The 144179-nt window shown below is 49.3% G+C and overlaps 2 protein-coding genes across 4 annotated transcripts in view; both read left to right on the forward strand.

Annotated features, from left to right (window-relative positions):
- The window catches only part of LOC135896688 (high-affinity choline transporter 1-like), a 40886-nt gene extending 29300 nt beyond the window's left edge, over positions 1-11586 (forward strand). For both annotated transcript variants that reach the window (XM_065425190.1, XM_065425184.1), the window contains one exon: positions 10908-11586. In XM_065425190.1, the coding sequence (XP_065281262.1) occupies positions 10908-11536 (629 nt within the window). In that variant the 3' untranslated portion in view covers positions 11537-11586. The remainder of the gene's footprint in view (positions 1-10907) is intronic.
- A 20409-nt stretch (positions 11587-31995) lies between these two features.
- Positions 31996-109484, forward strand: LOC135897352 (high-affinity choline transporter 1-like). Of its 2 annotated transcripts, XM_065425967.1 has the most exons (10): positions 31996-32140; positions 44657-44790; positions 62568-62675; positions 72745-72900; positions 78258-78406; positions 81491-81640; positions 82480-82609; positions 85992-86209; positions 88451-88652; positions 108658-109484. In XM_065425967.1, exons 1-10 carry the CDS (start codon positions 32013-32015, stop codon positions 109308-109310), a joined length of 2028 nt encoding a protein of 675 aa, XP_065282039.1. In that variant the 5' UTR covers positions 31996-32012; the 3' UTR covers positions 109311-109484. The 2 variants fall into 2 exon arrangements, with proteins under 2 accessions (XP_065282039.1, XP_065282043.1); XM_065425971.1 differs by lacking the exon at positions 81491-81640.
- Positions 109485-144179: the final 34695 nt, after the last annotated feature.

The raw sequence follows: 144179 nt of genomic DNA on the forward strand, positions 1-144179 counted from the left end.
TGTGAGCATGTCAGTGATGGTCAATGGTGACAAGGTGGACGACGAAGCTGACAAAGACGCCAAATCAGGCGCCAGTGGCGAGCGAGAGAGCGCATCAGCGTCGGAGTGCTTTCGACCGGAGTGGTACATCAAGCATATGTCGTACTCTTGCAAGGGAAATGCCCAACGTCCCAAGCGTCCCGACGGGTCTTTCAAGGAAGAAAGCCAACAAAGGGCATGGTGGTCAGTAACTACGGCGAAAGAACGACCGTAAAGGTATGAGCGAAAACTTGCTTAATGCCCAGATGATCGCTAGGCACTCCTTTTCTTTGACGGAGTAATTTAAGTCTGCTTTCTTTAGTGTACGGCTCGCAAAGCGACGACGTATTCTTCATAGCCAGCTTTCCGTTGCACTATGACCACGCCAAGGCCAACTCCGCTGGCCTCAGTATGAACTTCCGTGGGAGCATCAGGGTCGTAGTGGCGAAGAATCGGTGGTGAGGTCAACAAGTGGCACAACTGCTGAAATGCTGCATCACATTCAGGTGACCACGCGGCTTTGCCGTTAGTGTATACGTAAGTAAACTTGTCAAGGGCGCTATGATGGATGCGAAATTGCGTACGAAGCGACGGAAATAGGAACATAAGCCAATAAAACTTCTGAGAGATTTGACAGACGTGGGCGTTGGGAAGTCTGCAACGGCGCGGAACTTGTCTTTGTCCGGGAGACGCCGTCTTTTGAGATAACGTGATCCAAGATGGTTAGCTTGCTTGTAGCAAAACGGCACTTCTACAGGTTAAGTTGTAGGCCGGCAGATGCGAGATAGGTCAGAATGTCATGCAGGTGAGCGAGGTGTGTCGGAAAATCGGTTGAGAAGACGACGATGTCGTCGAGGTAACACAAATAGGTCTTCCATTTGTGGCCGCGAAGGAAGATGTCGATCATACGCTCAAAAGTAGCAGGTGCGTTACACAACCCAAAGGGCATTACGTTAAACTCGTAGAGGCCATCGGATGTAACGAATGCGGTTTTAGGACGGTCAGGTTCGGCCATTGGAACTTGCCAGTACCCAGAGCGTCGATCCAAGGAACTGAAATATTCTGCGCCTTGTAAACAGTCTAGAGAGTCATTGATCCGAGGCAGTGGGTAAACGTCTTTTCTCGTAATCTTGTTCAGGCGTCTGTAGCCGACACAAAAGCAAATGGAGCCATCTTTCTTTTTCTTATCTATACGACAGGTGAAGACCAAGGACTTTGAGAGGGACGGATGACTCTACGTTTGAGCTTGTCGTCCACTTGCTCTGTGATAATTCGGCGCTTTTCGGCGGAGACATGATGCGGACGCTGTCGCAAGGGCGAGTGGGAACCGGTGTCGATGGTGTGGGAAACACCGGTGGCACGGCCCAATGCCGTCTGATGACAGTCGAAACAAGAGTGAAACTTGTGAAGGATAGCGAAAAGTTGGCGGCGATGAGATGGGGGAAAAGAAGGGTTGATGGCGTTGTCAAAAGCCACTGAAGGCGATGAGTCTGAGACCAAAGTGATGGCGTCAACATAATGGAGGGTGTCGTTAGGAACATCGAGGTCGTCAACGTAGTCGACCACCTGGAAGTATCCTATGGTCCCTCCACGCAGTAGGCTGATCGGGTACTGGTAATAGTTGGCGACCGTCATCACAGTTGACCGAGATGTTATAGTGAGGACGGCAAACGGAAGAACAATCCCCTTGGCTGAGCAAACACATCGGACGGCGTGAACACTACAGTGGCGTCAGATGCGGCACCAGCCGACAGGACAACAACCATCGACGACCCAGTGGCTATGGTTGTGTCGGCATCAACAGTGAGTTTGTAGGCAAAGTGATGAGAGCTGGTCACAAGTGATTCACACAGTGGTAAAAGCGACACTTGTGCACGCGAACAGTCAATGACAGCATGATGACGTGACAGGAAATCGCAACCAAGGATAAGGTCGTGAGAGCACGATGGTAGCACGAAACACTCGATTATGTACAGAACATCGTTGATGACGACACGGGCCGTGCATACAGCTGAAGGGTGAATTCGCTGCGCGCTGGCATTGGCGAGCACCAGGCCAGAGGAAGCTGTAGTCACTTTTCGTAGCTTGCGACAAAGGTTCTCGTGAATTACGGAAACGGCTGCTCCAGTATTAACTAGTGCCACTGCGGGTGCTCCCTCAACAAAAACAGTAATAACATTTTGCGGCGAAGATTGAGGTCTTGAAAACGTAGATGTGTTTGCAGTTCTTGCCTCAGGAACAGCACCAGTCAGTTTTCCTTTTCAGTGGGAGCTCGGCGATGCAGGTGCGAAATCGAACGCCGACGAGGGTACGGGGAACGCCAAGTTTCCGACCGGCGATCACTGTCAAGACGACGCGGTGAAAATGGAGGCGTGGCGGCGCATTGTGGTGCGTAGCTGGGCGTGTCAAAGCTGGTGCGCGTAGTTGTGGCGCGGCGGCGACAGAAGCGCGCCACATGGCCAGCAGTGCCGCAGGTGAAGCAGATAGATAGGCCTGTTGTCTTGAGTGCGCCAAGTCTCGGTGGGACGAAAAAACTGTGGGGATGGTCGGGCAACTGGAAACGAAGCCGAGTGCATGGGCGATGGAAAAGAAGCTGTCGGCGCAGGTGGCCGTGCAACCACGGCTGCGTAACTGAGCAGCAGCGACGTAGGGTAAGTGGCAAAGTCGGTATGGGGCAGCGGCACACTCATAGGATTGGGTGGGGGGGGGGGGGGGGGTAGGAGCTGCAGGAAGCGCTTCAGATATCTGAGTCCGGATAGCTTGCTGAGCGTTGGAGGCAAAGCTGCCGAAGGTGCGTCGCTGTGAGGCATCAGCGAGAGCTACCTGGCCACCTCTTCACGAATAAGATCTTTGATATGCTGCGAAATAGTAGAATTGGTCATGTCGGTAGAAACCACGATGCTCGAGACGGAATCGGTGTGCTGAATGTTCTGGCGGCTGATGGAACGTTGGCGGCGCAGCTCGTCAAAGCTCTGGCAGAGGTTAATGAGGACGGATACGCTAGTTGGGCTTTTGGCCAGCAACATCTGGAATCCGCTGTCCTCGATGCCCTTCAGGATATGCTTGATTTGTCATCCTCTGGCATGCTATAATTTACCCGCTTGCACAAATCGAGAACATCCTCGATGTAGCTGGGGAATGTCTCTCCAGGCTGCTGTGTGCGCTAGCGTAGACGCTGTTCAACGCGTAGCTTACGCACAGCTGGGCGATCAGACACTTCGGCAAAAAGAGTGTTAAACGCGGACCAGCTTGTAAAATCGGATTCGTGGTTGAAGAACCAAAGTTTGGCTACGTCGACGAGGTAGAAAGGCACATGGGTCAGCTTAGACTGGTCATCCCTATTGTTATGGGCACTGACACGTTCGTAAGATGACAGCCAGTCTTCCTTCCACGTCGTGCTCGGCGGTCCCACTGAAAATGGTTGGGTCGCGTTGACGAGGGACGCCAGCGCAGATAACAGTGGCAGCCGGTGGTGCAGGCAACGAGGTGGCGGGATCAGGCCTAGTGCAGGCCGATCTAGTTGGCAGGGTTCGAGTGCGGAGCTCCAGGACGAGGCGAAGGATCTCAGCAACCTCTTTCAAATGCGACCAGGTTTATTGTTGTTCACCACGTTGTGGAACGCTAGGTATCTCAAGGCACTGCATAGGCTGCCCGTCGCACGGCGCTCGCTCGCGGTCACTGCATGGTCCTTCGTCTTCCTCTTCAGTCAGCGCATACACAGGAGCGCGTCCGCTTCACTACAGTATATATATATATATATATATATATATATATATATATATATATATATATATATATATATATATATATATATATATATATATATATATATATATATATATATATATATATATATATATATACACATATATATATATATGTATATATGTATATATATATATATATATATATATCGTTCGGCTGACCGTTGGGAGGATGCGTCCAAGCTACGTCACGTCCCCTTTTATCTCACAGGAGTAGCGAAGACTAGGTTTTTGAACCATGAGCTTGATTTCACTAACTGGAGTGCTTTCAAACTCGTTCCGCCCTCGCAAGAAGGACGCTCGACACTTGCAAGCAACAACTCGGAGATTCTTATACGTCGTATATCGAGGATGTGCTTGCTCTTTGTCGCCGCGTGAACACGGCCATGACCGAATCAGACAGGGTTCGCCATATCCTCAAAGGCATCGGAGCTGTCGCTTTCAATGCCTTAGCCATCAAGAACACCGCTACCGTCGCTGATATCGTCGCTATTTGCCAGCGCCTCGACGAACTCGAATCAGTACGCTTGCAGCCAGACACCACTGCAACCACTACCGCCGATGACCCCACGTTACGAGCAATGATCCGCGCAATAATTCGTGAAGAGCTACAGTATTTTGGCCTCGCCGTAGCACCTATGCCTTCTCATGCATCAGATACCAATCTGCGAGACGTTGCGAAGGAGGAATTGGCGTCCATGGCTTGTGCAGCGTACACGGGCCCTCTAACCCCTCGGGCCCCACCAGCGTACACACAAGTAGCCGCAGTTACTCCAGTCATCGTTCCACCGATGCCTCGAAAACCAACGCCGGCCCAAATGGCTTCCATGACCACCGGCGCACCTACCCAAACCAGCTATCCGCAGTGGCGTCCTCCTCGTCCCCTCTGCTACTACTGCGGCTATCATGGCCACATAGCAATTTTTTTGCCGCAAGCGCCAGCAAGACGAGCGTCGCAGATATGACGCATACGAACGGGATGACTTTTCGCCCGGAACTACATTGCAACGTCTAGGGAGCCTGCATGGCCAACGCCGTCCTTATATGCTCCACCGCAGGGCCGCTCTCCATCACCTACTGTAGCATCCGAGACGCTTCCGACGTATCGTCTTGCGAGACGCCGATCGTCGTGAGCCCTTCGCCGCTCTACGTCCCCACTGAGACCTGCTTCTCAATTCGCCGAGCGTCGTCCAGAAAATTGAATTATGCAGCTTTTGGAGGAAAAGTTGCATCGAACGAGAGGACAGAAATTCCTCCATGGCGGCCGTGCAATATATTGGTTGTAGTAGAAGGTGTACAAGTCGAAGTTTTGATAGACACTGGTGCTAGTGTTTCAGTTATTCACCGTGCATTGTGTTCGCGACTCCGGAAAGTTACGACCCCCTATGACAGACCTACGCTACTCGCTGCTCAAGGGGCCGCCATTCGACCTACCGCCATGTGCAGTGCTCGTATTTCCATCGACGGACTTCTGACTTACGTGCAATTTGCAGTGCTGAGTTCATGTGCCCAGCAGCTCATATTTGGATGGGATTTTCTTTCTACGGCTTCCGCTTCCATCTGCTGCGGGCAACGCGTTCTCCACATGACCGATGCGACCTATTCATGCAGATGACGCACCACTTCACTTGCTTGCTGCAGAAGATACCGCGCTGCCACCTCGCCACCAAAACATTGTTACTATCACGTCTGATGTCATTGACTGCCGCGATGTGCTCGTATTACCATCTGCACGCTGCCTCGCAAGAGGGATAGCCTTTGCATCAGGGCTGGTTTGGTTGTGTCATAGCTCTGCACTTCTCTGCGCTACAAACCCGACATCCGAAAAGATTCTCATCCCTAAAGGCACTGCATTGGCTTGCGCCACTGAATCGGAGTCTATCTCTGTCGTTTCCTTTAAAGCAGCTTCCTCTGAAGTTCCTTGTACTGGATGGGCCGCATCTCCTTCAGCTCTTGCAGCTGCCATCAGTTCAGACCTGAGACCTTCGCAGTCACAACAGTTGCTTGCTTTGCTCCAAAAACACGAAGCTTCGTTTGACGCGGATTCATCTTCGTGGGGAAAACTTCGATTATGACGCATCGGATAGAGACAGATGGCACATCCATCGTGCGCCGTAGACCGTATCACGTATCGCTAGCCGAGAGGAAAGTCATTGATGAGAACGTAACCGACATGCTCCAACGGAACATAATATGCCCCTCTGCTAGCCCTTGGTCATCCCCCGTTGTTATGGTTCGTAAAAAAGACGGCTCTGTTCGATTTTGTATCGACTACCGAGCACTTAACAAGATCACACGCAAGGATGTATACCCTATACCGCGAATATACGATGCCTTGGATTCCCTGCAGGGTGCCGAGTACTTCTCCAGTCTCGATCTGCGTTCCAGCTACTAGCAGATACCTATGCATGAGGACGATATAAAGGAAAACAGCGTTTTCGACACCAGACGGTTCTACGAGTTTAATGTCATGCCATTCGGCCTCTGCAATGCGCCCGCAACGTCCGAGCGCATGATTGACACCGTTCTTCATGGCCTGAAGAAGAAGACTTGCTTGTGCTATCTGGACGATATTGTTGTTTTCTCGTCAACCTTCTCTGAGCACCTGAAACGTCTGGGTGAAGTTCTCATATGCCTTGCCAACGCTGTACTTCAGCTAAACATCAAGAAATGCCATTTTGCGAGCTAGACGATCAAGGTATTAGGTCACATTGTGAGCAAAGACGGATCCTGACAAAGTTTCGGCAGTTCGGCACTTCCCTTGTCCCGAAAAGACCAGAGATTTCCGCAGTTTCCTATGCCTCGCATCCTATTTTCGCCGATTCATATGAGACTTCGCCTCAATAGCGTCACCTCTGCACAAATTACTGGGTTCTAATGTTCCCTTTGTGTGGTCTCCCGAATGTGAATCAGCGTTCGCCCATCTAAAGCGCGCTCTCACATCTGAACCTGTACTTCGCCATTTTGATGAAGCTGCTCCTGCCTTCCTGCATACGGGTGCTAGTGGTCACGGCATCGGTGGCATTATCCTACAGCGAGACTACACTTTAGGTGAGAGGGTCGTCGCGTACGCAAGTCGCGTTCTCACGAACGCCGAGAGGAATTAAACCATCACGGAGCAGGAATGCTAAGCTATCGTTTGGTCTGTGCAGAAGTTTCGACTTTATCTTCACGGCCACCATTTCCCCATCGTTACAGACCATCATGCATTATGCTGGCTTTCGACACTGAAGAACTTGTCTGGACGACTTGGTCGGTGGATCCTTCGTCTGCAAGAATACGACTTTACTATTAACTAGAAGTGCGAAAAAAAACACCAGGATGCAGACGCGCTTTCTCCCTGTCCGCTTCCTACGACACCATGCAATGGACCTCCAACTACCATCCGTGACAAGCTTTCTCACGACCCCTCTTCACATGCTTTCTCGTTGGCCGCTGTAGATAAGATGGCTACACACGACAACAGATTCTTCCAATCTCATCAACTTGCTGACTCTTACTGTCGGCGCATCATAGACCACCTTCAAGGAGCTTCGCGCCCGCCTAACGCCCGCCTTCGTCGACAGCTGACGCAATTTAAGATAGCTCACATTTTTAAAAAGATTCAAAGTCATTCCACCCTGGGAAGGTGGATGACCAGCGGAGCTGTATATACGGTGATAATTATTTTGATAACAAATACGTTGATTGAACATAAAAAACACGTACCACAATGAATTTAGTTTTTTTTTCTGGACTTTTTTGTTGTTTTATGAAATTTTGTACTTAATGCCTTTTTTTATTTTTAACTTTCTTTTGTTTGCTTTTTGAATTTAATATTTGGTGACGTACCAACGGAACTATCACTTTATGATCGCTATGATTTACGGCCAGTGTCTCTGGGGCGACACTGGTATGATTCATATCTAATATGAGGTCCATGCAAGATCGATGGTGCGCCGTGGGCACACTGCTGTTTGAGCATTTCCAAGAGAAACGCCACGAACCACTTTCAACCACAAATCAACCACAATTACGATGGGAGTGTAGTCGGTAAATGTGACCCAACCAGAGGTGCGCACGCTTGGCGTTTGTCGCACGATCATCGTCCATATTACGTGCCGCCCGCCGTCGCCGCGCACATCCGCGCTTTTCTACACTACGGTGTTCTTCGTATAGGCGCGCTGTCCATCCGCAGTCCTCACTGCACGCGGCCTGCCCATTGTACGGGCGCAAGGGAACTGAGATAACGTAGTCCTCACTGCACGCGGCCTTCCCATTGCACGGGTGGAAGAGAACTGAGATAAGGTAGTCCTCACTGCACGCGGCCTGCCCATTGTACGGGTGGAAGGGAACTGAGATAAGGTAGTCCTCACTGCACGCGGCCTGCCCATTGCACGGGTGGAAGAGAACTGAGATAAGGTAGTCCTCACTGCACGCGGCCTGCCCATTGTACGGGTGGAAGGGAACTGAGATAAGGTAGTCCTCACTGCACGCGGCCTGCCCATTGTACGGGTGGAAGGGAACTGAGATAATGTAGTCCTCACTGTACGCGGCCTGCCCATTGTACGGGTGGAAGGGAACTGAGATAAGGTAGTCCTCACTGCACGCGGCCTGCCCATTGTACGGGTGGAAGGGAACTGAGATAAGGTAGTCCTCACTGCACGCGGCCTGCCCATTGTACGGGTGGAAGGGAACTGAGATAATGTAGTCCTCACTGCACGCGGCCTGCCCATTGTACGGGTGGAAAGGAACTGAGATAAGGTAGTCCTCACTGCACGCGGCCTGCCCATTGTACGGGTGGAAGGGAACTGAGATAAGGTAGTCCTCACAGCACGCGACCTGCTCATTGTACGGGTGGAAGAGAACTGAGATAAGGTAGTCCTCACTGCACGCGGCCTGCCCATTGTACGGGTGCAAGGGAACTGAGATAAGGTAGTCCTCACTGCGCGCGGCCTGCCCATTGTACGGGTGGAAGGGAACTGAGATAAGGTAGTCCTCACAGCACGCGACCTGCTCATTGTACGGGTGGAAGAGAACTGAGATAAGGTAGTCCTCACTGCACGCGGCCTGCCCATTGGACGGGTGCAAGGGAACTGAGATAAGGTAGTCCTCACTGCGCGCGGCCTGCCCATTGTACGGGTGCAAGGGAACTGCGATAAGGTTACATGGTTTGCCTACGGAACCCGTGACGTCACACCGGAATCCATAGCAAACAGTGTCTATTCCGGTTTTACTTTTTTATTACGATATTTTTTTATCACAATACGTTTACACTTCTCGCGAATAAACGCAGCTGCGGCGCACCCGGCGGTAAGCTTTTGCTTTGTACTTCAGCTCGTTTAGCTCTGAGGTAACCACCTTTTATGCGAAGCATATTACTAGAGCTCAACCCAGCTCCTAAGGCGCGGCGGTGTCGCCTTCAATACCACGTGACACCGTGACGTCACGACAGAGGAGAAACGGGGCTCCAACTCGCGCCGTCACTCGCGGCGTCGCCTTCAAGGCTGACCACGTGACACCATGACGTCACGACAGAGGAGAAACGGGGCTCCAACTCGCGCCGTCGCTCGCGGCATCGCGGCGGTATATAAGCAGCTGCGCTTGCCTCTGCTAGACACTCACGAGGTGAGATGCCTCCTGGAGACAGAGCTGCTCGTTGGAATGAGAAGCGAAGGTTGCGGCGTGCTACAGAGACTGTTTCTAGGTGGCTTTGCTACGGCGCAGCGACTACGTGCCCCGCATCGGACGCGGTGAGCGTCGAGCAACGCAGCGTTCGGCGCGACAACGAAATGCGCGCCTGAGCAAGCGCCGCACGCCTGAGCCGACGCCGACGACACCGGCTTTTCTGCGACACGAGCTCCTTAACGCTGTCGCGTTAAAATAAAGGCTAGTATGCTTCGCATCCTGGGCTTAACCTTCGCTAAGCCACAGCCAGTTTTTTTTTTTTTGCGTGAGCACACAAACCCCCAGAGCTTAGCGTATAACAGCTCCGCTGTAAAAGAAGTTCAACTACTAGCCCTATGGTTGGATCGATCCTCGGTCCTTTCCGCATAGCAGCCCAATGCTCTAACCACTAGGCTACAATCGCACGTATACTTTGACTGTGCTATGGTCGGCTCTCTCTTTGAGATGATGGCCGTGTCTGTCACATTACGTAGCATGGGGGCGCGCGAGCACATGCGCGCGCACCATGTAGTTCACGCCAAAGACGCAGGATTGAAATCAGCAAATTTATAGGACATTATAAGCCGCTTCACGCAGGCTTCAGTTGACATAGATTGCAAGATGGGCGTTGGATCTGCACTATTTAGAACGCAGCTCTTAGGAGCTTGGTCTTATATTGAGCGTCGGCGTCCTCGGCGTAACCGAGCGAACGAGCACAGCGAAGGATGATAGAGCGAAAGTGAAGCACAGCAGCGTAGGAAAGACGGAAATAGCGAAGACAGCGTGAGGAGGAAAATGGAGAAGGGGGTGGCGAAAATGTGAGAAAAAAAAAGGTAGTGCCGCGCAAGACGGGCTCTGCGGCAACCACCGCTACGAGATGGCGTCAGAGTATCGCGCCGTCGCATGTTCACCGATGTCATGCGGAGCGCATCCACCGATAGCATATATGCAAACCAAGTGCTGCATGAGTGGTGGTCTGTCTGCGGCGGCTGCTGAGGATCACACCCACACGTCAGCCACGCGCTGCCTCTCGCGACCGCGCAATTAGGGAGGCAGTCGCGGCGCACTTCGCTCGGTTTGCAATCTGCCGCACGAGACAGAGTGACCGCGGCAACCTCGCAGCATTCTCTTCCAAATATAAACCGTGTACCTTTGTAATCGTAATACAAAATATTCACACGCATGCTTCTTTCACTTATTATAGAGCTGCGCTCAAGCTTCGGATTAGGGAGTGTCGTAATCGCCGGTAAATTGTTTTTAAGAATTACGTTAAAATCTTTGCTGTAGATGGCGCAAATCTGTTACATTACCAGGATTAATTTTAAAAAAGGCGGACATGAATTGCACGGCAAGTCACAGTGTGACATCATGTAGGCTCGGTATACATGTCATTATTCACGTTGCGACCCATAACATCGGCTCGCGGATCATCTGCTCGCTGCCTCGACGAGCACTCGCCCATTCGCCTCGACCGCGCAGGCTTCTTCGCCGGCCTCGTGCTGCGGTTGCTGTGCGGCGAGCCGGCGTTCGGCCTGCCGCCGCTCGTGCGGCTGCCCCTGTACGACAGCGAGCGCGGCCAGCAGTTCCCGTTCCGCACGTTCTGCATGGTGTTCAGCCTGAGCGGCCAGCTGCTGGGATCGGCGGCGGCCGCGGCCTCCTTCCGGGCCGGCCGTTTCCGCGACTACTGGCACTGCTTCGAGGAGGTCGCGGAGCACCCGCCAGACGCGGATGCCGCCGCCGCCGCCCGCGTGCCCTCCTGCGCGTCTATCGTTCCTTTGCTCAAGCCCGACGATCTTCCCGATGACCGGCTCCCCGAGGCAGCCGGCGCCGCTCCGGACAATGAAGCGCATGATGGCCAACAACCCCCAGAAGCAGCGGCTGTTGGAACGACGGCGGGTGCTGGCTCGGCGACGGCTTCTGGCCCAGCGACGACAACCGGCGCTAGTGAACTCGACGGCAGGGAAGAAAAGGCGCGCCGGCGATCCTCCTCCAGGCCGTCCGTGGCTGGCTCGCCGCCCAAAAAGGCCAAGCGCAGGCGGAAGAGCAGCGCCGCCGATAGCAAATCCCAGGGACCTCAGGGGCCCCTGGCCAAGAAACGAATAAAGTGATGGCGTTCGCGGGGGGTGCTTCCTCGGACGGCGCCACGTTAGAACTCGCCGCCATATTGTGCACTCGAGTTTCTATTTTTATTCTTCTTGTATATTCCCCACGTGCACTTTTATTTTTCATCAATAATGAGCGTGAATTTGTACCGCGAAATACAAAAGTTGCGTTTCGTCTTATTAATGTCCCACTGTGATGCCGGCTCTCGACTGGCTGTACCGTATAACATTGTCTTCAAGAACCGGCGTTTCGAACTCTGACCACCCACCCCATATACCGACTAAGTTTACGTTGCTCCAGGTAAGCACAACGAGAGAATTCGATAGAACGGTTGTGCATTTTTGGAGGCTGCAGTATATACTATATGCACAGGCACGTCGAAAGGTTCTCGTACCACTGGCGTCCAAACACAGAATAAAGTTTTTTACCGTCTGTGCGATTGTGTCGCATTCACGCACCTCACGTTAACGCACTCCACGCGTCAGATCTTATATATTGAGCACGAACGCTTGTTGTGCAAAGCAACTTCATGATTACAGCAACGAAGCATTCTCCAAAATGTTGCACCCTTTATTGATTAACAAGCACATTTGGGCTGCTTTCTAAATGTCTTCTCTTTCTTTTTTCAATTTTCAAGTGTGAAGTCAGTCATAACCTTGGTGCGCCAAAAAAAGAATAAGTTCGCACAATACGGACAATGGTTCCCCAGCGTCAGGACACACTAATATTAATATCAGTGCAGAAGCGTTCCAAAAAACGCATGAAAATTGCGACCCCCACCGAATTTCCTGCACACCCTCTCACACTTGCAAAAATACGCAATACCTGTGGGTTTAGATGGCAAAGCAAAAATAATAACGATTAGTAGGGTTTAGTGCGAATCGCATCAGCGGGCTCTTTGCGTACGTGCAATTTGAAGGCGATGTTTATGCGAGTGCCATCCTAATTCTCCGAGACTCTGCCGACAAACACATGCACTTCGTTACTGGCATACAACGGGCGCCGAAGTTCGCATTCGCGCAGCCGCATCCCTTCGATAAGTGAGCGTTCACCAGCGCTGTCGTTGCGCAGATGGACGGACGACAATTCGAACGGAGTAGAATAAAGTGGAAAATGGCAATACCTCACCCGAGAATTTCTCAAAGTAACTGAAATAAAACACTGTACACAGCTTGAAAAGCCGGTCGCGACTGTCGGGCATAATGCAGTGCTAGACATTGAGCCGTGCGTGCGGATGAAATAGAAGGACGGCGTTCGCTTGGACTCGATAGTGTTTCAACATTTCATTTCAATTTCAGTAAGGAAGGTAGTGCTAACCTGCCTGCGGGCCATTGAGTAAGACAGCGGCAGCATGCGGTCACCCAGGTGCAGTAGCCACGGTTAGGAAATACCGCAAGGATTCGCAAAGAAATCTTCGCTTTAAGATACAGTCATACGTTCACACCGGATTCGCACGTTACAATCTTATGTGAAACGAAGCTTTCTTGAAGCGGTTAACTGAACGCTCTAGAACTTACTGCCACTCCTACGTCGTCAATTTACACGCACACACGCGCGCACACACTCCGCAGAGCGCTTGTCCGCGGCCGTCCTACCATGCTGACAGACGACCAGGCCGCTGGGTTAAGCACGGCGTCAGCACCTGGCGCAACCGGGTTGTCAGCATCCGCGACACCGCAACCGTCAGTCGTCTTGACCCACCCGCGTAGACCCGGCACCTTCTCTGGTAACGGCATCGGCAAAGTTTGCATCGAAGAATGGCATGGCATGTACGAGCGCGTCGCCACACACAAACGATTGGACCCGACAGTGGTGCTCGCAAATCTTCTCTTCTACCTCCAGGGACCAGCACGCACCTGGTATGACACACACGAAGAAGAGTTCACCAGCTGGGACGTATGCAAGCAAAAACTTCGCGACCTCTTCGGCAAGCTCGCTGGTCTCAAGTGCACCACTGCGAAAGACCTATCCTGTCGGGCTCAGACAGCTACCGAGTCGTACGTTACGTGCATCCTTGTTGTCCTAGCTCTTTGCCGCCGCGTCGATGCCACTATGCCCGAGGCTGACAAAGTGAGACACATTCTGAAAGGCATCGCCGATGGTGCGTTTAACTGCTTGTTTTTAAAGACTACTCGACCGTAGACGAAATTGTCCGTGGGTGCATGCATACGTTTCGAAGACGCAAAGAGCCATCGCATTGCCGGACAGTTCGTGCGCCTTCGCAACACTGCCGCTACGTCGTCGTGCGAAGACGCTCATTCGGCTCTTCAATTGTCCACTACAGATAGCGTTGTCCGAATTGTGCGGCGCGAAATTGAGGCTGCGTCGCCATCTTCTTTCGCGTGCGCTTCTGAGGATACGCGATCGTCCATCTCCCTCATCCGCGCAGTTGTCTGTGAAGAACTGGCCGACGCAGGAACTCAACCCCTGTTCTCAATAACAAGGGTTGCCATCACACCCGTGTGCTCCATCACTCCTCTTCATCGCCCTCCCTCCACCGACGTTTTGACGCTACCGAGATGCGGCCCAATGGCGAACATTAGACGACCAGCGCATAAGTTTGCATTGTAGCGGCGTGGGGCACATTTCTCTCTATTGCTGTTACCGTCAGCCCTAGTTTTCCCACTCCACGTTCTACTAACGCCGCAATGACAACCAGCGCCAGCAATATCATGACGGCGGCCCTTCTGCATCCATCCAATGCTCGAGCCATTCGCCGTCGCCGCACGATCGTCGCCCCTGCCCCGTCGTTTTTCATCGCCCCCCCCCCCCCTTCTGTACGCTCATCCCCGGAAAACTGACGGATGCAGCTCCCGGAGGTGACGCTGCATCAGACTTAATCCTGCAAATCCTCTCCTTACCTTGCCGAAAGAGCAGAATCTAATCACCGTGGAACTTGATGCCCTACCTGTCACTGCCCTGAGCGACCGACACCGGCGCGCCCATCTCGGTCATGAGGGCTGATCTCCGGAAGCGGCTCAAGATAGTGCTCACTCCTGCCGAGTCCCGCGTTATGCGAGTCGCTGATGGGAGAATTCCCGCTGGGCTGGGAACGTGTGCCACTCATGTCAACGTCGCCGGTCGCCACACATCTGTATTATTCCATGTACTTGACCATTGCCCTCACGACGAGATCCTTGATCTTGATTTTTTATCTGCCCACTCAGCTATAATTGACTGCTCGGCTGGTGTAGTCAAACTTGATTTCCCTGATGTTACCGACTTTACCGACACCGTACCGATTCAGCTCTGTTCCGCCGACTCTCTTCGTCTATCTCCGCAGGCACTGACCTGTTTCACTGCTGTGCCCAACCCCTGTGTACCGGATGGCGGCTATATCGTCACACTCTGTGTCAGTGCCTTACTTTCGCACGGTGTGTCGTTTCCTCACACCGTAGTCACCGTATAGGCTAACAAAACTTACCTTCCGCTCCTAAATTTCGGATTCTGCCCTCAGGTACTACCCAAAGGGATCTCTCGCCACACTGTCGCCGTCGCACGAGTACGACCTTTCTTCCCTTTCGCCTCTTGCGTCTTCCTCCAACTCTTCCGCCGCCTGCAATTCTCATTCCGCCACGTCGCCTCCAACGCGTGACAACATTACAAAGATCATAGCCCTGGACCTTACCCCACACAAACCAGCGATCTTCATCATCTGCTCACATATTATTCCTAAATTCTTTACCTTGATGGTCGGCCTTTGGGACAAACCTCCCTAGTTTAGCATCGCATACATACCGGCGATGCACCGCCTATTCACAGACCGCCCTATCGCGTGTCACACGCCGAGCGCCGAGTTAAACAACAGGTTGTTGATAATATTCTTACCAAGGGCATTATTGAACCATCGTCGAGCCCGTGGGCTTCTCCTGTTGTCCTCGTAAAGAAGAACAGCCCCTGGCGATTCTGCATTGATTACCGCCATCTAAACAAGATAACAAAGAAGGATATCTGTCCACTACCACGCATAGATGACGTAGTGCCTACACGGTGCGACGTATTTTTCATCGATATGCCTGCGCTCCGGTTACTGGCAGATTACTGTCGACGACATGGACCCTTAGAAGAGCGCATTTGTTACACCAGATGGCCTTTATCAGTTTCGAGTGATGCCATTCACCTCGTGCAACGCTCCAGCCACCTTCGAGCGTATGATGGACACGCTTTTGCACAGCTTTAAGTGGTCTATATACCTTTGTTACCTCGACGACGCCGTCGTGTTCTCGCCGACCTTCGCGACACGCCTTGAACGCCTTTCGTCTATTCTTTTCGTCTTCCGTGCTGCTGGGCTACACTTAAATTACTTGAAGTGCTACTTTGGTCGCCGCCAAATTACTATCCTCGGTCATCTCGCCGACTCATCTGACGTCCACCCCGATCCCGCAATAGTCCGCGCCGTTCTCGATTTTCCTGTACCGACCTGCGCCAAAGATGTCCGCAGCTTTGTCCGAAAAGCGATCGAGACGGTCGGTTTTCGCATAGGGGGCAATTGACGCAATGCTGTGGGGCTCCCGCACCGCGGGACGGCGCGCGCAACGGCCGGCGCCATGGAAGACGACGAAGCGCGTACGCTTCATGCTCTTCTTCTCGCCCGCCATTAAAGGGAAGCGTATCTTTTGTAAGAGTCGTCTTCAGTCTTCAATCTACGTTACAATATATATACATATATATATATATATATATATATATATATATATATATATATATATATATATATATATATATATATATATATATATATATGTATATATATATATTATCCAGCATGTAATGGCATGGAATGCTTACGGTTATACCATACGTCATTCACTAACCCATGATTTACCCCGTGCACCCCCTCCCAAAAAGAAAAAAGACGTGTGTATGTGTGCCACAATGCCGCCTGGCCAGCTCCCCCCTTCCTTTTAAAAAAAATTCTGCTATGCCACTGGCTGACCGTATTTCCATGCAATGAAGAAGAAAGGTGCGATTGTGGCCTAATTTTTAGAACAACGGGTTGCTGCGCTGCATGGGAGACCAAGGCTTCTAGCACGCAATTTCTTTTCTGTGTATGATCTATTTTCGGAGACAGCTGCGGCGCCAGAAACAGCCGTGGTCAGCAAAGTGCGGGGAGGCTTGCTAAGAAAGCATCGCTTTGTACGCTGCGATGTAGGCGAACAGAACATGGCGAGGAACGCAGCCCAAGTTTCACAGACGAGTTTTCTTATTCCTTTACCTTACGCGCGAATTCCGCCCACCACTCCGTTCTCCTCTCGATCCGTTTCTCTCTCTCTCTCTCTCTTGACATTCTCTCACTAATGCTCTCGCCACACTCTATGCGTTACTCTGAATCCGCGCGCCCGCTCGATTCCGTTTTCTATGGAGAAATAACCGCGACCTTCTACCAGACAGACATGTGGCTCTCTAGTTCACCACGGCTTCGGAAACTCCACGCATCACTACCTCAGCGTCGTCATTTCTCGGCCAGGTCAACCGGAAACACGCAGCGTATTCTTCCAACGCGCTCTCCGCATAATACCGTTTCCGGAGGCCTTTTTATGACGCAGAGGAACCGGTTACTCACGCAACCCATGTCTGCTTTCTGTATTATCTTTTTTTATATTCTTCGCACAATAAGTTTTACATCAAATGGCCTATAAGAGGTATTTAGGAGACGTGGAATATGTCGGATAAGTTTTTATTTTCTTGTTGAAATCATTGTGTTTGGATCACTGAATGATCTGTGGTGCATCAACTTGTTTCTTAGTTCCGTTGTTTCAGTTCAATTTCATTCAATTTACATCCAGTTAGTACAAGAAACTGAGGGTGGCAAGAGAAAAGCAATGTCGTAGCACTGCTTGACAAGCCACGCCACCCCTTTAGTCAGCAGCGTAAACGGACAAATATAATGGATACATTTTTCAGAAAATACATACGTTATATATTTGTTAGGCTGGATGCTTCTGAACGCTGCTGAACACTTCTGAATAGTACGTAAAACGTCTGCTGCGCAGAAGGAACAGTGCCCTGGTGGCTACCACTCGTCTCGCAACGCTGCATTGATAAAAAGCGCCGCCGGTTGCATTGCAGGCGCCGCACCTCGACGATGCACGAGGTGAGACCGACGCGAAAGCGCCGGCTTTAGTCAGCACACCATGAAATGCTAGATGATGTTAGCTTGACGTTTACTGCTCAGACCAGAGCCTACAGGGGCCTGCATAGTAAGAAATCCAATTAACCTTCGGACAACAACTTCAAGGGAGTTAGCGTAAAACCAGAAAAAGTGAAGAAAAATGCTATGGAGCTTCTGAATAGGCCTAACCTAGACTGTAGAAAATGCAGTAAATAGGAGCAAAGGTGATATTCTTTCGACTTTTTTCGTTGTGAAAACACGCGAACCTGACTGCCCTATGAGAACTATTGCGACAGAAGGAAGTTCGTGGCGGAAGCCCGTTGGAAGATTCTCGCAACTTTCCTTGAATGCACTTGCTACCGACTACCCTTTCGGCATTGACAGTTCGAGCGTCGTGATCGACGCCTTGAGTACGGTAGTACCAACAGCGAACACGGCCTTTTCCGTGGAAACTATTATTCTATCCCACATGAAGAACATTTTGTAGCTGCGCGGTGTTGCGGCTCGAGGTGGCGTTTGGGCCAGCAATCCACCAAACCCATTGACAAGTACGTCGAGTAGCAGGAATGAAGTTAAAAGGGCTTTTTTTACATTATTTACACAGTTTCCAGATGTAGGAGCATATTAGACGTCGAGTTCACATCAGGACACGTCGGCACAACTTGACTGCACGAAAGGTCTCTGCTTTTAAAACGTCGTCTTCCCTAGAAGACTAGACTATGGGGAATCTGATGACTGTGTCGCGACCAATCACATTCGTCGAATGGGTCGCAAAATCCCGCCCATGATATCGCGCCGTTTCGCCGAACTCCCCCTCCTATGCAGCAGCTTCGCCACCGCATATGGCACAAGCGCGCAGCAGTTTGGGGACCAGAGGCTGACGCCGTTCCCGTGGTAGTATTCTACGTTGGTCCTTTTCATAAACTAATACAGGCTTTTAGGTTAAGGTAGAGGGGTCGTTTGTTGACCCGTTTACACTCGACGTCAGCGCTGCGTCGACTTCTGGATAGGTGCTAATGAATGGGGGGGTTGCCTTGTAGTAAACGTGTAAGGAATGCTCATCGCCGTATTGAAGAGGAACAGCGGGAAGCTATTGAATACGAAGGGTGGGACGTCTATTTGAGGTAGTTGTCGCCTTTCAACGGCGATTTTTTTATGTAACTTTTAGCTTTTTACCTGTCGGCAACTTTTGTTAAATTCGAAGGCAACATATTCTTACAGAAGAATGCCATTCGATAGGGTCCAGTGTTGCGCCGGCACTGTGCGGTATTTTCTTAACGAGCTTTGATAAGACTCTTTCTGACGCCACGAATAACGACCGTGTTGCCCGTGTTTTTAGGTATGTAGATGATTTCCTTGTTCTTCTAAATATCGGACGAATTTATTGTCTCATCGACATCATTCGCAGCGTCTTATCAGTGTTTCAGTCTTGCTTTCCACATTTTTGTTTCGCCCACAAAGCAACACAAGAAAATTCAAACCAGGTTTTTAGATTTGACTCTAACTTTTCATACTCATGGTCGGTTCATGGTCCAAGAACTAAAAAGACGCTGCTACCGTACCAATCCGACCCCTCGAAACTGGTCAAGCGTGGCATATATCCAACTAGTGCTTGTCTAATGTGGTGGGAAGGGGTTGCGCGCATCGAATGCAAGGCAGTGCCGTCCAGCAGGAGAGGAGACTATTAGCGGCAGGCTATCTTAAGGCAATGATCACTGCAGTGGCCGAATCTCTGCACAAGCATTTGATAACGAAACACACAAGGGATCGCGAAGTGCGGGACAAAACCCAAAAGAACCTGGTGGCCATGCCGTATGTAGTACACGGTATCTCACGCAGATTGAAAAAGACTGCGGCAAAAAACGACGTCACGTTGGTATGCTCTGCGCTTTGTAAGCTTGCAAAGCTTTGCAAGACGGTCTCGCAGCACGGTTAGCGAAGGAGTGCGTGCATACAATACCAAGCATGTCACGAAATCTTGCACGTGCGAAACGTGTGTGGCAGGCACGTACCCCCCGTCCCCCCCCAAGTTGGGGGGGACGGGGGGCCCGGGCCCCCCCTCCCCCCCAACTTCCCAGCTCCCGTCGGGTTCGGCGCCCAAACGAAATGCTCGTTGGGAGGATGATTGACAGAAGCGTGTCGTCAGTTTGAAGTCACCAAAAACGTGGCCGCGCTCCGCGGCTGGCGACGTCGGCGCGGATTAGGCCAATCGCGCACGCCGGTAACCGAACGAACACGCCGAACAACCATCTCCGATATCACCCGTGGCCGCGTTACGGCCGTATTTTCCTATAGGGGGCGAAGTGCAAGAAACGCCCGCATACCACGCATGCATCGAGCGCACGTTGAAGGACCGGGTGGCCGGAATTGAACTGTAGTCCCCCACTATGGCGTGTCTTAAAAATAATACATCGTGATTTTGGCGCGTGAAACAAAAGAATATCTTTTTAAAACATGCGTATTTACAACAGCAACGTTCCAGAAAAATATCGCATTAATTTTTAAATTTGACGTTATTTTCCTGTTCCTTTTGCTCTTTCGCGCTTGGGCAAGTGCGAGACTATGTAACATTGATTCAGTATATGTTCCCAAAAACCAAAAGCGCTGTTAAGGTACACCGTGCTCCTGGGCGCAGTAACACGTGAATCCACCAATGTAACTCTTTTAAAATTTTATTTATTAAAATGCTTTCCAGGCCTGAAGGCATTACATATAGAAGTGATATGCACAAACAACCAAGACATACGTGTTTTTCTTTCCTTGCCACAAAGTTGCCCGCACGCGTTTCGTTTCACCTTCATGCGGCAAGTGAGCAGCGCCTACAATACGAAGCTATGTTTCGAGCACACGTTTCATGCTGCGGATGTAACATTCACCAACTCCGCGCAGTGCAGCAAAAAGCCACGGATTCCATCAGCCAACCAGAAAAATTGGCATTGGCTTAGCTCGGCTATGCCAGGATATACGTAGCGAAAGCTAAGGCGCGGCATGGTTGGTTAGCCTTGGTTAATCTTGATATCAAGTCCAGGTTGGCCTGGTTGTCCAGCTACGTTGCGGCGTTTTGCCAGTCGTTCGGCGCGCTGTTCGTCTGCTTCCTGAGCGATTCGTTTCCTCTTCATCTCGTTCCGATGTCGATTACAGGCCTCCTCCTGCTTATCAGAATTGTCGCCATCCATACTGCCGCCTCAACTGTGTTGCGGCGCACGCGAGCTCTCCTTTTCAATCTCCCGGCATGTTATCAGGCATGCGACGCAGCTGGTGAAGCGAGCGGAGGCGAGCGCAACGACGAGGTACGCGGTTTGACGTCGTACCAAACGGTGGAAGCGGAAAGGCGCGGCCCTGCGCAGCGGCGAAACCACGGCGAAATCGCAAGTTCGCGGCCAGTAAAGCTTTCGCTTTAAAATAGAACCAAAAGAAGGGATGTAGCGCTGTGTTTCAATATACGCAATAGACGGCAAAGTTGACGGCTAAGCGGACAGCCACCATATTAAGCCCCTTTCAAACTCTGATTGAGCCGTCAAAGAACAAAGCCTCCCGAGGACAGCATACAAGTCAGAAACGGTGCAGGCTGCTTTGCTGTACAAACAAGATGGCGGCTGAGCATCGAAGCCAGGAAGCTCGATCGGAAGGTCCTCTGCGCGCAAGGAAACGTATAGCCCCGTTTTTCTGCGTGCTGAATGCAAGTCACGCGTTCTGTATTTAATAGGCGCACACATACGACGAAGTAAAATTTTAAAAAGATAGCATGTGCTTTTCCCAGCTTTTCCTGGTCGCCATGAAGTGGCACCTCGTCACAGGGACATGTCAGAGACGCTTCCAGAGACGCGTTCCATTACTTTAGCTCGAATCTGTCTCCTTAGCTGTCTACGGAGACTGTCTCCGATGGTGGCCAGAATGGAACACACCCGCTGTCAGCATCTAATCGCCCACCGCGCGACGCCGAAGGAGTGGAAGCGTCACGGAAGGATTAGTAGTGTGCGATGGGGGCGAGCCCTTCTCCCTTTGCTGGGACAAGTAGCCGGCTCCAGTTGTACTGAGTGGCTGACAGGAGCCCCATATAGCGTTCGTTCCGTTGCAAGTGTTGGAGAGAGGCGGCTCACCGTGGCTCATCTCAAGTCATCGCAGCTCATCGAAATGACTACCAATTCAGGGATGTACAGGCGCCGACAAAAGTGGTATATTCCACGCAGCGGGAGCCGGAGCAACGGCAAACTAAAGAGGGACCTTAGGGTAAACTGCATCGCAACGCCATCTACAGGCAGCATCTGGGATCGAGACAGCCAATGGGTGCCCTTTATTATCTGCAGGCGTTGGCCATTGGCTGTCTCGATCGAACCCGTAACCTTCGCCGAAGGTTGTGGGTTCGGTTCCCACCTGCGGCATGTTGTTTTTTCACCCACTTTAATTTCCAATAATTTATCGCTTCTTTATTTAATTTATTAAGCACAAGTAATTTCCTCTTTGTTGTCCTTGGTGTCAGCGTTTGTTGGCTTATGATATGACTAATAAATAAAATGGCTGTGGCTTAGCTTAGGTTAAGTCCAGGATGCGAAGCATACTAGCCTTTATTTTAGTTGTTGAACCACTGTTTAGCCTGGTGAACTGCTGTTGCTTGGTTATATTTGGTTCGGCTAGATGAAGAAACAACTCATGCGTTACTCTGCTTCTCCTTCAAGAGTGGAACACGACAGCGTTCCCGTCGACCCGCCAAGGGGTGGAAGACAATGGGCTACGGCGCAGCGACTACGCGCCCCGCATTGGACGCGGTGAGCGTCGAGCAACGCAGCGTTCGGCGCGGCAACGAAATGTGCGTCTGAGCAAGCGACGCACGCCTGAGCCTTAGAAACAGCTCGTTTCTAAGGCAACACCGCATTCACTAGAGGCGCTTTTGTACCGCTTTGAACCATCGTACTCGTGGCTCAGTGGTAGCGTCTCCGTCTCACACTCCGGAGACCCTAGTTCGATTCCCACCCAGCCCATCTTGCAAGAGTTGAGCCAAAGCCACCTAGAAAATCAGTCTCTGTAGCACGCCGCAACCTTCGCTTCTCATTCCAACGAGCAGCTCTGTCTCCAGGAGTCATCTCACCTCGTGAGTGTCTAGCAGAGGCAAGCGCAGCTGTTTATATACCGCCGCGACGCCGCGAGCGACGGCGTGAGTTGGAGCCCCGTTTCTCCTCTGTCGTGACGTCACGGTGTCACGTGGTATTGAAGGCGACACCGCCGCGCCTGAGGAGCTGGGTTGAGCTCTCGTAATATGCTTCGCATAAAAATCGGGCCCCTTCGTTAACCCTCTTTCCTCTCGTTTATTACATAACGAGGGTCTCGAATCCGGCAACATTGATGCCTGCAGGTAGCATATGTGGGTTTATTGACCAGTTGCCGTCACCCAAAAAGATCACGTTCTCAAGACGCCTGCGGCAAGAAGGACGTTCCACGTCCGCCGCAAAGGTCTGTGAGTGGTGGCGCTGGCTAACATTCCCAGGGTTCTACTACGACACATAAATACCCAAGAAAGGGGATGGAAAAACGGCGCTGCGGTAGCTCAATTGGTAGAGCATCGCACGCGAAATGCGAAGGTTGTGGGTTCGGTTCCCACCTGTGGCATGTTGTTTATTCATCCACTTTAATTTCCATTAATTTATCGCTTCTTTATTTCATTTATTAAGCACAAGTAATTTCCCCTATGTTGTCCTTGGTGTTTGTTGGCTTCTTATGATATCTCTATTGTTTAGGCTTTTATCCGGTGCTGGAACCAGTCTCCTGCGTAGCCGATAATTTTCGACAATCTCCGCATAATTTTGCAGACGCTCGTCCATGTTTCGGTAGTCGGGCGGTTCCACAGCCACCCGGAAGTAGAGAGCTCGGGCTAACTCGTGGGCCGCCTCGTTGCCAGGAACGGACGTGTGTGCCGGGGTCCAAATTAGGCTAATTTTCTGTTCAGCCGTCTACTGGCCAGAGCCCTTGCCGCTTCCGGTGAGATCCTACCCTTTCCAGAATTCCAGATGGCCGTTTTGCTATCGCTAATTATGAAATTTGCTTCCGTTCCCACGCACGCGAGCGCTATCGCAACTTCTTCAGCCGTTTCCGAGTTGCGGCTTCTGATGGTGGCGGCTGATACGGGGGCACCTCGGCCGTCGACCACCGAGGCGACCGCCGCACCCGACTTGCCACTTGCCGCGTCCACGTACGGAACCGACTTGCTGTCCATTGAATCAAAGCGTTTGATTAGTGCTTCTGCTCTCTTTTCCCTCCTCTCCGTGTTGAATATGGGATGCATGTTACGATTATATGATTATATTACGGAATGATTACGGAATTATTATATTTTCTCGCAGTCCAGCGGGATGTTTGTCTTGCCTCGTAGCCCCTATCTGTCTGCACGCCTACCATTTCGAGGATAGCTCTGCCCATGGTCGTTCGGCTTAATCTTTCGACCTGCGACATTATTTCGTCCCAGGTATTGTGTACTCTTACGGAGAGCAGCTTCCCTGTGGAGGTGGTAATTGGTAAGTAAGCCTAAGGCCCTCTTTATGCACCGTCGAATGAGCGAGTCGAGTTTCCTCTTCTCCTGTGACCTGATGTTTAAGAAAGGCGTGGCATAACACACGTGGCTTATTACGTATGCTTGGGTTAGATTAAACAAGCTTCTTTCCTTCAGGCCTCGTCCTTTCAGCGCGACCCTTCTAAATATGCCATGTCCTTGCGTGGCTAATCCCTCTAGATTTTTTATTGTCCCATCATTATATCCGTTTTCCTGTATGAAAAGTCCTAAGATTATTGTTTGGTTTACCTTTGGGACTGGTTTCCCCTCTACTTTAATGTCAAATTCCCAGCTACGCTTGCACCGGAGCGACTTTGGCTTGTAGACGAATAACTCCGATTTTTGCGGAGAGCACGGGAGACCCCTACTGGCAGCATAGTCCACGACAGTGCCCGCCACCGCCTGCAGGCGCTCCTCGATGCTCGCATCGCTCCCCTGGTTGGTCCAGAGGGTGATGTCATCCGCATACATACTGAAATTTAGCCCCTGTATGCCCTTCATCGCCACGTTGAAGAGGAACGGGGAAAGAACCGAACCCTGCGGCGTGCCTCTGCTTCCTAATCTCAGTGTTGGAGATTCAATATCTTGGAACTTCACGCAGGCAGTTCTGTCTGACAAAACGTCCTTGACATAGTCGAATGTTCGCGCGCCTACCCCGATTTCTTGGAGACCGTGGAGCATCGCTTCTTGTTTAACATTATCAAAAGCCTTTGTCAAGTCCAGGCCGAGGATTCAGTCTTTATATCATTCTGTTCGGTTCCCAGCCATGACGGTCACATTTCGACGACCACGATGTGCATAAACGTGGGCGCTGAGAATAAGGATAACTCTGCCTAACGCTAGTCTCTCAAAGTTAATCCATTGGACTTCAATGCTGAGTCCTTTCCAGTGCATGTGTAGCTCTGGGGCATGAAATCGCACCAAGTATTCACTTACTTTTTCATCTCTTTTTTTTTCTCGAGGTCTTCCCACTTGACGATCCAGGCGGGTTGTGGGAAGGTATACAATATTACCTAATCTGTCAATCAAGAGTGCACTTTGAGCATTCGTTGCGGCAGGAAAGCGCGTTTCGTCTCGAATGTTCAACTCCCTATAGAGAAGTGTTGCTTCATAAATGCCTAAATATTCAAGGGTCACAAAAAGGAAATTTTGATCTGTAAGCGGAAGAGCAATATTAAAAGCAGGTTTAGCTGGTCTTTGCAGATTGTTAGTACAAATGTGTGTGCATTTGCATACTTCTCGCTCTGCCTGAAACGTATATGGCATCCCTACAGCCTACTACATAATCTTCATTGAAACCACATAGTAACCGACTGTGCGTGTGTATTTGTGTGCCTTTCATTCTCTCTCTCTACTTTCTTTTCGCGTTACCTCCCAATCCCTAGCGTAGGGTAGAAAACCGGATCTTCCACTCTGACTAACCTGCCTGCCCTTTCTTATGCCCAACTCTTCCACTGAAATCACAGAAGCTATTCAGGAACTGTCTTTTTCCAGGTGCCGTTTTTAATCAACGTCTGTCTTCCACCAACGCCTTCTTTTCTTTTTCTTGAAAAGGCGGAATGCAAAACAGCTCGGTTCCTGGTGTTACTCATATCTTGCTCACCTTTAAATGTAATCGTTTGGTCGCACAAGCTAAATGTATTTTGTACACACTGAACTTATTCGAGACGGTGTCCTCACGTGAATTCTTATTGCAAGAATCGACTGCTTATCCTCTCCAGAATGAGCCATGTTGTGTACCCTAAAACAATATGGAGGCCTCCCCTCACCCTCCTTCTTGCTTCATAAAGTCATCGCTCAAGCAGCGGGCTCGCCGGCGGGGAATCCTGCTCGTCTCGCACCCCGGAGGTTCGGGTTCGATTCCAACCCAGACCAAAATTTATCTATTTCTTTTTCCAAGGCATTAATTTACGTTGTTTCCAGAAAGAAACCCGCCTGCCAAATTTGAAGTCATTCCCAGCATTTTTTTACGTGTTTTTGCTCTTGACGCCATCGGCCACTTTTGGTAGCATCTTTCGGTCACGCCACGGACGACAACGCCGGGTTTTAGCGTAATGGGGCATATAATGCTTTCACATTAATAACTGAATAAAAAGGAGATATGTATATGTTAGTGCCCACTCAGTCTGAAAGAACAATTACAAAAGTATTTAGAAAGCGGAGAGAGAAGCAATTAGAACGTTCCATTGAAGTCGGTGCAATAATTTCACTGACACTTCTGGCGTACCAAACAAAAAGGAAATTTAGTTAGAGGCACTCCGACGCCTCGTATCCTGCCGTCGATTCTCGAAGCAACGAGGTAGACTCCTCGAAGCTCGTTTCACCAGCTTGGAATTCACTGAACTACACTAACTGACCATTCTCTCGGGGCGTCGACTCTGAGCTTCAGCCAGAGTCGAAGTAACACGAAGGGGTGGTTGTTGTTGTTGTTGTTGTTGTTGTTGTTGTTGTTGTTGTTGTTGTTGTTGTTGTTGTTGTTGTTGTTGTTGCTGTTGTCGTCGTCGTCGTCGTTGTCGTCGTCGATATATGACAGGTACCTACGAGGGGGAATTATTCCCGATGGTTCGCAATAGACACATGATATGAATTTTTGCTTCAGAAACTTCCCTTTCCTTTCTTCTTCTCCTCCCTTAAACTGGCTCTCTTAACTACTACACGCAGAGACAAAGCAACAGCGCTCGCATTCGATCCCATAGATAAGATGAATATATAAATATATAAATATATATATATATATATATATATATATATATATATATATATATATATATATATATATATATATATATATATATATATATTGAAAATTATCAGCCATAGCACTCTTAGCACAGCCTTCCGGGACGTTCTCTTTTTCGAAAGTAGTCTTATTGGTGTTATTATAATTACACGAACGTATTTCGCCCTCGTGAGCAGAACTCCTTGAGATAGTTACTCGAGCCAGCTTCCCACGCTAGAAGTGCCGCGCTCGCACCTGTTTAAGCTTTTCCTAGACTCTAGAACTATACTATGTCCGCAAAGCCTTGAGCGATCGGAACGCACGTTTTTTGCGCTTGGTCGGCAGAGACGGGGGCTTTCTTCCGGCCACAAAGCCCTCCATGTCTCAGTAAGGTGCCTGGTGGTGGTCTCGTGCGGACGCTGTCCTCTCGGTGAGCGCATATTCCCCTCATCTTTTAAAAAGTTCAGTACTTACAAGCATTTGTCTCGCAATCCATACTTATTTCAAGGGAACTTTCCACGTATCAATAATTTCTCTCGTCGTATTCCAGTGCTTATTGCCATGTGATCGTTTGTTAACGAAGCTTTCCCTCAACTCTAAATATTTTAAGGCAGTTTGTCGTGTGCGTATCATGGCCACGCATGCTTATATCACCTTCCGTTTAGATACCGCGAGGTGCGCTTTAAAACCACGGCGCTGCAATTTTGCTTCAGAAAATTTCCTTTCCTTTCTTCTCCTCCCTTAAACTGGCTCTCTTAACTACTACACGCAGAGACAAAGCAACAGCGCTCGCATTCGATCTCATAGATGAGATGTATATGTGTATATATATATATATATATATATATATATATGTGTGTGTGTGTGTGTGTGTGTGTGTGTGTGTGTGTGTGTGTGTGTGTGTGTGTGGCGGAACACATCAGTCCCTGTCCGCGTAAGTATGAGGCTCTGGGCAGGAGCTATGGCGCTTCAAAGTAACCAGGAGCCTGACGGACCAACCGACTGAGCTATCTTTCCGGGCAACATCCAAGGGTCACGAGTTCAAATCACCTGTTCTCTTCTTTTTCCCCCTTTTTAATATCCCCAGTTTTGAAAAAAAAAGGGAAAGAATCTTCTCTATTATGCATGGCCACACATGTGCAAGTCATAAATACCAGGTTCTATAATTGAGCGCCACCCGTGCGGTATAACCGAGCTCAGATTGGCCCACCTTGACTCATCAAATGAGGCCCCACTGTAGGTTAAATGAGGCGTACAGCTCTTGCGCGGGCGGTAGAGTATCCGCCCCGCGTGCAGGAGGACCGTGGTTCAAACCCCGGTGCCGCGCAATTCTCCACCGGAAAAAAAAAACCCAAAAAAACATGTGTTGAGAAAATTGCGCAAACAGGCCTGGAGTCCGGCCTCATCCCGGTGACCAGAACCGGTAACGCACTCTCTCACCAGAGCAGGATTGGCCACCCTCGTGCAGTACTTGGCCACAACCTCCTATATGAATACAACAATCAAACCCCGGCCCTCTGTCCCCAGCAGCCGCGAAGCAACTGACCACGGCGGCGGTCAGATCTGTGAATCAGCAGAGGGTGCTAAGAATACCTGGCTCCGGACAGACCACCATTGGAATCTGAACCTGGCAACGTTTAACGTTAGAACGTTATCTAGTGAGGCGAGTCTAGTAGTGTTATTGGAGGAATTAGAGGGTACTAAATGGGATATAATAGGGCTCAGTGAGGTTAGGAGGGCAAAGCAAGCACATACAGAGCTAAAAAGCGGGCACGTACTGTGCTACCGGGGCTTAGCGGACAGACGAGAATTAGGAGCCGGATTCCTGATCAATAAGGATATCGCTGGTAACATACAGGAATTCTATAGCATTAACGAGAGGGTGGCAGGTCTTGTTGTGAAATTTAATAAGAGGTACAAATTGAAGGTAGTACAGGTCTACGCCCCTACATCCAGTCATGATGACGAGGAAGTCGAAAGCTTTTATGAAGACGTGGAATCGGCAATAGGTAAAGTCAAAACAAAATACACTATACTGATAGGCCACTTCAATGCCACGTTAGGATAGAAGCAGGCTGCAGGCAAGTCAGTGGGGCAAAATGGTATAGGCTCTAGGAATAGCAGGGGAGACTTATTAGTAGAGTTTGCAGAAGAAAATAATATGCGGATAATGAATACCTTCTTCCGCAAGCGGGTTAGCCGAAAATGGACGTGGAGGAGCCCGAATGGTGAGAGTAGAAATGAAATCGACTTCATACTCTGCGCGAACCCTGGCATCATACAAGATGTAGACGTGCTCGGCAAGGTGTGCTGCAGTGACCATAGGATGGTAAGAACTCGAATTAGCCTAGACTGGAGGAGGGAACGGAAGAAACTGGTACATAAGAAGCCAATAAATGAGTTAGCGGTAAGAGGGAAACTAGAGGAATTCCGGATCAAGTTACAGAACAGGTATTCGGCTTTAAATCAGGAGAAGGACCTCAGTGTTGAAGCAATGAACTAGAGTCTTATGGGCATCATTAAGGAGTGCGCAATAGATGTCGGTGGTAACTCCGTTAGACAGGAGACCCGTAAGCTATCGCAGGAGACGAAAGATCTGATCAAGAAACGCCAATGTATGAAAGCCTCTAACCCTACGGCTAGAATAGAACTGACAGAGCTTTCGAAGCTAATCAACAAGCGTAAGACAGCTGACATAAGGAACTATAATATGCATAGAATTGAACAGGCTCTCAGGAACGGAGGAAGCCTAAAAGCAGTGAAGAAGAAACTAGGAATAGGCAAGAATCAGATGTATGCGTTAAGAGACAAAGCCGGCAATATCGTTACTAATATGGATGAGATAGTTCAAGTGGCTGAGGAGCTCTATAGAGATGTATACAGTACCAGAAACACCCACGACGATAGTGTGAGAGAGAATAGTCTAGAGGAACTTGAAATCCCACAAGTAACGCCGGAAGAAGTAAAGAACGCCTTGGCAGCTATGCAAAGGGGGAAGGCAGCTGGGGAGGATCAGGTAACAGCAGATTTGTTGAAGGATGGTAAGAACATTGTCCTAGAAAGATTGGCCACCCTATATACACAATGCCTCATGACCTCGAACGTACCGGAATCTTGGAATAACGTTAATATAATCCTAATCCATAAGAAAGGAGACGCCAAATACTTGAAAAATTATGGACCAATCAGCTTAATGTCCGTTGCCTACAAAGTATTTACTAAGGTAATCGCAAATAGAATCAAAAACACCTTAGACTTCTGTCAAGCAAAGGACGAGGCTGGATTTCGTAAAGGCTACTCAACAACAGACCATATTCAAACTATCAGCCAGGTGGTAGAGAAATGTTCAGAATATAACCAACCCTTATATATAGCCTTCATTGATTACGAAAAAGCGTTTGATTCAGTCGAAACCTCAGCAGTCATGGAGGCATTACAGAACCAAGGTGTACATGAGCTATATGTAGAAATACCGGAAGATATATATATATATATATATATATATATATATATATATATATATATATATATATATATATATATATATATATATATATATATATATATATATATATATATATATATATATACCGGTAGATATAAGTAACGGTCCCACAGCCACCGTAGTCCTCCATAAAGAAAGCAACAAAATCCCAATAAAGAAAGGCGTCAGGCAGGGAGACACGATCTCTCCAATGCTGTTCACACCATGTTTACAGGAGGTATTCAGAGACCTGGATTGGGAAGAATTAGGGATAAAAGTCGATGGAGAATACCTTAGCAACTTGAGATTCGCTGATGATATTGCCTTGCTTAGTAACTCAGGAGACCAATTGCAATGCATGCTCACTGACCTGGAGAGGCAAAGCAGAAGGGTGGGTCTGAAAATTAATCTGCAGAAAACTAAAGTAATGTTTAACAGTCTCGGAAGAGAACAGCAGTTTACGATAGGTAGCAAGGCACTGGAAGTGGTAAAGGAATACACCTACTTAGGGCAGGTAGTGACCACGCATCTGGATCATGAGTCTGAAATAACCAGAAGAATAAGAATGGGCTGGGGGGTGTTTGGCAGGCATTCTCTCATAATGAACAGCAGGTTGCTACTATCCCTCAAGAGAAAAGTGTATAACAGCTGTGTCTTACCAGTACTCACGTACGGGGCAGAAACCTGGAGGCTTACGAAAATGGTTCTGCTGAAATTCAGGACGGCGCAACGAGCTATGGAAAGAAGAATGATGGGTGTAACGTTCAGGGATAAGAAAAGAGCAGATTGGGTGAGGGAACAAACGCGGGTAAGTGACTTCTTAGTTGAAATCAAGAAAAAGAAATTGGCATGGGCCGGACATGTAATGAGGAGGGAAGATAACCGATGGTCATTAAGGGTTGCGGACTGGATTCCAAGGGAAGGTAAGCGTAGCAGGGGGCGGCAGAAAGTTAGGTGGGCGGATGAGATTAAGCAGTTTGCAGGGACAACATGGCCACAATTAGTACATGACCGAGGTAGTTGGAGAAGTATGGGAGAGGCCTTTGCCCTGCAGTGGGCGTAACCAGGCGGATTATTACTTTATTATTATTATTATTATTATTATTATTATTATTATTATTATTATTATTATTATTATTATTATTATTATTATTATTATTATTATTAAGTCCTTGCGTCCCCTTAACTTAGTGATCAGTACGCTACCCATATTTGTTTCGCTTATCTATAGCATTCATTTATTGTTTATTTTAAATTCTTATGCAAATTATGAGTTGTATTTCATTCGTTTTCAAGTAATCCTGCTTTCCCTGCTTTCTTTTTTTCTTTTTGCGTTTAGTTTTTTCAGCATTCCATAGACCGACTGATAAACAACGTTCTTTTGCTCTATTCCTAAGTAAATATTCATGAAAAATTATATAACTAGTATTGAGCTTTATCTTTACTATACTCATTAATATACTGACCACGATCCCCCCCCCCCCTTTTTTTGTCTTATTGGTACACCGCCCGCTCATTCGCCATTTCTCCTTTATGAGTATGCGTCAGTGTCCGAGGTCATCATCATCAGCACCAGCGCAAACCTCGCACGCGGCAGAAGAAGAAGAATCCCCGAGCGGTGCGCCATGGCCGTGAGTCTCGTGGGTGCGCTGACCATCATCCTATACTACATCGCCGTCGTCACCGTTGGGGTCTGGGCCGGTCGCAAGGTCCTGCGTTCTGAGAGCCCGCTCAGCCAGAGTGTGAAGGAAGGGTACGATGCTCAGCAATTACTGGCATGCGCTCAACCCTCGCAGGGTTTCAGCCGTCAATTCCGGGACCGAATTCACAAGCTTCTCGTTCGTTTTAACAGCCTGTCGTTAGTGAGATTTAGCTGACCGTCGTCTACGGTCTCACTCCGCTCACACTTCACCTGCTGAAGCAAAGCATAGAGCTGCGTTGGTTTCGAATTTGCGACTGGAAGCGTTCAAAAACGTTATATGCCACTTTTCACGCCTCGCCGAAAAAAGCAAGATCACTAACGACATTTGTATTTTGAAGAAATGTGAGAAATCTTAGGGGTGATATGGAGGGAAATTTTTATGCGTGTATATTAATTAGGGGTAAATGTAAACTGACAAAGTCACGTTTTGGCCTGTTTAGAGACGTTACACGAAACGCTTACAAATTATTCTCGCTTCCCTGGCAATAACGGCATGGGCTTTGTTTTATAGGAAATGGGGACATTCTGTGGGTGACGTATACCGAAAGTTTGAAGTTTGTAGTGATATCTCGACCGGGTGAAGTGATTTTTCACCGTAAGAAACAGGAGACGGCGACGAATACGGGCATCGTGATGTTGGAAATTAGAAAGAATGCATTCACTTCAGTTGTACATGCATGGTTGTGACTCCGTCCGAGCTTGAGAGGTTCTTCCTAACCTGAGTACCAGGACGGCCTTGAATAATACCTTGCGTACAGTCGTTAAAATAGGTGAAGTCCCCGCCGAAGTGGTCATTCACTTGTCGTGGTCTTGTGGTTGTGGAATTCTGCTTGGGGTTTTGCGCCCATTGTCAGGTTGTGAAGTCGTGGCCTCCGCTTCCTGGCCTGCTGGTTTCGTGTGTCTGCCCAGGATGTGGCGGGGGCCATATGGGTGACGCTTTCTCGGCGATTAGGGCAATTAACTCGACATGGCAAAGCGAGCTCGGGTGTTTCGCACACTTGAGAGGTCGAATTCCAGGCTGATCATAACAGTAGGTTAGTTTCTTGCTTCGAAAATAATTACTGCACACTCACTTTCCTCCTCCAGATTTATTGTGCTATACGAGGCGTATAGTTGGTTTTCCCGGTCTCCTCGACGAAATATGCGAGACACGTTGTAAGGATGAAGACTGTTGTGAATAACCATAAATGTTTATTATGTGCAGTTTATTTGCAACCTTTGTAAAAATTTGCCAATTCAAGCGTTCACCTGTTATGCTGCCGTTGTCCGCAATTTATCCCGGAGTCCTAAAACAACTTTACAATGCATTAAACTGAAGTTTGCAAAACAAGAAAGAGGGGTGAGGAAGCTGACAGAGCCTGTGTCTCTGTGACCACCTTCGATATTTTCTTTCTCTTCTTTCCTCTTTATCTTCTACTCGCCTTCTCCGGGGCGCTGAGACGTCTTCCCTACAGCGTTGCAAAAAACAGCACCTCCTCCTTTCCACAATCGCTCTCTCTCCCTCTGTTCCAGCTACGAACGCTGACAATTTTCCTTCAGACCAAAGAGGTTTAACTAGGTTCAGCTATTCAGGACCAAAGAAGTTTTTAAAAGATTGCTGGAGTGAAAGCTCCTGCAGCTTCTTACTAGCAGAGGTAAAACCAGCGCTTTCCCCTACTTCGCCTCCGTAATAGATCCTTGTCGACAGTTGTCCGCTTAAACATCGAGGGCGTCGGTTCTTTTAGTGTAAACGCTTGGAAATCAACACAATAAAATGCAGTTGCTCCCGATGAATGCATCATCTACGGCCGAGTATGGGTGTCGCTGTCACCAGCAAAATCTCCCAAGACATTCGAGCTTCATCTTAGAAAACATGTAACACAAACGAACACGTCGACGGGTAGTGTATGTACGCCAAAATGAGCCATGTTAAAATCTGTGGGGAGTTTCAAAAAAGCCCTTGTTTTGATGTTTTCCTTCATTATAAGTCACTGTTCTATCGTGCCCCTCCTAAAATGCGGGCAGTCTGACTTCCCTCTTTTGGGACATCATTTCTACTTCAGCAATTTTTCTTAAAGTTCCTTGTTCTGGATAATGTCAAATTCGGTCATGTCGTCAAATTTGGTGATGGCGGCAATTTGAGAGAATCAGAGAAGTTGCAGCGGCCCTCTTAGCCTGCTGTGGGCCAATCAGAGCTCGCAAGCCGGGCGAGTTCGACAATATGACGGAATTTGTCAATGTCCAGAATTTCGCACCACCGCTAGCGGCGCTAACATGGAGAAAGCACACAACTGAAATATAGGAGGCAGCATCATGTGATCATCGCGAAGTCTTGTGATAGAAAATATAAATGAAGTGTGCGCCCTCGTCACGTGATAAGCAAACGGCAGCTTATGGTCGCCTCGCCTTGGTTGTGTTTGCTGCGGTGGTTTCATCTCGCCTCTTCTGAGGGTACAAATGGAGCAAGAGGAAAATTAGCAATATATAGATTGCGCAGCTCGAACTCCTGCGACGGAAACGCTAGAACGTACGCGAAGCGTTCGAGGCGTTTGCGCCAACGTTATTGTCTGGCGCTGATGGCTGACGTTGTTCTCCGAGACACCGAGTTCTTTGGTTCGTTCCGCTTGCTCAGGCGCACGTTTCATTGCCGCGCCGAACGCTGCGTTGCTCGACGCTCACCGCGTGTTTGGTGGGTGCAACGTCCGATGCGGGGCGCCTCGTAAGTGATCGCTGCGCCGTAGCGCATTGTCTTACACCCCTTGGCGGGTCGACGGGAACGCTCTCGCGCTCCACCCTTGAAGGCGAAGCTTAAGCGTCCTCCAATTTTTTACAGGGCGAGCGCCGACGTGGAAGGCCGCCTGTACGCCTACAAAAAGCTCCGCGTTCGGCGGTGAACGCGACCCGAAAGCTCGGCTGCTCCAGAGCACGGGCCATTTCCATTGGTGTCTTTGTATCGACGGTGAAAATTCAACCACCGACCACGAAAGCGGGTGAAAGAGCCAAAGGAAGCTGTGGGGGTGGTGGTGGTGGTGGTGGTGGTGGATTGTAGCAGCAGGCGGGTTTAGCCTGGCGAACAAGGCCGCCAATTGCTCCGCCCGCGCGTCTCGCACAATACCGCTGAAGGGTTTCACCATATGTCTATCAAACCAGTCTCTCTTAAGAATTCGATGAGGAGACGTGAAGTTTCTTTGCGGACTATAACTGATCCCTCGGGAAATATAAGGTGTTGCAGGCGTACATGCGGAAGGTCCTTGTTTTGCAGATTCTTCAGGAGAGTGTCTCTTTCATCTTGGAATTACTGGCAGGACCACAAAAAGTGCTCAATGTCTCCTGTCTCGTTGCATGCCGTACAGTTCGGAGAATTGATTTGCCCCGTTTTAAATAACGAGGCCGGTGTATTAGCAGACCCTGTCCTTATTCGATGTAGAAGTGAGGCTTCCTCTCGGTGCAATCTCTTCGTTACGCAAGGCATATGCGGTGGAACCAAAAGCGACGCAAAGTGATTTCGAATGACAGATTTTTGCACTTGATTACTCTTTGGAGCCTTGATTTTCGGAGGATGATAGAGCGCTGAGTATGCAAGCGCATCGGCTTTTTCGTTTCCTGAGATACCAATGTGGGAGGGAATCCACTGAAACTTTACTGTGAAGCCTTTGTTGTTGAGTTCTTTCACGATGACGTAGCAATAGCTTCTGCTCTGTGCAAATTAGACTTTTCCTCCGCGGAATGTGGTTGTCCTTACGGACTCAAAGGACGCGTTACAACAAGTATACCGTGGTTTGCCATCCCTCAAGTTCCCACGCAAAGGAAGCTGTCACTTCAAGAAACAGTACACTTTTGCGAACTTGCAGGACCATACACCAGTTTGAAGGAAAGCTGTTTCATCCAAGCAGCTGCATAAAAAATATTACCTTCTGTAGTTAAAGCGCACACTCTAAAACGTTGCCTAGACATTACTCACGCTTTTACAATGTTGACCGCATGTAGCGCTTTTGAGCCCTTTATGAACGAACCTTTAGCGAAGGCCGCACTTCAACCACACACCTTAAAATTCGCCTGCGCAGCAGTCATATACAACCCGCCCCCCTTTCGAATTGCACATAATTTCACCTGGGAGGTTATTATCACATAGTACCTTATAAAAATATGGCTGTGGCTTAGCCAAGGTTAAGCCCAGAATGCGAAGCATACTAGCCTTTATTTTAGTTGTTGAACCAATGTTTAGCCTGGTGAACTGCTGTTGCTTGGCTATATTTGGTTCGGCTAGACGAAGAAACAACTCATGCAGGCGAGCGCACAAGCTGAGACCCGGCTATGTAGCTACGCGGCCGCAAGCAAGCGCACGAGTTGAGCCTCCGCTTTTGCAGCTGTTACGACGTCATATGGTAGCTACGCGGCCGCGCGCGGCGCCACAAGGAAGAGCGTGGTTGTGCGGCTAGTATGCTTCGCATAAAAGAAATTCGCCGACGATTACGATCCTCTCTAATGCGAAATTTGAGCGTAGCTCTATACGTGTTTTCGTTTCTCGATATATTGGCTGGCACAATCTTTCTTGTGCGGTATGTTGCAACTGGAGCGAGGAGCGACGAGACTCCGCGACTGCCCCGCTAATCTGGAGATCGCGTGAGCCAGCGCGTGGGTGGCGCGTGGGCGCGATTCGCTGCATGCAGCCGTCGCCGAGAGACCTCCCAGACGACGCGCGCTGTACTCTGTCGCCATCTCTCGGCCATCATCGCAGCGCTACGCTTTTATTCTCTGGCTTTCGTCATGCCTTCCTCCGCTTTCCGCCTCGCGTCTTTCGTCCTTCGCTGTGATTGTTAACTCGGTTACGCCGAGGTAGGACGAGAAACGCCGAGGATCGATGCCCGCGCCGACGCTCGCGACAGGAACGGGCGACTTAACAGATGCGCTCTAAAATTACCAGAGAGAATCCTGTCGCTGCCGACATCTAGAAAGACGACTGGAAAGCAGTGAATCAGGTTTTATCTCAGATCCGTGATTGATAAAAGGCGCAGCAGAAGGTTTCTGGGCTGATGTATGAGGACGGCATACTGCCGCTGGTGGACAATGCAATATGTTTGCAGAGGCTTGAGAATGTAAGTTACGATGCAGCGGCGAATTTAGGCCCTAAGTATAGCATAGAGAAATCGGGAATTACGATCTCTAATCAAGAGAAAGTAATAACGACGGCGGCCGCATTTCGATGGGGGCGAAATGCGAAAACCCCGTGTACTTAGATTTAGGTGCACGTTAAAGAACCCCAGGTGGTCGAAATATCCGGAGTCCTCCACTACGGCGTGCCTCATAATCAGGAAGTGGTTTTGGCATGTAAAGCCCCATAATTAATTTTTTTAAAGTAGTAACGTTGTAGCAATTCAAGAGGAAGTCATATCCCGGAATCGAGCTTCAATGAAGTAAAAACAACGCGTCTCATTTGGTTAATTGAAACGCCTGGGAAAACCAGCGTCTTGTATAATACACGAAATAGGGAGAAAACGAGAATTCAAGAGTTATTCTTAAAGCACATATGACAAAGAAGTCTGACGCTGCTGTGGACCGCATTAATAACGCCGACTGGAAGACGCAACAGCGTAGGCTTAGCCGGTGAACAAAGTCTAGCCCGAGCCCCACTTGCGCGCTGGCAATCCAGCTGCGGAATTCTGCACGGCGCACTTCTTTATTACACGCATAACTATATATACACACTTAAAACATTCAGCACACGTAAGCCACACTGAATGTGGCCCTTATTCTCTCCAAATGGGAAATTGCAACCCCCTTCGGTTTTTCCATGGTGGCGGAGAAACCTTGCAAGCGTTTCATATAGCTACTCTAAATGTATCCAGAAGACGGGTTTTAGCAATCTTTCTACAGCCCATAATTAATCCACAGACTTCAAATATTGATTGCACATCACCTGTATTATGCCACATAAAAACGTTAACTAGGTGAACGATCTCGGTCTTTTTTTTCTTTTTTTAAGTGCTGTGAAAACACGAATTTAGTGTTTTTGAGCGCTTCCATAGTATAGTCGTATTAGCAGCTTCTCTGTAAACCGTCTCCTATTCAGTGAGAACTGCCACTTCAAGTAGTTAAAACAAAGCATCCGCACTTTACTGGGGTGGAGGCGGATATCCATATCCATATCCATATCCGAATATCCATCATATGATGTATGTAGACACTGTTATATAAGATAGATAATATTGCTACAGAACAGTATTGGCGATCATGAGGAGGCGAGCACTGTAAAAACGACGACGATGATTAGAGGCTAGCGCGGGCTGTTGCCTCTTGGCCAATTGCGGCGTATTGTCTTGTAGATATACTTGTATATAGCTTTTCGTCTGCGTCTTTCTACGTAACATATCTGGTGGAGGTGGACGTTCCGTGTACCTCGTCATGGAGCTTCGCAGTGAACGGTACGTCGAGCCTTCCTTCATGGCCCCTGGCGATGACAACTCGACTCCGCTGGCTCCGTCACCTGCTGCCACTTCGACGACCTACATCAGTCTCCCCGCTCCCCGTGATCCTGGCGTATTCTCGAGCAAAGATGGGGAAGACGTCGATGACTAGATCAGCCTGCACGAAAACGTCAGCCGCAATAACCGGTGGGACCCTACTATCATGCTCGCTAACGTAGCCTTTTACCTCGGTGGCACACCTCGAGTTTGGTTTCGGACGCACGAAGATGAACTCACCAGTTGGGATTCACTTAAGCAAAAGCTTCTTCGGCAACCCCTACGGTCACCAACTTGCCGCGCAGAAGACGCTTTCCCGCCGTGTGCAAACCTCACGAGAGCGCTACATTCAATACGTCTTGGCTCTGTGCCGCAAAGTTGACGCACACATGACTGAGTCGGACAAGGTTTCCCACATTCTCGAAGGTATTGCTGATGACGCCTTCAACTTGCTCGTTTGCCACAACGTGGCTACGATGGATGCAGTTATGAAATAGTGCCGCCGCCTGGAACTCGCTAAAATCCGACGTATTAACCAGCAGTTTGCCCGTCTGTCCAACACCCCAGCGACATCTTCCTGTGCCGACGCTCCTCGTCCCAACAACACTGGCGATGTTACCAGGATCGTCCGGTGTGAGATCGAGGCCGCCTATCCGGCTGCCTTCGACTCCAACCCCACCAACGCATCTGCAGTCACGGTTTCCCTCCAGGAGTTCGCCAGGAGTTCGAAAACATGGGTCTTCACACCATCTGCTCGGCCCATCGCCCTGATACCCGCCCGGCTTCTTCGATTCCGCCCCGTCCCGCATCTTCTTGCCCACCACGTTTCCGCAACCCATCTGAATGGCGCACTGCTTACGACAAGCCTATTTGTTTTCACTGCCACCGAATCGGGCACATTTCTGAGCACCATCGCAGTCACTGGAGTTCCCCGACCCTGTATACTTATACTGCCTACTGTCGCCCTCCAGGTGGCCCTTCTCGTCCCTATGCCGCACGCTCCAATAACGCCGCCGCTGATTCTCCTGCACCGAACCGCCCCTATTCTCGTTCGCCTTCGCCCCAATGACGACAATCTCGCTATCCCCAGCCCCGTCGCTCCTATTCGCCGACTGCCTTCGGACGCCGCTCCCAGCCGGAAAACTAGATGATGCAGCGCCTCGAGGTGACGCTGCATTGCTCCCTACGCCGCCAAATCCTCTACTGACGTTGCCAACTCATCTGAACCTTCTTGACGTGCAAGTCGACGGTGTTTCTGTGTCTGCTCTTATGGACACTGGGGCGCATTTGTCGGTAATGAGCGCTGACCTTCGTAACAGGCTCAAGAAAATAATCACGCCCGCCACGACACATGTTGACCGTGTCGCCGATGGCAGAACAGCCCCCGTAACTGGTTTGCGTACCGCCTTCGTCTCCTTCACCGATCGCTCCACTATCGTGCTATTCAGTCATCGCCCACTGTCTCCACGACATCACCCTCGGCTTAAACTTCCTCTCCGCACATTCTGCTCTCATCGATTGTTCCGCCAGAACTCTCCACCTTGACCTGCCTGTTCTGGATCCCGCTGAACCACACCCCAGTCGCCTTAGTTCCGTCGACTTCGTTCGCTTGCCACCTTCGGCACTGACTTACGTTGACTTTGTGTCATCCCCACCAGTCCCCGACAGTCACTAGATCGTGGTTCTTCGGGATCACAATCGGGATCACAGTACCTCATACAGTTTTATCTATTACTGCGAATTGCGTGTGCCTGCGAGTGGTCAATCTTGGCTTGACGACACAAGTGCTGCCACGCGGGATGTCTCTGGCCCAGCTTTGCTCATTCGAGGATCACTCAGTAGCATGTATTGCAGTAGACAATTCATCCGATCCTCCTCTACCATCCCAGTCGGCAACATGTACCATCGCCGACTTACAGAAAATGATTGCGCCCGACTTGCCGTCCGAGCATGCTCGTGAGCTCTACCGCATTCTGTTTTCCTACCACGATAAGTTTGACTTTAACGATCGTCCTTTGGCCCAAACTACAGCTGTTAAGCATCGCATTAATACCGGCGATGCCCCTCCTATTCATCGCCCCCCGTATCGAGTGTCACTGGCGGAGCGTCGAGTTATTCACCCAGAAGTTCGCAAAATGCTTGCCAAGAACGTTATTGAACGGCCATTTAGCCCGTGGACGTCACCTGTTGTACTGGTCAAAAAGAAGGATGGCTAATGGCGCTTTTGTGTGGATTATCGGCACCTTAACAGGGTTACCTAAAAGGACGTGTATCCCCTACCTCGGATTGATGACGCCCTTTACTGCCTCCACGGTGCTCGCTATTTCTCCTCTATTGATCTTCGCTCCGGCTACTGGCAGATTGCCGTGGACGATCTCGACCGCGAGAAGACTGCTTTTGTAACACCCGACGGTCTTTATCAATTCAAAGTGATGCCGTTCGGTCTATGTAACGCCCGCGCACTTTTGAATGCATGATGGACCCCCTTCTGCACGGTTTCAAATGGTCCACGTGCCTGTGCTACTTGGACGAAGTTATAGTATTCTCCCCAACGTTCGCTACGCACCTCGAGCGCCTCTCAGCAGTCCTGCACGCTTTTCGTCGAGCCGATCTGCAACTCAACACATCGAAGTGCCAATTCGGCCGTCGCCAGATTACCGTCCTTGGAGATCTCGTTGACGCGAATGAAGTGCAACCGGACCCAGGCAAGATCCATGCTGTTACGCACTTCCCTGTTCCGAAGTGTGTCAAGGATGTGCGGAGCTTCATCGGCCTTTGTTCGTACTTCCACCGTTTTGTGAAGAATTTCGCCGCCATAGCACGTCCACTCACTGAGCTTTTGAAAAAAAATGGCTGTGGCTTAGCTAAGGTTAAGCCCAGGACGCGAAGCATACTAGCCTTTATTTTAGTTGTTGAACCACTGTTTAGCCTGGTGAACTGCTGTTGTTTGGCTATATTTGGTTCGGCTAGACGAAGAAACAACTCATGCGTTACTCTGCTTCGCCTTCAAGAGTGGAACGCGACAGCGTTCTTGTCGACCCGCCAGCGACTACGCGCCCCGCATTGGACGCGGTGAGCGTCGAGCAACGCAGCGTTCGGCGCGGCAACGAAATGTGCGCCTGAGCAAGTGACGCACGCTTGAGCCTTAGAAACAGCTCGTTTCTAAGGCAACACCGCATTCACTAGAGGCGCTTTTGTACCTCTTTGAAGCATCGTACTCGTGGCTCAGTGGTAGCGTCTCCGTCTCACACTCCGGAGACCCTGGTTCGATTCCCGCCCAGCCCATCTTGCGAGAGTTGAGCGACGCCGCGAGCGACGGCGCGAGTTGGAGCCCCGTTTCTCCTCTGTCGTGACATCACGGTGTCACGTGGTATGGCATGAGGTCAAAGGTCATTGAAGGCGACACCGCCGCGCCTGAGGAGCTGGGTTGAGCTCTCGTAATATGCTTCGCATAAAAGACGCCGCTTTCCAGTGGGGCGATAACGAGGCCTCTGTATTCCCGCATCTAATCGACCTTCTCACAACGCCTCCCGTTCTGGCCCCTTTTGATCCTTCTGCGCCTACCGAAGTCCGTACTGATACCACCGGTCACGGAATTATCACAGTACTGGCAAAACGCCAGCGCTGCCACGACCGGGTTATCGCTTATGCCAGCAGGCTCCTCTCAACCGCGGAGCGCAACTATTCCATCACTCAGCGTAAGCGTCTGGCAATAGTTTGGGCGGTTGCGAAATTCCGCCCATACTTATACGGCCGACCCTTATCCTTTGTCACAGACCATCACGCGCTTTGTTGGTTATGCTCACTGAAAGATCCTGCAGGAAGACTCGGTCGCTGGGCCTTACGCCCCCAAGAATTAAATTAAATTATGGGGTTTTACGTGCCAAAACCACTTTATGATTATGAGGCACGCCGTAGTGGAGGACTCCGGAAATTTCGACCACCTGGGGTTCTTTAACGTGCACCTAAATCTAAGAACACGGGTGTTTTCGCATTTCGCCCCCATCGAAATGCGGCCGCCGTGGTGGGGATTCCATCCCGAGACCTCGTGCTCAGCAGCCCAACACCATAGCCACTGAGCAACCACGGTGGGTCACGCCTCCAAGAATATTCGTATACTTTCACCTATAAATTTGGCCAACTACACAAGGACGCTGACTGCCTGTCTCGCTGCCCGGTAGACGAGCCTGACGACGCCGACAGTAGTAGCGCCAACGGCATTTTCTCTGTGTCTGCCTTCGCTAACATCGCCGATGAGCAGTACCGAGACCTATCACTGCGAGCCCTCATCGAGCGTCTGCGCTCTACACCTACCGACGCATCCGTTCACTGATACATGTCCTCCAGGGCGGTATTCTGTATCGAAGGAACTTCCTCCCTCGCTGCTCTGATCTTTTTCTTGTCGTGCCAAAACATCTACGACAGACTGTGCTCTTTGAGATGCATGACGCACCCACTGCAGGACATCTTGGCGTAACCCGCACGTACGACCGCTTCCGCCGCCGCATCTATTGGCCTGATCTCGCTCGCTCCGTCCGACGCTATGTTGCTGCCTGTGATCCCTGCCAGCGTCGGAAAACACCTCAGGTGATACCTGCCGGTCATCTCCAGCTGATGACCGTCCCTGTGGAACCATTCTTTCGTGTTGGATTAGGCCTACTCGGTCCCTTTCCCACATTATCCTCTGGGAACAAATGGGTAGCCGTCGCAACTGATTACGCCACGCGATACGCTGTCACGAGGGCTCTCCCTACCAGTTGCGCTACTGACACCGCGGACTTTCTCTTGCGTGACATTATCTTGCTTCATGGCGCCCCGCGACAGCTGCTTACTGACCGTGGTCGAAACATCCTCTCGAACGTTATCGCCGACATTGTGCGTTCCTGCTCCATTCAACACGAGCTGACTACCTCATACCATCCTCAAACCAATGGCCTGACAGAGCTGTTGAACCGTACTCTTACCGATATGCTGTCCAAGTACGTTTCCAAGGACCACCGCGACTGAGACATTGCCCTTCCTTACGTCACATTTGCGTAATATCCTTCCCACCACGACACCGCCAGATTTTCTCCCTTTTATCTACTGTACGGTCGCGAACCTACCTTGCTCCTAGACACGGCAATTGCTCCTGCTGCGATCTCAACAAGCGAGTATGCGCGCGACGCCATCGCCCACACCGGCCATGCCCGCCAGCTTGCCCGTGCTCGACTGACGGCCTCACAAACCACTCAGCAGTGTCAGTACAACGTCCGCCATCGTGACGTACAGTTTTCGCCTGGCGTGCTCGTGCTCCTGTGGTAGCCCTCTCGTCACGTCGGACTTTCAGAGAAGCTCCTTCCGCGATACACAGGGCCTACCACGTGCTGCGCCAGGTGACGCATGTGACGTACGAAATTGCTCCTGTGGGTTGTCGTGCAACGTGATGTCGTGCATATCAGTAGGCTCAAGGCCTACTACGCTGCTTCCGAGTCCGGCCTTTAGTCGCTCCGGGACGGCGCTTTTGCCGCCGGGTGTAGTGCTACGGAACAGTATTTGCGATCGCGAAGAGGCGAGCAGTGTGAAGATGACGACGACGATTAGAGGCTAGCGCTGGCTGTTGCCTCTTGGCCAAGTGCGGCGTATTTTCTTGTAAATATACTTGTATATAGCTTTTCGTCTGTGTCTTCCTGCGTAAGAATATTGCCAGCACCTTCGCGACATCTCAATCTGCACGAAGTATTATTCCGTCGTCAAAAGCATCATGTGAAGCGCACTGCCGAGCAGCTGATTTTGCTTTACGCCTCCCAGAAATGGCGCATAACGCTGGGCAGTAAGGTCACCTGAGATTCTGACGAAGAATCGTTCACAGATTCTCACCGATGAGTGCCATAGTTAAACTTTCCAGAGATTTCAGTGGCCTGCAAGCAAACGAGCGTAATGTCAGTGGTCATTTCTACAATATAGAAGAACAGTTCACGCATATACGTTAGCGAAATGTTATAGGCGCGTGCACGTTAAGATGCGTTTTCTTCTTTTGTGTGCGTGCGTGCGTGCGTGCACACATTGATATCGACATGAAAGGTCACTTTGATTATTTGTACTTTTCTATTTTTTATTTCTTTTTTGTTGCCCGTCAACATGCCAGGTCGCCAGGCAGCAGGCCATTCAAGTCATCCACGATGTTCCGAACGCCCATCGACAACGACAACGGGTACCTGCTGCGCCTGTTTCTCGCCAACAGGAGCGTGCCGCTGACGTTGAGCTTCCTCTCCATGACAGGTATGGCGGCGCTCTGCCTTCCGTGCACCTTACCCGGTCAACCGCTCAAAGATATCCACGCGACATTATACACTCTATGTGTATATTATATTATACACTCTATGTGTATACACTCTATGTGTATATGTCTACACTCTATACGCACACTGTGCATCGGCACACAGCCCCTCGGTATCGATCGCTGTCTCACGCGCACAATCCGAATTATTCTTAACTACTTAGACTGGCGGAGAGCTGCACCGATCCCTGAACAATACAGTTGTCTTCTCTTGAGCTACGCAGCTCGCAATCCTGAGAACTGCCCTCAACTGCATCGTCCAGCTCGCACTTCACTTCGGCTCGCAGATCTGGCTCGACATGGGTGCTCGCGTCTGTCGGGTCAACAGTACTCTGTACCTCGCCAACGTTACAAGCGACGCACATGAGCGGTAACTGTGCCAATTCATTCACAGCTGGCCTAGCTGTCTCTACAGTCCTCTGTTGGCACAGGACCTCGTCGCTCTCACTACGGCCTTTACCGGCCTCTGCTGCCACTAAGGCATCGTTAGCGGCTAACACTTCGAGTTTACTTATGACCGTGCTGCTAATCTCGCAGGTGCTACTACTTCTCTCTGCTATCGACTTCCTCCCACTTTCACTGCGTCCAGCGTACTGATTTCTCAAGCCGCTGTTGACTTCGCTCGATTTCCTGCTCCAAACCTTCAATCTCTTTGTTCAATGCAGCAACGTACTGCCTCGTTATTTCTGTTAAGTCTTTCTCCTGCGGAATGCTTTTCAGTTCCTGCCTAGATTTTTCCTGATCTTGCCTAAATTCTTCCTGTTCTTGCCTAATTGCTTCCTGTTCCCGTTTTATGCTTAGAATTCGGTTACCAATTTGTTCTATGAATTTCAAATTATTGTTACTTTCGAGAATCGTTTTACGAATCTCTGCTTCCATCAAGTCCTCCTCTACGTCTACCTCAAGCTCTTCACACAACCACAACAGGTCAGCTCTCGTCAAACGGAATAGGACCATGGTCGCTACTTTAAGCTCTGCTGTCACGCAATACTTGCTGCGATGCCCACGCAAATTAAGATACAAATAAAAGATCCCCAGCGAATCAAATCTACAAACACAGAGAAATTGAAGCCTGGTAAATCTTACAGCCAAAACCAAACGCTTACCCACTGAAGCCGCACCATATCACCAGTCTCTTCGAGGGCGTGGGTTCGTATCCCACCGCTGCCACCAGATATTACAGTTATCGGACGATCCCACCGCTGTTACCTGTTGTAGAAGTTGTCGGACGATCTCGCCGCTACCACCAGTTGAAGGAGCTGAGGTCGCAGGGAGGAACTTGGGAGGAACTAGGAGAACAGGGTTTATTTACAGTATTTACATTTTTAACAAGTGATACATTTACGCAGTCTAGCGTGACTCCTAAATAAAGCCCGCTAAACGAAGCATACAGCGTACGAGCACACAGCTCACGAGTACATTGACGAGCACATCTAGCAGCCGACAACAGCCGCTTATAAGCACTTCATGTTCCCTAGATCTCTAGGTGAGGCAAACGTTCGTCCAGTCATCATAAACAAGTCGCCTCTCTGCGGGACGGTTTACACACACAATCACACACACTTCCTTGCGCGAGGTTCACGCTCCGGAGGCGATGTCAGACGGACTTCGTAAAACTCGGGGCCTGTGTCAGGAAAGGTGTATTTTATTCCCCGAGTTGACCCCTGCAGCGCGGCCGGGTGCCTATTGTCTTGCGTCTTGGACGGCGTGTGGGTTCCCCGAGCTGACCCCCGCAGCGTGGCCGTCGTGGTGTCCATTGTCTTGCGTCCCCGTAGCCATGTGGCCACGCCCGACCCCAGCCGGCGCCTCTCAATTCCAGAGCTGCCGTAGTCCGCAGTTCTCTGAAGTAAGTCCATGGTTGGTTAGCGCTGTCCTCGCTGGTTCTCTGTAGGGCGCCCCCACTGCGGGTCGATCGAAGCACGTGCAGTGGGCTGAAATAGCTTTGCAGAGCAGTACCCCTGTAGGCCGATCCTAACACTCTGTGCGGATACGGGGCTTCAAGCTTGCGAAGCGGGTATGACCATAAAGGCACCAACTGTCGCTACACCATACGCGGACGCATAGAGAAACTCCGTTTTTTCTGCAGTTGTGCCTTCCAGAATACGTTTTGGCAGGAAGTTTTCGATTGTTACCGCGTGTTCTCCATTGATTGATTGATTGATTGATTGATTGATTGATTGATTGATTGATTGATTGATTGATTGATTGATTGATTGATTGATTTACTTTTTCCGCACTTCACCCCACAAAACCCAGTGTATCACATACGACACGCTGAATTCGGTACCCAAAAATTATTATACAAGCGCTGTAAACTTAACGCAAAGCCCGTAGTATCGCTTCTCACACCCTTGACAGGGTGTTCAGTTGTGGATAGTTAGATAGATACTTGTTGATAGAAGAAATCAATTGCGAAATAAATAACCCGTTACCGTACAAATTACTTTTTATTCAATTTTCATTTCCTTGTTTACTCGCCGCGGTGGCTTCTATGGTGTTGGGCGAAGTGCAAGGACGTCCGTGTCCCGTGCATCGGGGGCACGTTAAACACCGCCCGGTGGTCAAGATTCATCCGGAGTCCAGCACTAGGGCATGCCTCATAATCAAATCGTGGTTTTGGCACGTAAAACCCTAGAATTCAATTTGTGTATTTCCTTGTTTTGTGTATGTGTGTGTGTAGAAAGCATGTGACGCCCCCTCAGGCATAATGTTTGTTCACCGCTAGGCTCGGTGGCCTGCCAAGCTCGGCAGGCAACATTGGTCACCGCGCTGCAATAAACACCGACGAGCACGGCTGCTCGCGGTCACTGATCGTTCAGCACCACCACTCTGCGGAGCGTCTGTCTAACGGAGGGTGCCTCGAGCCCTCCCTTGTTCATGAATCCGGGTGGATCGTGACACTGGCGACGAGGATGAGATCCTTGTGACAGTGGCGACGAGGGTGGGATCCTCGTGACAGTGGCGATGAAGCTGACGACGAGTACCCACGGATTGTCCCACGCCACCGAAAGCGGCGAAACACCGCCCCCCGTTGCTGCCGCCATGCCGCTGTACGGAAGGCTCGAGCCGTTCAAGGAAGATGGGTCCACCTGGCAAATTTACGAGGAGCAAGCCCACGGGTTTTTCCGGGAAAACGGCACACCCGAGGCCAAACAGCGGGACATTTTCCTTGCCAGCTGCGAGACCCGCGTCTTCAGACCCGCGCTCGACCTTCTCAAGCCAGCCACGCCGCACATTAAGACGCTGGGTGAGCTGCTCGCCATACTGCGCTGGCATTTTAACCCAGCACCGTCCACACTATCGGAGCGTTTCCACTTCAACATCCGGAGCCGCCGGGAAGGAGAGACCCTCGGGCAGTTCGTTGCTGCGCTGCGAGGGTTAGCAAGTGCCTGTGTTATCGGGGAGCAGCTGGACTCGCTGCTCCGGGACCGTTTCGCCTGCGGCATCAACAGCCCCGCCATGCAGACGCGACTCCTGGAGCTTCCCGACCTCTCGCTGGACGACGCCGTGAAGGCAGCGCTGGCAATGGAAGCTGCCACCAAGGACGCCGGCGAGATTTCCCGTGAAACTGGCTCACCGTCAGCGGATATGGTGGTTAACGAGTTGGCGACAAAGGGCAGTACCTGCGGTCACTGTGGTGGTGCCCACTCCCCCTCACAGTGCCTGTTCTCTCAAGTACAATGCTTTACGTGCGGGAAAACTGGGCACCTGGCACGTGTATGCCGAAGGGGGAGGACAAAACGCAAACAGCAGCAGCAGCCTGATTCAAGCCCAGGTACTACACAAGCCCGCGGTCAGGGTAGCCATCGCAAGGGTACGTGGCGGAGGCGTGCGGCAGCAAGCTCAGGTTCTTCCGCGGCCAGGCTCCACGTCGTGGCTGAGAAACCGCCGATTTTCGACATGTGGCACACAGGCTTTGTACCGTCGTCTGTGCCACCGTACATGCTGACCGTCGAAATCTGCGGGCACCCCATTTCCATGGAGCTGGACACAGGGTCCAGCGTGTCAGTAATGGCCAGGAAACTCTTCAAGCGTACTTTCCCCGGTGTGTCCGTCGAGGCTTCGGGTGTGATGCTGCGCACCTACTCTGGGCAGCTCTCTCAGGTCCAGGGTCATGCCCAGGTCAGCGTTTGCTTTGGTGGCAGGGAGGCAACCCCTTCCCCTTTACTTAACCAAGGGGTCGTCGCTAACGCTGCTGGGCCGATACTGGATTCATGCGCTGGGCGTTCGTCTGCCAGAGTACCAGGAAGCCAGCCTGCATGTGGTGAAAGAAGTCCGTAACCTCCTGACCGAGTTCAAGTCCCTGTTCCAGCCAGGGGTGGGCACATTCGCGGCACGACGGCTGGCGTCTATGTACCTGAGGGAGTCTGGCCACGTTTTTTCAAGCTTCGCTCACTGCTGTTCGCCCTGAAGGACAAGCTCACCCAGGAGCTGCAACAGTTACAGCGAGAGGGCATCCTGGTGCCCGTCAAGATGTCTGAATGGGCCGCTCCCATCGTACCAGTCCTCAAGCGAGACAGCAGTCAGGATATGCGGAGATTTCAAGGTTACCCTCAATCCTGTCGCTACCATCAAAAAGTACCGACTGCCACTGATAGAAGATCTCTGGTCAGCGTTGTCCGGTGGGCAGAAGTTTACCAAGCGCGACCTCAGAGATGCTTACCAGCAGCTGGCGCTCCAGGATGCCAGGATGGAAATACGTAACAATATCGACAACTTTGGGGCTCTTCCAGTACACGCGCTTACCGTTTGGCATGGCCTCAGCCCCAGCCATATTTCAGAGGGAGATGGGCAACCTCTTCAGGGGCATGAGGCACGTAGTGGTGTACTTGGATGACATCCTGGTTACTGGCAGTGATGAGGGGGAGCACCTGCAGAACCTGCACAATGTCCTGGCACGACTGTAGCTCAAGCTCAAGCTGGTAAAGTGCATTTTCCTGGCCCCCAGTGTTGAATACTTGGGACATGTAATTTCCCAGGCTGGCCTAGCCCTGGCTCCCCGCAAAGTTGATGCTGTGCTCAAGGCGCCTAAGCCCCAGATGAAGAAGAAGCTTCAAAGCTACCTCGGCCTCATCAACTTCTGCAGGAGTTGTCAGGATGGTCAGCCATGGGTCTGGAAGAAGGAGCAGGATCGGGCCTTCCAGCGCAGCAAGGAGCTAATAACCAAGGCTCCAGTGCTGGTACACTTCGATCCTGTCAAGCCTGTCGTCCTGATCATAGATGTGTTGCCGTACGGCGTGGGAGCCGTCCTGGCACACTGGGACAAGGATGGCCAGGAACGCCACGTGTCGTTTGATTCTTGTCAGCTTCATGCTGCAGAGCAATGCTACAGCCAGCTAGACAAGGAAGACCTGGCCCTCACGTTCGGTGTTGAACGCTTCCACCAGTATCTGTGGGGCCGGAAGTTCGAGGTGGTCACGGACCACAAGCCGCTGTTGGTGCTGCTGGGGCCTGACAAGGCAGTTCCCGTGCAGGCATCACCTCGAGTGGTACGCTTTGCCTTGAGGCTGGCAGCTTACAGTTACCAGCTGGTTTACTGTCCGGGAAAGGACCTGGGACCTGCTGATGCCCTGAGCCACCTGCCCCTGACAAAGGTGGTCCCTGACGCTGTTCTAGAACCTGCTGAAGTGTTCATGCTGGAGCACGCATACCCGGAGGCACTCTCCAGGTCTGCGGTATTGCAAGAGACCAGCCGGGACCCAATCCTGTCTCAGGTGGTCAAGGCGGTGTCCCGTGGGAGGAATTGGTTCAGCAGGCCTATAGCTACAAGGCCGCCGAGCTGAGCTTGCAGCAGGGCTGCCTACAGTGAAGTTCCAGGGCGGTGATCCCACAAAGTTGTTGGTCCAGGGTCCTGTAGTTGCGGCACGTAAGTAATCTTGCCATGGAAAAGACCAAGGTGGTGGCCCGGTCCCGTGTTTGGTGGCCTGGCATGAATCAGGACGTCGCTCGCATGGTGAAGAGCTGCCAAGACTGCCAGGAGCATCAGTGGGCCTCGCGTCACGTGGAAATCACCCCCTGGCCGTTCCCACAGAAACCCTGGTCCCGCCTGTATGTGGATTTTGGGGGGCCCTTCAAGGGCCATTATAAGTTCCTGGTGGGGGTGAACACCTTTTCGAAGTGGGTGGATGTTCTACCTGTCACCACTCCATCAGCAGACGCGACCATTGCAGTGATGCGACAGGTCTTTGCCGCTTAGGGGTTGCCGGACGTCGTCGTATCGGACAATGGTTCTGCTTTCGCCATACCTAGCCTGGCTGACGAAGAACGTAATTCGCCATATGATGGTTCCGCCATACCACCCTGCTTCAGATGGTGCAGCCGAGCAGGTGGTGCAAACCATCAAGGACAAACTTAAGAAGAACCAGACTGAGGATTTCTGGATGTAGATTGCCTGGATTCTGTTCCAGTACTGGCTCACACCACATGATGTCACTGGCCATGCCCCCTGTGAGCTCCTGCTGGGTCGGATGGTCAAGACACCCCTGGACGTCTTGCATCCTGACCTCCGATCCACAGTGCTCTTGAAGCAGCTGAAACAGAAGCTGGCTGCTGACCAAGGGTGCCGTCCCGGGGCTTTGCCAGAGTCGGGAGCTCCAGTTTTCACCAGGAACTTCCGTTTTGGCCCACCCTGGTCTGTGGGACAGGTGGTGTCTCCTGCCAGCGCCTCATCGCTGCTCGTGCGCGTGCCAGACGGGGCCATGTGGCACAGACACGCCGACCATGTCAGGCCTCGCCTCGGGACCTGGCCAGCACCTTAGACTGCGACTTCTGAGTTCCAGCCCGCAGGATGACTAGCGGCAGCACCAGTCACTCCCAGCGGAGTACCACTCACCTCGGAGGTGGCAACCGTAGCCAGTGGTGAGGTACCCGTTGGACCGGTGTCGAGCCAAGCACCAGTCATGAGGCCGACCACAACGGACCCTCCGGATGGAGCGAGGCTGGCTCAGGCAGCATCCGGCGTTGCCACACCCCACCCATCAACACCGTTGCCCAGGCGGAGTACTCGACGGCGGAGGCCATCGGACCGTTACTCGCCTAGATAGCAGGCACCGTCGACCCAGCTAGGGTGGAGGACGTTGGACGTTTGTTTTTTTATTTAACAAACAAACTGGGGTTAAGGGGTTGTAGCAAGCAGATGACGCCCCCTCAGGCATAATGTTTGTTCACCGCTAGGCTCGGTAGCCTGCCAAGCTCGGCAGGCAACATTGGTCACCGCACTGCAATAAACACCGACGAGCACGGCTGCTCGCGGTCAGTCATCGTCCAGCACCACCACGCTGCGGAGCGTCCGTCTAACGGAGGGTGCCTCGAGCCCTCCCTTGTTCACGAATCCAGGTGGATCGTGACGCTGGCGACGAGGATGGGATCCTCGTGACAGTGTGTGTTTTATTCGTGTAAATAATTCGTTTTAAGTTTCATTTATTTGTAATTGTGCTTGGGCTTGGTGGGTTGAACTGGTTGCACAGCCACTGAATAGTTCCCTGACCTTGGTTTTCTGGTTTTCTGGCTTTTCTGCTAAAACACAACCTTAGGCTAAACTGATCGGTTATATAGGAGACGTATCCCGTACAAAAATGACTGTTGATTAACCATTTATATATTGTGTATATTGTTGGGCAATTGTTGAAACAACGGACTTCAACAAATTTTCAGAAGCAATTGAGTTCGCTCAACACTTGCACAACATTACCCTTCACTGTTCTCAATAAACAATTTATTGGGTAATTTGTATTAATTTTTGTAGTTGGTTTTCTGTTGTGAATCGGTTGAGTCCAGTATACAATAATTAGAACTCGCATATGAAGACATTCCAAAAACTTATTGCGAAGCGTTCCAACCTCATTCCTGCCACTTTGCGGGAGGTAGGTTCTTCTTTCGCCTCGCTTTCATTAAAAGACAATAATGTGTGACCGATGGGGTGGAATCGAACAGCGGCCGTCGAGCCCGGTACTCCAACTAATAGGCCCCGAGCGCGCGCATCCTCCTCTCATTCGAAAGCCAGTAAGCTCTGAAATGCTTGACGCGTGCGCCGCGTGCCACTTCCTTATGCTGTCGCTACTGCTGGCGCTTCAGCCCCACTTTCGTAGCCGCTTTCGCTACGTAAAAACTGCAACTTTAGACTAGCTTCATAACCGCCCAAGTTCATAACGATTCATTTCTTAGCTGGTGTGCAAATGCCATCGTCGTTTTAACATTGGTACGATCCAAAATGAGCGCGTTTCGGGGAGCAGAAGGCGAAATTCACTTGCAAACACGGGGACTACGCGCATGTGGAGTTCCCCAAAAGTAGACACGTTAACAGCGCGGCTGGCGATAAGACAGGCACCGACACGCAACGACGCTACCTTCGAGCGTCGTACGCTCTGTGGAAACCGTAGGATGCAAGCGCGCACACGCTACAAACATACACGTGTGAGGTCTTCGAATTTTCTGCGACGCGCCCTCTGCCCGTAAAGCAAATATAGTTTTTTTTATCCAACGGCCATGGTACTAGAGATCAAAGAACGAACGCGCTTTGAGATCGCAGCGCGCAGCCGCTATAACCATTGACTTCAAAGAGGTTCGGATTCAGCAACAGCCGCAACAGTATCAAAGCTAATCGCAGTATCTGCGGCTAATCCCGACTCTCGCCTTGCAAGAAGCACGCGATTTATTTGAGCCTCGCCGAACTGTCGTCCTCTCGTCTCTTACAAACCTGCAGGTATCGTATGTTAAGGTAAATAGAAGAACACCAAAGGGGAATGAAAGAAATACAGCTAACGGACTCTTACCATACCTTACTTGTCACCTCGTCATCTGCAAAGGCGCTATTTTAGAAGCGTCATTTTTGTAACAATAGCGAAATTAGTAGTAATTTTCATTTCTAGGTGGCGCAACAAACGCCAAGGTAGCGTTCGGGTGTGTGTGTGTGTGTGTGTGTGTGTGTGTGTGTGTGTGTGTGTGTGTGTGTGTGTGTGTGTGTGTGTGTCTGTGCGCGTGTGTACGCGCGCGCACGTGGTTGCAACCGTTGTAGCTTCGTTTTGCACACACTTTTCCAACAGTACAGATGGTTACCGCTAGTTTCGTAGTCGTATTTTTTGGTCGTAGTATTCATTGTTTACGCTACAAATTAGGTTGTTCCGAAAATTTTGTGAAGGTTAGTGAATGATAAATTATTGCTAATTAAGTAGCGGTTTTCCAGTGCCGGTATTTTGTGTTTGGAAGGTTTTTATAACTCACTGCAATAGTGAAGCTGTGAACGGCTTTCGGACTCAGTTACTTGTTGCCTTTGAGCGGTGGTTCACGCCTCGAGCTTTTTGATGAAAGTATTTTTTTTGGACATCATGACGCACATTTTAGTGAAATGCTTTCACGACGATAAGTGGGACGTTTATCCGTTGAAGTGGTTGGCTCACCCAGCTACTAGTCTTCGCCTGATGTACGAGCCTGGCTGTTTTGATGAGTTGCGCGGCGGAGGTAATGATGCCTGTTGGAGAGAAGGCACCCCGAAACAGTCGCAGCCTAACTTTAGCAGAGAGGTGAGTAATCTCGTTTTCTTGAGCACGTAGCCTTCTTTTTCTATCTTGACATTAAAAAGCGTGAGATGTTAAGCACACCGTTCACTTTCTTCGACCAAACCGCATGGTCCGGAGCAAAAGCGCGCGATACTAACGCTCCCTGCCGCCGACACTTCGATTGATACAATGGTTGGCGAAGAAGCAGCGGCGCCCCACGTGAGTAAAATTGCATTGCTTCATTTGTTCCTGTCTAATAACGGTTCCTTAATTTGTATGAGAACACAATTGGGACATAAGGATTGGCTTCTCTACGCAGTGATAATTTTGTACAGTGGCCACGTCATCTTTCATGGGGGCTCAGGTGGGCCGTCTAAGCGCTTGTTATCGCGTTCCGATACGTGAGAGGCGCGCTGCCTTTCAAGGTATTTAGGCAGGCACTACGAGCTTAGGAGAACCGCGACAAATAATTGTGCAGCAAGTGTGCAGCTGTGCTACGCTTGTACCACACTCGTACCGGAAGGCAGTGTTGCACTTCACGCTTACGCCTTTCGTAACTATGGCGGCCGCCGTGGCAATTTGGGGCTCGAGGTCGTGGATACGATCCCTGCAGCGGTCGCATTCCAAAGGAGCGGAATGCAAAAACGCTCGTGCATTGTGCATTGTATGCACGTAAAAATTTCCAGGTGTCAAAATTAATACCGAGTCCCCAACTACGACCTGCCTCATAATCAGATCGTTGGTTTGGCACGTAGGACATCAGAATTATTTTTTTAATCCATAGTGGCTCATCGTATACTATGCAGTTAGTGTTATCACCTTTTGTGCCGTAGTGGTTGTGCGCCTCGATTTAGGTTGCGGCTAATCATGTGGCGCACCGCAACATATATTTCGCATCTTTGGGATTTACGGCCAACCGATTAGTCAAAGCTTCCGCGCGGTGACTGTACCATGGATACACAGCTCAAATTAACAGGTGTGGTGACGACGTCGGCTAAGAACACAGCCGCGGACGGGCTCGCCTTATCGCCTATCATCGCAAAAACTACCGCAGCAAGCATCTTTATCCAGCGCGGCGGGTTGCCGTTTAAGGCGTACTGTACAATTTTAACAGGCGATAACCGAAACATGCCACCGTTCTCTGCTGCCTCTTTGAGTTGAACCAATCCGAATGTGCGCTGCTTCCAGAAGCGAAAGGAGCGCCAATCGGCGCGTTGTCGCCTCGAGCTAAGCGTCGCACTCGAGCACCATTTGCGCGGCGAAAAATGACACGTGCATGAAGCTAGCTCACTGCGCAGACGCTACCGCGCAAAACGCGCAAGGGCGCGTACGCGACGTTCTGCACAGAAATCGCATGGAATGATCGGAGCCACGCCGCAGTGGCTAGCTTCAAAGAAGCGGTACATGTTCCCACTCGTTACAGGCACGCTCACGCTCGTATCGCTTTCGGCGTATCTTTAGGGCATTCCTGCTGCTGGACTTCTATCCAAAGATTCGATATCTGGGGCGCTATTCTGGACATTCCGCCATTTTCTTCGATGCGTGACGTAGGCGCGACGCAAACAAAATGGCGCTGGTGGCCCGGTTTTGCTTACATAACGTGACGCCAACTTGACGTTTCGCCTAAGAAACTGAAATGAAGGCACTCAATGTAGCGTTATCGGTAAGGCAAAACAGTTTTCCTCCGCAGTAAAAATAAAGCAGCTATCTCAAAGCGTATGATTATTCTGTCGAAAACGGCTCTCGCTTCCGTCGTCTGCTGCGTACAAGCCGTCGTCTGCTTCAGTAGCTCGGATGCGTGTCCCTGGAAAATGGAATGAGTCACCGCATGTTGGAGCCAACGCGCTTGTTTTCTTTCTTGAGGCAACATACGCGACCTACCAGCGGTGATGCGCGCACGTTCTAGGCCACGTTATCGCTATTTCGTGAAACGCAAGTGACTCAGCCCGACTCGGGTGGATGAGAAACGGCCTAATATCACCGATAGCGTTGCGCGCGCCAGAGATATCCACTAGAGCGACGCAAGCGCCGGCGCTGCCATCTCTTGTTCATTTCGCTGGTTACTCGCACCGCAGGAGGAAACTTCAAGACGCCGCCTTGCGTACATTTCTTTTTATAAATTAGAAAGAGGCCGTTGTCATAACTTTTGATTGTGCGAAAAGGCACTAATCTCGATTACAATACAAATGCAGCAGTGAAAAGTGGACAACATTGCTGAAAGTTTGCTATATTCAACCAATATTATTTCGTATAAACGCGTTCTTTTAAAAAACGATGGCCCAAAACACAAATGCCAGCACCACCCGAGAGCGATGCAAATACAATGAGCACGCGTTATGAACAAAAGATTTTCGTGGTGCCAAACGACGGGGAAAATGTGGCGATACGCATTCCTCTTGGCTGCCATTGCATATGGCTTCCCATTAGCATAATTCGCGCGGCTCGCCGCAGCAAAAATTATGGCGGAAAATCTCAGCAATGGCGGCCCTGCGCAACGTCACGCATCGTCAAAATGACGTTTACGAAACAGCCCTTCCTGTGACGCTCCCTACGAGATATTCCTTCAGCCAATCAGCAAGCTGGCATGGCGCGTGTCTTGAATCGCCACCACATATTCGCGCAATTGCAGATGCATTGCACTGGCTTTTGCACGCTACCGCTCACATTCTTTTTGAAGCGCTAACATCACCATATATCTGCCAAGGAGCAAAAAAATGTATTAGTCCATAAAATTTGCAGCTCCACGTCACGTTTCGTCATCTTGATGAAAACGCAAAATGACATTTCGCAAAACTTCCGCTTCCTGGCACAAATTTCAAAACACGTGACCTCTCGACAGCCAATCAGAGAGTAAACATGGCGGATAATGGCGGCCGTGCAGCCGCCATGCGTGTCCAGAATAGAGCCCCTGCTTGGTATCGGCTGTGCACTGTTGCGTTGTCTTTGGTTCTGCGAGAGACCCAAAATATTTTTCCCCGCTGTGAAACGAGGGTGTGCGTTTCTTAGCTAACATTTACCGTAGCAACCCATTTCTTCCTTTCCTCGACGGCACTCGTAAAGAGTCGCAAATTTTTACTTGCCAGTATAGTGTGTACTTCTCTTTCTTGCGTAGTTATGTGCAGTGTGTGGCAGATTCTTAATCTGCGTAATCTCATTTTCTGTCCGTATTCGCTTCTCACAGGTTACGCATGCATCAAATTCCCAGGTGCTAAAGTGTTCTACATCAACAGCACCTTGGCGTCGTGCAAGAGACACCGTTGATATGTGGCTGATCCACTAGCAAGCTCGCATATCTGTTGCCACTCTTCATCAAGTGGGATTTTCAACTATTTTTTGTGCTGCTCTGTGGTGTACTAGCTGCCGCATGGACGCTGTGAAGGCTTAATTTGGATTTGCTCTGGCGCTTAGTAGTAAGAGATGGGATACCTTTCGAGGAGGGGGGGGGGGGCATCTATTTTTGTTTGTGAGAATGTTTGCCAGCCTAACCAAGTGATACGTGCGTACTGTAAACAGCAGCGCGAACAGAGGCGGACGACGGACGACGAAATAGGTAGGAGCACACACGAGCGCAAGCTCAACAAAAAATTTATTTTTGAAGACAGAGGTATTAAAGACACTGGTCAACTTCACAAAGGTAAAAAGCCGTGCATGCGTGGCACAAACAGCCACGTGCGACAAGAAAAAAATACGAAAAAGCCATGTTATATAGAATAAACGTGCGTGAAAAACGAGAACTATCGGACAAATCTTTCGAAAAAGCGAAAGATTTGTCCGATAACGGATACTACCCAACGAGAAATATTGTTTTGAGAACTGCAACTTTTTCCTACTAAGGACAACAGATAACTTGGTTATGCATTTGTTTCGTTTGTGATCAAAAATTATTGCTTCTCGAACTCCTCTGGTGTTGAGGTATAGAGCAGAAAGAACGGTTGTTTCATCACAAAGACCAGAACACAAGAGGACCTACGGAAGAATTATTTATTGATCACGAAGAAATATTCATAAGCAAGGTTTCTGTGACCCTTAGTGGGAAAGTGTTCCTGCAGTATTTCTCGTTAATATCACTTACAGGACAAACCTTTCAGTTTTCTTTTTTTTTGACGCACATGTTTGTTCTACAGGACATGTCTTTCGGTCCTTTTTTGTTGTGCTGGGCTGTTTTCGCTGCACATCCATGGCTTTTTGTTTGTAAGGTTGGCCAATGTGTTTCAAATCTTTGTCTTCCCAAATAAACTTCTACTTGAGTCAGCATTCATGTGTGTTCCTACCTTAATTCATCCTTCTCGTCTCTGTTTGGCTGGTTGTAAAATATAAATATACACCGAATTGGCGAAGTGTCCACAGAATTGATCCATGAAGTTATTTGCGCTGCTTATTTCAGGAAGAACACTATAGGGTCTTATCTTCTCTTTGTTTTTCACACAGATGTACATTTTTCTAGTTCGACTTCAAGGAGTCGCCTGAGGAAAGCAACAAGAGTGATGGTAGTTTCCTTTGTGTGTGAGATTTATTAATTTCATCCATTCAAGGCATGACATGTCACGTGCCTGTTTGTATGTATGCAAGCATTTGTAGTTTTTAAACATACTAAGCTCCATCTTTCGGTTCTCATGACGCTCCTTTTTGTACTGTGCTTCATTCTCCAGGCGCAGGAACCTTTTTTTATGCGGTAAGTGCATGTGTTTTTTTTCTATATATATTGCAGAAAAAATTGTCGTTAGCTTAAATATGCATGTATATCACTTTCCTTGTAATTTGTTTTCAATACGGGTGCTGTATCTCCCTCCGTCTTTGTTACTGCTTTGTCCCAATTTTTATGCAACCTTTTATGTATTTAATGCAATAAAGTTCTGGTAGCACTTTAATAACATTTTACCTGCGCAGTTAAGGTCATCGGTGTTTCGTATACGCATTTATTGCGTTTTTCACTGTTTCTTATCTCTTTATTGACTGGGGTACCACTTAGTTGCTGGGTATAGTGAAAAAAGCCCCAAAAAGTGCTCTAATTAGCTTTGTGCAAGTCCAGAAAAATTAACTGAAGATGAGCTCACTAATTTGAGGAAATGCCTCCAACACACTCTTCTGTATCCCAAATTAACATAATCAAATGGTGTACTGTTTGTTCTTGACTTGTGCCAGGGAGATAAGCTCCATTCATTACGCAAAAGTTTTACAAGTTTATTTCTCAAGAAAGCAAACCTGGCTCGTCAGAAACATGATTCAGGTGTTCACCATGCCCGACAACTTTCTAAATGATGTCTCGTAAATTAATAGCTAACATGAGTGATGTCATCCTATAAAATAATTGGGCAACACGAAAATATATACATCTCGAAGACAATAAGCTCAGGCAAGTCTACTTTGGTACTTCATTAAATTTTAATGGTGGTTAAAGACGTGTGCTAAAGCTTGGACATATTTACGTCAAGTCATTTGTTTCAAGTCTGTTATTTTGCCTTCTCACGATCAGCCGTAGCTCTTCCTGTGATGTGTTAGTGTGCGAAACATTTTAATGTAGCATATTCAGATGTCTTTTGTGTATTCACATGCAAGCAGCTTAAAGTGTTCATGTGTTCAAAGTTGGTTGTTACAAGGGTATGCTTAAGCCCTGCCTTTTGAGTCGCTTTGCCTTCTAGTCATGAACCTAAGTCGAAAGTGAAGACCACAATGATCGTTTTGATTGAATTCATATGTATGGGTTTTTTCAGATGTATTTACACTGCTAAAAGCGCTTTAGATAGTAGCCCACTTCTCCAGGTTCGATGTAATGGTGCCTTATGCAATGTAATCATGTTTCATGTGCATGCATCTTTAGTGTAAATAAAGGTACTTCTAATTGATCATTCTCTCCTTTTCTTTTGTTGTGTTTGGGAAAGTTATGAGCAGGCACCGGGGCATGCAAGTGTGAATGGCAAAGCAATTTCAATATATGAATAAATATCCACTAGCCCAACGAAACATCAATGATATTTCAATGGAGACTTTTGAAATCTCAATGCCATCTCAACTGGGCCACAATGTACTTTTCCGTGCTGTGGCAATAACTCAACAACAGGTCACCAGAACTACCACAACGTCACTTCAATGCAGAATCAATGGTAACCCAACAGCCATTCAACAAAACAAACACAATGGGCCGTCTAAGCACAATGGACTTTCAATGGTAACTTAACAATTATTCAACCTTGAGAGACCCAATGGTGTTTCAATTAAATTTCAGTGGCCAATATTCAAGCGCCCACAACACTCAACCCAACAATTCAACAAACTCAATAATTCCTCAATAAAAAACTCAACATTAATCAACGATATTTCAATGCCGTCTCAATAATTTTTTTGTAAGGGTAGACAGGGAGTATGGACTTTAAAGGCCTGCACATGCCTACCCTGATAACGTCCAAGCCAGACCTGGCGTCCAATACATCCTGTCACTAAAGACGCCTTTAGCGCAGCATTCATTCATATCGTCGCACAGTGGTTCAGGATGCGTCGTGCACTCAAAGCGTGGTCTTTCCTCTCATATATTGCAACTAAAGGTTACAATATATGAAAAAGCCGCTATGCTCAATAAGTTCAAAGTAACGATTAGTGATTTTCGGCTCAGAGACGGAAGTGGAAGATTCGGTATAGGTTATAGTTTATTTGCACTGGATAAGGTAACTTGAAATTTAAAGGTGCAGAATGCGTGCAGGTTCTGCGGAAAAGCGATGACCCATGTAAGCAGATGTGCCCGAAAAACAAACCGTCTAATCTGAATCGCGAGAGCCTTGCTTCGAAACTTGCGCCAGTCAAGTCTTCTAGACATTCTTCGAATTTTGTTAGTCATCTCAACTTACTGGGCTGCTTTTTTTCTTCTTCACTTTGTTTTATGCTTATTTTCATCGTGTCAATACGAACATCTCATCTGAAGTAGCAGGCACCGCATGTAGCAAAGCTGACATGATCAGATTCCATTAAATTGTCTCTGTGTTTCCTTCTCTCTCTTGATAAGTGCACAACCTCGGCGAACTGTTCAGTTTACATTGCTAAAGCATGCGCGGGGAAGAAAAGGACACGAAATGACGCGGCTATACACAAAGTGCGTTACAAAGGCTGACGCTGTGTATGTGCGCGTGTGTGTGTGCGTGTCGTTTTTTTTTATGTAGAAAAACGTAAAGGTAGGGTACATTAAAGCCGGCTATCCCCAACTTGCAAAATTCGTTCCACATGCTACATTATAAAGGAAGAGCAACAAGTGTCAACGAGCGCTAGAAAACAAACGAACATACGCCTGGCGTGTATAGTTTTAGATCGGCCGAGTTGTTGTTTCCGACGGTAATAACAAGGTGTTGTCCTCTGTTAAATTTCTACACTGAAAAAAGACAATGCCTCAAAGCGTAAATTCCTCACCCATAGCTCACACCTTACCCACCACGCTGGCTTAGCCGCTATGGCGGAGTGCTCGGCCGCATTTTGATGCGGGGTGAAATGCAAAAACGCCCATGAACCATGCATTGGGTGCGCATATATTAAAGAACCCTAGGTGGTTAAAATTCATCCAGAGTTCCTCACTAGAGCGTGCCTCATAATCAGATCGTGGTCTTGGAACGCAAACACCCAGAACTCAATTGAATTTAATTTGATTTACGCCTTAAATAGCCGGTTTGGCATTCCCCGAACTTTTGCGCGCTGTCACTGCAAATGCAGACATAAAATACCCGCGCTAGATTCTGACTTATTGTGTGGCTTATTTGGGTGCACGTGTGACTTGTGTGGCTTATGTGGCTTGTGTGGCTTATTTGGGTGCACGTTAATGCGACACGTTAAACGCTTAAAAGAGGAGAAAATGCTGCGGTGGAACGCTCTGGAAGGACACCACTCATCCCCTCCTTCCCGCGCTCTTCCCCTTTGACGGCTGCGGGAGAGGGTTCCGGCAGCGAGAGTCGAGGAGGGCAGCCGCCTCAAGTGCCGGCGCTCTCGCCTCTGCAGGCAACGCACGTATGGGAAATCGGCCTATATCGTAAGCCCCCTATAGATACACTTGTTGACGCCAATATTCTCCACAGAATTGCTCACTTAAACAACAAACACCATATCAATATCTGCACTGCAACAAATATAGGCGTACGAGCGCATCTTTGCCTTAATGAAGCGGATGACCTTCCAGAAACGCTCCGCTATTCGCTGATATTGGCAGTCAGCGTCGATAGATTCAGCTGATTTCTTTCCCCTCCTCAACGCAGCAACTTGGGTAGGAGGAGGCTACCTCAACGGGACCGCCGAGGCCGTGTTCAATTACGGCATCGTATGGTGTCACGCTCCGATCGGCTACGCACTCAGCCTCGTAATAGGTGAGCTGTAAGACCCGGTAAGGTTACGGTTGACCCAGCAGGGAAGCCTGCCTCGATGCCCTTACAAGAAACGTCGCCAGCACGACCGTCGCTATAAAGCAAAAGCGACAGTACAGTATGGCGTAACATTCATACTAATTGCATCTCAGCTGCTCAGAGACTTTACAGACTTTACACCCTTAAGGTCGCCGCTTTCTTCCATGGCTAACACCTTTGCTCTTAAGGCAATAGAATATGTACATTGCACTAGACACCGAGCTCGAACTACGCATGCGATGAGAGAAGCCGTAGTTGAAAACTGTGTAATAATACTGACCACTTGGCGTTCATAGAAATATCTGACACGAGAGTTCGACAGCTCATGCAGTTTTCGAGAAAGCTCGTGCAGTTTTTGTGCCGTATGTCGGAACTCTCATACTCACGACGAAAAATGTCTCAAAGGAACGCTCCATTGGTCCCCATTAGTGATATGGATACGATCACACTACTTAAAGGGGGAGAGTGTTATACCATGAGACAGACCAAACGCCCTTTAAACAGCCATAAGTTTTTTTTAAATAGTGTGCGGGAGGGCTTAGCCTTTAGAATAGTCAGGAGACCATAACGCAGGTCGTCATATTGGTCTCGAAAGAGCACCTTTCACTGCGTGCGACAGTCATTTCCAAGTAAATATATAGATACGTTTGTCAAATACAGAAGCTATACAGCAACCGGAAGCTATACAGCAACCACCACAGACACAGCTGAGGTTCCCCCGATGCTGACTGTATTAGAACTGAGCAAAAGGGAAAAAAAATTACGCCTACCCAACCCGTGTACTAAAATCCATGTGAAGCGGAGCTTTCTTTAAGAGCTCAGTTAAATTATGTATAGCTAACTGCCATGCGTACTATTGTCCTTGCTTTTATTCAGCCACACTAGTACGTAACGAATTACCAATTACCTGTAATTCAATAAATTTCGGGGTAGTTTCATGATCGAATGACTGCTTCTTTTGTATTTGCCCTCAGTAATGTTCAGTGTAATTCAAAAGCAATTTTCAGCAATCAATTACTTGTAACCAGTTACTTTATTGACGAGGGAAGCTGTAACAGTCGATGCAGCTGCGTCGGTTAACAGGAGGCTCCTGCCTCGTGGCAGGCCCGTAGTCGTACCACGCAGCACCCTTGCAGGTGTGCATGCTCAAACAGGCAAACCAGCGCACTCAGTATGTTCTTTTTTTCTGAACGCTCCACTAGACGTCGGCCGACGTTTTGAACCGGCGCTGTCGTGGCTACAGGTAGCGAGGGCCTCTACGGCGTTGATGCGCTTTGAAATCCCCTACGGACTTTTTTTCGTCGTTGTTCTTGGTGTTGTTGTTCACCGAACCTGCCGGGAGAGCGTTATACATCAGCAACAGTGGAACGCTGTGCTTCATAGGAGACCCAGCCGCGAGCATCTTGCATGGAAAGTGTTAGTTCCTTGTTACACCGCCATTTCCTCTTGCGCGCACATCGAGCGAGGATTCAGTGTCGATGCCCGATGCCTTCACAAGAGAACGAGGGCAGCGAAAGGGAAATGTTGAAAGGCAGCTGCTATATAAGATAAGCAGCGTGGTGATCGGATTCAGAGGAGGAACTCAAAGAGGCAGGCCAGATCTTTTATTTACTGTGTACGTGCAATTTTAATAACAGTTAGGAGGAAAAGCAACGTAAAAGTAATCCCCCGATTTTAGAAATTACTCACTTACTTTCTTGGGGCAGTGACTGGTCACTGTAATAAATTACAATTTGAATGAGATAACTGCAATGGTAATGGGTTACATGTTTAACATCCGCAAGTCCGCATTCAATACAACGTGTAATATAATGTGTAAGTTAACGCATCGGCGTGCACAGGTCCCAGATTTAATGTCATGCAATCTTTACGTTTCTACAAACAGCACTTCGCTTCGAAAATAAAATGTGTCTCACCCTTCAAAAGAGCAGTTATTGACTGTGCATGGCCCCGACGTGGCAAGCAGTGTTTTTGCATTTCAACTAATATACGGTGTTTTTACTGCGTCAGACTCCTTTTGTTTTAAAAAGAACTACAAAACTTACCAGGATTATGTCACTACAGGTTATTTATCTGCGCAGGTGGACACCATTCGCAAAAAAAAAGAGAAACAGCAATCAATTCACAAATTGAAGTAATAACGTTAATTAATTTATAAGTTACAAACTTTACGGCGCAATGTTTATATCGGTAAGTTGGAGGGAATCGAACTATCTTAGCGCATAAAATCCTGTACTTTATAACTGCACATTGAACATTTTAACACCCTTATGGGTGTCTAAATGGTGCTTAGTTTTCCCATGGCTACCACACTGGCGTTTAAGGGGTAAAATCGAATCGTTGTTGCGGACAAGTGAAGTTTTCTGGTTTGTCAGCTTTTTGGACCAAGTAATAATGATTACAATTGCGAAAGACCGCACCAGAACGGCATTAAATAGAACTTCCTAGCTATCGCTGTCAAATTCTCGTGTCAGATATTTCTCTGCGCCCCAGCGTCATGGTCCGAATTAATAAATGGTTTTCAACTACACCTTTTCTCATCGCACGTATACTCTCTAAAACAAAATTACACCCTTTGGGTTGTATCTTGCCACACAACAATAAACGTCATCGGTCCTGTCCGCATTTCCTTTCTTTAACGCTGCAAGCCCGTTACTTCCCAGTAACGAACGGCATGCGCGTTAACAGTATGACATAGCATTCCCGACAGGAAAGTAGCGGGTGCGGCGTTTTCAAGGAAGGAAACGCAAGCAAGGCAGAGGGCGATTATTGATGTGTAGCAAATGCGCTCCCGAAAGGGTGAAACTGTTTTTAGAGTGTAGTTAGGCTCGCTGTAGTGCACAATAAAAAAATGTATACCCCTAAAGGTCAGAATGCTAGCCAGGCATTCAAACAAAAAAACATTTTGTGCCCTTTGGCCTTTATCTTTTCCCACAACGATAATCGTCATATGCCTTGCGCTCCTTTCCTTTCTTTAACACTGCGCGTCCGGCACTTCCAGGCTATGAACGACATGCGCGTCATCAGCGTGACGTAGCATTCTCGAGAGCAAAATTTGGCGGAAAAACGTACACTCTAAAAAAAAGTTTACACCCTTTGGGTCGTATCTTGCAACACAACGATACACTCTAAAAACAGTTGCACCCTTTGGGGTGCATATTTGCCGCACTACGATAATCGTCATCTGTCTTGTCCGCATTTCCGTTTTTTAACGCGGCGAGCCCGGTACTTTCCAGTAACGAACGGCATGAGCGTTATCAGCATGACACAGCATTCCCGACAGGAAAGTAACGAGCGCAGCATTTTCAAGAAAGGAAATGCGGGCAAGACAGATGACGATTATTGTTCTGTGCCAAATACACACTCCAAAGGGTGTAAACTCTTCTTACACTCTTACATCGGTCGCACCCTTTGGGGTGTATATTTGTCCCACAACGATAATCGTCATCTACCTTGCTTCCGTTTCCTTTCTTGAAAACTCGGCGCACGCTTGTCGAGCTTGTCTTGTCGAGAATGCTGCGTCACACTGATAACGCGCACGGCGTTCGTGACTGGGAAGTACCGGGCTCGCAGCGTTAAAGAAAGGAAACGCGGGCAAGACCGATGGCAATTATTGTTGTGGAACAAGATAAGCCCCAATGGGTGTAAATTTTTTTAAGAGTGTAGCATTATAAATATTTGCACCCGTTGGGGCGTATTTTTTCCCACAACAATAATAATCTGTGTTGCCCTCGTTTCCTTTCCTTAACGCTGCGAGCCCGGTACTTCCCAGTCAGGAACGGCATGCGCGTTATCATTGTGACACAGTTCCTTTTTTTTTCATTCGAAAGCATGCCCTTAGGCATAATACAAAAGATGTTAGAAATACACGAACAGATTCGACTCATTCAAAAAATCTAGGAGTGAACGATGATGGGGTCCATGAATCCAACGTTCAAGGTCGGGTGGGCGGCCAGGCCGAAGGCCTGTGGCCGGGAGATGGCGGAGACGGCTTAGATGAAGCCCTGGGCACGTCAATAATAGGTGTGTCACTGTCACATTTTGGATTCCTGTGTTGCAAAATGGGCACGATGAGTCGTAAGGACCATGGTATTGTTGTGGCCAGAGAGCGGTCACAGACGGGGTGAGCGCGACCCCGACACGTAGCCTCCTTAACGTAACCTCCTCTCGGCGGGTTAACCCGCCAGGGAGGTCTGACCCACACGGAGGTATGAGAGCTCGTGGGGTGCGTCGGAGGTTTTCCTTTTCCCGGATCAGTCGTTCACAGGCGTCTTCAGGAAAATGTGGAAGTGGGTATGTTGTAATCTGTGGGTGGGTTGCCATATCTGCTTCAAGGAGACCCGGCAGGGCTGCTCGAGGCACCCACTGGACGCGTATTAGGATATTCGTAGTGGCAGCAAGACGGTGAATGCTATCTGACAATAGGGTGGACCGAGATACCCTACGTATGTCGTGGATGGCTTGAGTCGAGTCTGTGCGAATGATCAGTTGAGAGTATCGAGCATCTGGAACAGTAGGTAGCAACGTGGCCAAGCCGTCTCGTATGGCAGCAAGCTCGGCAAGGTAGGCCGGTGGTGCAGGATCGTCAACATACGAGCACGTTTGGCCTGCCTCTGGTATCAATGGACACACGAGAGCTGTGTGAATCATGGTGCCATTAACACTGACATCAGTGTATGCTACAAGAGTCGTATCGTCTTGGTTGTCATCGGCGTGATGAAGGCGGGAAACATGGGCATTCGCCTGACGAGGAACCGGGCTATACAGACGACCAAGAGGCTTATTGTCACTTAATTGTACCCTTTGCCACGGAGCTACATCGGGTCTCGTAGATGCTGGATTGTCTATATCGTGCCCCATGTACCGGGCCAGTGAAGCAGCCGAGCCGAAATATGATGGCTTTAGGGCGCGCGCGTATCGATGTTGGTGTACGAGTTCGTCAATAGTGTTGAGTTGGGACTCAGCCTGTAGAGTTGGCAACGGAGTGAGACGTGGTAGTCCCGTTATGGCCCGCATAGCTTCATTATTAATGGCCTCAAGGGGAGCCCATTGTGCCTTCGTGAGATGATGAAACTGGGCTCTGTAGACGAGTCGTGGTTGCAATACAGAACGGACCAGAAGGTGAGCCATGTTGGTGCTCGCTCCGCCAGATTTCTTCGCAATCCGACGTATCAACTGTATCGTTTCTGTGGCCTGTTGCTTTGCATTCTTGACCCATGGTCCCGCAGATCCGGAGGAATCCATTTCAAGGCCGAGTACACGGAGAGTTGAAGCCTCGTGTAATGGTTGCTGATCCAGAGTTAACTGAAGAGGCCGGAGTGCCAGTAGACGGCACCCATACTTGTTCGCTACTGACTTGTACGTCGTCTTGTCCTTGTAAATGTCAAGGCCTATCTGAGCACACCAGTTGTGCGTCATGTTTAGGGCCTCTTGGAGCGCTTGTTCTTGGTGGCAGATTTCAGGATCAACTGACCAGACAGTGATGTCATCTGCGTACATTATGTACTGTGCGTTATGTATCGTGGCTAGCTTCCAGGCTAGTGGAAGGAGAGCAATATTAAATAGGACTGGTGCGAGCACATATCCTTGTGGGACACCCCGATGTGCGACGAACTGATCTACTGCTTGGCCAGCCAGGCGAATGGAGAAGGTGCGAGCGCACAGGAAGGCTTCGACGAATGTGCAGACACGGCTAGGGAATTGAAGCCAATGGAGAATTCCGACAATTGCTTCGTGACTCACATGGTCGTATGCTTTACGAATATCTATTGCCAGAATCATGCAAATTCTTCGGGAGCGGCCTCCGATGAGAACCATAGAAGATAGGTACGCAAGGCCATCCTCTGCGCCTAGATGAGCACGGAACCCGATTTGGCCAGGATGATACCATGAGTACCGCTCGAGCCACCATGTAATACGTGTCGCGAGCATACGCTCCATCAGTTTGCCTAACGTTGAGGTTAGTGCTATTGGGCGCATATGAGCGATATTATCTTGGGGTTTTCCGGGTTTGGGAACAGGGACCATTTCTGCATGCCGCCAAGAATTGGGAATGACTCCTGTAGCCCAAGCTTCGTTTATGGCCCCCCACAGCACTTCGAGAACCTTGCCTTCCGTGTTTTTATAAAGTTCATACGGTATGCCATCCGGTCCTGGTGCCTTGCATGGCTTCGACAGGTCGATTGCCGCTAAAAATTCCGCCATAGTGAAAGGAGCTTGTATACCCTCGATGTCAGAGAGCGTAGGTGGCGTGCCTGCGTCCGCGGGAAGGCAGTTTTGAACAACGAAGGGAGGCGGTGCTGTGTCCAAAGCCGGAAAAACGGTGTGGGCGACAGTTTCTGCGAATACTGCTGGTGTCTGGCCCGATACTAACAGGGCGCAGGTTGCGGGCTCTGGAGGGCGCCGACCACGTTCCATTACTCGGAAGGTGCGCCAAATGGAGGCATTGGACGACGAAGGTCCGAGAGAAGAGCACCAGTCCATCCAGCGGCCACGTTCTAAGCGGTGTTCGTGGCGCCGAGCTACTGCAGTAAGGCGTTGGGCCTCTAAGCGAAGGGTATTTGACGCAGGGTCACGTTCTGATGCAAGTTCTGCTTGGTGGCGCGACGCCCAGAGACGCAGAAGTTGCAAATCAGGAGCGGTTCGCGATTCATCAACCCACGACGTACGTGTCACCTCAACCAATGCCGCCTTAAGACAATGGGACGGGTCCACCATGAAGTTGGATACATTGCTTTCTGATACCACCCTGTATCGATCCCAGTACACCACTCGACATAGTCGGCGGAGGCGGCTTGTTCCGCCTGAAGATAAGCCAAGGTGAATCGGATGATGGTCGCTACCCCAGCAGTCGGGTTCACATGACCACGAGACGGTCGTCCTTCCTAGCCACCAAGATATGTCCGGTGAGTGTGGCGGCGCGCAAGGGTGGTCTCGCCGACGAGTAGGCACTGACACATCATTAAGGAGAGTGAATTGGGCGTCCATAAATGTGTCCAGCACACATGTACCACGCGCACTGGAAATAGCGTATCCCCATGTGGTGTGGGGCGCGTTAAAACCTCCTGCGACCATAATGGGGCAACTAGGTTGTTTCTGTCGTAGGTGCGCCAGCCAGCCGAGACACAACCGAGCCGCACGACCGCTGTAAGGGCGGGCATAGTATGAAACGATGATAACGTCCGTGCGTTGGAGACGAACCAATACGGCCACGACTTCTTGCCATAGAGTACACCACCGTGAAAGATCAACACGAGTCTCATGAAGAGTGCATCTTACATACGCTGCAACCTTTCCTGGAGGGACATCGGGCGTAGCACTCCTACGATCCAACATTGAAGGCGATAAGTATGCCACAAATCCTGGAATGGGTGGCAGGCCGTTGGATTCTTGAAGCAGTAGAGCCCAAGCACGCAGCTTGCCATATCTGAGACGCTGACGCAGCTCTCCGACCTTCCCCGCGATGCCGCGACAGTTCCACTGTAAGATGGCTTTTGGCACTCTTGAAGACGTAGCAGCCATCATAGATTAAGATTGGTCAGTAGAACCGAGGTGAGATGCTGGAGCTGTTGCGCAACGAAGCGCAGGAGTTCTTGGGGTGAAAGAGGCTTCGACACAGATGCCGGGTTAGCCATATGAGCAGGACAAGACGACGACGGCGAATGCGACGGCCGCGCTCCGTCATGACGACGCCGGAGCACTGTACGGCGTTCCTTGAGACGTTGGATCTCCCTTTCAAGGTTGGCGAGGCGAGCGTCGATCTCGAACTCTTCGTCTGCCAAAGGAAGCGGCGTGTCTTCTATCGATTGAGATGCCCGTTGCGGTCGTGAAGTGGACGACCTAACAGCTGCGCTATAGGTACGAGTGGCAGCATCACTTGTCTCTGTACTTGCGTTTGTCACCTGGCTAGCGTCCTCTTCCAGCGAGGCCAGAACGGCGTAACGGTTGTACACAGGGACTTGTTTCATTGATGAATCTCGAGGGGTCCTTGCTGGCTGTCGAGAATGGCGTTGTCGAGCCTTCTTAGTTGCCTTCAACTTCGTAGGACACGTCGTGGAAGTGATGTCATGATCGTTTGTTTGACATAGGCCGCATCTAAACGATGCCGACGGTTCAGGCTCCATGGTGTCGTCCTTAGGTGGGTACGGGCAGGATGATTTCATGTGTCCCTGTCTAAAGCAAGAGTAGCAGTACACAACGGAAGGCTTGAACGGACGCGGGCGCAGTACGCAGCCGTAATACAGGATACGTTCAGGTGGGGAATTAGGACCTTGAAGCGTGATTAGGCACGTACGACCGCTGCATAGGTAGCGAGCAGCCACGACCTTGTGTGTGGGACACGATAGTTCCTGCAGGAGCCTCTCGGGTTCTTCGTCAAGGTCAACGCCATTAACCACGTAGCGTCTTAAATCTGTACCACTGGCGAGGTACGCCTGGACTGGAAGGACACACTCTTCTGAGACTTGTATTTGTTGCAGTTCTTCGAGTTTATAAACTAGTGCCATAGCAGACACCCATACTGAGACCGTATTAGTGGGTTTGTGTAGAGCAAAACCTTGAAATCGGGAAGTCTCGAGGCAGGCGTCCAGGGCCGCTTGAATGATACGGTTGTGCAGAGTGGACATGTCATATCTAGCACGAGGCTTGATAACCACTTTGTACCACGATGTCGTTGGCGACTCCGGAGACGTGCGTGTCGGTCGTGCAGGCAGGCCTTGTGATGAGCGAGGTCTTTTCGGGGCTGCTGGAGCTACATTTCCATCCGATGGAAGGCCAGTAGCTTCCTTCGTCCTCTTGGCTGAGGTGTGCGCCACGGCAGCAGGGCTGTTCTGCTCCATGTTGGTGGTATCCATGCTCAGGGTGCCGTCTTCACCCGTTGCACTTGTCCCCACGGAGGAGACGTTCCTGGCTTGGATGGCAGTTGCATCGGCAATGTTCCGCTCCCTCGACGCAGCGGACAGCAGCTTGGATGCTCCGCGTCGGCGCGGCGAGTGCCGCGGGGGCACTCGCACTCGCGAAGCCGCACAAGAACTCGAGCTCGATGGCGCAGCAGGAGGGTGTAGATGACGACGTACATTGCAGATAGGCGCCAGTAGTAATTACGAACCGCCAAAGCGGTCCATAACATAAACAACACAGTTCCATGATGCGGTGAAAAGAAACCAGCAAACGGGGCGAAAATCCGGAGCTACGGAAAAACACGTCCGTGCGGAACGAGCGCTGGAAACGCCTCCGACGCAGTTTCTCGAAAGGAAAGCAGCGAGCGCCGAGCTTTCAAGAAAGGAAACTCGGGCAAGACAGATGACGATTATTGTTGTGGGACACGATAAGTCCCAAAGGGTGTAAATATTTCTAATGCTATCTTCGGCTGGTAGTTTCTGAGCACTCTGGAGCGCTTTCGCGAGCGGCGTTGTCTTCGGCTGGTTGAAAGAGCGTGCGCGCCCTGCGTTCGGCTGGTTCTCGATTGCTCTCCTTTATCTTGGAGCGCTCTGAGGCGCTCCGAGCCCTGTCGTCGGAGACGTCATCGAGATTGAAACGTCATCGCAGCGCCGCGTCGCTGCTGTTGGCGACGGCCCACCGCAACCTTGGCAACCTAGGCCACTGTATGCTGACGTCTCGACGAACGTTCGTCCCGCCGGCACGTCCACCGGTTTTTCCGGCAGCGCCGGGAGCTTTGGATAGGCGAAACATCGGACGTTGGCAGTAGTCACGTGGTTTCGCATCAGCAATTCCCTCCCCCGAGAGCGAGTCGCACGTTCGGCTTCCGCGCTTGTCCCCTACCTTTGAGCTCGGGAAACGACCGATCTACCCGACTCTGCTTCGGGGCATACAGGCGACCAGTCGAAGATACCATAAGAGTGTAGTTGACGACTGTTGTTATGGGACAAGATAAGCCCCAAAAGGGTGCAAACTTTTGTAAGAGCGTGGGACAACCCAACGCCCTTAAGGGTGTAAACATTTTTAGATTGTATGGGCTCTATTGTAACGGCTTTGGTTCGTCGCTGCGCTGCCTTCTTGCGGAAATCAATTGCAGGCGGCCGGTTCTTCGCGGGCAAGATGCGCGTGACGAAGGCGCTCACAATGTTCGACCCGTTCCAGCAGCACTACGGCCGCTGGATCGCCGTCCCCCTCTGCCTACCCGCCCTCTGCGGAGAAGTATTTTGGACGGCCGCCATTCTGGCCGCATTGGGTGAGCTTGCACTGCAATTCAACCTCGTTCCGCTTAAGCTACTGGCTGCTACGAGCGGACACATCTTGCAAATATGTTCTACGTTGTATAAATAGAATGGTGTTCTACAAGAAATTGCGCAATGCATGGAACAGCCTGGCTCCTAGCGAATTTTCAAAGCAGAGCTTTCTCAACCATGCGCTCCTCCCGGGCTTTCCTGACAGTGGCTGCCGAGCGCCCCTGAAGTCTCGCCGAATAGCTTGCGCTAAAATAAAGAGTCTCATATTACGCACCCGGCGGTGGGATCGGAAGGCGATATAAGCGTGCGTGGCCATGATACGCACACGACAAACTGCCTTAAAATATTTAGACTTGAGGGAAAGCTTCGTTAACAAACGATAACATGGCAATCGGCACTCGAATACGACGAGAGAAATTATTGAGACGTGGAAATATTCCCTTGAACTAAGTATGGTTTGCGAGACAAATGCTTGTAAGTATTGAACTTTTTAAAATATGAGTGGAATATGCGCTCCCCGAGAGGCCAGCGTCCGCACGAGACCACCACCAGGCACCTTACTGAGACATGGAGGGCTTTGCGGCCGGAACAAAGCCTCCCTTCTCTGCCGGTCAAGCGCAAAAAACGTGCGTTCCGATCGCTCAAGGTTGTGCGAACATAGTATAGCTCTAGCGTCTAGGAAAAGCTTAAACAGGTGCGAGAGCCGCAGCAATAGCGTGGGAAGCTAGCCAGAATAACTATCTCGAGGACTGCTGCTCGCGAGGGCGAAATACCTTCGTGTAATTATAATAACCCTAATAGGGGGGGAGGGGGCGCTTTAAAACCAAGGCGCTGCAATTTTGCTTCAGAAACTTTCCTTTCTTCTTCTCCTCCCTTAAACTGGCTCTCTTAACTACTACACACAGAGACAAAGCAACAGCGCTCGCATTCGATCTCATAGATGAGATGAATCTATATATATTTATATATATATACATATAGAAAATTATCAGTCATAGCACTCGTAGTACAGCCCTCTGGGCCGTTCTTTATTTTTCGAAAGTAGTCCTATTAGGGTTATTATAATTACACGATGGTATTTCGCCCTCGCGAGCAGCATTCCTTGAGATAGTTACTCTGGGTAGCTTCCCACGCTATGCGTGCCGCACTCGCCTAGCACGTGATCAAGCTTTTCCTAGCCTAGTCTCTAAAGCCGCTCGAGTTCGCTCTTCTCCACGGGTGGCCATTTTTCCAAGAAAGTATGCCATGACCATCGACCATTGCGGACAACATCAGTTTCTTTTCACGTAAGTATGAGGCTCGGGGCAGGAGGCACGGCGCTTCAAAGTAACCAGGGGCCTGACGAACCAACCAACTGAGCTATCTTTCCGGGCAACATCCAAGGATCACGAGTTCAATTCATCTGTTTTCTTCCTTTGTTTGTGTTCTTTTCTTCCCCGTTTTTAATGCCTTTTCTTTTTGTTTATCACTGTACGGGAACCCTCCAAATCTGTATATATATATCCTCAATTATGTATGGCCACACATGTGCAGGTCATAAATACCAGGTTCTCTAGCCGAGTGCCATCCGTGCGGTATAACCGAGCTCAGATTGGTCCACCTTGACTGATCAAATAAGGCACCACTGTAGGTTAAATGAGGCGTACAACTCCGGGGGTGGTAGAGTATGCGCCTCCCGTGCAAGAGGACCGTGGTTCACATCCCGGTGCCACGCAAATCTCCACTGGAAAATACAAAAAAACCGTGTGTTGAGAAAATTGCACAAACAGGCCTGGAGTGCGGCCTGATCCCGGTGACCAGAACCGGTACCGCACTCTCTCACCAGAGCAGGATTGGCCACCCTGGTGCAGTACTTCGCCACAACCTCCTGTATGAATACAACAATCAAACCCCGGCCCTCTGTCACCAGCAGCCGCGTAGCAACTGACCACGGCGGCGGTCAGATCTGTGACGCAGCAGAGGGTGCTAAGAATACCTAGCTCCGGACAGGCCGCCATTGGAATCTGAACCTGGCAACGTTTACCGTTAGAACGTTATATAGTGAGGCGAGTCTAGTAGTGTTATTGGAGAAATTAGAGGGTACTAAATGGGATATAATAGGGCTCAGTGAGGTTAGGAGGGCAAAACAAGAACATGCAGTGCTAAAAAGCGGGCACGTACTGTGCTACCGGGGCTTAGCGGAGAGACGAGAACTAGGAGTCGGATTCCTGATCAATAAGGATATAGCTGGTAAAATACAGGAATTCTATAGCATTAACGAGAGCGTGGCAGGTCTTGTTGTGAAACTTAATAAGAGGTACAAATTGAAGGTAGTACAGATCTACGCCCCTACATCCAGTCATGATGACGAGGAAGTCGAAAGCTTTTATGCAGACGTGGAATCGGCAATGGGTAAAGTCAAAACAAAATACACTATACTGACAGGCGACTTCAACGCCAGGGTAGGCAAAAAGCAGGCTGGAGACAAGTCAGTGGGGGAATATGGCATAGGCTCTAGGAATGGCAGGGGAGACTCATTAGTAGAGTTTGCAGAACAAAATTATATGCGGATAATGAATACCTTTTTCCGCAAGTGGGTTAGCCGAAAGTGGACGTGGAGGAGCCCGAATGGTGAGACTAGAAATGAAATCAACTTCACACTCTGCGCGAACCCTGGCATCATACAACATGTAGACGTCCTCGGCAAGGTGCACTGCAGTGACCATAGGATGGTAAGAACTCGAATTAGCCTAGACTTGAGGAGGGAACGGAAGAAACTGGTACATAAGAAGCCAATAAATGAGCCAGTGGTAAGAGGGAAACTAGAGGAATTCCGGATTAAGTTACAGAACAGGTATTCGGCTTTAAATCAGGAAGAGGACCTCAGTGTTGAAGCAATGAATGACAATCTTATGGGCATCATTAAGGAGTGCGCAATAGAAGTCGGTGGTAACTCCGTTAGACAGGAGACCAGTAAGCTATCGCAGGAGACGAAAGATCTGATCAAGAAACGCCAATGTATGAAAGCCTCTAACCCTACAGCTAGAATAGAACTGGCAGAATTTTCGAAGTTAATCAGCAAGCGTAAGACAGCTGACATAAGGAACTATAATATGCATAGAATTGAACAGGCTCAGGAACGGAGCAAGCCTAAAAGCAGTGAAGAAGAAACTAGGAATAGGCAAGAATCAGATGAATGCGTTAAGAGACAAAGCCGGCAATATCGTTACTAATATGGATGAGATAGTTCAAGTGGCTGAGGAGTTCTATAGAGATTTATACAGTACCAGTAACACCCACGCCGATAGTGTGAAAGAGAATAGTCTAGAGGAACTTGAAATCCCACAAGTAACGCTGGAAGAAGTAAAGAACGCCTTGGGAGCTATGCAAAGGGGGAAGGCAGCTGAGGAGGATCAGGTAACAGCAGATTTGTTGAAGGATGGTGGGAACATTGTCCTAGAAAGACTGGCCACCCTATATACACAATGCCTCATGACCTCGAACGTGCCGGAATCTTGGAAGAACGCTAATATAATCCTAATTCATAAGAAAGGAGACGGCAAAGACTTGAAAAATTATGGAACAATCAGCTTAATGTCCGTTGCCTACAAAGTATTTACTAAGGTAATCGCAAATAGAATCAGGAACACCTTAGCCTTCTGTCAACCAAAGGACCAGGCTGAATTCCGTAAAGGCTACTCAACAACAGACCATATTCACACTATCAGTCAGGTGATACAGAAATGTGCAGAATATAACCAACCATTATATATAACCTTCATTAATTACGAAAAAGTATTTCATTCAGTCGAAACCTCAGCAGTCATGGAGGCATTAGGGAACCAGGGTGTACATAAGCCATATGTAAAAATACCGGAAGATATATATAGCGGCCCCACAGCCACCGTAGTCCTCCATAAAGACAGCAACAAAATCCCAATAAAAAAAGGCGTCAGACAGGGAGATACGATCTTTCCAATGCTATTCACATCATGTTTACAGGAGGTATTCAGAGACCTGGATTGGGAAGAATTAGGGATAAAAGTCGATGGAGAATACCTTAGCAACTTGAGATTCGCTGATGATATTGCCTTGCTTAGTAACTCAGGAGACCAATTGCAATGCATGCTCACTGACCTGGAGAGGCAAAGCAGAAGGGTGGGTCTGAAAATTACTCTGCAGAAAACTAAAGTAATGTTTAACAGTCTCGGAAGAGAACAGCAATTTACGATAGGTAGCGAGGCACTGGAAGTGGTAAAGGAATGCACCTACTTAGGGCAGGTAGTGACCACGGATCCGGATTATGAGACTGGTATAACCAGAAGAATAAGAATGGGCTGGGGGGCGTTTGGCAGGCATTTTCAAATAATGAACAGCAGGTTGCTACTATCCCTCAAGAGAAAGATGTATAACAGCTGTGTCTTACCAATACTCACGTACGGGGCAGAAACCTGGAGGCTTACGAAAAGGATTCTGCTGAAATTGAGGACGACGCAACGAGCTATGGAAAGAAGAATGATGGGTGTAACTTTCAGGGATAAGAAAAGAGCAGATTGGGTGAGGGAACAAACACGGGTAAGTGACATCTTAGTTGAAATCAAGAAAAAGAAATGGCCATGGGCCGAACATGTAATGAGGAGGGAAGATAACCGATGGTCATTAAGGGTTACGGACAGGATTCCAAGGGAAGGGAAGCGTAGCAGGGGGTGGAAGAAAGTTTGGTGGGCGGATGACATTAAGACGTTTGCAGGGACACCATGGCCACAATCAGTACATGACCGGGGTAGTTGGAGAAGTATGGGAGAGGCCTTTGCCCTCCAGTGGGCGTGACTAGGCTGATGATGATGATGGTGGTGGGATCGAACCTCAGCCTCCCAGCACAGCAGCCCCATGCTCTAACCATCATCATCTGGAGCAGCAGCTTATCTTTATCGTGATGATGACGACAATGGTTAGACCACAATTTCATGCATAGCTCAATCGTTGCCGACGCTAAACTATAGCTGCTTGAGATCATCGCCGCGTGCGTCCCGTTGCGCAGCATGGGGGCGCAAGCGCGCATGCGCGGGCACCACTTTCACTGACGCAGGGACGCAGGGACGCAGGAATGAAATTGGCAAATTTAGGGCATTTGATTAACTGGTCCCCGAAAGCTTCGCCTCGCATAGATTCCAGGATGTCCGCTGGATCTACATAATTTCCTCTTGATATCCGCATCAATAAATACGTAGAACTGTGTACCAGCGAAATACGTCACTTTTATCCGCAACAGCCAGCGTTCCACGCACCTGTGCCTATTATCAGGCGCATCGTTGCGCACCGCACCTCTGTACCTGGAACAGTGTTCAGCTAGGCTGGACATACATCTGCGCTTATGCAGGCGACACGGTGGCGGCGATAACGCGCGTCGACTCTTCGTCCGTCATCATGTTGTCCTCCGCCATCATCCTCTTCTACACATCGCTGGGAGGCCTGTACTCGGTGATCTACACGGATGCATTCCAGGTGGTGAGCACCGTCTTCGGTCTGGTGAGTGAAGTGCCACCTACGCTCGCTGAGAAACAATAAGCTGTCGAAGGAGTGCGTTCAAGAAAACAAAAAAAGAAAGCGGCAACGACAGCTTGCTTTTGTGCAAAGTGGTCCTAAACCTGCCAAAGTGCAAACCGACACACTATGAGGATAAAATTTCTTCCTAAACTGTCATTTTTTTAGCCTCCAACTACTTACGTTATGCCGATTACTGATGTCAGCGGTCAGCGAATGATATCTTCTTCGGCGTCGTCTGCTCGCTGAACCGCAGCGCTGCCTGCGACGTAGCAGACTTCGACGCCGTCTCCCCCAACCTGCCTTTTTAAGACTGGAGTCTTGGGAATAAAACAGTATACAGGATGTGCAGTGTTTGAAAGCAAACAGCTTTATTTGGTAGCTGCACTCTAAAAACAGTTGCACCCTTTGGGGTGTATATTTGCCACACAAGGATAGACGTCATCTGTCTTGCTGGCGTTTCCTTTTTTGAAAACGCGGCACTCGCTACTTTCCTGTCTTGAATGCTCTGGCACGCTGATAACGCGCATGCCGTTCGTGACTTGGAAGTACCGTTGAAGAAAGGAAATGCGGGCAAGACAGATGATGTTTATCGTTGTGTGGCAAGATACGACTCAAAGGGTGTAAACTTTTCTTAGTGTATGGAGGAGTTTTTCTTTCCTTTTTTTTTATATTTGGTCGCGCTCCGAATGCGCGCCTACGTGCTCGGGAATTCCCGTGTGTGTGTGGCGGGTATGGCCACAGAATACCTAAACAAACTTAGAGAAGGGAAACTGTACCTTCCACAGTGCTACGGAAATAAGCAAAGCGGTGGCGTCGTGAAATAAAGTATGCGACCACGGCTGGCGCTGTACAACAGGAAACGGAAACGGGGTTTTGCGCAGTTTACCAGGTGTTCTGTGGCTTTACTGGGTTTCTGGCTGCTGCGCCTCAATCGTGCTCCCGCCAGTTTAATTGCTGTGTAGCAAACGTAGCGCCTACATATTTATGTAGGCGCTACGTTTGCCACACAGCAACCAAACTGGCGGGAGCACGATCGAGGCGCAGCAGAATACATGTAGCGCTGAGTCATATCGAGTCAAGGCACCCTCTGAAGTGACTTTTAAGGGCATCCGGAGCGGTTTTTCGTTTATTACGCCGCCGTTACCCTGAGTTAAATTCTGCCGCCGCGCTCCAGCTGTTGCCTTTCGTGTAGGGCTACTGACAGAATGCGGTTTCCAGGTGGCACGATGGCCTCGACTGGAATAAACGCACACGACACCAAAGATTGAGTAAGCCTGAAAATATTTTATTTGCATTTTACAAGTACAACAAAAAGCACACGTCTACGCATCCACACAAACGCGGTTACATAGTCAAGAACATAGTCAAGAAATGGCTCATTAATAAGGATAGCACAAACGCACAAGAAAGAAGACCTAAGCTACAAAACGTACGGTGGGCTGCTAAGTATAATAATTTCCCTGTCACCGCGTGTCACTTTTATACAGCATCTTTACAGCACTACCAGGCCGGGTAGTTTGGCGGAAAGAACGCAACAGCTTACGGCCGTCAGCTGCCTCTTCCTTACGGGTGTCATAATTATCCTAATCTCCGCATCAACGTCGTGCAAGTCCGCATACAGGCATCTGGATCTGAACCATATGTGCCAGCCTAATACATGTGTAGTGAAATTATGATAATCACTGCGTCTTATCAAACGTATTGGTTTTGCAAATGCGCACAACAGCTGACGGAACGACATACTGTAAGTGAAGCACAAGAGAACAAGGACAAAAGGAGGATACAACACTTGAAGAAATGAAGAATTAGTAGGCGTACAGCAAACAGGCGATGACGCAGAACACACAATGATGCATCGGGTGTTCTGTGACATCGGTTTGCGTACTTACGGTGTTATGGAGATCAACGGCATAAAAACGTACCTTCAAGCGTACTGCCTCAACCTCCACCGCATTCATTATGATAATCAACGCCTAAACAAAATGAGGCACTATGTTTTGCCAAGAGTAGACTTCTTTACAGCAAGTCTATGTAATGACTCGCAGACGAAACCAGCATGCTTTCGAAAATGTTTTACCGCCGTAGTATTCGAACGCCAACGGCCAGGAAACACATCGATACCAATAGGCTGTCGGCGGTTAATCAAGTACAAAAACCTTGACGCTATGATTAAAAAGCAGCTTCAACAATCAAATTAAAAAAAATCGACTGCCTATTTGCCTGAGGTAACAAAACATCCTTAGACACCTCGATTGTTTATGTCAATGGTTTGTGTAAAGTAAAAAATTCCGCATGTTCCGCGCCCCTAGCAGAAAAAGCACAAATAAAGTATTCGACCAAATTACAGTAGCTCCACTTGCGCGCTTACGCTGAAACACGCCTCGATTGATTTTTCGCCCTCTGTGGCCATTTTTTGAACTTGAGAGTGTGCGGAGCCTGGTATGGCCACATAGCATTCACAAGATGCCGCGAGAGGGCGTCGGTCGTTTGCGGGGATCTCTCCGATTGGTGCGCCAGCATCGGATGGTGCGTCCGTAACGGGGGGGATAGCGTTCGCCCTCACGTCCGGGCTGCAACGTTGTCAGCATTCGCCTCGTATCAGGTATACGGAGAGGCGTTGTGTTGTGCAGTGGAAGTTTGGTGTGTTCTGATAACGCCTAAAGTACAGCAAAGCAAAAGCTTCTATATTTAAGATGTAACATCTTTCATTGACTCGATAAGAATGTTTGGCAATTTACTCATCCAAAAAGCATTGCACGCCACTACATCATGCTTTAATCATCTAAACCCTGTTAAGGCGTTCCAGCATGCCGTCTTCACAGGCTTGCTCGTTCGTCCGATGCATTTCAGCGATCGAGAAAGTTCCAGGGATTGCTCAACGGAGTCGGAAATGTATTTGCTCACTTATGCAATCAGCTTCGGCGGTTGCTGCATAGTGTGTTAGCTCGTGTTTTTCACTGGCCTAGCATATACACAGATTTATTTATTTTTTTTACAGTTGTGTGTCACGTGCGTAAATATTGTAACGTTTCGCACTGTTCGTCGACCACGTGTCCGTGCACGCAGTGGGTGAGCGTGTTCTTCGTCTTGGGAAGCAACACCGTGGGGACTATCGGCCCGCCGCACAGCGAGTGGCTCGGTTCGATTGACACGACAGATGTGAGCCAGATTGTCGACCAGCTCTTGATGGTCGTCTTCGGCGGCATCCCTTGGCAGGTCGGTGCACGCTGATTTACCGGCGCAGCGATGGTATCGCGACAACAGTCGAACCTTGTTTTAACAAACGGGCCTTTGTGCGCGAAAGAGGTCGTCGCGGTGGCTTAGTGGCTAGGGAGTTGCGCTGCTAAGCACCAAGACTGCAAGTTGGGCCAGTTGGTTGGGATTCATAGTATGGTTCGTTACAGCGCAAGACAAGGACAAAAGAAGGTATAAAACGACGACAAAGGTATAAAGCACATGGTCGAGGGTTCGATATCCGGCCGCGTCGGCCGCATATCGATGGGGGCGAAGTCCAAAAAACAAATGCTCGACCACTTCGATTTTTTGCGCGCGTTTGAGAAACCCAGGTGATCAAAATTGATCCGGAGACCATCACTGAGGCGTGCCTCATGATCGGATCGTGCTTTTCTTTTTCACGCCAAAAGGTCCACAATTTAAATAATTATGCGCGAGAAATAGGTCGCTATCGTTGCGTTGACGGTGAACAGCAAGACAGTGCCAAAACTGTAAGTCATTAACCTCTTTGTTGGACATACCGGCGTCCATTAAAGAAAAGAAAAGACATTTGACGCTGAAAGCAGAATGATAACGGTGAGCACAGTCCTCGGTCAACAAACTGATCGCCGGATCAAGTGTATCGGACATTCGTACCGTAACGCTCGCGTAACTGAGATTTGGGTGCACGTTCAACGATCGCCCCGGGGTGGTTTAAATTAATCCGGAAAGCTGCGCAATGGCGTCTCAAATAGCCCCAGTCTTCTTAAGGGACACTATAGACCCCATGAATCGTTCGATGAATCAATCAATATTGTTTTTCTTTCTTTTTTTCAACGCAGGTGTACTTCCAACGCGTGCTCTGCAGCGAGACCGTGTTCACCGCCAAGATGCTCTCGTACCTGGCGGCGGCAGGCTGCTGCTTCCTGGCCATCCCGCCGATCATCATCGGGGCTCTGGCCAAGAGTTGCAGTGCGTCTTGCGGCTCTGCCGCATTTCTGACGTGTAACGCGTCCCGCCGGCGACATGTCATCTTTTCGTCCGCTTTCATTTCCCGTTCATTATTATGTGCACTTCAACCGCAGCTCAGTTCCCCGATGCTTGCCTTGGCTTCATTGTTTGTTGGCTTTATATGGTCAACGTTAACAAAATCGAGCCCCTCGGCGGGCCTTCTTATCTCGTTTGTAACCTATTATCGTATTCGAAAGCAACGGAAGGGTTGGTGTGTTACCCGCCGTGGTTGCTCAGTGGCTATGGTGCTGGGCTGCTGAGCACGAGGTCGCGGGATCGAATCCCGGCCACGGCGGCCGCATTTCGATGGGGGCGAAATGCGAAAACACCAGTGTGCTTAGATTTAGGTGCACGTTAAAGAACCCCAGGTGGTCAAAATTTCCGGAGTCCTCCACTACAGCGTGCCTCATAATCAGAAAGTGGTTTTGGCACGTAAAACCCCAAATATTATTATTAGGGTTGGTGTGAGAATGCGCCACGTCTGCTATGTTCGAATCCGACGGTGGCCAAACAGACAATGTTCCCAAGAGGGAGACGCGCCCGCCACGTGCCCCTGAAAGGGGGGTGGCAAGCGGCTTGCGCAGGGCGTGCAGGTCGAAAGCGGGTCGGTCGCGGTGTTGCCGTATTGCCGTTGATAACAACAAGCAGCGCTGGCGCGCATAACATTGCTCTCTGGGTTCGAAAAGAGGAAGCGGGTTGCGCGTGCAGGGGGCCCTCGTGTTGATATACGTGGCTTTATCTCGACATTGTCTGCCGCGTTCGCGTGTTGCGTGCCACCGAGCCAACTCGGGAGAGCGAGAAACTCGGCGCATCCCACATGGCGACCACGTGCGCTCTGTTTGCGCTCGTGCGTGTACGACAGGGCACGTCCTGTGGCGCCACAAATTCATAATAACATAGCTGTCCCGTCAGGCATATGAATTACCATCTACCGCGCAGCGTCGTTTCAGCCGTTTTCTGTCTGAAAAACTTGCTATGATCAAAATGAAGTGCTCTGTGGCTTTCGCAGCAAAGTTACAAGGAACAAAAAAGAAAACGTGGATTGTGCCAAGCATGCACAGCTGCTTGTCCAACACTGGCAGCCGAAACGAAGAACCAGAAATAGGAGCTTCCGACCAAACCACGAAGGCAGCACGGGAATAAGCCGAGCTAGTGCTTCGCGGCCGACCTCGAAACAGCTGGAACAACGAGTTGAATGACGCTAATAACGCATACAGGAAGGGATTCACTGCGACGATCGCGTCGTGACAAGGACAAACCCGTGAGGGCGATATTGAAAGGGAGATGTAAAGCTACGTAGCCATTCGACGAAGAAAGCGCTTAACACAATTTCGCGCAAAGATCGCCGAATTATGCGGCGCCCTAGTGGCCTGGCACCTGAGCATAGCAGTGCGCAGAAGGCCCTGCCGGTTTCAGTGTGGCTATTGCGTTTCAGTGAAGTACTTCACTGATGGGTGATATCGTAAGAAGCCAACAAACAATGGAAATCACTTGTACTTACTGACTGAAACAAAGAAATGATAAATTAATAAAATCGAAAGTAGATGGAAAAAAATTACCGACGATTACGTTACTTCCTAATGCGAAATTTGAGCGCAGCAAATAAGCTGTTTCACCTTTTCGATAGATTGAGGCAAAGAAATCGAGCAACACATGTATGCGCTATCACAGAATTTTTTTTTTATTTTTCACACGTATTCCTTTAACAAAGACTCCATTAACAGTTCTTGACAGTCATGAAGGAAGCTTTGTGGTCGGAGAAATAGACTGATATATGTTCGACTTGGTACACCAATGCTTGATTCTCAAAGACGAGATCTATACAAGTGCCTCGCGAGGTTGTCACAGCCGTGGGACGCGTTACGAGCGAGAGGAACGGGATGTTCTCCCGCATAAGTGTTAGGAAATTGCTGTTTGTCTTTATGTCAACATTAAAGTCCCCCACTACTAACATCGGTGTGGATCGATGGACGGTTAATGCGAGTTGCAGGAAGTGCACGACGTCTTTCGTGAGTGCGGTAGCGGACTCACGAAAGCGGTATCAGTCGGTCGCTGCTAGCGCTGGGGGGATGAAAGGGGGGCGGAGCTGGTTATGAGGCCGACGACAACGCGAAACCCAGGAACGGACGCCAAAGAGCCATTTGTGTAACCAGCCCTCCTCCACAGTCTCTCCTCCTCCCTTCCATCATCCTCCCTCGCCCGGAGAGCCGACAGCGCGCATGCGCGGCGGCGGAGCAGCGGCGCATGCGCGGCGGCGGAGCGCGGCGGCGGAGGCGAGCTGGTTACGAGGCCGACGCCGTCGACGACGACGCCGACGACGACGCGAAACCCAGGAACGGACGCCAAAGAGCTGCGCTCTAAAACAACTTTCCCCAGGTGGGGAACGATCCCATGGTCTTCGCATTAGGCGCGCGATGCTCTACCAATTGAGCTACCGCGTCGCCGTCTTCTCCTTCGCTGACGGGTGAGCACTCGTCGTGGGGGACGATGCAGCAGCCTGGCAGACGTTCGAGCGAGCCGGAGCGAGTATCAGTACGTCACGTTGTCCTTCTTCCGCGCGGCTGTCTCCTCCTTAGTGACGTCACGACACGGTCACTCCCTGGGAAACAAAACCAAAACTGGTTGTAGAAAAGCATTTATGTTAGATTATTTAGGGCGCTTAAGGTTTCGCGGTAAGTACTTTTTCTGGGCGGGGGGCAAGGTTTAGGTCACTCATTTAACAATAAAAATAAATTCAGGACACGGAAATATTGTGCAAAAGTGCTGATTCGAGCTAGTTTTAGGCTAATTAGCACTCTTGTTTCGCAGCGGCCATTCCGGTTTCATTTATTTTTGTTAATTTTTTTTTTGTGGAAGAAAGCTGGGGCTAGTTGGATTTCTGGTAACTGATTCCTTTCCAGCTCTCCCGAAGAAACACTAAAAAAAAAATCGGAGAGTGCAAGGGAACAGCACAGGGAGAACACGTTCCTGGGGCGGCTTGCGCGAACGTTTAATAACGAAAATAATAACGAATTTGAGAACGCGTTCTTGTGCGGACTAGGCGCTGTCTACGGAAAATGTAAGAATGCGTTCCTAAATCCGCCATTATTTTCGTTGTTAAATGTTCGTGCAAGCCGGCCCTGTTCTCCTTACTCGTCCTCCCTGTCCTGTTCTTTCTTACTCCGATTCTTCTCTTTCTGCTTCTACCGTAGCGCTGCCAGTGTATCAGTTGCCACGTTGTCGCCTTCCCTTTAGCCCCGTTCTGTCTGCCCCGTCTGCTCAACGTGTCGAAACTACACTACGGCAGGGCTCTTTCGAGAGTATTAGGGGAGAGTAATCTGCGCACGCTGCGTCATCTGTTCAGATTTCACGGCGGCGGGCTACCAGGGCCCGTTCAACCTGGCGGAGGAAGAGCGCCCCAAGGTGCTGCCTCATGCGCTGCACCACATGACGCCCAGCTTCGTGGCCGTGCTGGGCCAGCTCGCCATCACGGCCGCCGTCATGTCATCCGTCGACTCGTCGATGCTCAGCGCCTCGCAGCTCATCACGAGAAACATCTACCACGTCATTCTGAGGCCCTCGGTGAGGTCGCCACGTATACATGCATCACGGGTATGCGCCCTTACACCGCGGTAATCGTCTCCCGTAATCCGCCCTTTTAATTCTCGTCCAAAAAAAAAGGTAGTTACTTTGAAGGGGGCAGTAAAGAGAAACGCCGAATGAGCGTTAGAGTGATAAAAATATTCTCGGAAAAACTCTACCTTCGTTAATTCCGCGCTTGTAGGTTGATTAACGAAGAGAGAAAATTAAGTCATTATCGACTATGGCATAAAGACTAGCACCGGTACGTCACGGTGAGGTAACAAATATTAAAGTACCTTTTTTTCGTTTTTAAGTCACTGTAGCTCATTAAATATTATTAAAACATACTAACTTCAGTGTGTGGCTTCTTCTTTAATACGATTCAGTAATGAAAACAATTCAACAGGCTTTAAAAGACGCCGTCACAATCCATGACCTCTCGGCCAGCTGGTTCCAAGCAAAAATACAAAAATCGTCAAAAAAAAGGAATCGTGAAATCCGTGACAGCTGGCAATAAAACAGCATGCTGAACGCTCATGACGGGTCGCAAAGAGGAACGCTAAAGAGGAAAATAAGTTGAATTGAATTGAAGAAAGGCGCTCCTACAATACAAAAAAAACACCGTGACAGAAGGCATTTTAAACTTTTGACAAAAAAAGACGCCACGCTGCCTTCTTCCTGCACCAGTCTCCCATGAGGTCATGAATTTTAACAATGTACGTGTGATCCCAGTTTTTTTCTTTGCACCACAGTAACCTAAATAGAGCTGAGGCCATTACGCTAAGGCCCTTGCAAACAAGAACCTTTCCGAGCCCGCTTTTAATCAACAAGATCTATCCGGAATCATCTACACCTACAGCATAAGATAAATGTAACGACACCCAAGATCTTAGTCATATGCTCTGGCGTTGCTCCGCGTCGTGCAGCGACAAATGCAGCACTGAAGAGTGGCGGGACGCAGCTCTACGCAGTCTCACATCAGAACAGCTATGGGCAGTCCAACGGGCTCACGAAGCGGCCGAAAGGCTAGGCCTTTCGGTCCCAAGGTGGGAGCAGCCTGCTTCAGGCTAGGAAACTAGCGCTACCTAATGGACTTCAATAAAGTTTTTCCATCCATCCATTCATCAGTAAGTGTTGATTGTATTGCAAAGAGGACAAACAGTGACCTTAGCAAGTTTCAAGAAATTTGATGCGCTTCTGGCGGCCCAAATAAGAAAAAGTATTTCAAAAACCATGACGTCACGCGCAGATACTGGCATAGGTGATAGGGCACGATCTTACGTACAAGCAGTTGAAGTTCCCAGCCTTGATCTTGTCTTCAGGCAATAAATCCTTTACCGCAAACTTAACAAATATACAGTTTTGACATATTACTTATGAACAAATGTGAGTGAAAAAATAAAAGTAAATAAATAATGCTGGGAGAACCCATCTCACGAGAAATGTTGACGCTAATGCGATTAACGTTGAAGCAATACAGCAACCCACGGTATTGCCAGTGCCGAAACACGTCCCGTCTGAGCTGTGTGTCTGCAGTCAGGCTCCCCCGCTCGCGCTTCCCTCTGGGCTCGCGGCGCCATCTGGCAGCGCCACCGCAAAGCTCGCGCGTGGCGCGCGAGTGGTTATCTATTGAGACAATCTTCCATGAATAGACATGACGCGGACTTGATTCCGCCCAGCACTCGACAAATTGAACGGATTTGTTTTATGTCATTGAACAGTGGCACATACCGAATGACCGAAGCTGGCCTCAGAGACCTTCATCGAAGAGCGGCACACAGTATATATATATACCTACTGCCCCCTACCCGGTGCCCCAAGCTGGTGTCAAAGAGGTTCCTTGAGCTGTGGCACAAACCCAGCGGCATATGCTCAGTGACCTAAGTTGGCGTGAAAGAGATTTATTGAAGGAAGGCACGCACCCACTGACATATACCCAGCGACCCAAGTTGACGTGAAAGATGTTCATGTTCATACACCCTGTGTCTCATGGCCACTGACTCAAGTTGCTCCGACGGTCAGTTTCGAATCCGGTTCCCTCACCACAGCATCCCGATGCTCTCTGCCAATTCGACAATGGACCACCAGGAGACCCAAGTTGGCGGGAAATGGTTACGGACAAACACCAGCAGGGTGTGAAGCATCCTAAGAATGTTAATCGCATTAAAATGATGACGCGTAAATTTGCTAATCGCACTCTGTGACTGTTGACCCGCGACATTCTTCCCTCTCTCACTTCAGGCCACGGACCTGGAAATGTGCGTGGTGCTTCGCTGCATGATCTGCTTGGTAGGCGTGGTGGCAACGTCCATGGCCCTCAGGGTGAGCTCGGTACTCTCCCTGTGGACGCTATCGTCGGATCTGGTTTACGTGCTGCTCTTCCCGCAGTTTGTCGCCTTATTCTTTCTGCGTCACAGGGTCAACGCCTATGGATCGGCCCTCGGTGAGCGTTCTTCTTTTTATTGCGGTAGCGATTGTATAGACACTACAGGAGTATCTTTGCCGTCGCCGACGCCATGATGTTCCGTATAAAGACCAACGTTCGGCGATAAAACCGTAGCCACGTTCCGTATGCTTTACGTGCGAGTGAAAGCACGCGATGAGAGCCGACCATCGCGGCACAATGTGGCGCGCGCGCATTAGGAAAGCTCAGAGCAAACGCGCCGTCTTCTGTCGCGCGAAAGCCCGTGGGCAGATGGGAGAGAGAGAGGCACTGGAGATGGGGCGGCGGTGTGCTTGACAGCAACTGCGTACTTCACGACCGGGCGCAAGGAGAACTGACGATCGCGAGTCAATCTCGCGCTCCATATATGGAGGAAAGCGAGGAGGCAGGGCGGGAGAGAGAGAAGGGGGGGCGGCTTCTATTCCGCCACTAACTGTGTACTTTGCGCGGCCGCGCGCGCCATATCTTGAAAGCTATCTGCACACGCCTCACACCTTTGTGCTTGCTGTGTTCTCGCCGCTCAGTTAGCGTTGAAGCGATAGACAGCACGAAGGTCACTTCGCTCACAGCTGCTACCACGTTTCCTCACGTCAGCGTTTTGACAGCGAGTGTCTGTGGTCATTGAGTGTGCGAGTGTCTGTGTCTGTGTCTGTGGTCATTGAGCGAGTGTCTGTGGCATGGTGACACCATGCTCGTTAATTCAGTTAGCAAGCGAACGTTTCCAACTTTATACGGCCGATGAAACTACTATCCTTACTTCGTATAGCTATCTTCTAATTTGCTATTGCAATAGACGCTTCTCCTTTCGGGTGAAAGTACGACTTTATTCAGTTCTCTTTTAATGCGTTCGCATTCTTACATACTTCACGCACTGTTCACTCTGTATTCCATAGTAAAATGGGTAGCGCATCGGGCTGCTTTGTTAAGAGAACAGGGTTCGAAACCAAGCGGCAGACCAACTTGGGTCACTAGAGCATGCACACAAATGCCCATCTTCAACGAACCTCTTTTACGTCGACATGGGTCGCTGTAGATGTGGGACTGGTCATGTACCCCTCTTCAATGAATCTCTTTGAAGCGGACTTGGAGCCCTGGGTATGTGCCACTCAATCTGTGCTGGTCTTGAATGAACATCTTTGATGGTCATTCATCATCTTGGGCAACTAGGTATGTGCCACTGGGAATGTGCCGCTCTACAATGTCAAAAACAAAAATCGTTTAAGTTTATCCGATGCTGAACAGCAGGGGCGAAGCCGGAAATTTATTTCGGAGGAGGTTCTCTGCCGACGACTACCACTCCTCCCCGTCCTTCACCTCTCTCTCTCTCTATTTATTGCTCACAACGTTGTGGAACGCTAGGTATCTCAAGGCACTGCTGCAATGGCTGTCCGTAGCACGGGCTCGCTCGCGATCACGGTACGGTCCTTCGTCTTCCTCTTTAGTCTGCACTTACACAGGGGCGCGTCTGCTTCATTACAATGACCCGGGAGCGAAGCGTAGCCGTCCTGGCGACTCAGGGCGCGGAGAAGATGAGCGGAGACGACTCAGGGCGCGGAGAAGATGAGATAATTGAGGCGGTTGGCATGTTTAGAACGACAGAAAGCTGAGCTAGTTGGTAAGGATTCATTATGCAAAAAAGGTGAGGCCTGCAGACAGGACATAAGAGCCCTGTCTGCACGTTCGTGTTGTCCCCTTCTCTACTGTTGTGTCCTGTCTGCACGTCTCACCTTTTTTGCATAATGGTTGGCATGTACTGTCTCTCGCCCACGACGAAGCAGGTCACGTGACACTGTGAGCGGCTCGACGATGTAGTTGACCGGTGAAGTGACCTCGATGATATGGTATGGACCGTGATGACGCACCAGGAGCTTGGAAGAAAGGCCAGGAATGTGGGCTGGTATACAAAGCCACACAAGCGAACCAGGAGCAAAGTCGTGCGGTGGTTGATGAGTACGGTCATGTCTTGTCTTTTGACGTTCTTGAGTCTCACTAGTCAGGGCACGTGCCAACTGACGGCAGTCTTCAGCATATTTGGCAAATTCGGAAAGCAGAGTACACTCTGTAGCGTCAGGTTGGTACGGCAGTATGGTGTCCAATAGGCATGAAGCCTCACGGCCATACACAAGGGAAAAGGGGGGAAAGCCGGTGGTCGCTTGCGTCGTGGTGTTGTATGCGAACGTAACAAAGGGGAGCACGGTGTCCCAGTCGGATGAAATATACATCCGCAACATGTCGCCAAGTGTGCGATTGAACCGCTCGGTGAGACCGTTGGTTTGGGGATGGTACGCGGTCGATTTGCGGTCAATCATCCTGCACACAGCGAGGATAGCATGGATGCCCTCCGACAGGAAGACACAGCCCCTATCGCTCACTAGTTCTCAGGTAGCGCCGTGGCGAAGAGCGAAATTGCGAAACATGAAAAAAACCAACGTCACGGGTGATCGCTGCTGGCAGAGCTGCAGTCTCAGCGTAGTAAGTAAGGTGATCTGCGCCGACAGTAATCCATTGATTTCCACACCCGCTGCATGGAAGCAGGCCGTAGAGGTCGATGCCGACGCGGTCGAACGGATGAGACGGGCATGGTAGCGGCTGCAACGGTCTTGTGAAATGCTGGGTAGGTGTCTTGCCTTGTTGGCATGTAGTACAAGACTGGATGTACTTTTCACAAAGTTGTACATGCCTCGCCAATAATAGCGCTGACGCAACCTTGTGTAAGTTTTTAGGACGCCGGCATAAGCACTTAGAGGATCAGCGTGAAAAGGCGCCCAGATGCCAGAGCGCATATGACGCGGTATAGCGAGGAGCCATTTCCGACCGTCGGGGATGTAGTTGCAGCGATATAGAATGTTGTCCCGCACGGAAAAGAGGGTGGCTTGGCAATGCTGTGCTCGTGTCGAGAAGACATCAGACGGAGCGGCAAGGTAGTCAAATAACATTACAAGTGTTGGGTCCTTGCGCTGCTCTGTGAGCATGTCAGTGATGGTCAATGGTGACAAGGTGGACGACGAAGCTGACAAAGACGCCAAATCAGGCGTCAGTGCGGAGCGAGAGAGCGCATCAGCGTCGGAGTGCTTGCGACCGGAGCGGTACATGACGCATATGTCGTACTCTTGCAAGGAAAACGCCCAACGTCCCAAGCGCCCCGACGGGTCTTTCAAGGAAGAAAGCCAACAAAGGGCATGGTGGTCAGTAACTACGGCGAAAGAACGGCCGCAAAGGTATGAGCGAAACTTGCTTAATGCCCAGATGATCGCTAGGCACTCCTTTTCTGTGACGGAGTAATTTAAGTGTGCTTTCTTTAGTGTACGGCTCGCATAAGCAACGACGTATTCATCATAGCCAGCTTTCCGTTGCGCTAAGACCGCGCCAAGGCCAACTCGGCTGGCGTCAGTATGAGCTTCCGTGGGAGCATCAGGGTCGTAGTGGCGAAGAATCGGTGGTTAGGTCAACAAGTGGCGCAACTGCAGAAATGCTGCATCGCATTCACGTGACCATGATGCTATTCCGTTACTGTAGGAAAATAAACTTGTCAAGGGCGCCAAGATGGATGCGAAATTGCGTACGAAGTGACGAAAATAGGAACATAAGCCAATAAAACTTTTAAAGGATTTGATAGACGTGGGCGTTGGGAAGGCTACAACGGCGCAGCGCTTGTCTGGGTCTGGGAGGACGCTGTCTTTTGCGATAACGTGACCCAAGATGGTTAGCTTAGTTGTAGCAAAACGGCACTTTTTGAGGCTAAGATGTAGGCCGGCAGATGCGAGGCACGTCAGAATGTCATGCAGGCGAGCGAGGTGTGTCGGAAAATCGGTTGAGAAGACGACGATGCCGTCGAGGTAACATAAGCAGGTCTTCCATTGGTAACCGCGAAGGATGGTGTCGATAATACGCTCAAAAGCAGGCGCCCTGCACAACCCGAAGGACAGTACGTTAAACTCGTAGAGGCCATCAAATGTAATGAATGTGGTTTTCGGATGGTCAGGTTCGGCCATTGGAACTTGCCAGTACCCGGAGCGTAGGTCCAAGGAACTGAAATATTCTGCGCCTTGTAAACAGTCTAGAGAGTCATCGATGCGAGGCAGTGGATAAACGTCTTTTCTCGTTATCTTGTTTAGGCGTCTGTAGTCCACACAAAAGCGAATGGAGCCATCTTTTGTTTTCTTACCAATACGACATGTGAAGACCGAGGACTTTGAGAGGGACGGATGACTCTACGTTTGAGCATGTCGCCCACTTGCTCTGTGATGATTCGGTGCTCTTCGGCGGAGACACGATACGGGCGCTGTCGCAAGGGAGAGTGGGAACCGGTGTCGATGGTGTGGGAAACACCGGTGGCACGGCCCAATGCCGTCTGATGACAGTCGAAACAGGAGTGAAACTTGTGAAAGATAGCGAAAAGTTGGCGGCGATGAGATGGGGGAAAAGCAGCGTTGAGTCTAAGACCAAAGCGATGGCGTCAACGTAACGGAGGTAGTCGTTAGGAACATCGAGATCGTCAACGCAGTCAACCGCCTGGAAGTATCCTACGGTCCCTCCACGAGGTAGGCTGATCGGGTACTGGTAATAATTGGTGACCAGCATCACAGTTGACCCAGATGTTATAGTGAGGACGGCAAACGGAAGAACAATCCCCTTGGCTGAGCAAACACATCGGACGGCGTGAACACTACAGTGGCGTCAGATTCGGCACCAGCCGACAGGACAACAGCCATCGACGACTCAGGGGGTATGGTTGTGTCGGCATCAACAGTGAGTTTGTAGGCAAAGTGATGAGAGCTGGTCACAAGTGATTCACATAGTGGTAAAAGCGACGCTTCTGCACGCGAACAGTCGATGACAGCATGATGACACGACAGGATATCCCAACCACGGATAAGGTCGTGAGAGCACGATGGAGCACGAAACACTCGATTATGTACAGAAAATCGTTGATGACGACACGGGCCATGCATACAGCTGACGGGTGAATTCGCTGCGCGCTGGCTGTGGCAAGCACCAAGCCAGAGGGAGCTGTAGTCACTTTTCGTAGCTTGCGACAGAGATTCTCGTGAATTACGGAAATGGCTGCTCCAGTATCAACTAGTGCCACTGTGGGTACTCCCTCTACAAATACGGTAATGACATTTTGCGGCGAAGATTAAGGTCTTGAGAACGTCGATGTATTTGCAATTCTTGTCTCATGACTTGCACCAGTCAGTTTCCCTCTTCAGTGGGAGCTCGGTGACATAGGGGCGAAATCGAACGCCGACTAAGTGAAGGGCAACGCCGAGTTTCCTGCGGGCGATCCCTGTCAAGACGACGCGGTGAAAAGAGAGGCATGGCGGCGTATTGTGGTGCGTAGCTGGGCGTGTCAAAGCTGGTGCGCGCAGTTGGGGCGCGGCGGCAACAGAAGCGCGCTACATTGCCAGAAATGCCGCAAGCGAAGCATATAGGCCGGTTTTCTTGAGTGCGCCACGTCTCGGTGGGACGCAAAAACTGTGGTGACGGTGGGGCAACTGGAAATGAAGCCGAGTGCGTGGGCAATGAAAAGGAAGTTGTCGGCGCAGGTGGCCGTGCAACCACGGCTGCGTAACTGAGCGGCAGCGACGTAGGGTAAGTGGCAAAGTCGGTCTGGGGCAGCGGCACACTCATAGGATTGGGTAGGGGTGGGGGGGGGGGGGGGGTTGTACGAGCTGCAGGAAGCGCTTCAGATATCTGAGTCCGGATGGCTTGCTGCAGCGTTGGAGGCAAAGCTGCCGGACGTGCGTCGCTGTGAGGCATCAGCGAGAGCTGCCTGGCCACCTCTTCACGAATAAAATCTCTGATATGCTGCGAGATGGTCGAATTGGTCAGGTCGGTAGAAATTGCGATGCTCGATACGGAATCGGTGTGCTGAATATTCTGGCGGTCGATGGAACGTTGGCGGCGCAGTTCTTCAAAGCTCTGGCAGAGGTTAATGAGGGCGGATACGATAATTGGGCTTTTGGCCAGCAACATCTGGAATGCGCTGTCCTCGATGCCCTTGTTTCATCATGTCATCCTCTGACATGCTTAGATTGCCCGCTTGCACGAATCAAGAACTTCCTCGATGTAGCTGGGGAATGTATCTCCAGGGTGCTGTGTGCGCTGGCGTAGACGCTGTTCAGCGCGTAGCTTACGCACAGCTGGGCGATCAAACACTTCGACAAAAAGTCTTAAACGCGGACCAGCTTGTAAAATCGGATTCGTGGTTGAAGAACCAAAGTTTGGCTACGTCGACGAGGTAGAAAGGCACATGGGTCAGATTAGACTGGTCATCCCTTTGTTATGGGTACTTACACGTTCATAAGATGACAGCCAGTCTTCCTTCCACTTCGTGTTCGGTGGTCCCACTGAAAGTGGTTGGGTCGCGTTGACGAGGGACGCCGGCGCAGATGACAGTGGCAGCATGTGGTGCAGGCAACGAGGTGGCGGGATCAGGCATAGTGCAGGCCGATCTAGCTGGCAGGGTTCGAGTGCGGAGCTCCAGGACGAGGCGAAGGATCTTAGCAACCTCTACCAAATGCGATGAGGTTTGTTGTCGTTCACAATGTTGTGGAACGCTAGGTACCTCAAGGCACTGCAAGGGCTGTCCGTAGCATGGGTTTGGTTTGGTTTGGTGCCTGTGGCTATAGCACAACCCACTACGGGAGATTGGCCATGAATCAGGCGGCAGTGGGTTGAAAAAGAATAAATACATAAATAGGATTTTTTTTTACTGCCCGGGGCCTGCTCGCGATCACGACACGGTCCTTCATCTTCCTTTTCAGACGGCACATACACAGGGGCGCGTCTGCTTCATTACAGTATATATATATATATATATACTGTACCGATGTTAATAAAACGACGATATTTATTACGGGCGAACATGTGCTCACAACCAAAGGTCACTGCGGTTGCGTAAAAATCCCGGGCACTCGCATTCTCAAACTGGCCTTGAACCATCGTCTTTCTCCTCGCATGACATCTCGTTGTGCCACCTCGATGTACGCAAAATTTCGTCCCACAGCCTATGTTCAACGTCGACAGACATCGAAAACATGTCAGTCAATGTTCTGCTGAGGCGTCCAATTAAACCGTTTGTCTGAGGATGGGACGCCGTAGTTCTCCTATGATCAGTATGTGTCATTTGCAGCAAGCATTTCATTAGGTCCACAGTAAAGGCTGTTCCACGATCGGTAATAACAACTGTGGGAGTGCCATGCCTGAGCACGATATTGCTGACAAAGAATTTCTCAACTTCGACAGCCGTTGCACTGAACAGGGAATCTGTTTCTGCGTAACAAGTCAGATTGTCCGTGGTCACCACTGTCCACTTTTTGTCTAAAGATGTTGTTGGGAAGGCTCCAAGTAGGTCCATACCGGCTTGTTGGAATGGGGCTTTTGGTGGCTCTATTGGCTGGAGGAGGCCTGTCGGTTTTACAGATGGAGACTTGCGCCTTTGACACTCGCGACAAGTCTTAACATAGTGCTGCACTGATGCTAATAACTTAGGCCAGTAGTATTTCAGACGAATCCTGGCGAATGTACGGCTCAGGCCCATGTGTCCATATGTCGGTTCATCGTGACATGCATGCAAAATTTCTTCTAGCATAGTTGTGGGTACGACAAGTAAAAATTTGTCTCGCTGTTCTCGAAGTTTCTCTTGTGGAGGACACTTCCTCGCAGACAGAACCAAGATAGCCGTCTAGAGAAAATACGCGGGAGTTCAACGTCGAGTCCCTCCAGGCGCTGTATAAGTGGGAGCAATTCCGGGTCATCTCGTTGTTATTGAGCGATTTGTGAGGCATCAACAATGCCAAGGAACGGGAAATCCTCTTCTTCTGACACAGTTGTCTCGACTGGTGCGCCTGACAAGCAGTCGGCATTGCTGTGTTTCCTCCCGGATCGGTATACGACAGTAATATCATACTCTTGAAGCCTGAGGCTCCATCTTGCTAGTCGTCCGGATGGATCTTGAGATTCGCCAGCCAGCAAAGCGAACGGTGATCGCTGACTGTTCTGAATGGTCTACCATAGAGGTAGGGCCGAAATTTACATATTGCCCAAATGACTGCAAGACACTCCTTCTCGGTTGCTGAGTAGTTTCCCTGTGCTTTCGAGAGCTTACGGCTGGCATAAGCTATTACTTTTTCCTGGCCCTTCTTCCACTGCGCTAGCATGGCACCGAGGCCGACGTTACTCGCATCGGTATGGACTTCAGTGTCGGCTGTCTCGTCAAAATGGGCAAGGATTTCAGAAGCTTGCAGGCATTTCCTTAACTCGTCAAAGGCGTCTCGTTGTTCGCTTTTCCACATGAAAGGTTCGTCTTCCTTTGTTAGTATTGTAAGGGGCTCAGCAATCTTTGAAAAGTTGTCCACAAATCTTCTGTAGTATGCGCATAAACCCAAAAAACGTCGCACTGACTTTTTGTCTCTGGGTGTCGGGAACCTCGCAACAGCTGCTGTCTTTTCGGGATCTGGCCGAACGCACTGGTGACGTGTCCGAGAAACCGAAGTTCATCGAAGCCGAATTGACATTTTTCCGGCCTAATTGTCAGGTCTGCTGCGTGGATAGCTTCTAATACTAGTCGAAGGCGCTATAGATGTTGGTCAAATGTGGTGGAAAATACGACCACATCAACCAAATACACTAAGCACGACTGCCATTTCAATCCTGCTAGCACAGTGTCCATCATTCGCTGGAACGTTGCAGGTGTGGAACAGAGGCCGAATGGAAGCGCTTTAAATTCGTAGAGGCCATCAGGGGTTACGAATGCTGTCTTTTCACGGTCCCGCACATCCACCTCTATTTGGCAATATCCACTCTTGAGACCCAAGGAGGAGAAAAACTTTGCACATCGGAGCTGGTTTAACGTATCGTCGACATGCGGATGGGGGTATACATCCCGCTTAGTTACGCTGTTCCATTTACGGTAGTCGAGGCAGAATCGAAGTGTGTTATCTTTTTTCTTAACTAGCACTACGGGAGATGCCCATGGACTGCTGGAAGGCTGAATAACGACATCTGAAAGCATCTCCTCTACTTGCTACTTGATGATCTCCCTTTCTTTTGGTTAAACTGGATACGGGTGCTGGCGTACCGGTCTTGTGGCGTCCTCTGTCATGATTCTGTGCTTTCCAACAGACGTGTGCCGCACTTCGAGGAAGTGGAGAAGCAGTCAGAAAAATCCTTTATCAGGGCATATATCTGTTTCTTTTGGGCACCCGGCAGTCTCGGGTGGACGGTAATTGATTTGTCGACACTGCAGGTTCCTAACCGGGCAGTTGACGTTGTCGTTAGGCTGCATAATTCGGTCGCTACACAGAACTAGTGGAAATAGGCAACATCTGTTCCTTGTGCGATGTGTTGGAATTCATTTCCGAAATTCGTAAGTGCGACATTTGCACGGCCATTGCTTAGGTGAATAAGACCCTGAGCCACGTAAATACCTTTGTTGAAAAGGAGCTCTATGTTTCCACCCGCTATGCCTTCGCGGTCGTAAAATGTTTCATTCGCCACAAGAACCATTATACTGCAGCGTGGCGGCACAGTTACATCATCATCAACGACGCACAGTGCAGCAAGACGTCGCTCCTCCGATTCTTCCACAGGTATAGCTTGTTTTGTCGAGAAAGACACGCTGGACCTACGTAGGTTAATTATGGCGCCGTTCGCTTGTAGAAAATCCATTCCCAATATAAGTTCTCGTGAACATTCTGGCAGTACAATAAAGTCAGAAACGTAAGTGAAGCCTTTTATCGCAAGTCTTGCGGTGCATCGTCCAAGGGGTGTAATAGCATGACCGCGTGCCGTGCGTATCTGCGATCCACTCCACTGCGTCACAACTTTTTTCGGGTGATTCGCCATCTTGAAGCTTATTACCGAATAATCAGCGCCGGTGTCGACTAAGGCATTCAGCTCGCATTCGTTTATTATCAACCGCAATCTGATACAATCCTTTCGCCCCTGCACCTGTTTACTAGAATTATCTCGTCATCGCACTGGAACCGCGTTGGAGGATCTTCGTAACTCTGGTTATCATCAGCCTCACCTCCACAGGTCGCTTGCTTCAGTTTTCCTGGTTTGGGCTTGGTGAACGACGCCTACAGGCAGTCTTGGAGACGCGCTTGGGCTAGGCGATCGGTAGCGCATGCGCGACAGCGACCGTGGTTGATGTTGGCGAACAGTAATGGGGCTTTGGAGCAGGCTGGGCAACAAATGCACTCGGTATGTGGCCACTTTTCAATAAACGCATTTCCCCTCAAGGCTTTAACGAGCTGCGCCACGAACGAATGCACTGGGTACGTGTTGCTCTTCAATGAACCTCTCACCAAGTTGGGTCACCAAGTGTATCCCACTGGGTGTGCGGCAAGCGAGGGAACATCAATCAGCGTTTGCAGGCACCAGCGCACCACCCTTGTAATCTCAGAGGTCATACGCTGACTTCTCGGCAGCCCCACTAGATAGCGCAGCGTGTCAAGAACAAAGTGCGAGAGAGGGGCCCAGTTGTCACACGATGCGTTTCTCAGCGTCCGCACGCATCACCGCGCTGTGCACTTCGAAGGCCATGCGCAGGCTTCGCGGCGGCGCAGCCAGATGGCACCGAATGTTCTTATGGAAACGCGAAAGAGGAGTCCTGTTGCAGTGCACGCCTCATGTATAACTCGTTTCGACGGTGGCAATATGTTGTGTTGCTATATTGATTCAATGCTAGACGCATTACCGTCAACAGTCATCGTGCGATATGGGTTCTGCGGTATTTCTTTTCCCTTTTCTGTGCAGCACAGAGCACGAAAGGTGATCAATTGACACCGAAAGTGCCACGAGAACCGTGTCAACGTATCGGACCTTTTCATTTTGTGGCAGAGAGCTGCAGGCTTACGATTAAAAGCCTTCACGGTGCACGTTACGTCAGGTGCGATTTGAACGTATGTCGGAGCAAAACAGAATTTCCATTTCGAGTTAGAGCTGACGTACATTGAAAATACAGCACCGGCTCGCTCAAACAACCACTTTGCTGAGCCATGTATAAGACAGAGAAGCAGTGTAGGTATGGAGTTGCTCTAATGCAACAGGCTCAGGCTCCAACTTGGGGAAGAAAACACTTATATGTGACAATAGCCCCCACTATTTACCTAGAAGTGGGATGGAGAGATTTGTGACTGCGGAGGAAGCTTTAGGGAGGGATCTATCTTCGCTAGCTGCAGAGCCCAATGTTTGAAGACATATTGTAGGGCGACCATTGCAAAATCAATCATTTCTGCGCATGAGACGGCGCAAATAATGATCAACTGGCACGGACGGTGTCACTAGAAGCGCTTTAACGTTTCGGGTCTGTGAAATCAATGATAGCGAGTAAATAACTTCCCAAATCGCCTGACGTGATGTGCGAGGTAGCGATCATCTATAACATAGGCGGTGCCAATCCATTGTAACAGCCTCAGGCTCCAACTTGGAGAGAAAAAAATTGGAGGACGCTTAAGCTTCGCCTTCAAGAATGGAACGCGATAGCGTCATCACACCCCGTTCGCACCACCCACTCATTCGCTCGGCATGCTCTTGAGTCACACAAAGACGACACCTGCGCCTGAGCAAGCGGAATAAACCAATGAACTCGGTGTCTCGGTGGTAGACACGATCTACGCGAGCCAAACGTCGTGATCGGCACGAACAGCCGGGTCGCGACGCGCCATGAAGGCGGACGTGATCATGGGGCTGACGCCTCGATAGGATCGTACTCTAGAAGCGGGCGAGTGGCGAGCCAGCTGTCGGGGCAGCGCCGTCCATTGCAAAGAGGGGGTCTTCTGTGTTTGCCGCAAGATGGCTCTGCGTGCAGGCCAAGCGCAGAAGAAATGTAGCGGAAACGTGCTTCGCTACGCGTTTAACTGCGACTTCTGTAATTTACATGCTCATAATTACCGATATACACCGCAGTATAACTTTCTACGGCATGTTTCTAAGGCAACACCGCATTCACTAGAGGCGTTTTTGTCGCGCTTTGAAGCATCGAACTCGTGGCTGAGTGGTAGCCTCTCCGTCTAACACTCCGGAGACCCTGGTTCGATTCCCACCCAGCCCATCTTGCAAGTTATTTTTATTTGTGAATTGCCTTCCACCATTTTTCGCTCACGGCCAACGCTGCCGACGCCGACGACACCGGCTTTTCTGCAACACGAGCTCCTTAACGCTTTCGCGGTAAAAACCATGGAAGTTTGGTAAGCATTGAAATTACCAAAGTGGAGGTGGGATGGGCAGCCACCTCGCGGCTGAAGCGGTCTCTGGGGGTAAAAGTTAGGCAGGCATTTTTCGTTCACATTACACTACCCGAGAGCAGACTTTGATGACAGTGTGGCACTTAGCTCTTGGTGTTCTGCTTCCGCTCCAGCTGATTTGAACGTTCCCAGAAGTAAAAATAGACCGTCTGCAAGCAGAGAGAGGTGTGAGAAAAAAATTGCGAAGTTCACATCTGAAAACCTCACAGTGTGTTATGCGGAACACCGTATAGGAGAAGTGCTCCAGAATAATTTCGACCACCTGGGCCACCTTAAAGTGCACCCAAAGCACGGTACACAAACGTTGTCGCATGCGCCCCCATTGAAGCGCTTTTGCCGCAGCCGATATTCGAACCCGTGACCATGTGTTCTGCAACGAAACGTCACAGACAATGAATCATTGTGGGCGGGTGAGAGGTGCGAGACTACGAGAACTTGACCCTCCAAGAAGGACCTCCAGCTGTCGAGAACTATAGCGCATTTTGAAAGGATAAAATTCGGTCTTTCATTAGTCGAGGTGGACGCCTTTATCACTCGCAGATCAAGCACTCCGTTGTTCATGAGCACGCTTCAAAACCAGAAAGAGCCCACTCATGCAGGTTGAACGTGCATGTGCTGTTTATCAATGCACCGACTTCTAATTTGTGCTCGCGCTGAGGGATAACTTCCGTCACCAGGCTTCCACGCTCGGACCAGCGTCCGAGGGCTGGCCAATCGGGAAATCGTGTTGCGCAGAAGAACTGTGAATACAGGGCCGTGGTGTTTCTGTTGTCTTTCAGATAAAGAAAGTCGCTTAACGAACTCTGTAGTATCACACATTCTTGTTGGCGATATACTCAAAAGATATCATGACAAGTCGTATTGTTACCTGCAGCGTGTACGTATGAAATTTTGTTTCAGCAAAATATCGCTTGAAATTTCGGTCTGAGCATCGAGGCTATTTAATTAAATAGCCTCGATTTTTTTAAAGCAAAACTGGAGATGGTTGAGCGACACGTTTTGGACAATTGACGAAGAATAATAACCCTTAGGTGAATGTTACCCAGTCTATTTATATGTGCTGAGACATAGCCTTGCAATGGATTCCACGTAAACTGAATCGACGGCAGAGCTGTAGCATCCTGCTGTTTGGCTTGTTGGCGCATTAACTTGGAGTTTACACAAGTTTTGTGACGAACACAAATTCTGACCAGTAGCTTCCCGGGGCTTCATATTTAAATACATGTGTAAGAAAAAAAATCGTTTTTCTCGACAATTACTACACCGAATGTGATGAGATTTGTCACATTTAAAAGAAAAAATTTAAATCTAGTGTTTGTTAACGACCATTCTTTTATTGAGGCCGTTGATTGTTTTTATAAATATTTTTGAAAATGGCGATATTTGCAACTCTGTAGCTCATCAATTAAAACCGATATCACAATTCTCAAAACTGCATTTAATAATACATCTAAGGCGGACAAGATCAGTAAATTATAGATCCCTGTGAAATATCCGTAATATTACCTTCTGTATAGGACTTATGCAAAACCCTTCTTAGCATTGCAACAAAACCACGTAAGCGGTAAATTAATAATCAAGTTGGTCAGCTTTAAGCGCTCTAAAGAATGCACTTTACAGATCTGCGATATCTGTTTATGGTGCAGGGCTAGAGTTAGCAAAATCTGTGCTTTCATTTTGTTAAAGACTTAGCAATATACGGCAACTTTTGTAAAAACATTCAAGTGAAAATCAAAATTCCGCTTCATATGTGGTATCTATAGATATGAAATTTCCCTCTCAAATCCAACAAACTTAATTAAAGCCGGTCCCAGCGTTATCTCAAAAAAGTATTTCTGCGTTTTACGTGTGTTTGAATATGCGGCATTGGAGTTGGACGCGAGCTAAGGCCTCGCTCCTAAAAAGATGAAGCGCCAACAGAAACAGCAAACTAAGAAAGAACAAAGACTGGGCAAGGCGCCACTTACAACTGTTTATTTATGTCAAAGGCGGCTGAACGTCTATGGGCAGAACGTCTTCCCCCTCTGCCCATGGGCATGGGCAGAGAGGGAAGGGAAAAGAAAAGAGGGAGCACTGATTATGCAAATGCGCACGTGCGAGAACACAGAAGATGTATATGACGGGAATCACACGATTAATCAAAATCTAACACTTGTCTGCCTTGCATCCGCCTTTAAAAAATCGTGCTGTCGTAAGGCGCACGAAAGCCTTGACGAACAGATTTTGAATTTGAGGAAAGCTGGCTTTTCTTGTTTGGTTTTGAGCGTAGTTTCGGAATCGTTGTTGAAAAAGGTGAAAGAAGGAAGACACAGAAGCAGTGAAGAAGGTCAGACTTTGGAAAACAAAGCTAAACCGGTGGGTGATACCGTATTCTCACAAAGTGGCGCGTAATCTTAAACACGTCGCTGTGAAACATAAAATTCCTGTGGTTTTTCTTTTCCCGCGCCCCGAAAACTTGCTACATTGTGCCGCCTGAATGGATCTGATGATTCTGAGAAAGTAGAATGTTCTATTAAACATACAAATACCACTGAAGTGTGGGGTACAGTACATCGGCCAAACTGGCCGATGTATTCATGAACGCCTGCGGGAGCACACGCTTTCGCTGAAAAATGGCTATGGCTCCAACTTGCCGCTTCATTGCAAGGCCTGCGGGAATGAGAATAAGCACGTATGTGAAGCAAAGCTTCGTGATACAGCAATCATGTTTAAAAGCAAGTATACTGTGGCGCGTGAACTGTTGGAGGCCAACGAGATTAAGAGGGGACACGTGTGTCAGCACCCCGTCGCCGAATATTTACAGAAATGAAAGCATGTTTTTAGATCAGTTTTAAATGTTGGTTAATCTTGTGATTCCCTTCATGTACGTCTTATGTGTCCTCGCGCGTACGCATTTGCATAAGCAGGGCACCCTTCTTTTTCCTTCCCCCTCTCCTCATGGCTATATATTCAGCTGCCTTTGGCCTCAATAAACAGTTTCGAGTAGTGCCTTGTCCTGTCTTTATTCTTTGTTAGTGCGCTGTTTCTGTTGGCACTTCATCTTTTGAAAGCTATGAACCAACTAGCCCCACAGCATTTTCTACAGCCTCTTAAAATTTAGTTATGCGTCAGGCAAGAGAAAAGCCGTTGGTAAAACATACCACGTATCTGGAGTACCACAAACGTGTTGTGCCAAACGATTCGGTGGCTCCATCCTTATTATCTGGGCAGTGGATCTTAATGCACACAACGTGAGGCCGAACGCAGCTGTATCACTCCAGCAATCTCTGGAGAAAACAGCATATTTCAGATCTACCATACACGCACCATATCCGGCCGACCTGTCGCCGTTGTTCTGCCCCTCTGAGCGATCCTTCCGTTAGCAACCAGTTTGTTGCATTGGTAGGCGATTCAACTGCTAGCGACCTGTCTCTCGGAGCTCCACTGGCATTACTTATTGGGTAGCGTGGCGTTGTCGGCGAGCTGCAGGCATCCGGTAGACCATGGCGACCGAGCAAGGGCGAGACGACGTTTTGCTAGTGCGAAACTTGCACTGTTTATTCAAAGGTAGTTAAAAGAAAATAAGAGAATGAAGTGTGAAGTATGAAGTATATCACAAGTACATTTCGGAGCCCCTTAACTAGGCTCTCTACAATCGTGTGGGCGGGATCTTGCTTTCGTCGATGACACGTGACAGGCACAGAGAGTAGGCCCCTCCTCCTGCAATACCAGGCACGGGAAGGAGAAATCGATCCTCTTTTTGACGAATCCGGGGGGGGGGGGGGGGGGAGCGTCGGGTGAGTGCGTCTCTCTTCGACGAATCTGGGGAGAGCGTCAAGTGAATGACCTCTCCGGCCAAGAGAAGGTGAGGGGGACGAGGTAGCACCCATGGTGCCACACCAAAAGAAGGTGAGGGGGACGAGGTAAGCACACACGATACCACGACCATGAGAGGAGCGGAAGAGGTCGCTCGAGGGCTCCTGTTCAGGGGGTAGAGTGAATGACCTCTCCGGCGCTCGTGGGCTCCGGCCAAGAGAAGGTGAGGTGGACGAGGTAGCATCCATGGTGCCACACCAAGAGAAGGTGAGGGGACGAGGTATGGCCCTTGGCGTCCGGCCATACCTAACACCGTGTGACTTCTTTTCGTTTTTCCGGGCAAAACTTTTGCCGATAGGGAAGCGTCGTGAATATGTGGCAGCAATCGCAAGCTGCCGTGACAAAAGCGCTGAAGTACATCCGGGCTGAAGCGCTCTTTCTGCTTGCTTCCATGAGCTCTGCCGGTAGTTGGGGCCGCTGTGACAAGACTCAGGGTCGTTCATTTGTTCAGTAATTTGCAAATTGAACGAATTTTTTTACGAGTTCAGTCCTGCAACGTTTCTCACAAAGGTGGAATTTTTGAGCTGCTTCGTTGGCTCCGTGCTGAGTCACCACAAGAATCCGCGAGCGGCACCAGGTGCCACTTCTAAAGGCATGTCCTGCGTATATGGTAATAGCGGCTTCAGTACAGTCGACGAATCACAAGGTCTCAGAAGAAGCTGAATTTTTTTTCCGTAGCTTGGTCACACAGCATGGTGTGCTTAAATTACATCAACCTGAACCTATGTGAGCAACATTGCGCCACAAGGTTTTGCTGGTAGCGGGTACGACATGCGGGGAAATTTAGTTAACGCATTTCACGGGAAACCACGCTCCGTGGAGCTTTACTGACGGAACATGCCACGCTGCTATTACATGGCAGTCTTCGTATGGATATGTACTTTTTTTCTTTGCGGTGACGTATACTTCTGTGCAATATAAAAGAATATACACAGTGGCACCCTTTTTATATGTTTCAGCTGAAACCTGCCCATTCCTAAAATTATTAATTGACTGAATAGCTGATGAAACTTCTGATTCGTTAGCGACACAAAGACGTATCGATCAGCGCCTTTAACAAAGGTTCCAGTGACAAGGGTGCACGCGGCTTTAGGATCCGGATTCCGAAACATTGCTTCATACGCGTAAAGCCACTTTGAGTGAATGAGTGAATTCTGGAAGGTTCCTTACTGAGAGGCGCCCTTATAACCGAGGGGTGCCCTCGTTTCATACTTTCCCAAAGTATACCAACGACACGCTGCACGTACATAAGCTTCCTTTGTTGCTTCAATTTTTTACGTAAATTTTTGACATTCATGAATTTTTTTTAATTTATTACGGTGCAGTATTATCTGCCGGTGCATCTCGGCTTTAGGGATTCTATTTGAGATATATATATATATATATATATATATATATATATATATATATATACATGCCTCGGTGCCTCAGTGGCGTTGCGCGGTCGAGCAACAGGTCGCAGGTTCGAATCACAGGCCGCCGCGACCGCATTCGGATGGAGGCGGAGTGCAAAAAATAAAAGAAAAAGAAAAGCTCGTGTACCGTGGCTTGGTGTGCAAACCGAGGTGGCCAAAATTAATGCGCAGTCCTGCAAAACTGCATCCCTCGCAACCTCCTACGCGGTTTCTGGACGTTCAACCCCAACAATTTGATTTCCTTTTCCTCTTCAATGCCCACCTGTTTTCAGTGCACGTCGCTTCTTATGTGTAACGTACGTGGGAAATGACTCCTTTCAAAGCAAGGCTTGCCATGCGAACCCTCTTGGAGTTTCACGACCGCATGTCTTAAGCGGATAGCTTACACTTTTAAAAAGATTCAGAGCCATTCCACCTACTGAAGGTGGTGACCAACGGAGCTGTATATATGGTGATAAATATGTTCATAATAAATGTGCCGATTGAAAATAACAAGTCACGTACCATTAACTATATTGGGGGGTTTCTTTCGCGACTTTCTATTCTGAATGTTTTATTAGATGGCATACTCCATACTGTTTTATTTCTTAACTTTATTGTCATTGCTTCTTTTTATTTATTATTTGGTCACCATAGCTTTATGATCGCTATGATATAGGGCCAGTGACTCTGTGACGACACTGGAAATGTTCGTGGCCAATGGGAGGTCTGTACACAACCGATGACGCGGCTTGGCCGCACTGATATTTGTGTAACACTGAAGGCCGAACCGTTCCGAGAGAAACGCCACGAACCACTTTCCGTCTGGACGAGAGACGTCTGTGTTGAAATCGATGGGAATGTGGAAACGATGGAAACGTGGTCGGTAAGGGTGACCCAACCAAAGGTGCGCACGCTTGGCGTTTTCGGCACGATCTTCGTTCGTGTAAGGTGCCACCCGCCGTTCCATTCCCGCTTCCGTTCACGACGGTGTTCTTCGTATAGGCGCGCTGTCCTTCCACAGTCCTCACCGCACGCTGCCTGCCCATTGTACGGATGGAAGGGAACTGCGATAAGGTTAGGTGGTTTCCCTATAGAGCCCGTGACGTCACAACGCAATCCATACTAAACAGTGTCTATTCCGGTTTTACGTTCTTTTTTACCTCATTTTTTATCACAGTACGTTTTGATTCTTCTCGCCATTAAATGCCGCTGGCGCGTACCCGGCGATAGGCTTTTGCTTTATGCTTCAGCTCTCTTAGCTCTGGGGTGGCCGCCATATTTTATTTTGTTATAATATTTTTATTTTTTCCCTATGGACACAAACCACCAGAACCTAGCGCATAACAGCTCCGCTGTAAGAATAGCTGAATTACGTGTCCGATGGTTCGATCGATCCTTGATCCTCACGCATAGCAGCCCGATGCTCTAACCATTAGGCCACAATCGTACGTGTACTTCGACTGTGCTAACGTCGGCCATCTCTTTGGGATGATGACCGCGTGCGTTACATTACGTAGCATGGGGGCGCGCGAGCACCCTAGTTTTCTTCACGCCGAAGACACAGCATTGAAATGGGCCAACCTATACAACTTGATAAGCCGCTTCACGCGGGCCTCACTTCACACAGATTCCAAGATGTGCATTGGATCTGCACTATTTAGAGCGCCGCTCCTAGGCGTAGCTCCTACGCAGCTCTTCCGTTGAGCGTCGGCGTCCTCGGTGTAACCGAGCGAACGAGCACACAGAAGTATAAAATAGCGAACGTGGAGCCCAGGGGCGGATGAAAGACGGAGATGGCGAAGGCAGCGCGAGGAGGGAAGCGGAGGAGGAGAGTATGGCGGAAGCACGAGAAAAAAAGCGTAATGCCGCGCAAGACAGGCTGTGTGGGGCCGACCCGCTACAAGATGGCGACAGAGTAGTGCGCCGTCGTATGTTCACCGATAGCATGCGGAGAGCGCGTCCACCGATACCATATGTGGAAACAAAGCACTGCATGAGCCGAGGTCTGTCTGCGGCGACTGCTATATACTCGCGCCCACGCGTCACACACGCGCTGCCTCTCGCGGCCTCCTGATTAGCGAGGTAGTTGCGGCACACTTCGCTCCGTTTGCAATGTGCCGCACGAGGCAGGTTGTCCGCGCCAGACTCGCAGCGTTCTCTTGCTAATATAAACCGATTGCATGTGTGATCATAATGCAAAATATTAACATGCATGCTTCTTTCGCGTATAGAGCTGCGCTCAAATTTACCATTAAGGAGTGTCGTAATAGCCGGTGAATCTTTTTAACAGTTATGTTAAAATCTTTGTGGTAGATAGCGCAAATCTCGCATTATACCAGGATTACCTTAAACAGGTGAACATGACTTGCAAGATAAATCACAGCGTGACATCATGTAGCCCCAATACGTCATCATTCGCGTTACGACCCATAACATCGGCAGGCGGATCATCTGCTCGCTGCCTCGACGAGCACTCTCCCATTCACCTCGACCGCGCAGGCTTCTTCGCCGGCCTCGTGCTGCGGTTCCTGTGCGGCGAGCCGGCGTTCGGCCTGCCGGCGCTCCTGCAGCTGCCCCTGTACGACAGCGAGCGCGGCCAGCAGTTCCCGTTCCGCACGCTCTGCATGATGCTCAGCCTGAGCGGCCAGCTGCTGGGATCGGCGGCGACCGCGGCCTTCTTCCGGGTCGGCCATTTCCGCGACTACTGGCACTGCTTCGAAGGGGTCGCGGGGCAGTCGACAGACGCGGGTGCCGCCGCCGCCGCCCCCGTGCCCTCCTGCACGTCTTTCGTTCCTTTGTTGAAGCCCGACGATCCTCCCGATGACCGGCACCACGAGGCAGCCGGCGCCGCTCCGCACAATAAAGCGCATCAACAGCAACATCACCATCTTCCCCACCACGAACCCCCAGAAGCGGCGGCTGTTGGAACGGCGGCGGCTGCTGGCTCGGCGCCGGCTTCTGGCACAGCGATGACAACCGGCGCTAGTGAATCCGACGGCGGGGAAGAAAAAGCGCGCCGGCGATCCTCCTCCAAGCCGTCCGAGGCTGGCTCGCCGCCCAAAAAGGCCAAGCGCAGGCGGACGAGCGGCGGCGCCGATAGCAAGCCCCAGGGACCTCAGGGGTCCCACGGGTCTCATAAGCGAAAGAAGTGATCGTGTTCGCGGGGGGTGCTTCCTCGGCCGGCGCCACGTTAGAACTCGCCGCCATATTGTGCACTCGAGTTTCTATTTTTATTCTTCTTATATATTCCCCACGTGCACTTTTTTTTTTCATCAATAATGAGCGTGAATTTGTACCGCGAAATACAAAAGTTGCGTTTCGTCTTATTAATGTCCCACTGTGATGCCGGCTCTCGACTGGCTGTACCGTATAACATTGTCTTCAAGAACCGGCGTTTCGAACTCTGACCACCCACCCCATATACCGACTAAGTGTACGTTGCTCCAGTCAGCACAACGCGCGAATTCGATAGGACGGTTGTGCATTTTCTTTGGGGGGGGGGGGGGGGCGCAGTATATACTATATGCACAGGCACGTCGAAAGGTTCTCGTACCACTGGCGTCCAAACGCAGAATAAACTTTTTTTACCGTCTGTGCGATTGTGTCGCATTCACGCACGTCACGTTAACGCCCTCCACCAACACCACCTAGATAGCACAAGGCCTGTTCACTACGCTCCATGACGTCATGCTACTTGGCCCGAAATTTCCATTGCCAAGGCTGGCGTGACGAAAGCGGCGACGTCAAAGTCACTGTTGCTTACTCGGGAGCATCCCCATTAGATTCTATGGCAGTCGGGCCAGGTAGCATGACGTCATGGATAGGAGTGCACAGGCCTTGTGCTATCTAGGTGGTGTTGCCTCCACGCGTCAGATCTTATATATTGAGCGCGAACGTTTGTTGTGCAAAGCAACTTCATGATTACAGCAACAAAGCATTCTTCAAAATGTTGCACGCCTTAATTGATTTAAAAGCACATTTGGGCTGCTTTATAAATGCCTTCTCTTTCTTTTTTTCAATTTTCAAGTGTGAAGTTAGTCATAACCTTGGTGCGCCAAAAAAGTTCGCACAATACGGACAATGGTTCTCCAGCGTTTTCCCAGTAAAACAATGCACCAACTTTCCCTACAGGCCACTCTCATGAACAATGCTGGTTTGTGCGAAACACTTCACTCGGGACTAGTTATTTCTTCCCGTCGTGCAGACCATTTCTTTATTCATATTTGTTTTAAGAAGTAAATTGCATCCGAAAGTCGAAGCATCGATTGTTATAGCAAATTAGTAGTGTTAGATACGGGACCTTTTCCTGAGCCTCCTTCGAGTTCACCAAACTACATCGAATCGCGCCACAGCTAATTAAGTAGCGCAGAAGCACGTACACCACATTCCCGAAGCGCGGCACGTGCAAACAAGTTCGCGGCCCCCACCTCGTATGCCGCATCTGGAGCTATTCACAGCTTGACTCTTCCCGAAAGTGTAGCGGGAGCCTGGCACGGTTCCAGGTAACGCAGGTCCCGAAAGTGTAGCGAGAGCCTGGCACTGTCCCAAGTAACGTGGGTCCCGAAGCAAGACGGCTGTAATGCATCGTGAAGGCCTGGCAGCTATCCCCCATCCGCCTTTGTGAGGGCATTTGGAAACCAGCGAGGCAATACCGCAGGGAGAAGTAAGCCCTCGGACAACTGGGGCCCAAGGAGCGACCCTCTACGCCAGGTGTGGCACAATCGCACGGGAGCCTACCATTGGCCGAAAATGGCGTCACCTGAGCGGGCTCGCCGATTGGCCGAACGCGACGTTACTTCGAGGCACCGAAGGGCTTAAAAGTCCGAGACCGGGAGCAGCAAGAGAGCATTCCTAGAGCATTCCTTCATTCATCTCTTTCGAGCTTCTTGCCATGGGCCGCAGCATCCGAGTTGCTGCCGGCCCGTAATGACTTTATGACTGTTAAAATCTTTGTACTCCAACTGTACATAATGTTAATAAACCTCCAGTTTTTCATCCCGACGTCCTCCTCAACTCTAACAACTGGTTGCCAGTGGTGGGATCGCCTCCAAATGCTACAACTGGTGGCAGCGCTACGGATGAGCCTTCGTCGAGAGAAGTCCTGAGGAACCCGGAACAACGAAAAAGAGCCTTCGTCCAAAGGAGTCGCGAGGAACCGGGAAGAGCGAAGAAGAGAGAGCCTTAGTCGAAAGAGGTCCTAAGAAACTGGGTACAGCGAAAAAGAGCGAGCCTTCGACCCAGAGAGTCCTGAGGAACCGGGAACAGCGGACCAATGAACCAGATGGCAGGGTACTGCAACCGTAAGTGCGTGCGTGGTTTGTTTCCTTTTGATTCGCCAGACTTCAAATGTTGTGTGTTCATTTTGATAGTTCTAAGAATCGGCCATAGATCTTAGAAGGTTGACGAAGTTAGACTTGTTGTTGGTGTGCGACGATTTGGGAGTTGAGGCGGGCGAACAGATGAAAGAGCCAGCTATCATAAAGGCGATTCAAGATAGTGGCAATGATGATGAAAGCATTGAGTTTGCTTGGGAGGTGATACAAGAACCACGGGAGCGTGAGCGTCGTGAACGTAAGCGTGAGAGTCACGAACGTAAACAAAAGCACGAGAAAGAGATAGCAGCATTGGAAAAACAGATACAATATTTTCAACAGTTAACGGAACAAAGGCAACACCAGTCCGAAAATTCTGTAGACAGTACAGAGCAAAAGAGTGAAGTATCTAGCGGACTTTGGCCAAAAGCCAACGAGAAGAGTAGTGCCTGTGAGATTGGCTGCACATTCATATGTGAATGGAAAGGACTAGCCGCTAACGATGCCTTAGTGGCAACAGAGGCCGTTAAAGGCCAGAGTGAGAGCGACGAGGTGCTGTGCCAACAGAGGACTGTAGAGACAGCTACGCCAGCTGCGAACAAATTGGCATAGTTATCGCGCGCGTGCGTCGCATATCATGGTATCGAGGTCGTTAGCGAGGTACAGAGTACCGCTGACCCGACAGACGCGAGCACCCATGTCGTGATAACTGTCGAGTCGGATCTGCGTGCTGAAGTGCACTGCCAGCTGGGCGATGCATTTGAGGGCAGCTCTCAGGATTGCGAGCTGTGTAGCTCAAGAGAAGACAACTGCATTGTTCAGGGATCGGTGCAGCTCTCCGCCAGTCTAGATAGCCAAGAGAGGGATGATTTAGTTTAGGATGGTTTAGCCATGAGGGATGCAGTTTAGTTAAGGATCATTCAGACTGTGCGGGTAAGAGACCGATCCGGGACGACGAAATGTGTACCGGCCAGCACGAGGCAGGAGAAGGCGACATGAAAGCGAGATCAAAGAGAAAGCGCCGTAGAAGGAAGCGCGCTAAAGATCGGAATGCGGTGGCTAATGTAGCGCGGCCAAAGACGGCGAAGGACGCAAAAAGCCAGGGCGCAAGGAAAAGAAAGGTGCGGTCGTCGTTGACGATGTTGACGCATCATAAAAGTTCGAACCACAGGTCAAAAGGAGACCGAGAAGCATGTTCTGCACGAACGCGGACAAAGGGCACGGGGCAGTTAAATTCCTCGTCGTTCTTTTCGAAGCTCAGCGTGTAGGGCGAGGAAGCGCAAGGTGGCAAGACGAAACGAGGTGGGGAGTAGCGACGCGGTCAATCAAGTTCGTGTTGAAAGCGGGGTGCCAGGACGCAAATTGGCAGGAGACTGTAACGTCTTGGGGGAGCTGATAGTGAGTCAGCCTTTTTGTTGCTCCTGGGTAGCCAGAATAGCTTTCAAACTGCGACCCCCTCGAGTACGGCTCAAATGAGTCAGACGTAAGCGTTTGGAAAGGGAGGCCAGCAGAGGTTCCATAGAAGAGAAAAGTGCTGTTTTGTTTTTCTTTTTTGAGCATTTGGAAAATATCGCGATTTAAGACTACACTTTCTTTCAGTATGTAAAAGTATGAGCTTTGTTTTTGTTTTGTTTCAGAAGCACGGAGATTTGAAAGACGTGTTTTATGTAAACACGTAGTTTCGCGAGATGTTCATTAATGAGTAAATAGGCTTGTGTGTGTGTGTGTGTGTGTGTGTGTGTGTGTGTGTGTGTGTGTGTGTGTGTGTATGTGTGTGTGTGTGTGTGTGTGTGTGTGTGTGTGAGAGAGAGAGAGAGAGAGAGTAACCTGAGTTCGGTGAGAGGCCTATCGTAAAGCACGTGTGTATTAGTTAACGTTTTTATGCGTTTTTTTTTATTTTCTAAGGTTAAGCGCGTGTCCTGTGCGGACGGAAGGAAGCAGAAGGTTTATGACTGGGTTGCTCATGTGTGTTAATGTTAAGGGCAGCCGTATTCTGAGTTCTTTAGTAAGCGTGCATGGAACTAGTTATTATAAGGCGCATCATTTTAAGGGTTCTGCGGATCGTAAGTCCCGCAAGTTTAATTGCTCGCGTAAGTTATGTGTCCTGTAGGGACTAAAGGAAGAAACGTGAGTAAGCGTAATGAAAAGTTTGCCTACGACGCAAGTACGCGTTCTGAATAGTGACCACAAGGCTAGCGCGCTTGTGATTACGTACTTGTGAAGATGGCCAGACTGTTCAGTGGCAATGGTACGTGAGATAAGTACGTCACTGCGCTAGGGTGAGAACAGGCTGTTCGCGAAATTAGTCCACTTAAGTTATGTTCAGCTGTTTAATTCATTATTTGTTTGCAACGACAACGACCCTTTGTTTTGCTAAAACAATAACATTTTGGTCTTGTTGGCATTCGAGAAAAATGGATAGCGGTTTGGAAAGGTGGTTGGAACTGCTTTGTCAAAATTGGGGAAATCAAAGATCATGTGCACGGTTCATTTTGACTCAGTAATAGCCTGGCGAGTCAGGGGTAAAGAGCCTGCGCTCACACGTGGTGCAGCGCTGTGTTGTTTTGTTTGTTTGACGTATGTTCTCCAGGGCCCAGGACCCCGAAGTTCGTCAAACGAGGCTCGACACCAGTACCCTGCAGGTTCTTTCAGCGTTCCTCATGGCCAGCGAATTGATTTCACCGGCCATTCCGAACTTCCGGGGCGAGGACGAGTTGTTAGATACGGGACCTTTTCCTGAGCCTCCTTCGAGTTCACCAGACCACATCGAATCGCGCCACAGCTAATTAAGGAGAGCAAAAGCACGTATACCACATTCCCGAGGCGCGGCACGTACAAACAAGTTGGCGGCCCCCACCTCATACGCCGCATCTGGAGCTATTCACAGCTTGACTCTTCCCGAAAGTGTAGCGGGAGCCTGGCACGGTTCCAGGTAACGCAGGTCCCGAAAGTGTAGCGAGAGCCTGGCGCTGTCCCAGGTAACGTGGGTCCCGAAGAAAGACGGCTGTAATGCACCATGAAGGCTCCCAGCTATCCCCCCATCCGCCTTTGTGAGGGCATTTGCAAGCCAGCGAGGCAATACCGCAGGGAGAAGTAAGCCCTGGGACAATTGAGGCCCAAGGAGCGACCCTCTCCGCCGGGTGTGGCGCAATCGCACGGGAGTCTACCATTGGCCGAAAATGACAACACCTGAGCGGGCTCGCCGATTGGCCGAAAATGGCGTCACCTGAGCGGGCTCGCCGATTGGCCGAACGTGACGTGACTTCGAGACACCGAAGGGCTTAAAAGACACAGACCGGGAGCAGCAAGAGAGCATTCCTAGAGCATTCCTTGATTCATCTCTTTCGAGCTTCTTGCCACGGGCCGCAGCGTACGAGTTGCTGCCGGCCCGTAATGACTTTGACTGTTAATTTCTTTGTACTCCCACTTTACATAATGTCAATAAACCTTCAGTTTTTCATCCCAACGTCCTCTTCAACTCTAACAGTAAACAGCCACACGAAGTAAGGTTAGTAATTAATTAAGGAAATATGAGACATCCACCCGTTCGTAGCAATTGCTACGAACGGGTGGATGTAGTGGGTGGAGTAGTTTTATCTGCCGTATAAATTTGTAAACAGTCGCTTAATTACTAAGGGAATTAACAAGCATGGTGTCACGCGCGCACAAGCAAAGATGAACAGGTCTCACTCGATGACCGCTCACACTCGCTGTCAAAGCACTGGAGTGATAAAGCGTGGCAGCAGCTGCGCGCAAATTGACCTTCGTGCTGCCTCTCGCTTCAACGTGATCTAAGCGGCGAGAACACAACGCACACAAAGCTATTAGCACTCGGCGCACTCTGCAACCATCGCAGATCGCTTTCAAGATAAGGCCCGCGCGTCCGCGGCATACACAGCCGCCGCCGAAGTAAAACGCACCCTCTTGCTCCCCTCACTCCGCTGCCTTGCGCGCGACGGAAGACGGCGCGCTTCCTCCCCGATTTCCTCGCTTGCGCAAGCGAGATTGACCTACCATCGTCGCCTCACACTCGCACGCTTTCACTCGCACATACAGCACACGGCGCGTGGCGACCCTTAGATTTTATACGCGACATCACAGCGACGGCAAAAGTGCGCCTGGGGTTCCATATAATTGCTATCGCAATAAAACCAGTAAGCGGCGCGAACTGGTAGTGAGTCCTTGGTACTTCGAATGTAGTATATGAGATTACTGCACGTAAGACGACCGCTAATAAGTACCGCACACTTTTTGCTTATATTTATAGTTCGTATATCATGAGGCGTTTGCGCTTTATTCTATGCGCATTACGAAGCAAAGATGTACACGCTAACGAGCAGCGTTCGCGTCCCTCAATGCATGGAGGCACGCATGATTGCTATTGTACGCGCGAGATCGAAATTCTAAAGCACACATACGAGCTAGAATCAAAAGCGCACGCGCGGCTATGGGGCTGCGCGCTGAACTGCGTATTGCGTGTAAAAGCGTCGTTTCAGCTTAGCGAACTTAACTTGGCTTGGATAAAAACACCCTTGACGTGTTAATCACTTGAAATGGAAACCACGAAAGCACGTAGCTATTATTGTAGAAATAACTTAATACTTCTGAAAACATGAATAGCAGCAACATCGGCTTGATAAGCAAAATAATACTTTCTCAGAGCGAACACCGCACTTGTCCTCTGCCTCCCACCAACCCCGGTATATAATCGCTATCGCGCTTACGTTTCACTGTTTCCAGCATGCTTCCAGTGAAAGACTAAATACACCTTCACTGCAGATCGAAAAATTCCCATAAAATGTGTTCCACAGCGTGTTCCGCATTAGCACTGCATGTTTCGACAGTTTGACCGGTAAGCTTTCCATCGCACTAAAAAAAATGGGTACCATGAAAATTGGTTGCCAGTCCCTTTCCTTTCACACGCACACTGACACATTATATTCGACGAATCACTCTTTTTTGCGCTAATTGAAGGTTCTAAGCGTCGAAACCCTAGAAAAAATAGTGACGAGACTCAATGCGCCGTTAACAATTTACTGTAGTAGCGTTCGCACAGCCAGCTTGGCGTTTCGTTACCCAGGAGGATGAGTGACCTCGACCTCGGATGAGCGACCGCGACCTCGTGAGTCATGCTCATGAGCGACCTCGGCTGTGCAAGAGCACGCGCCCCTTTTCATCGGCGCCTTTGTACCAGCGGTGGAAGTCTGAACCCAAACCACCGACCATTGACCACAAAAGCGGGCGCAAAGAAAAGACAGTTTGTATTGAACACGGACTTTGACGCATGAACGCCTTCCCTTTCATGAGCATTCCTCCATGAGGTCTAAGCAACCGAGTCGACGCCGACCTTTCCACCGCTGACGCTCACTCGCTTAGCCGCTTAGCCGGTCAGGGCATGACAGGCTAGGGTCCTTATAAACATTTTCACATGATCATTATGATCATTATGATCATTATGCATGATCATTATACAATGAAACATGATCATTATAAACATGTGAGGGCCAAGTATCCCGCAGCACACAGAACTTTAACTAAGTGGCAATCGGTGGCATGGCGTTTGCTCCAGACCAACACCTTCCCTAACTCTGTGGCATACAGCCGCTGTTACCCAGGACTTAATACAGCCGAATGCGAAATCTGCGAAGGCAGGGCAGACCTTCAGCCGATGGTTTGGTCGTGCCCCCTCAAACGTAGTCACGTCCAACAGAAATATCGCTCTTCTTTAGAAATCAAGTCTGTGGAGCAGTAAGAGACCGCGCAGCTCAGCTCCGATGCGGAAGTGCAAGTCCGACTCGTCCGGATGGCTGAAGATGCCGCCGGGGCCCAACGGCTCCTGGCAGCCGCCTAATGGGGGAAGACAGAAGAGGATCTCCCACCTCTTCCCCTTCCCTTGACCCCATCCCGGGCACACAATAAAGTTGTTCTCTCTCTCCCTCTCTCTCTCCCTCTCTCTCTCTCTCCGTCTTGCGAACTTCCGCCCAGCCTCATGTGAGTTGTCCTTGGAAGGCACGTCAGTAGGCACGTTTCTAATTGGCCGCCTCATCAAATTATGTCTTTAAATATGTAATTATGTCTTCCATCAATAATTAGAGAAGATAGAGGTCATGCCCTGTTATTAAAAAACTAGAAAAGCTATTAAACATCACTAGCAAAGAGCTATTCAGCACCAGAAAACACACACGCGCCCACGCACCCACGCGCACATACAAAGCCAAAAGTTCTGCATAACGCTTTATTATTATTATTATTATTATTATTATTATTATTATTATTATTATTATTATTATTATTATTATTATTATTATTATATTATTTTGGCGGTAATAGTGACGCATATTGAAGTGGCCTATCTTTTGCTCATTTAACAGCTTCCAGGACATCCGGACTTGCAGTTTTAACACAACGAGGTGTATTACGTGATTTTACATGCTTGCTCTGTTTCCCGTTTACATCCCGGAAACCAGAAAGAGAAACTTCTGAATATTCTAGATATCCCTATTCAATTTCAATCGAAAAGCTCTTAATCAGCGCATTACTGCTTATCACGCGTCAGCTTCTGAACAAGAAAAATCGTGACAAAAACTGCAAATACTTTTTAAGGGGTCTCGCTGACTTTATCGAAGTTCCTCTCATAAGAAAATGTAGTCAACCTCTGAGATAGGGCTGCAAGAATCGGCGCCTGTCTCTGCAGCTCCCCAAGAACTAAAGCCCCTTAAACGAAGTTTAAGGGGCTTTACCGAGAACCGTGCAGCAACGCCACGCAGCGAATACGAACGCAAGCGGCGATCCGGCTCTCCCAGAGGCCGCGTTCCCGTCATAAACAGAGATGGCGGCACAGTGCGTAAGAATTGCTGGAGTATTCTCTCTTCTCTGCTGGAGATTGCGCAAGCACCAAATGAAACTGAATTTTGACAACGAACTAGTTTAAAGGAACGCGTAGTGTTCGTTGGGGGGAAGCCTAATGTTCAAAAAAATATAATAATTATGCAGATCCAACGCACATGTTGGGATCTATGTAAGCAAAGCTTCTTACGATGTTTGTGCATACATTTATCCATGTTCGCGCTTGCGTTGACGCACATGGCTTAAGAAAACGAGTTGTCCGCGTAATTCGCAGGTTATTATTCATCGCAGCTGTGAACCGTGTTGTTTTGCAGGGGCATTAATCAGAAAAAGAGATTGAATAATAAAAGATACAACGAAGGTTATATACCCGTATAGAAATTTCTAGCAACATTTTTTAGACCGGCTTTAGACTATTGTTACAAGAACCTTCCAAAGTCAAAATTCCACCAACTGTCTTTATACATCCTAACGCCGCTCTAATAAGCAGAACTATATATAGTTCAGCTTATTGAATTCCGCGCGGTGACTTAAGTACCGGACCATCAGTGAACGTCAGGAATCCCAAACTCTTTTCCTGCATTGGCAGCTAAATAATTGCCTCCCAGGAAAGAGGATCAGGAAGTAAGTTATCCCGATTACTTTGGGGTAGAATGCCACTATGTGGATCAGGAATTCCCGGAAAGTGGGGCACGCACTGCGCTGTATGATTTGAATAGTAGGTCAGATTCAACAGATTGCATAAGAATCTAGAGGACGACTCAGTAAAATATCTGGCCACATACATTAATGATTTATGAAAATATGGGGTGTATCTAGAAGAATGGAAGACGGACAGCACTATCTTAATACTAAAGCCGGACAAACAACTTAACTTGGGTAAGCTCAGGCCAATTTCGTGAAGACAATGGATCGTGTCATATTGAACAGGTTAACGAAATATGTGGAGGACAATGACATCGTGCCGTACAATCTGATTGGTTTCAGACCAGGCTTATCCACACAAGATGCCATGCTGTTCATCAAGCATCAACTGCTCTTAGCCAAACCAAAGAACATTCGAGCTCTGTTGGGGTTGGATGTCGAAAAAGCTTTTGACAGAATTAAGAATAGAGTAATACTTGAGGTGATTTCGCTACTGGGATTGGGCAGAAAACCCTATGAAGTGGTTAAAACCTTTCTCGGCAATCGCTTAGCTCACCTTAGGTTCGGGGATAATAAATCAAAGAAGATGGATCTCGGTGACAGAGGGACGCCACAAAGGTCGGTCTTGTCACCTATGCTTTTCAACGTGTCCATGTCAAAAGTGGCAAAGGGATTAAAAGTGATAGAGGGCATTCACTTTACCATTTATGCAGACGAGGTGATTGTATGGACCACTGAAGGAAGTATGGGACAGGCCGAATGCAGACTTCAGAAGAGTATTTATGAGTTAGAGTCCATATTAGAAGACATGGGACTCAAATGCTCTCCTGATAAGTCCGAACTCCTAGTACTCAATAACAGGAGAATGGGTAGAAAACCGAGAGGATATGTTCCCGAGGAAGAACCCAGGTTAGTACTAACCACGAAGGCAGACAAATCTATTAAGCAGGTAGAATCCATTAGAGTCTTAGGGTTATTCCTGGAGGCAAACGATGCAAACGGAAGAACAATACAAATCACAAGCAAGACTAAGGAGGTAATAGTAGTGCAAAGGACAATCGCTAACAGACACAGAAGATTGGTAGAGGAGAGCGCCGTGTGACTGGTCCACGCTTTCGCCTTGTGTCACTTCTCATATGTGGCTGGGATGCAGTTGGACACAGACAGAGCTAAACAAGTTCAACAGATTAACTAAAAGGCATGTGAAAACAACAGTGGGGTTACCGGTTAACCCGCAGGATGATAAATTAATGAAACTGGAGCTCCACAACACAATGGCCGAGATAATTGAAGCTCAGCAAATTGCCTGTAGAGAGAGGCTCTCTGGTACAAGGACAGGTAAAGCAATACTCGAAGAGGTAAGGTGGTACCCGACCGAATCCAAAACTTCAGGTGAAGACACAGTAGAACTAAAAGATATCATAAGAGACATAAGACGACTCCTTTCCCCAGAAATATGCACCCGGTGCACAACCTGGAAAGAATAAAGGCAAGGGCCAAAGCTTTCCTGCAAGAGATAGAACACGACAGAGTACATACGGCTTTTGCAGATGCTGCATGGGTCGCCGGAAAGAAGGCCTTTACGGCACTAGTAGCAGATGCAGATGGACTCACTTGGGATGCTATTACAATCATGACTAAAGACACGACAGTCGCGGAACAAGTAACGATAGCATTGGCTTTAAGGAATAATAAGTGGACGTGAACTTACAGTGATTCTAAGATGGTTATTAGACACTTTACCAAAGGCTTTCTAACCAAAAGGGCTGCCCAGCTGATCGGTGGGATGGACAGCCAAGGAATCGAAATCCGCTGATTTCCTGCACACATACATGGGGTCTGTCGGTCCATTTCGGAAGAATTTACACGAGATGGCTAACGCAGCTGCAGGAGGACTTATACTATCCGTGCACTACGCGACCAGGACCATAATAATATACATGAGGAGGACAGGGACCAATCACTTACATATAATGAAATCCCGAAGTATTACTACATGAACAGAATGGAATTCCCAGTGCCACAGGCTAAGCTCAATAGAGCTCAAGCGGTGACTTTGAGATTGTTAGACATGAACTTATGCGAGTCCAAACTTTATTAACAAGCTATATCCAGAAAGAGAGGTGTCAATCAATTGCGAGAAGTGTAATGACATCATTACGCTGGATTATGTGCTTTTGCAGTGTCCTTTGTCTTTCACAGACTGTGACAAATAGAGAGACTGGTGGCGACGAGTCCTTCACATTGGAGTTATTTTAGATCAAGTACAGGGCGTCCAGAATGCCCACGACACGGCGGTAAGGTTAAACCTTACATTCCCGACATGGGAGCCGCCTCCGTCAACCTAAGGGTTCATCTTCAGTACCTGAATAAAGTTCATCATACCTTCTCATTTTGAGCGTAAAAATTTAGCTAGACTTGAGGTGACGCCGCCGAAATCAGTGACATCACCACGAGCTCGCACTGGAATTTCAAGGCGGCGTCGCCAACCGCCTTTCATTTTTTTTTACATGTGTTCTAGCTTACCAAGTCCTTGCTCACGGTAATAGTGGGTTGGTTTTGTTTTATAGCAAGGCGTTCTGCTATAGTAGGATACAACTTTAAAAAACAGCAGTTGCCAACCAAGGCACACGGACCGCGCGAGGTCGTTACTCCGCCAGCCAATCACAGAAGCAAAGGAAATCGTCGTCATGCGACCATTTAAGATGGCGTCGCACTTGATACCTCCGGAGCATCTATTGTTCTTGAACTCTTGTCATCGGCGGAACCAATGAGGTGTGCAAAGGACAGGGACAAAGTGTATGGAGTCTGAGTATTGCACTCTTCAAAAGTCCGCGGTACAGTTCATTTCACTGCTTACCCCGTTTTGCTCATGAAACTTCACTGCCAACTTAAGTGAAACTTTACAATAAATAGTTGCAGCGAAGCAAGCGTTTTATTTCAGTTCAAAAAAGAACTAAGCTTTCATCGTTCCGCTATAATAGACGAGTGAAAACCTACAGAATGACGCGCTTACAATTTTATTTTTCTTGTTACCGCCTAATTTAGGTAACAGGAAAGTTTGAAGTACGAACTATTTGCAGCCTCGCGGAGGAACAGTGGCTGGCGGTTATGAGGGTGTGGGCGGGGCTTCACTGGAGACTTGAGTTGTATCCGACTATAATGCAGCTTAAATATATTAGCTTTCTATACTTCCTAAAACTTTCGCGCCGGGTTTTTTTTTTTTTTTAGCTACCGACTCCGTAATCACGGTATGAGACCTCAATTTCTCGAACGTTCAACCAATGCGTCACCGACATCTATTATGCTAGGCGAGGAAACGATGACAAAAAAAGTAAAAAAAGAAGAGAAAAGCTTCGTTTGAATGTTGCAGCTGGGTGAATATCAATTTTATTTTTCAAGTACAAATTGAACACGAATTGTGAATATCGAATAGTCAGACGCAGATGCATATACGTAGTTGCAGCCGAATTATTTACTACTGTATAATTAAGTACCACGTATGTACTGACCAGTCTAAAATACATCGATTTATTAGAAACAAAGAATCAGTTATAAACACAAGATCTGTCATTATCGTTATAAAAAAAACTGCATGAAAGGCGTCTCAAGGTTTTTAGAGCTGGTGGGAAAACAAGTTTTTCTTTTTTTTTAAGAAATAGTGGCGGCTGTATTAGGCAATCTGGAAAGGAAAGCGATAAATAAATCGTTGCCGAAAGAAAATATCAATCCAGTAAAATAAGCGCTATCTTGACTACTTTTCTGTAACCTTAATTTTGTCTTTGTACTGGTGCGCTTCAAGATGGGTTCAACATGAAATATCAGTAGTTTGGAAAATGCAAAATTGAACGCTGCTGAAGGACTTGTGTGCCTCCGACTCATGTAAATGTTCCCATTGCAAAAAAAAAAACATGACCACTCTTCACAGTCTAAAACAGAAAGGTTAAATGAGAAGACTAACTAGCTAAGAGAAGATTACTGGCCGATCCACCATAGTGTGTATGAGTCAATCATAGAGGAAAACCAACCAACCGACTCGACTGCCAGAAACACCCCAAACGACACACCATACAAGCAAAACTCGCAGGCTTGTAGGCTTGTAAGCTTCCACTGCAGTCTCAACGACGAACCGGCTCTATACCCCTTCCCCCCGCTTGAGCTTTCCCCCAGCCTTTTGAGGGGGGAGTAAACTATATAAAGGCTGTCAAGAAAAACAGTCATTGGAGTCCGCTTGTGTAAACGTTGACTCCACTAGCATCACTTGTTCGAGAGCACTCTTAAACACTCACCATGGTTATTTCGAAGCGAGCATGCATGGCAGTTTGCATTTTGGGTCAAACAAAAATTAGTGGCCCATCCATCCTTCGGAGACGATTGGCGACGTTAATGCGATTATCAGTCTATCTTATGATGGCTGTGTAACTGGCGATATGTTGGATATGTTACAGTCATTATCATGAAGGGCGAAACATATCCATTGACTCAAGTCGTCGTCAAGGAGAGAGAGAGAGATAAAACTTTATTATGTCCTTGATGGGGTTAAGGGGTGGCGGGGGTCGGGAGACTAACCCCCAATCCCCCCCTTCCTCAGACGGCGGCCAGTCCTTGCGGCGTCTTCGGCCATCCGGACGGCCCAGAGCTGCTCCTCTAGGTCCAATCTGAGAGCAATGTCTCCCACTGCTCGGCCGTACTAATGATGCGTGTGTTAGTGCGGGAGGTGCTGGTGGGTGAGGCTTTGGGGCATTGCCAGATATTATGATTGAGGTCAGCGCGGGCCTTGCACGCTTTGCAGAGTGGGGAGTATGCATCGGGGTACATGCGGTTGTAAAGCACGGGGTTCAGAAAAGTTCGTGTCTGAAGGAGTCACCAAGTGGTGGATTGAAACTTATTCAGTGTTTTGTGTGCTGGGTGGTAGCGTAACCGCTCTCTGTGGTAGTGCAGGAAAATTTCTCCGAACGTGATCATTCGGTCCCGCGCGTGACCGCGATGCAGAACAGAGGGCTGGTCGGGATCGGAAGACGCAGGAGAAGGATGATGCGCCTGGTGTGCGAGAGCTCGGGTGGCATCGTGGGTGGATTCGTTTCCAGCCAGACCCGAGTGACTAGGGGCCCAAATGATCTGCACACGGCGTTGCCTTGGGGGAGGAGTGCCAGAGAGAATCTTCTGCGCTTGGGGTGCTATCAGTCCTCTTGCGTAGTTACGAATGGCCGTTTTTGAGTCGCTGATGATGCAGTGTGCATTGGTAGCCACGTAGACCAAAGCGATGCCCATTTCTTCTCCTACTTCGGGTTGCGTGGCGAATATTGATGCGGCCGCGGAGAGGCGGTACTGCGAAACCGCGACTGCGACGACCCCCATGGCGTTTTGGTTGGGGTACTCTGCTGCGTCCACGTAGGTTACGTCAGCGGCTTGGTCGTAGCGCTTTTGTAGTTGTTTAGCTCTTTCTGCACGTAACTCCGGATTGTGTTCAGGGTGCATATTGCGAGGTATGGGCGGGATAACTAGCCGAGCACGAATATTTGGAGGGATGGGTACTTTTGGTCCGAATTGGGTGGTGTAGGTTATGCCTAGGGGGCCTAGAATGTGCCTGCCCATGGTGGAATTGGCAAGTCGTTCGTATTGGCTAATACGGTGTGCTTCAATAAGCTCGTCTATGGTGTTATGAATGCCGAGGGCGTCCAGTTTCTCGTTAGAGGTGGTGATGGGAAGAAGTAGGGCTTGTTTATAGGCCCTCTTGATCATGGTATTGAGTTTGAGCTTGTCAGTTGCACTGAGGCTAAGGTACGGGGCGACATAGGTGATCCTGCTCAGGGCGTAGGCGGTTACCAGGAGTATAAGGTTGCTTTCTTTCATGCCGTGACGTTGATTTCCGATGCGTGCAATGAGGCGAGTGGTTTGGTATATATGATTATCTAATTGCTTGAGTATCTCCGTGTTTCTGCCATTTTGTTGGATGCGTCAGCCAAGGATACGAATGCTAAGTGCTGTAGGTATGCGTTGCTGGTGCACGTGGAGTTCTATCTCGGGCGGGTGAGGGTCTGGACGTCGACCTCCCTAATTAGGCTTGCACAGAAGGAGCTCCGATTTCTGTGGGGAACACGCCAGGCCGCGCGGTTCTACGTATGCAACGACCTCGTTGATGGTTTGCTGCAGTGTGTCTTGGATGTCCCCGTCGCTGCCCCCGGTGACCCACAGGGTGATATCGTCTGCGTAAAGGCTATGCTTGAGGTTGGGGATGCTAGCTAATGCAGGCGGTAGTCCGAGCAAGGCCACGTTAAACAGAAAAGGGGATAGAACCGATCCTTGCGGCGTGCCTTTGCTGCCGAAGTGGATAATTGGCGGCTGCAACCCTCCAATGGTAATGGTGGCCGTGCGACCTGTAAGAAAATTGTTCACGTAGTTATATGTTCGATGTCCAACCTGGAGTTGTGCCAGTTGGTTCAGTATGGCCTCATGCGTGACATTATCAAAGTCCTTGGTTAGGTCTAGCCCCAAGATAGCTCTGGTGTCCAGCCTGGAGCTTTTGTCGCCATCGATAACTTGGCGCTTGAGCTGAATCATGATATCTTGAGCAAAAAGTTTCGGGCGGAAGCCAACCATGGTATCGGGGAAGAGGTCGTTGTCGTTCATATGTCTGTGTAAGCGTGTGAGGATGACGTGTTCGAGGACCTTTCCAACGCATGATGTCAGGGAGATAGGGCGGAGGTTTTCGAGTAGGAGGCACTTCCCGGGTTTGGGAATCATAATAATTTTGGCTTCTTTCCATTGTGAGGGGAGGTTTCCAGTTTCCCAGTATACGTTAAAATAAGCTGTGAGGGCTAGTATAAAACCCTCATCTAGGTTGCGAAGCATTTTATTAGTAATGCCATCAGGCCCCGGGGCTGAGTTAGGGCGGAGTGCGAGGATGGCTTCACGTACTTCTGCTGCCTGTATGGGCGCGTCCAGGTGGTCGTTAGCGGTGCCTGTGTATGCTGGAGCGGGTGTAGTAGGTTGATGTCCTATGTATCGGTCCATCAATTCTTGAAGAACTTATGCGTCCGTGCCCGGATGGGAATGAATAATTTTTTGCAAGTTGTGCTGTTGTGTGTTCTTGCTGTTAGTAGATCGAGGAGATCAAGGAGGCAACGGAGGATATTCCACGTTTTGGACAGGTTTGGTTGCCGCTCCATGCTGTCGCATGTGCTGTGCCAATTTTGACGAGTAAGTTGTTGTGCATAGTCTTCGATGTGAAGGGTGAGAGTACTAATACGTTTCCTGAGCGTTCGGTAGAGCTTGTTGTGTTTGTATCTGCATTGCAGAATGGCGAGGGCTTCTCACATATGCAGTAACTTGCTATCTGCCTCCTGCAGATTGGCTTCCTCAGGCACCAATTTAGTGGCTTTGCTCGCGTCTTGCAGCAAGGATGCGACCCAATCTTCGAAAGGGGGTTGGGTACCCGAGAAAGAGGTGAGAGCTCTGGCCTGCCGGAAAGCGTCCCAGTTCGTTATGCGGAGTTGACGGCCCTTAGGCTTTCGCGGGCCCGCTCGAACTGTTGTTTGGATTAAATAGTGGTCGCTGCCCAAGTTGTCTTGTGTGTTGATCCAGTCTGCTTGTGGGATTCGTTTTGCGAATGTCAAGTCCGGGGTAGTATCTCTGCTAACGCTGTTTCCCATACGAGTGGGAGAAGTTGGATCCGTGACAAGAGTAAGACCTAGATTCTGTCCGTCAAGCCATAGTTGTCTTCCCTTTCGGCGGTCCATTGGGGTATCCCCATGCCAACGCAGGGGCGTTTAGGTCCCCTAAGATAAGCAGGGGGGCTCCCCTGGCTACTTGATCTGCTTTGGTGAAAAGTCGTAGAAACCTATGTTGTTCTTTGGGGCTGCTGTACACATTGAGGATGAAGAGGCTCTGTTGCTTGCGCTTTGGAGACGGGATGATCTCCAGAAAAATGTGGGCTGCTGTATCAATGCCTGTGTGATGCTGTATAGCCGGAATGTTTCGCTTAACTAGTGTGGTTACTTGGGACCTGCGGTTATCATCGCAAACTGCGGTGTATGCCGCGTATCCCGTCAGCTTAGCCGCTTCTCCGGTCTCTTGTAATGCGATAACATCAGGGGAAGTATATGGTGCGAGAGAGGTAATGTATTGCTATAAGTGTGCTCGTTTTCGCCGGAAGCCCCGGCAGTTCCACTGCCAAATGCAGTAGGTAACACGTTCTGGATTACTCGCAGCCATCTTTGTCGGGACGCGAGTACGGCTTCTTTAGGGGACCTGCTCTGGGACCGAGTAGGGTGTTTTCCAATTCTGTCAAACGGGTGTTGTGATTTTGAGCCAGAGTCGCGACCATGTCTTGAAGCACTTTGCGTGTGTCGACCATGTTTTCCTGTCGCTGTTGTTCTCTTGCCGCAAAGGCTTGCTCAATTCTGGGCAGTAGTAGCGTTTCTAGTTTCGCCGTGAGGAGGTTGTCCATTGCGCGTTCTAGAGCCTTTGCAATGAAGGCGTCGAGCAATGTGGCAAGCTTACAGTCTAATGCTTCGTTGAGGTTGCGTTCTATCCGCTGTTGCAGCTCGGTGAGGGCCTCACAGTTGACATTTCCTTCTGAAGTGTATGCTGGTGTTGCCGCTTTTGAGATTGGTTCGAGAACTTTGCGTTTGTGCGGGGTTGGTTGTTGGGTGGTTTGCGGGCAATCTATTGCAGGGACAGGAAGGATGTCTGCATTTGATGGTAAATGTTTGGGTTGTGTGTATGCAAGTTGTGATTTGCGCTTAGCGTTTTCTGTCTTGAGTTCTTGTATCTCAGCACGTAAGGATTGGAGCTCCTGCATGAAGCTGTGCACGGTAGCGTCACTAAATGTGTTCACTGGGGTTGCTATAGGTTGTGCGGTGTGACCTGTGTGGGAGACAATGCTGGCCCAGCTTACCTTGGGGGGTGCGTCTTGCACTTTAACTGTGGTTGTTCTAAGGCTTGCGTTTCCTTGCTGCTACGGCGGTGTTGAATCCGGTCCGCTCCGGGAGCGACCTTGGGAGCGGCTGCGTCCACGAGACCGACTGCGTCCTCGTGAATTGCTGCGTTCGGGAGCCTGCGGTTGTGGTGTTGACTTCGGTGTAAGCAGAGCTGAGTCTCCATTTGCAGAAGTCGATGGCCCCGTCTCCTGGTCAGCTCCTTGCTGTCCCATTCGTAGGCGTTCCCATCGTCGTTGGAGTAGGAGGTGTGGTGTCTGGAAGCGGCGATGGCAGGACTTATCACCAGTCGGGTGGTCTTTGCCGCAGAGCGCGCAGCAAGGGTGGCAGGGGTGATCAGCCGGCGGATTTACTGTGTCACAGCTCTTGCATTTCTTCTGGGTGTGAGTGGGGCATACATCGTCTCTGTGGCCGACGGTCCCGCAGATGTCGCAGACCTCGATGCGTTTCTTATGTAATAACATTTGTATTCTGCTCCGCGGTAGTAGACATGGTACGGTACTTGCTTTCCGTCGATTACGGTGAGCACTGAATTAGTATTGCCCATGCGTCTGGCCTGCAGAATCGTAGGGTTCTTCTTGTAAACGAGACTGTTGGTAATATCTTCTTCCATGTCATATGAAGGGATGTTATGTATGACTCCTTTGGCTGTGTCCTCCGGGGGTGTGACGTATGCTGTGGCAGCGTAGCGGACTGCTCCGACGGGGAGACTGCGGATGCGGCAGTATTTTTCGGCGTTAGACATGATTGGTGTGCTCACTACAATGACGTTATTATCCGTACATCAGCGGTAAATGTCGTCCTCTGCTTCTTTGGTTGTAATGCCCGTGATCGCGATTGAGTCGCGTATCTTGACGTCTCCTAGTTTGGACACGTTGAAACCGTCTCTTGGGCGTATGACGATCTTGATATCGTTCTTCGGAAGTCGTGGTTGCCGTGGTGCGCGTCGGCGTAGTGCGGACTGCTTGGTACTCTCGGTGCGTGCGCTTGCTGTTGCACAGAGGGATCCGTGTATGAGTATGGATGATGCCTGCGTAGTCTGTCGTTTCTTACGGTGGCTGACAAGCCACCCTACTTCAACGGTAACTTCTTCGGGGGCTATTTCCGTGCCTTCAACCTCTACTACCTCCATGACTAGGAGAGGGGCTGCGCTTACTTGATCTCACGGGGGTGCGAGTCGTTGGGCGAAGTTCTCGGGAGCCGGGACTGCGACAGCGACGCCGCGCACCTTCGTAGCTGTGGCGTACCTGTCTCTCGGCCAGACGGAGCAGCTGAAGATCTTGTTAGGGTTAGCAATCTTGTGGTGGTAGAAAACCTTGTCCTGGGTCCCTGGCGTCGGGACTGGTCTTCATCGGTAGCGGACCACTTCCGGAAGCTGGTTCCGACGTTAGTTTGGGTCCAGCGTAGATTGTTTGGCCACAAGAGTTTGAAATATACGGAGCCCATACGAGGCGCGTGCACTCCGTCATTGCAAAGCGGCACATGCCCAATGGCAAATACCCAGTGGCACCAAACCAGTTGCCCATATGCGGTGTTGAGGCCGTAGTAACAGTGGCACAGGGCCAGTGGCGCATACCCTGTACTAGGAGGTGTGTTAGGAAGCACGCTGCTCAGCAAAGGGCAAGGGGCACTCATACGCTTCCTACTTCCTAGTGACCCAAGTCGGCATCAAAGATGTTCTTTGAGTAGTCACACATAGTCACACATAGAGATGCAGCGGTGGCGTAGAGGTAGAACACCCGCCTCGCGTGCAAGAGGTCCGTGGTTCGAATCCCGGTGCCGGCAATTTTCCACCGGATTAAAAAAAATCCGCGTGTTGATAAAATTGCACAAACAGGCCTGGAGTGTCGCCTGATCCCGGCGACCAGAAACGGTAATGCACTCCCTCACCAGAGCAGGATTGGCCACCCTGGTGCAGTACTTGGCCACAGCCTCCTATATGAACAACGCAATCAAACCCCGGCCCCTCAGTCCCCAGCAGCTGTGAAGCAACTGACCACGGTGGCGGTCAGACCTGCGACGCAGCAGAGGGTGCTAAGAATCACTGGCTACGGACAGGACGGACAGGCCGCCATTGGAATATGAACATGGCAACGTTTAACGCTAGAACGTTATCTAGTGAGGCGAGTCTAGCAGTGCTATTGGAGGAATTATAAGGCAGTAAATGGGATATAATAGGGCTCAGTGAAGTTAGGAGGCCGAAAGAAGCATATACAGTGCTAAAAAGCGGACACGTCCTGTGCTACCGGGACTTAGCGGAGAGAAGAGAACTAGGCGTCGGATTCCTGATTAATACGAATATAGCTGGTAACATACAGGAATTCTACAGCATTAACGAGAGGGTGGCAGGTCTTGTGAAACTTAACAAGAGGTACAAAATGAAGATTGTACAGGTGTACGCCCCTACATCCAGTCATGATGACCAGGAAGTCGAAAGCTTCTATGAAGACGTGGAATCGGCGATGGGTAGAGTGAAAGCTAAATACACTATACTAATGGGCGACTTTAATGGCAAGGTAGGCAAGAAGCAGGCTGGAGACAAGGCAGTGGGGGAATACGGCATAGGCACTAGGAATATCAGGGGAGAGTTATTAGTAGAGTTTGCGGAACAGAATAATATGAGGATAATGAATACCTTCTTCCGCAAGCGGGATAGCCGAAAGTGGACGTGGAGGAGCCCGAACGACGAGACTAGAAATGAAATAGACCTCATACTCTGCGCTAACCCTGGCATCATACAAGATGTGGACGTGCTCGGCAAGGTGCGCTGCATTGACCACAGGATGATAAGAACTCGAATTAGCCTTGATCTGAGAAGGGAACGGAAGAAACTGGTACATAAGAAGCCGATCAATGCGTTAGCGGTAAGAGGGAAAATAGAGGAATTCCAGATCAAGCTACAGAACAGGTATTCGGCTTTAACTCAGGAAGAAGACCTTAGTGTTGAAGCAATGAACGACAATCTTATGGGCATCATTAAGGAGTGTGCAATGGAAGTCAGTGGTAACCTCGTTAGGCAGGATACCAGTAAACTATCGCAGGAGACGAAAGATCTGATCAAGAAACGCCAATGTATGAAAGCCTCTAACCCTACAGCTAGAATAGAACTGGCAGAACTTTCGAAGTTAATCAACAAGCGTAAGACAGCTGACATAAGGAAGTATAATATGGATAGAATTGAACATGCTCTCAGGAACGGAGGAAGCCTAAAAAAAAACAGTGAAGAAGAAACTAGGAATCGGCAAGAATCAGATGTATGCGTTAAGAGACAAAGCCGGCAATACCATTACTAATATGGATGAGATAGTTCAAGTGGCTGAGGAGTTCTATAGAGATTTATACAGTACCAGTGGCACCCACGACGATATTATTGGTAACAACGCAAAACCGCAATACCGTGACCGACCCTTCTGCGCAAGCCGCTTACCACCACATTTGTGGAGCATGTCGCGGGCGCGTCTCCCTCTTGCGGACATTATCTCTCTGTCCACCGTGGAATTGGAACATAGCAGACGCGGCGCATGCTCACACCAACTGTTTCGTTGCTTTAGGATACGATAATAGATTACAAACGAGGGAAGAACGGTAGCCGAGGGGCTCGATTTTTCTGATTCTCGAGCCGAGGGGCTCGAGAATCATATGTATAAGTTAAGAGACAAAGCCGGCAATATCATTACTAATATGGATGAGATAGTTCAAGTGGCTGAGCAGTTCTATAGAGATTTAGACAGTACCAGTGGCACCCACGACGGCAATGGAAGAGAAAATAGTCTAGAGGAATTCGAAATCCCACATGTAACGCCGGAAGAAGTAAAGAAAGCCTTGGGAGATATGCAAAGGGGGAAGGCAGCTGGGGAAGATCAGGTAACAGCAGATTTGTTGAAGGATGGCGGGCAAATTGTTCTAGAGAAACTGGCCACCCTGTATACGCAATGCCTCATAACGTCGAGCGTTCCGGAATCTTGGAAAAACGCTAACATAATCCTAATCCATAAGAAAGGGGATGCCAAAGACTTGAAAAACTATAGACCGATCAGCTTACTGTCCGTTGCCTACAAACTATTTACTAAGGTAATCGCAAATAGAATCAGGAACACCTTAGACTTCTGTCAAGCAAAGGACCAGGCAGGATTCCGTAAAGGCTACTCAACAATAGACCATATTCACACTATCAATCAGGTGGTAGAGAAATGTGCGGAATATAACCAACCCTTATATATAGCTTTCATTGATTACGAGAAAGCATTTGATTCTGTCGAAACCTCAGCAGTCATGGAGGCATTACGGAATGAGGGTGTAGACGAGCCGTATGTAAAAATACTGAAAGATATCTATATCGGCTCCACAGCCACCGTAGTCCTCCATAAAGAAAGCAACAAAATCCCAATAAAGAAATGCGTCAGACAGGGAGATACGATCTCTCCAATGCTATTCACAGCATGTTTACAGGAGGTATTCAGAGACCTGGATTGGGAAGAAATGGGGATAAAAGTTAATGGAGAATACCTTAGTAACTTGCGATTCGCTGATGATATTGCCTTGCTTAGTAACTCAGGGGACCAACTGCAATGCATGCTCACTGACCTGGAGTGGCAAAGCAGAAGAGTGGGTCTAAAAATTAATCTACAGAAAACTAAAGTAATGTTTAACAGTCTCGGAAGAGAACAGCAATTTACAATAGGCAGCGAGGCACTGGAAGTCGTTTGGGAATACATCTACTTAGGGCAGGTAGTCACTGCGGATCCGGATCATGAGACGGAAATAATCAGAAGAATAAGAATGGGCTGGGGTGCGTTTGGCCGGCATTCTCAGATCATGAACAGCAGGTTGCCATTATCCCTCAAGAGAAAAGTGTATAATAGCTGTGTCTTACCAGTACTAACCTATGGGGCAGAAACCTGGAGGCTTACGAAAAGGGTTCTACTCAAATTGAGGACGACGCAACGAGCTATGGAAAGAAGAATGATAGATGTAACGTTAAGGAATAAGAAAAGAGCAGATTGGGTGAGGGAACAAACGCGAATTAATGACATCTTAGTTGAAATCAAGAAAAAGAAATGGGCATGCGCATGACATGTAATGAGGAGGGAAGATAACCGATGGTCATAAAGGGTTACGGACAGGATTCCAAGGGAAGGGAAGCGTAGCAGGGGGCGGCAGAAAGTTAGGTGGGCGGATGAGATTAAGAAGTTTGCAGGGACGGCATGGCCACAATTAGTACATGACCGGGGTTGTTGGAGAAATATGGGAGAGGCCTTTGCCCTGCATTGGGCGTAACCAGGCTGATGATGATGATGACATAGTCAGTGAACCAAGATGGCGTGAAATTGGAAAACGGCGGCCATAGACGGCGCACCGGAAAGGGCGTGAAGTAGACTAATAATGCTAATCGCATCAAAAATCACAAGGCTGAAAAGCGCATCTAACGAACAGACTCGCCGTGGTGGCGTAGTGGCTTTGGCGTTGCGGCTTCGGCGTTACGTTGCGAAGCCCGAGGGCGCGGGATCGAATCCCGGCCGTGGTGGCCGCACATCGACGGGGACGAAATTAAGTAATGGGGTTTTACGTGCCAAAGCCACTTTCTGATTATGAGGCACACCGTAGTGGAGGACTCCGGTAATTTCCCCCACCTGGGGTTCTTTAGCGTGCACCTAAATCTAAGTACGCGGGTGTTTTCGCATTTCTTCCCTATCGAAATGCGGCCGCCGTGGCCGGGATTCGATCCCGCGACATCGTGCTCAGCAGCCCAACACCATAGCCACTGTGCAACGAAATGCGACAACAACCGTGTTTCGTGCAGTGGGTGCGAGCTATAGAGAGCCCAAGGCGGTCAATAATAATCCGAAGTCCCCCACTACGGCGTGCCTCATACTCATATCGTGGTTTTGGGACGTAAAACCCTTTAGTTTGTGCAGCAAACAGCTAATCTATATCTATCACGCATGAAATACGTAAAGCTGCAGCGCTGTACCGTGGCGTATTTTTCTGTGTATGCAAATGCATCTCTCACTGTGTTTTCTCGTTTGTCATCTTCATGCTCGTTACAGCCATCCATCCCACCATGATTTATGTTGCGGAACCTCTGCGCCGTTGCTTTTGTTACCCGATCGCTTGAGACGGAATGTCCAATTCAGCTACGTTCGTCGTCGCGGTTTAGAGAGGCGTCTCGTCCACCGCCTTTCTGCCGAATCGACAGCTGTGGCCGGAAGCCGTTCGGCAGCATTTGTAAGGGAAGCGCCGGTCCCGGAAGTCAGCTCGAATGACAAGGTGGGCCGGTCTCATCGATAACCCCAATTCCGTGACGAGCCGCCCACGGAACGGTTTGTGGAGGGCGCTTAACGCGTGCGCGGGACAACGTCGGCCGGCCGGCATTCGCGCTGAGCTTTTCCATCCGCCTCCCCTTTTGGTCTGCGCATAAACGCGTCCGTGTCCAACGTAACAGCGCCAGTTGCGCTTTATATAGGCCGAGACTGCCGTCTCCACCGACGCTGCCAAGCTGCGTCCGTGTCGCATATAACACACGTGCCGTGTTGTAGCTTCTTCAAAGACTACTGGCATGACATGTTCACTTTTGTATTTTTGCTCTAAATGAAAAAGTCCTCGACCTTAAAACACTAGAAGAAATACTGGGAAGCCTCAGAGATCTCTAAAGGCTGCAAACGTATTTCTTTTGGGCTTAGTATCGTCCCACGTCGTAAAGCTAGGTGCTAAGTTCGATACTGCAAGCGGTGTCTAAACGTGATCCCTATGTGACACAACAGACTAGCCAACCTCCGTCAGACAGCTTTCAGTCGGCGGTTTGTACATTGCGACAGCCTTCGCTCTCTCTCTCTCTCTCTCTCTCTCTCTCTCTCTGTCTCTCTCTCTCGCTCTCTCTCTCTTGGTTGCTTGCAGTGCTCGCACTATATATTGAACGGTAGCTGGTAGATTGATCGGCAAACGGCATTGTGTAGACTAGAGTGCCGTATTGCGGAAACTGTCCGACGCGGAATACCGTTATCGCGGCAGGAACACCCAGAAAGGCGAGCGTCTCGTGTGCTTGTGATTTAAGGTGTCGAAAAAAAATGTGCCCACGTGATGTAATTTCAAACTCCAAGTATGTTCCGCGCGTCAGGGACACCATATTCCGCGCCATCGAGCTAGGTCGAGGTACACGCCTATTCAATGCAAAAGATGTCACGGTGCTTGGAGATGTGGGGGGGGGAAAAGCGAAAAAAAGACGATGTACTGCATATTTATTTCATGTCCCAGTTCAGAGCAACATTAGCCACCGTGCTTAGAAATGTTAGAAGCAAAAGCGAGTACTTTTATCCCTTAATTGCCGATGTGAAGCATGCTACTAGATTTCTGGGGTGCTGAGTGCTAATCCTTTTCCTTTCTTTCTTTTTTTTTCACGCTAGGTACGTATGTATGCAAGCGATCACATTTGTAGTAATAACTTAGCGCTATATAAAACAGAAACAAGAAAGGTGGACGAAGACAAGCTACTCACAACTGTGATCAACTGTGAACAGTTGTGAGTAGTTGTGAGTTGTCTTCATCCACCTTTCTTGTTTCTGTGTATTTATCACGCTAAGTTACTACTTCAACTATAGAAAACCAAATAACCCAGCAATCAACTGTTATAGATCACTTTTGTGTTCCAGTCTACCTCATACACATGGGCACGATGTTTTGCGCAAGCGATTTCAATGACTTTGTACACAGTAGTCATACATCTCACCAAGTCCAGAGGTTTCTGTTGTGCGATTTTAACGTCGCTGTGCGTTTTACAAAGAGTAACCGTTAAGTAGCGTGTACTCCCGATCTAGCCTCTTCAGAAACACTCTGCATCAGTTAACAGGTGAACACCACATTGTAAAGAACGATAAGTTATCTTTGTTTTGGCGATTGTTACGTGCAGTTATTACTGCAAGGAATTGCAAGGACTTATCACAATGCATTAAACTGAGCGCTTAACGATAAACAGTTAACAATGCCACTTGCGTAAGACAGTACATCTGTCGTTCTGTATAACGCGGCCGGCTCGTGGTCGAATTCCCGATAACACTCATCCTTTTCGCTGCTGTCGTAACACTCTATGACGCTTGCAGCGTTTCGAAAAGTCCGCATTGCACACTGTTCTGATCAGCTGATCCTACGGCGCGCTTCTTCCTGAAAGGGACCAGTGTTCAGTGAACACGCCCGCACGTAGGAAGCTGACTAAAGTTTATCGCTGAGAACGTAAGGGCCACTCGATGTATCGCACGACACTGATCACGAACATTGAAACAACATTATTGAACATTAAAGAATGCTCGATTTGACTCGGCGTGTACAGCTCAGCGCAAGTCTCATCCGCGAATTTCCCTGAATTATCTAGAGTCTCACAGGGCTAGTCTCGGTATTTCGTGTTTTCGAGGCTATTGGGGCACTGACGGCCCCAAAAAATACCGCGTATACCAAGCTTGTGGGATAACAAGTCCACGCTTCCCATCGTGAAATGCAACCAGTAACCAACGGTATATAGCACGCGCTCCAATGCGAACGGGCGTCCTGCCGCTCCGACCAATGGACTTGTGGTGTGGACGTACAGCGTCTGGAATAGGTAGTGGAGGTGGCTCTCCAAAAGAGAGGCCGGTCGGCGTCATCTTGCTAGGGGCAAAAAAAGAATCCGAGCCGCCGTATAGCACAGCGTGGTGGGCCTTCGTCGTGGTTATTGATTGTATGCGCAGTCGGAACAGCTTTCGACCTATTGTGGCATGCTGTCCGAGAGTATTGCGCCATCTTAGTATATACGTCATGGCTGCACCGATTACGTAAAGTGTACGCCCCTGGTATAGCGTTCCGGCTGTAACACGAGCTCTCGTTTGCTCACGACCGGATGCTGTACGTTTATACGTTTGCTTCAGTTGGGAACGGTTAGGAAGGCATTCGTACGCGCGCGTATGAAATTTACGTGTCAAGTAGTCGCTGGCACGTCACTACGTGTGGCATTACGTAGCGCAGCTGGCGCGGGTTGCGACGTGCGGTGTGCATTTAATTTCCACGACCTTCTCTACTTGGTTTCCACGCATCGCGCAATGCCTGCTTTTGTAATAGGGACATAGCAGGCAGACGCGTGCACAAGAAAGGCGAGCGCTCGACTAGTGACAAGAGAAAAGGGGGGGGGGGGGGGGGGGGCGCAAGGGTTTCAAGTGCAGCCCTCATTCAGCAAGAATTATCTGGGAAATAAGTGAATTGAAGTTGAAACCCAGTCCACTTCTTCCCTTGTGTACGCATCTGCATGTCTCACTGGCTTCCTGTTTATTAACAAATGCGTACCCACTCGCCAGCAAAGCATTACGTTGTATCATGGTTTGAACACAAGAATTACCTATTGTGGTCCACTCCATTTACAAGATTTCAGAGTGCTACATATGGGTTTCCGGATACACCACATCACTCAGAAATTTAAGCGAGCACATTGTGAAGAGCGGTAACACTGCTTTGGAGACCTGTATTATTTAAAAATGGATTGACAGAGAACGTAATTTTCCAACTGAGCTTGTAGGCAAGCAAATATACATTTCGTATAGTTAAGCAGTCACCGAAAAGTGTTCTCTGCTGCTCCTACATTTGTGTATATGCATTAGTGAATGATATATCTTTATGTTGCCTGGATACTTCCAGCTCGGCCAGTGCAATGTGCATGTTACCTTAACAAGCGTTCTCAACGCGATGGGTGAGTGGCATCAATTTCTTTAGGTGTATATAAAATACAAGAGAACATCCACAGTGAAGTTCAATGAGGCAACCTTTGAATTCTGTATATAAATATCAGGTGTTCCAAGGCGCTAAATGAATGATTTGCAGCGCCTTTTTGAGAAAACCAGCTTGGCAATATTGTACCAAAATTAAAGAGCTCTTAATAAGATACTTGCGATTAAAATCCAATCCAATCTCACGAAGACCTTTTTTCTGTTTGAAGTAGTGGAGCGGATGAAAAATACGAAGCGCAGTTTCTCCACATGTCCACAGCCATGTAATAGCATTCCCGAGTGATAAAAGAAACCAATAAATGAAGCCAGTGGTCACACCGTACAGCCAAAAGTTGCTCATGGAGAGTATGTTATGCCTTTACAAAAGGCGGCTGAAAATTTTTCTCCCCGACCAGTGGGCAATCTGGGGTGAATGTTACGCAGTCAAATCATACGAGAGACCACTCGTAATTTAACACAGCGGAGAAGTACGATTGGCGAAGCGTCCCACCAGTAGGTTTCTTTTCTCTAAGCTTGCCGCAAGAGCTGGATGCGGATTTTTCTTTTCTTTTTTTCAACAATAACACACAATTTGGAACTAGTTTTATTAAAATGCGCTTGAAAGCTTGTAATATGTTGTTGTAGGTAGATGTGTTAACTATAGGAACGGCGTTTACGGCATAGAATAGGTTTTCCAACTCAGTTACCGGATGCATCGAAAGGCGACTGCCTATCACCCGCGCCTTGCCGAAAGGCTCAACAAAACGATGACCGACATGCTGTCTATGTGCGTAGACGTACAGCACAACACGTGGGGTGAGATAGTGTCGTACGTAACGTTTGCGTACAACTACGTTACGCAAGAGACCACACGCTTCACGCCGTTTCGCCTAGTTCAGGGGCGTGAAGCTAAGACAATGCTGGAAGCAGCGCCCCCTTTCGACAACTTTGATCACCTTGACCAAGACGCCAAGCTTTTCATGCAGCGGGCCAAGGAAGCACGCCACTTGGCTGGCGAACGCTGAACATAAACAACAGTGCACCGACATCGAGACTACAACCTCCGCCATCGACAAACCGATTAACAGCCAGCTGATCAGGTTCTGGCCTGGACCCCCTGTAAGCCGCAAAGACCTGTCCGAGAAACTTGTCGGCCGGTTCTTCGTAATCTACGAAGTGTTGCGTCGATTGAGTGACGTCAGTCACGAAGCGTTTTCCTGACGGAAACCAACTAACTCGACGTCAACTGGCCGCCACCCGAGATTGTGCACGTTGTGCCGCTAGAACCATACCGCACTCCACAACACCCATGGTTTACGAGCCATGCCCACTTTTTCATCATTTTTTTTCTGTTGTTCTTGTTGACCATCACTTAGTGCCTCAGTGACTGTGCGCCCTTTGAGTATACGCGTCAGGGAGCGTTTGTTTGTGCATGTGTCTCTGCGCGTGTACTCGTGCGTTCGCCCTGTATAGTATGTTCGCGCTTTTAGCACTGAGTCGATGCTCTTCCAAGAGGATGGAGCGATGCCACACCCTGCAACAGGCGCCGCCGAGTTAAAAAGCAGACGAAGACGCTTCTATTCGCGCGCCGTTGAAGAAACAGCAACAAGAAAAAAAATAGTGCCTTTGCACTCTGAAAAGAAAGATAACCAGCGAAGCTGTATTGCAATGACTGTATTGACAACTACATTGATTTACTTGAATGCTATAGGACTGCTATGTTAGTATAATGTAGACACATACTCAAAACTTCGTGGTTTTTACCGTCTTTATTTTGTCTCATTCGTTACCACAGTGACCGTAGCTTTGTGGTCGCTGTGGTAAACCACGATCGGTTGCACTGCTGTGCTAGACGAGTTCTTGCCAAAGGCTAAATACATGCACGACCAGTGATGCGTGGTCGGCAGATTGACGTCCGTCTATTCCTCGATTCCAAACCACTCCAACAGGAAGGATACAATCCACCTGCCGTCGGGCGCGCTAGGTCAATGTGAAGGTAGACGATTGGTGGGTACACTATTGCGTGTTATTATGCCTTTCGACCCCACAGTGGGAGCGAAGGACATATATATATATATATATATATATATATATATATATATATATATATATATATATATGGCCATGAAGGTCATGCATCGTAACAAGGTGGGTAAGACAACATTATGAGCGACTGCCGCGACAAGTTATTTTCTTTCGCGCATGCGCATAGGCGTGCGCCGGAGGAGTTTTCGGTATATATATAGGCGACACACGGACGCACGGACTGACGGACGAATCGGCTAGCCATATACAAATTCGCTGTCAAAAATTCATTGCCCTTTCACTCGGTGAAGAACGTCATCCTTAATGGCGGACTGCACCTAAGCCGCAGGTCGGCCCGGCATTGCACTATCTTCTGGATCGACCCACGTATTGTGACTGCTTAAAGCTTGCTCCACCTCCACCGCGGGTCGGCCCGGCATTGCACTATAATATTCGCGATTGACCTAGGTTTGGGAAGCGCTCAAAGCTTGCTCCACCTCCGCCGCGGGTCGGCCCGGTATTTCACTATCTTCGGCATCGGCCCACGTATGGGGAGTGCTTAACGCTTACTTCACATTCGACGTGGGTCGGCGCGCCATTGCACTATCTTCGAGATCGGCGCACGTATGAAAAATTGTTCGTCTATGTCCACGGAGACGAGATCCTCCAGAACCTAGCCATAAACAACTTCGCTGTAAAAAATCCGAGGACACCTAAGAACTCCGTAAGAGTTGCGAATGCGTAATCAATAATGTCCAATTGAACGCTGCTGAGCGGTCTTTCGAGTCATGAACTGCTCGCGGGCAAGCGAGCACGTTGAGACTTTTGGCGAGTCTTGATTTGGCCTTACCGAGACGGAGTCCGAAGGCATGCGAGAGCTTGCGCGGATAACACATAAGCGAGGGTGACTTGGCGTCGCGGAGATGCCTCGTACCCTCACGCAAAACATTTGAGGACGTTTAAACTTCACCTTTAGGAGTAAAACGCGATAGCATTCAAAGATTGCTTTTCATGCTTCCCGGCAATTGCAGCATATGCAACCGTAACGTTTACCGGGATACGCTGGCGGTAAAAGCTATGCACGAAGGGGACATGGTTGTGGTAGAAACGCGGCCTCTTGGGTGGGCCGCGATTCGCCGGACCCTTACAAAAATGACTTTAGACTGTCTATAGAAAGTCTATAGACTTTTCATAGACGACCTTTCCTTTCTATAGATTTGGACTTTTGTTGATACAAAGTCTATAGACGAAAGTCGATAAAGTTTCTATTTCTTTTTGTCTATTCGCAGTCTATAGACGGTATATAGAAAAAAGTCGATAAGGTGTTTGTTTCATTTTTGCCTACTTCCCCTCTGTGGCCTACCTATAGACGAAAGTGGATATAGTCTCTATCTATTTTTGTCCATGCTTTGTCTATAGACTTTCTATAGACGAAAGTCTATAGGGTTTCTATTTCTTTTTGTCTGCTCGCAGTCTATAGACGGTCTATAGAAAAAAGTCGATAAGGTGTTTGTTTCTTTTTGGTCGGCTTTCCCTCTGTGGACTACCTATTGACGAAAGTCGATACAGTTTCTATCCATTTTGTCTATACTTTGTCTATAGACTTTCTGTAGACGAAAGTCGATAAGGTTTCTATTTCTTTTTGTCTACTCGCTGTCTATAGACGGTCTATAGAAAAAAGTCGATAAGGTGTTTGTTTCTTTTTTGCATACTTCCCCTCTATTGACTACCTATAGACGAAAGTGAATACAGTCTCTATCTATTTTTGTACATACTTTGCCTATAGACTTTCTATAGACGAAAGTCGATAGGGTTTCTATTTCTTTTTCTCCACTCGCAGTCTATAGACTGTCTATAGAAAAAAGTCAATAAGGTGTTTGTTTCTTTTTTGCCTACTTCCCCTCCATGGACTACCTGTAGACGAAAGCCGATACAGTTTCTATTTATTTTTGTCCATACTTTGTCTATAGACTCTCTATATTATGGACAATAGTCGACAAGGTTTCTATTTTTTTCTCTACTCCCGGTGTATTGAATGTCTTTAGAAGAAAGTCGATAATATGCAATTCCGAGTTCCCATTCCCCCGCCCTCTGCGAACGCAATGATATGGCACTGGTTCATGCACGACGGCACCGCAACCCCGGCGCGGCGGGCAAACCGTGCAGACTGCTAGTCTGTGTTCGGTGCAGCTGCACCGAACCAGGATCGCGGCGAAGCAGGCACCGTCCGAGTCACCAAGGTCTTCCAGGCACCCGAAGGCCCTAAACCTGGCTACTTCCCGGACGTACACTTCGCGAAGACCAGGTGGTGAAGGTCAGATGGTGAAGATGTGGCAAAGGTGGCGAATAAGTGGCGAAAGCCGGCAGACCAGGTGGTGAATTCACCACCTCTGAGTTGTCGTGGTCTTGCATGTCTATAGATTAACAATAGAAGAGGAGGAATAAACTTTTATTTTGGAAACAGTATTCCGGGGTAACCCCTGGTTCAACTCTCGGTGGGAGGTCTCCTCATTCCAGGAACCCTCTGGCCTTCGCTGCTTCCTCGGCCCTGGCAACGAGACGTCGTTGTTGTTCCAGGTCCTCGGAGACTAGCTTGACAAACAATTTAATCTGGACCCAACCCGTGTACGCTGTAACCAAGCGCAGGCACCGGTGGATAATACATAGCTGCGTTTGATATTAGCCACTGAAGTTGTGTACTGCTGAGATTGCTGTACATCCTATTTGTAGACTTTAGTATACACATAGCGTATACCTCCGCATTTGTTGACCACATATGATCTACGTAGTCGCTCTCGGCAATCCCAAGACAATCTTCGCAGTTGTCGCATCACTTTTGCGGCAGTAGAATAACGAAGGCAAAACGCCGATACAGTTGTTATAATGGATGTTATGAACGCCAGCTTCAGATACAAGTGGATTCCAAACAGGCATCAAGCTAACAGCAAAGACATTGGTAATGTTTGTAGCTGACAACGCGGACTTTGTGAATGTGCGATGAACCGATGTCGCGCATGTGGTGTTCGCGTTGTGTGTCGTCCGATTCTCGGATACTTTTCACATTGTCTTCATATCCCGACTGCGTCACTAACATCGGGCGGTTTTTTGTTGCCTGATATCCTGCACTATAAACTCATCAAAGTTTCTCATTCACTTAAAATAGGTGCCAAATTCTCTGAGCCCACCCAGTATTTCGCCGGCGGTATGCCTGCGCAGCCACGCATATGAGTACCTCAATGCTGTACTGATTGCTTTGACCTATCATCGGAACAGAAAATTAGCACTAACATACATGCGGGCATCACATTTGGCGGTACGCTGGAAGATATGCTACAAATACCCTGTATTACTCATCGACGCTGGCAATAATACGTCTGAAACGTCTAAAGGGCCCTGTAACGGCTTTTACAAACAGCGCATTCATGTTCCAGTCTCACACAATAGCCCACAGCGTTTGTCATACAACCTGCCAGCGCATATCCTGCGTCCACGAAAAAAATGAATATTGGAAAAGAAAAGCCACCCGTTCCGGCGCGCATGGAGCGCAGAGAGAGAGAAAGAGACAAAGAAAAAAATTAAGGAGGAAAAGACGCTCACACTCCTCCGAGCGCGCACGCCCTCCCGCGCGGAGCTCCTGCTCATGCTCGGAGCTCTTGCGCATGCGCGGCGGTGCGCCGTCTCAATGAGTGCGCCAGGCACGTAAACGGCTGTACCGGCGCGCGGTGTCTCCCTGAACGTTGGTGTCTATGTATGCGTGTCTTCTTTGTGGCATCACACGTCAACTACACTGAACGGCAAGCTTTAGCAAAGATGTTTTGCGTCAATAGCTCATGATTATGTGAGCGTATTTCGTAGCGCGAACCGGCTGCATGTAGCGCAGGCGACTCGGGTATAGTGTCGGTTTGTGTTGACATGTTTGATAACGCGCTCTTGTTCCCGCTTCTACTAAACGGAATGTTTTACGGCGAGCGATCGCTCGGGCTTGTTGATTTTAGCATTATAGTGTAGGTGGGTAAAAAAGGAAGTACGCCATGTTTTAACTTGATACTGAGCTACCTTAGTGGTAGCTCAGTATCACTAAGCGGATTGTGTGTTGGGCAGCCAGTGTGGTAGATCTCATTTCGTGGCGCTTGATCCGGCCGCGATGAATGCTGCGCCGCATGTGTAATGAAATTCTCGTGACACGCTTTACGTATATATTTCGAAATTGTGTTAGCATCAAGAATTTTCAAACAGACAGGCATAGTTGAATAACTGCTAGCGTACTCGGATGAAAGGCCGTGTTTGCGAAGCATGCAGAAGCAGTGTGTGCGCTGCCGCTTTCGCATAGTTTAAAAATAGCAATATAAGGTTCCTGGCAACCAATGTATATAATTTTGGGAAGTTACAGCAAGCAAAACACGAGACTTGAAGAAATATCTAGCAGAAATCTCTAGATTCACCCAATCTATTTATATGCAACCACAAACGCTTTTGGAGCATGAAACCTGCGATAAGCTCAGTCACTCGCAGCTTCGCAACTTAGGCGAAAAAAT

The sequence above is a fragment of the Dermacentor albipictus genome, chromosome 1 (genome assembly GCF_038994185.2).
Source record: "Dermacentor albipictus isolate Rhodes 1998 colony chromosome 1, USDA_Dalb.pri_finalv2, whole genome shotgun sequence".
Taxonomy (NCBI): Eukaryota; Metazoa; Arthropoda; class Arachnida; order Ixodida; family Ixodidae; genus Dermacentor; species Dermacentor albipictus.

Bases quoted from the DNA above. Each gene is read 5' to 3' on its own strand.
- LOC135897352 (XM_065425967.1), top strand. From the start codon at position 32,013: ATGGCCGTGAGTCTCGTGGGTGCGCTGACCATCATCCTATACTACATC. The intron at 44,791-62,567 runs GTATGGCGGCGC...TCCTCAACGCAG, and splicing joins GAGCTTCCTCTCCATGACAG to CAACTTGGGTAGGAGGAGGC. The intron at 86,210-88,450 runs GTGAGGTCGCCA...CTCTCACTTCAG, and splicing joins ACGTCATTCTGAGGCCCTCG to GCCACGGACCTGGAAATGTG.